The 144,179-nt window shown below is 39.5% G+C and overlaps 3 protein-coding genes and 1 pseudogene across 4 annotated transcripts; 2 read left to right on the top strand and 2 right to left on the bottom strand.

Moving 5' to 3' along the window:
• The first annotated feature begins 1,173 nt into the window (after positions 1 to 1,173).
• Positions 1,174 to 9,302, top strand: LOC116528354 (interferon-induced protein with tetratricopeptide repeats 1). The gene is made up of 2 exons (XM_032245584.1): positions 1,174 to 1,354; positions 7,539 to 9,302. Exons 1-2 carry the CDS (start codon positions 1,350 to 1,352, stop codon positions 8,968 to 8,970), a joined length of 1,437 nt encoding a protein of 478 aa, XP_032101475.1. The 5' UTR covers positions 1,174 to 1,349; the 3' UTR covers positions 8,971 to 9,302.
• A 4,043-nt stretch (positions 9,303 to 13,345) lies between these two features.
• Positions 13,346 to 17,873, top strand: IFIT5 (interferon induced protein with tetratricopeptide repeats 5). The gene is made up of 2 exons (XM_032245583.1): positions 13,346 to 13,622; positions 15,696 to 17,873. Exons 1-2 carry the CDS (start codon positions 13,618 to 13,620, stop codon positions 17,137 to 17,139), a joined length of 1,449 nt encoding a protein of 482 aa, XP_032101474.1. The 5' UTR covers positions 13,346 to 13,617; the 3' UTR covers positions 17,140 to 17,873.
• Positions 17,874 to 31,053: 13,180 nt separating this feature from the next.
• SLC16A12 (solute carrier family 16 member 12) lies at positions 31,054 to 123,546 on the bottom strand. Of its 2 annotated transcripts, XM_032245581.1 has the most exons (7): positions 122,078 to 123,546; positions 51,442 to 51,687; positions 41,976 to 42,079; positions 39,391 to 39,534; positions 36,874 to 37,453; positions 34,460 to 34,719; positions 31,054 to 31,367 (listed from the first exon to the last, which is right to left on the bottom strand). In XM_032245581.1, exons 2-7 carry the CDS (start codon positions 51,549 to 51,551, stop codon positions 31,105 to 31,107), a joined length of 1,461 nt encoding a protein of 486 aa, XP_032101472.1. In that variant the 5' UTR covers positions 51,552 to 51,687; positions 122,078 to 123,546; the 3' UTR covers positions 31,054 to 31,104. The 2 variants fall into 2 exon arrangements, with proteins under 2 accessions (XP_032101472.1, XP_032101473.1); XM_032245582.1 differs by lacking the exon at positions 122,078 to 123,546 and having other exon boundaries at positions 51,442 to 51,691.
• On the bottom strand, positions 73,403 to 75,656 carry LOC116528351 (annotated as a pseudogene).
• Positions 123,547 to 144,179: the final 20,633 nt, after the last annotated feature.

Genomic DNA, 144,179 nt, shown 5'->3' with positions numbered 1-144,179 from the left:
ATGGTGGGCTGAGTAAACAAGGCACCCCTGTCACGAGTCCTGTGAAGGAGTCAAGAAAATATCCTGCATTGTTAGGAAGACACAACTGCTCAGAGTGAAAATGCCTTTGCAAAAATTACATCAATGAGAAAAATTATAAAAGTAAGGTGAACTAGCCCACCCCCCATCTCACTTTTTTTCCCAATTATTTCTGGGGTTTTGGGCTGAGTCAATTGTGAAAGACATTCAAGCTGTAGTTTAGATGATAATAGGCCTTACCAAAACTCAACCACTTGTGTAAAGCTAGTGAAAGTCTGTCTAGCTGAGGGAGGAGAGGAGTCTGATTTTGCTAAGGCGTAGATATAGATCACCAATCATTCCTGAAGATAACACCACTATTGTAAACTGGCCTTTTGAGATATCTTTTTAGGGTTTTTTTCCATGTCTGACACTCATGGCTTCACCTGAACCCACCAACCCCACTGCTGTGACCCCACCCAGAAGCTACTCAGTGTGCTGGGGGACAGCTTCCACCCTCTATAATTTCATCTCCATCCCAACCAATCAACAGCAAACCTACCCACCCCCACCCCCACCCCCAACCCCCGAGCTTTGGAGGAGATGATTTAAGTACTAACTCCCTCTCCAGCCTCCTGTCTATTAAACTTTTTCTTTATGCAATGGGCAGGAAGAATCCCTTACACAATTACAAGAGAATGGCAGTAAATTTAGGCTAAGATTCCTGTTCAGAGACTTACAGAATTTCATATCATGAAATGAACAATCTCTGGTGCCAGATGAGCAAAATGCAGCTGGGGTTGCATTACTTTTGAAAGTTCACGTGCCCAATTTTCATTTACAGAATTTCATATCATGAAATGAACAATCTCTGGTGCCAGATGAGCAAAATGCAGCTGGGGTTGCATTACTTTTGAAAGTTCACGTGCCCAATTTTCATAGGTCTCCTGCTCTAGGTTCAGTGGACTCTGCACTAACATCTCCTAGCTTCCAGCTTTCTGCAAGATCTGGAGAGAGAAATTAGCACATCAGTAAGACAGATTTCACCAGCCTCCTTTCAGTTATTTTATCAACAGAGAACAAAGAAATCAATCACTGTTCAAATTTCATTTCCACGCCCCCTGCAGGAATTCACTAGCTTTAGTTTCACTTTCTACTTTCCGTTTCCCTCACGGTTTCCAGTTTGCAGGGACACACCCAGAGCTTACACCATTTGTTGTTGTTTGGCTCCCTTATATAACCCTGTCTTGGGGTTTGAACTTCACTGAAAATCCGCAAGACAGAATAGCCGGATCTCAGAGGAACCTGGCTAATCAAAACACTGCAGAACGGCTACCTACTTCACAGCAATCATGAGGTAAGGATTTCTTTGCTTCTCTGCCATAATGTCTAAAGTTGTTGAAAAAATGGTAATTAAATTCAATTTTAACGGGTTTGATCTCAGTGAGGTCAGGTTTTCTAATTTCTCAATTTGAGTATTTGCTTATGGACTGAATGTGTGCACGCATGTGTGTGCACATTCACACATACATTATTGAATTAATGGATTTTTATTTTTGTTAGCATGAACTTGAGGAAGCTTACTTCATGCTATAGCCCAATGAAGGGGAAGGAAAAGGGAAAAGTTTTCCAGGAAGGGAGAAAAATGATCCCAATCTCAGAGACTCGATCTCAAAAAAAAAAAAAAAAAACATTACTTGATACTAATTTGTAAATTTCCCCCTCAGTGCTCCAGTGGGCAAAATTTTGAAGGAGTAAAAATTCCAGAAAATGCACATTACAGGCCTATGATCAACCTTCCTTTGTAAACAGATGCAGTTGGTAGTGATAATTTAAATAATAACAATAATAAATGTTATAGTAGTTATCACTTCCTGAATGCTTATTAAGTGCTAGCCTGGCTTCTAAAAGTATTATGTAAATTATTGCATTTAATTTTCAAAAGATCCTTATGAGGCAGGTACTTATACAGTCATGCATCGCGTAACAATGGGGATACACTCTGAGAAATTTAGTTGTTAGGCAATTTCATCATTTTGCAAACATCAAACCTAGACGGTATAACCTACTACACACCGAGGCTATAAACCTGAGCAGCATGTTACTGTACTGAATCCTGTAGGCAGTTGCAACACAATGGCAATTATTTGTTTATCTAAACATATTTAAACATAGAAATGGTACAGTACAAATATGGTATTAAAATCTTACAGGACCACCACCAGATATGTGGTCCTTCATGGACTAAAATATAATTATGCAGAGCATGGCTGTATGATCCTGATTTTGCAATAAGGAATCTTAGATTTAGAAATGTTAAGATCACACAGACAATAAGTGGTAGCTTTGAGATATGGACCATGATCTCTCATTCAATATTTCATCAAACCATTAAATCAATGTGCCAATGGGGGCTCATGAGATTATTTCAGATGGCAAATTAATTTGCTTTTATGTTTTTCTGCTTTTGTTTATGTCAACATGTACTACAGAAAAAAATACATATATATATATATTTATGTATATATAATTTGTAGAATTTTATTCAGGTTAGCAATGTGGTTTTTTTTTATTATGATAAAATACATGTAAAATAAAATTTACCATTTTAATTACTATAAAGTATACAATTTAGTAGTATTTAGAATATTCATGATACTACTCTGCAATCATCATCACTATCTAGTTCAAGAATATTTTTCTCACTATGTGGAGAAACTTCATACCCATTAAGTAGTTTCTCTCTACTCACCCCTTTCCCCAGTCCCCAGCAACTGTTAATCTGCTTTCTGTCTCTATGAATTTGCCTATTGTGGATATTTCATATAAATGGAAACACATACTATGTGGCTATATTGAATTCTTATAATTTTATATTTCCTAAGCATCAATTTTTTAATATTAAGTCGAACTTTCTCATACCAGAAGCAGGGTTCAGTCGCCCTGGACACAGTTTCTCGTTCTCCACCTTTTTCCAATTCCTCAATGTGACTGATCCAGATATCACTTTCCTATAGCATAGCAGGGTATGACCTATTTGATTTGCCCCACTGACCCCACCCTGACCTCACATGGACCAGGCGGATGTGCTAGTGCTATAGTGACCATGTCTCAGTCACAGCATGACCCCTTGGCAAAACTTCCACCTGCTTGCTTTAAACCCACCAATTAGAACTCTCCGCAGAAAACTCACCTAGGTAATGCCCTGGCCTCCCATAAAGGCTTGGGCCCACATTCCCCACTTGCTTGTTGAGCATGCATCTCCTCAGTGGCTCCCCCTTTCCCATCGGCCCTGCAAGGCATATTGCCCTCCTCTCTCTGGATCTGTAAGTAGTAAGCTGCTTCTGTTATTTCACATGCTTTTTTTTTCAGTTGCCTCCTTTGTATCTCACCTGACCAACACACTCAAACCCAATTTCTTTCCAGGTCATGGCTTTCCAAGAGAGTGGCTATCTTGGTAGACATAAACTAAACACAGGTCAGGCAAGAGCCACAAGGGCATCTGCCAGGTATAAACAAGTTTCCTATAAGAGGGAGCACCTAGACATAGATCACACACTTAGGCATTAGGCTGTTCATCAAAATAATTATCCCAATAAAGGCACATTGTAAATATCCATGGCCAAATATCCTGGAGCTCTTTCAAGGCAGGACTGTAGATTGCAGCCACTCTCATGAGAAAGACCTCAAGACCAAATTAGGAAAGAAAAAAAAAAAACTACAACAGTGACCTTTTGGATCAGTTTTTCTCATTTAGTGTAGTGTTGTCAAAGTTTATCCATGTTGTGTCATGTATCAGTACTTCATTCCTTTTTATGGCTACATAATATTCCACTTCATATATTACATTTTTCTGTCCATCAGTTGATGAATATTTGACTTGTTTCCATTTTTTGGCTATTATGAGTAGTGCTGCTGTGAACATCTGTGTGCAAGTTTTTGTTTGAATGCCTGTTTTTAATTATTTCAAATATATATCCAGGTGTGGAACATACCCAGAAATGTATACCTAGGAGTGTGTCATATGATAATACTACATTTAACTTATTAAGGGACCACCACATTGTTTTTCACAGCAGCTGCATCATTTTACATTCCCACCAGCAATGTATGAGGGTTTCAATTTCTCCTCATCCTTGTTGTCTTAGTTCTTTTTGTGTTGCTATAGAAGAATACCTAAGGCTGGGCAGTTTATCAAGAAAAGAGGTTTATTTAGCTCACAGTTCTGCAGGCTATACAAGAAGCATGGTGATGACATCTTCTGAGCTTCTGGTGAGGGCTTTGGTGCTATGTCAAAACACGCTGGAGAAGGTCAAAGCGGCAGCATATGCAAAGAGGGACTAAACCCAGGAGGCATCCTGGTGTTATAACAACCTATACTCGAAGGACTAATCCATTCCCCTAAGAAAAAATCCAGTGTCATGAGAATTAGAATTTACTCACTACTACTAGAATGGCACCAGGTCATTCATGAGAGATCTACCTCTATGACCCAAACACATCACACTAGGCCCTACCTCCAAAATTGTGACACTAGAGATCAAATTTCAGTAGGAGATTTGGTGGGGACAATTGAACTGTATCCAAACCAGAGCACTTGTCAACACTTGTTCACTTATTTTCCTTTTTTAAAATTATTATTATAGCCAACTTACTGGGTAAAAAGTGACAAGGTTTTGGTTAGCGTTTTTCTAGTGCCTAATGATGTTGAGCATCTTTTCATGCGTTTGCTAGTGCTTTGTGATTCTTTTTGGAGAATTATCTACTCATGTCCTTTTCCCATTTTTAAGTTGGGTTGCATGTCTTTTTGTTGATCAGCTATAAGTGTACTTACATATATTTCTCCATACATGAGTAATTATAGACAAATATATAAGGATTTGGCTCTTCAGAAAATAAAAAATAGGGTCATGTTTCAGACACTTCTTTACAATTCACTTTTCTTGATTAACTGTACATTATGAAAGTTCTTCCAACTCAACTAGTTTTGATCTAATTCATGCAGTCTAGTGGCTACATAATATTCTATGGTATAGATATTCCGTAATTTATTTAACCATTCTCTATTAATATTTCCAGTTTGTTGCTAATATATACAGTGTTGGTAATGAATATTCTTGAGCATATATCCTTATGTACTGGTGGTTTTTTTCTGGGAGATAGATTCCAAGGAGTGGAATTACTTTGTTGAAGGAAATGTATTTTTTCAATTTTAATGACTATCATCAGATTGATCTTGAAGACCATAATAATTCATGGCTTCAGAAATTGTATCCTCATCCATTTAAACTCTTGCCAATCTGAGTGGAATAAAGTTGTAAATTATTACGTCTTTAATTTGCATTTCTCTAATGGCTAGAGGCTTAGAGCATCTATTTTCTTTTTATAGAGACAGGGTCTTGCCATGTTGCCCAGACTGATCTTAAATGTCTGGCCTCAAGCAACTCTCTTGCCTTGGCCTCCCAAAGTGCTAGGATTATAGGCATGAGCCACTGTGCCCATCCAGAGCATATTTTTTCATGTTTATTAGTCATTTATATTTGCTCTTCTACAAATTATCTATTCATATCCATTTCTGTTTTTCTGTTGAACTATACCAATTTGCAAAAAAACTTTATATATCATAGATGAGAATCTTCTCCGTATTACAAACATTTTCCACATTTTTATTTACCTTGTTTACAGCATCTTTGCCATAAGTAAATCATACATTGTTTTATTATGGTAAAATATATATAACATAAAATTGACCATTTTAACCATTTTTAAGTGTACAGTTCTATGACATTAAATACATTTACTTTATTATGCAACTATGACCACCATCCATCTCCAGAAATTTTTCATCTTCCTAAACTGAAACTCTGTACTCATTAAACAATAATTTCCTATTCTCTCCTCTCCCAGTGTTGGGGATTGGTCAGAGTGGTGGGAAAAACTATAGGGAAAGTATGCAAACCTTCTGAAAGGCTGGAAGGTTCTGCAGAGCCCCAGGGGAGAATAGCTGAAGGCATCTGTTCTATAACCCTGAGGCAGAGGGCAAGGAGTAGGCTCAAAGGAGTGTAGGGGAATTTATCTTAAACAGGCTTGTCTACTTATATTCACCAGGAACTGACCATTGATCATCCGCAAACCTGTTCGTTCCCTGAAAGTGGAACAATAAATGTTAATTACCTACAGGTTGTGATGGCTCCAGGTTTTTGGCATTGCGCCTGCACTGAACAAAAGCAAGCAGCTCCAGCTTCTCAGGGCTGTTCTCTGGCCATTAGAGCCAGGCATTAGAGCCTAGCTGCTCTTACACTGCATACCTGTGTCTGAGTACTCATTTCATCCATCAGCCAGGGTCTGTGGGACAGACCCAAAACCCCAGTCCCTGGTAATCACTATTCTGCTTCCTGTCTTTATGAAAGTGGCTACTCTAGGTGTCTTAAATAAATTGAATCATACAGTATTGTCCTTTTGTGACTGGCTTATTTCACTTGGCATAATATCTTCAAGATTTATCCATGTAGTAACATGTATCAGAATGTCTTTTCCTTTTTAAGGCTGAATATTCCATTGTATGTATATACCACATTTTGTTTATCCATTCATCCATTAATGGACACTTACGTTGCTCCTACCTTTTGCTATGTGAATAATGGTGCTATGAATATGGTCATATAAATATCTGCTTGAGTTCCTGCTTTTGGGTATAAAACCAAAAGCGGAATTGCTGGATCAAATGGTAATTCTATGGTTAATTTTTCTGAGGAATTACCATAACATTTTTCGCAGCACTTGCCTCTTTTTACATTCTTACTAGCAGTGCACAAGTGTTTCAGTTTCTCTACATCCTCACCAATATTTGTGGTCTCATAGGTTTACTCATGTGAAAAAATGTCATAGCACTATACAAAAGCATTGTTGTACCAACATCAATTTTCTAGTTTTGAACTTCTGTATTATAGTTGTGTAAGATATAATCATTGCAGAAATTGAAGGATACACTGGATCTCTGTACTGCCTTTGCAACTTTCCGTGAATCTATAATTATTTTCAAGTTAAAAAAAAAAACCGTGATCAAATATTATCTTTTTCATGTGGTCTTAATTTGTTGCATTACATGCAGAGTAAGGTTCTAAAGTCAGTGTTTCCTAAGGCTCTGCATTTCTAACTGACCTCTGTCCTAATTATCTTAATATTAAAATAAGAAACTCTTATACTCTTATATAGCATATAATATGCTCTAAATGCTTTACACATATAAGTTTATTAATCCTCACCAAAGCCAATGTGATAAATACTATCATTATCTCCATTTTACAAATGGGACTCTTAAGTACAGAATAGTTACTTGGCTGGAAACTGCTCTAGCCAGCATATGAAGCTAAGCAAACTACATCAACTGTCCATAAATAACTTAAGTACATGACCTTTAATGAAATCTAAGTAAATGTGATCCTTTCAAGAAGCAGCACTAAAATACAAGGTATTTTATCTGTTTTTTTTTCTTTTGGCTGTTCTTCACCTAACAAAGAAAATCTGTTTTGTTTTCACAGTACAAATGCTGATGATCATCAGGTCAAGGATAGTCTGGAGCAGTTGAGATGTCACTTTACATGGGAGATATCAGTTGAGGATGATGAAATACCCGATTTAGAAAACAGAGTCTTGGACCAGATTGAATTCCTAGACACCAAATACAATGTGGGAATACACAACCTACTAGCCTATGTGAAACACCTGAAAGACCAGAATGAGGAAGCCCTGGAGAGCTTAAAAGAAGCTGAAGACTTAATCCAGAAAGAACATGCCAACCAAGCAGATGTGAGAAGTCTGGTGACCTGGGGCAACTTTGCCTGGGTATATTACCACATGGGCAAACTGGCAGAAGCCCAGACTTACCTGGACAAGGTGGAAAACATTTGCAAGAAGTTTTCAAATCCCTTCCGCTATAGGATGGAATGTCCAGAAATAGACTGTGAGGAAGGATGGGCCTTGCTGAAGTGTGGAGGAAAGAATTATGAACGGGCCAAGGCCTGCTTTGAAAAGGCTCTTGAAGTGGACCCTGAAAACGCTGAATTCAGTGCTGGGTACGCAATCTCTACCTATCGCCTGGACGGCTTTAAATTTGCAACAAAAGATCACAAGCCATTTTCTTTGCTTCCCCTAAGGCAGGCTGTCCGTCTAAATCCAGACAATGGATATATTAAGGTTCTTCTTGCCCTGAAGCTTCAGGATGAAGGACAGGAAGCTGAAGGAGAAAAGTATGTTGAAGAAGCTCTGACCAGTATGTCTTCACAGACCTATGTCTTTCGATATGCAGCCAAGTTTTATCGAAGAAAAGGCTCTGTGGATAAAGCTCTTCAGCTCTTAAAAATGGCCTTGCAGGCAACACCCACTTCTGCCTTGCTGCATCACCAGATAGGGCTTTGCTACAAAGCACAAATGATCCAAATCAAGGAAGCTACAAAAGGGCAGCCTAGAGGGCAGAACAGAGAAAGGGTAGACAAAATGATAAGATCGGCCATATTTTATTTTGAATCTGCAGTGGAAAAAAAGCCCACATTTGAAGTGGCTCTTCTAGATCTGGCAAGAATGCATATAGAAGCGGGCAATCACAGGAAAGCTGAGGAAATTTTTCAAAAACTGTTACGCACGAACCCAGTAGTAGAAGAAACAATGCAAGACATACATTTGCACTATGGCCGCTTTCAGGAATATCAAAAGAAATCTGAGGTCAATGCAATTATCCATTATTTAAAAGCTATAAAAATAGAACAGGCATCATTAGCAAGGGATAAAAGTATCTATTCTTTGAAGAAATTGGTTTTAAGGAAACTTCAGAGAAATGCATTAGACCTGGAAAGCTTGAGCCTCCTCGGGTTTGTGTACAAATTGAAAGGAAAAATGAATGAAGCCCTGGAGTACTATGAGCAGGCCCTGAGACTGGCTGCTGACTTTGAGAACTCTGTGGGACAAGGTCCTTAGGCACCCAAATATCAGCCACTTTCACATTTCATTTGTTTTTATGCTAACATGTACTAATCATCTTTTCTGCTTACTCTTTTCAGAAACATTATAATTCACTGTAATGATGTAATTCTTGAACAATTACTCAAATCTAATAAAATATTAGTTGCATTCAACAATTAGTGAAACAGAATGTGTGTGTGCATGTAGGAAAGAGAAACCATTTGTATGAGTGCTATTTAGTAGAGAAAAATATTAGGTAACTCTGTAGGAAATAAAATACTGGACTTAATTAAACTAAATGTTTGATTCATTCATTTTATTGTGAAATAAAATTCTTAGCTCCTTTACGAACGGAACAGACCCGCTCTTCTTGCTGGGGTCAAGGAGACCCCAGAAACCTTAAAAACTAAGTTTCCCAACCATGACAAGATGAGAGATCAGTCACACCTCTTTATTTTCCCTCCCTTGCTAACTGCCATTGGACTTTTTTCCCTGAGTTAAACAGAAATCCCTGGAAAGCAAAGAACAGAAGACTCACTCCTTGGCTGACTCTACCTAGCGCCATAGCCAGACTCTGCTCCCCTCTCACGGTTTCCACAAGACAACTCACCAGCCTTCCCTCCTAATAAGTGACCACCTCCCACAGACTGGTTCTGGCCAGTCCATGGAAGCTCACACAGGTTGCTTCTATGTCCTCTGTTTCACCTTTTGACATATAAAGCCTATTTTCCTGCATTATAATGTTAAGTCTCCACCACAAAGTGAACACAGAATGCATGTAATATACATGTTTGCATACCACTCTTGTGTGACTGCCCCTCATGAATATTCACAGCCCCCCACAGCCTGTTAAATGTGTATGTCTAAACAATCCATTAAGCATAAAACTTCTGTAATACCCTCCCTCTCTCCAAGTGCCTCCTTTTGGTCGCTGTGGGAGGCTCTGCTTCCCAGGCTACAGGTTGTGGAAGAAGAGCCTGCGGTGGCTCACGCCTGTAATCCCAACATTTCAGGAGGTCGAGGCAGGCACATCACCTGAACCAGGAGTTTATGAGCAGTCTGGGCAATCGCAAAACCAACCCTCTCTACAAAAAATGTAAAAACTTAGCTGGATGTAGTGGCATGCGCCTGTAGCTCCAGTTCCAGCTACTCAGGATTGCTGGAACCGGGGAGTTCGAGGCTGCAGTGAATCAAGATTGTGCCACTGCATTCCATTCTGGGTGATAGAACAAGACTCTGCCTCAAAAAAAAAAAGTTCTCTCCAAACGTATACAGCTCATGATTTTATATCAACACTATCAAGAAATAGCTTTCAGTGCAAGAAACCAAAAATATTGTAATAAACAGGCAAATATTCTTCCCAAACCTCATGCAGTTTACAATCTAGTGAGAGACACATAGCCATATACAGTCAATAAAGGTTAGCTTTCTTCATGAAGACATTTTAAGTTTAATTCAATGTTAAAGTGTTCCAAAGAGTTTATCTTGCTTTATACCATTTTATTTAAAGCACTATTTACTAAGTCATTTGCTGATATTAATCTAGTTAAATCAAGAAATATTACATGAAAGCATTGCTAAATAATCAGAGATTGTTGGTAACAATTACCTTTGATTATGAATAATCACATTTTATTGAAAGGCAATGCACAACAAATAATATTATAAGAAAGGAAAAGAAGCAGTGTTACTGATCTTTCATTCTTGTACATGTTTTAGGGAAGAATATATTAGTTTCCTGTAGTGGCTATAACAAATTCCACAAACTTGGTGACTCAAAATTTCACAGATTTATCGTCTTACAGTTCTGGAGGTCAGAAGTCAAATGGGTTTCAGTGAGCCAAAGTCAAGGTACTGATGCAGCTGCAATCCTCCAGAGGCTCTAGGTGGATGGTCTTTTCCAGCTTCCAGAGGCTGCCTGAATTCTTTCATCCATCTTCAAAATCAACAGTGTAGCATCCTCAAATCTCTCTCACTGCTTTCTTCACATCTCCTTCCCTCCTCTGACTCTTTTGCCTCTTTCTTCTAAGGACCCACCAGGTCCACCTGGATAATTAAGGAAAATCGCCCCATCCCCAAATCCTTGATTTAATAAATCTGCAAAGTTTCTTTTGCTATGTAAAGTAACATGTTCACAGGTTCTGGGGATTTGGGCATGGATACCATTGGGGGGGCATTATTCTTACTACCACAGAGCACCCCAAGAAAATCCCCAAATTTGGGGCTCCCAACACATTTTGCTTCAATCATGTAATATTTTTACTCCTTCCAATAGATATTGATTTCATCCATTGTCCTTAAGAAGGTAGGAAAGAGATTATGGCACATCTCAAATTAAATGCTAAATTTTCGCTGGAAATACATTTTTTCTTCAACTTTATTATTTATTTTTTTTTTTATTTTTATTTTTTGAGACGGAGTCTAGCTCAGTTGCTCAGGCTGGAGTGCAGTGGTGCCATCTTGGCTCACTGCAACCTCCGCCTCCCGGGATCAAGCAATTCTCCAGCCTCAGTCCCCCTAGTAGCTGGGACTACAGGTGCATGCCACCACACCCAGCTAATTTTTGTGTTTTTAGTAGAGATGGGGTTTCACCATGTTGGTCAGGCTGGTTTTGAACTTCTGACCTTGTGATCCATCTGCCTCAGCCTCTCAAAGTGCTGGGATTACAGGCATGAGCCACCGCGACCAGGCCAACTTTTATTTTAAATTCAGGGGTACATGTGCGGGATGTTCAGGTTTGTTACATGGGTAAACGTGTGCCATGGTGGTTTGCTGCACAGATTATCCCATCACCTAAGTATTAAGCTCAGCATCCCTTAGCTATACTTCCTGATGCTCTCCCTTCCACCCACCCCCCACCTCCAACAAGCCCTAGTGTGTGTTGCTCCCCACTGTGTCCGTGTGTTCTTATCATTCGGCTCCCACTTATAAGCAAGAACGTGCAGCGTTAGGTTTTCTGTTCCTGGGTTAGTTTGCTGAGGATAATCATTGGAAATACTTGCTCTGTATTTAGATTTTATAAAATTTGCAACTTAAAAAAAGTAGATTCGTGCACCTAAGTTTTTTCCAAATATTCTTTAAAGTTTTCTATTAACTTATCAGTTTCTGAATTTATATTAAATTAAAATTTCAGGTCCTTAATAGCCACATGTGACCAGCAGTTTCTGTATAAGACAGTACAACTGTTAAAAGTGGTCGCCTTAAATGAGGCACTTGCCACAGGCACTAAGTCTTAGGAGGTGGGGTACCAGAAGCTCAGTGATCAAGGTAGACAATATTTCAATGCAATATGTTTTTAAAAATACAAAATCAGGCCAGGAATGGTGGCTCAGGTCTGTAATCCCAGCACTTTGGGAGGCCAAGGCGGGCAGATCTCTTGAGCCTACGTGTTGGAGACCAGCCTGGGCAACATGGCAAAACCCCGTCTCCACAAGAAATAAAATAACTAGCAGGACGTGGGTGGTGCACGCCTGCGGCCCCAGCCACTCAGAAAGCTGAGGTGGGAGATTGCTTGAGCTTTGGAGTTTGAGGCTGCAGTGAGCTGTGATCTCACCACTGCACTCCAAACTGGGTGAAAGAGTAAGACTCTGTCTCAAAACAACAACAACAACAACAAAATCCAAACCAATGCAAAACATGAATTATGGACAGGCTATTGAGGTTTTGAATACAGACATTAACTCAATAAGGGTAAGGCCCGTGTCTGTTTTCTTTGTTATATTGACAGTACTTTTAACAAAGTCTGGCTTTTACAGTTGTTCCCCAAAATCTGCCGAATGAATTCATTAAACAAAATGTTTAATGTATGGCTGCATGACATTTTCTGCCTAGATTCCCAATACCACTCTCACTTTTATTGGGTCCTTATTATACAAAGCACCCTTGGCAAAGGTAGGGAAGAGAAGCACTCTCTTACAATTGTGGCTAGGAGTGGATTTTTAAAGCTATTTGGCAATATCCGTCCAAACTTAAAATGTATATAGATTTTAGTTCCAAATTTCTCTAGATTACACCCAACAGAAATAACAGCACAGATGTATAGCATTGCAGTGTTGCTTATTGAATCAAAAGACTGGAGTAGAAGCAGGGACTTCAGTTTCCGTCTGTAATCCCAGAACCTTGGTTGGCAGAGGCGGATCGCTTAAGATCAGGACTAGGTGACAGAATGAGACCCTGACTCAAAAACAAACAGCTAAGCGGGCAGCACGCGAGCTCAGCGGACTCAAAGAGTCAGATAAGAGCCGAGACCAAGAAGGGCATGGGCCCCGCTGCAAATTCACCTCCAAAAAGACCCTGGACTCCGCAAACGTCTGGCCGCAGCTCTTGAGGTCTTCCATTAAGCTTCGGTTTCTGAAGCTTCCATTAAGTTTCCATTTCTTAAGTTTCGGTTTCTGAAGCTTCCATTAAGTTTCGATTTCTTAAGTTTCGGTTTCTGAGCGCTCGGGCATCAGATTCCTTTTCCAGTTACCTATTCCTGCTGGGGTCCCTCCTCTAACAAAGACGCGCCGCCCGGCCGAGTCCCAGTGCTGCCGACGCCTGGCTGGCGCGCGCACGCGCACACGCCAGCCCGCCCGCCAGCAGCGCGGCTGCCCGCGGTCCCCGGTGCTGAAGAGAGAGCGCGAGGGACCCCGCCGCCCGGACGGCCTGCGGAGCTCTGCCATCATGAGGTAAGGGCTTTCCACCGCTTCTCCTCCCAAGCCTTGCGTCGGCCTTTGTTTCAAACTGGGCTTCTTTCATTCATTTCCAGCGCAGTGCTGCGGCCTCTTCAGGGGCCGAACCCCCAGCGCGCGGCAGCCAGGCATCTGCGTTGGGGACCCCGTCCCCCGGGCGCTCTGACCTGGCCCGCGGCGTCTGAGGTCGGGCCTGCCGGGGAGGGTGGCCGAGCGGATGCTTCCCCGGAGTCCCGTCCCTCCCGAGCGCCTGAGGAGGCCGATGAGGGAGGAGGACCAGGCGATGCTCCCCGGGAGCCTACCCCATCCCTGGCGTCTGCGGTCGGGACCGTCGGGGCGTGTGCCGGGCGACGTCCCCCGGGAGGCCTCTCCAACCCGCACTACCCAACGGCTCTCCTAGGCAGCGGCATCGGTAACCGTGCTGGGCCCGCGGCCGCCGCCTCCGGGAAACTCGTCAGTCTGCAGAACCCCCCAGAGAGGTTCCGGGGGCGGCTGGGACGTGACACCGGCCTCCTTGGCCCTGTCGCGTGCCTCTCCTTCCAGCTGCCATTCCCTCCGTGTGTCACACGCGGTTTCGCCGCAGCCCTCCAGGGGTCACATTCGCCAGCCACTGCCATTTTGCCTTTCTGATTCCTGGGTCTGAGTTCCTCCCTTACGCCGAGCTACCTCTGTACCACGCAAAGATTGTTATCCTCCCACCCAATCCGCTATTTTATGAGGATTTCTTTATCTGTCTCCTTTACTGATTCAGCATGATGGCGTCCTTTTCTTAATCATTTTGTATCCCCAGGGGCTAGCACCCGGCCCTGCGTGTGGTTAGTGAACCTTCTGCATTTAATGAGTTCAGGAATGAGAGGTTAAGTTCTTGGGCTCTAAAAGCATATAGTCCCTGGTTCTAAATTCCGACTAAGCTCCTACTACTTGAGTGACCCCAAAAGTTTCTTAAACTCTATGAGTCTGTTCCTTATCTGTAAAAATTAATAGTGTCCATCTCTTGGGACTGTGGAAAAGGACAATAATAAATCCTATCAATTGACTGCTTAGCACGTAATACGTGCATAATAAATGTTAACTATTCTCATAAGTTAAAAATGTTTAAGAGCCACACATCTAACATTTGTAAGAAAGGAGAATGATATCAGCAAGGGGCTTGGAAAAAACTACCAGATAAAGGGGGTGATGTGCACTCTACATGTGCAGGACGGGGAGGAACACGGCTTAGCCCCACTGGGGACTGTCCCCCAAGGACAATGAAAGAATGCTTCTTCCTAGCAAAAGAACAGAATTACGACAGATAAATGTTACCTCTTCTGGTACAATTCCTTCTCTCTTATCAGCTTCCCAGATACAAAGTTACAAAACTAAGTAGACAAAGTTTAAACAGTAAAAATTCTCACAGTGTCCAGTTGTACATAAATTCCAAAGAGCCTGGACAAACCACTTCAGTACCTGACTGAATGTCCCTTTGAGATCTTACAGCCACATTGATAATACCTGAGCAGCCCTCCTCATCCTCTTTGGGCTGGGCTGGTAGAGACCTTCAAAACAGGCAGATGTTTGTTTTACTCTATGACAGGCAGGGGGCTGGTAAGGCCATATTGTTGTGGATTTGACCAGGCTTTAAGGACATAGCATGTCTTGCTCATGTTTTTGCTACAGTTACACTAGAGAAAGGAACAATTACCAAGGAACAATTTTACCAGGTTTCCTAGTCAGGATCAGTACTCATAATACAAAAATGGAATTTTCATATTAACTACTGAATATGTATATATTTATTCCTAATTTTAAAGGGTTTACTGATTGCCAAAAGGAAAGAGATACATGTAATATAGAAAGCTCTGTCATCTCTCCAGAACTGTTTTTGCAATAAATAGTAAGAATTTAAATGAAATATTTCTAGGACATAACTGTTCATAGAAGAAGCTCTGGTATAAAGTTATGGGAACCTAGTGCTTTACCTGTAAAATCAAATAGGGATAAAATTGTTATGCAAAGATCAATGTTTAGGGTTTAGAAAATTATTTCTTGTATTTCTTCAAAAATTAAAAAGTATTTTATCTTTGACAGTGAAATTCCTAAGGACACCTTGAAGGCCATTCTGTTGGAATTAGAATGTCATTTTACATGGAATTTACTTAAGGAAGACATTGATCTGTTTGAAGTGGAAGATACAATTGGGCAACAGCTTGAATTTCTTACCACAAAATCTAGACTTGCTCTTTATAACCTATTGGCCTATGTGAAACACCTAAAAGGCCAAAATAAAGATGCCTTGGACTGCTTGGAACAAGCAGAAGAAATAATCCAGCGAGAACACTCGGACAAAGAAGAAGTACGAAGCTTGGTCACTTGGGGAAACTATGCCTGGGTGTGTTATCACATGGACCAGCTTGAAGAAGTTCAGAAGTATACAGGTAAGATAGGGAATGTCTGCAAGAAATTGTCCAGTCCGTCTATCTACAAGTTGGAGTGTCCTGAGATTGACTGTGAGAAAGGGTGGGCACTCTTGAAATTTGGAGGAAAATATTATCAAAAGGCTAAAGCAGCTTTTGAGAAGGCTCTGGAAGTAGAACCTGACAATCCAGAATTTAACATCGGCTATGCTATCACAGTGTATCGGCTGGATGATTCTGACAGAGAAGGGTCTGTAAAGAGCTTTTCTCTGGGGCCTTTGAGAAAGGCTGTTACCCTGAACCCAGATGACAGCTACATTAAGGTTTTTCTTGCACTGAAGCTTCAAGATGTACATGCAGAAGCTGAAGGGGAAAAGTATATTGAAGAAATCCTGGACCAAATATCATCCCAGCCTTATGTCCTTCGTTATGCAGCCAAATTCTATAGGAGAAAAAATTCCTGGGACAAGGCTCTCGAACTTTTAAAAAAGGCCTTGGAGGTGACACCAACTTCTTCTTTCCTGCATCACCAGATGGGACTTTGCTACAGAGCACAAATGATCCAAATCAAGAAGGCCACACGCAACAGACCTAAAGGAAAGGATAAGCTGAAGGTTGATGAACTGATTACATCTGCTATATTTCATTTCAAAGCAGCCATGGAACAAGACTCTATGTTTGCATTTGCCTACACAGACCTGGCCAACATGTATGCTGAAGGAGGCCAGTATAGCAATGCTGAGGACATTTTCCAGAAAGCCCTTTGTCTGGAGAACATAACTGATGATCACAAACATCAGATCCACTACCACTATGGCCGCTTTCAGGAATTTCACTGTAAATCAGAAAATACTGCTATCCATCATTATTTAGAAGCCTTAAAGGTCAAAGACAGATCACCCCTTCGCACCAAACTGACAAGTGCGCTGAAGAAATTGGCTACCAAGAGACTTTGTTACAATGCTTTAGATGTGCAGAGTTTAAGTGCCCTAGGGTTTGTTTATAAGCTGGAAGGAGAAAAGAGGCAAGCTGCTGAGTACTATAAGAAGGCACAAAAGATAGATCCAGAAAATGCAGAATTCCTTACTGCTCTCTGTGAGCTCCAACTTTCCATTTAAATACATACTGTAGGAAATTAGCTGTAAGCTTTTCCCTCCATTTTGGGTTCTTCTATTTTTTAATTGTTTTAATCCATTGTTTATTATAGAGTTAATATTTATTGAACAGTTATTGTGTACAATGCATTGTGCTAAAAATTTTATATGCATTATGATGAACCTTGTACTTTCTTCTTTTTTCTTTTTAACTAAAATACTATAATCCATTGAGAAATAGCAATATTCTAGCTGTTGTAACTTTTTAACATGGTATGGCCATTATTATGGTGCTCTTTATCTGTGCTTTTCATAATACTTTGCAGATTAAGTTTTGGCAAATTTCTCATATTATGTAGTAAGTATAATCCTACATAAACCTTTGATACCTAGATCAGGAACACTCAGATGTACAAAATTATTTATTAATACTTAAGCTCTTAACTATGTAGTTTGCAAAAGACAGCACGTTTTAGTTAGAGATGATTTGACTTTGGTAAGGATATTTAACCATCAATCTATTAGTCACCTAAAATATCTTTTTTGTTGGAAAAAAAGTTTATAACAAAAAAGTTTGTTATCTCTAGTGACTTCAATAAAAAAAAAAAAAAACTAGAAGAGGAGAAAAAATATTTTCTCAAATTTTAAATCTGTAACTTCAGAGATTCAATCCCCAAATGTTTATTAAGTAGCTAGAAATAATTAAGTGGAAAAAAATGAATAATGGAAAATAGTCTCAAGTTGTTCTGGTTTTGGTTTTTTTTTAACTAAAAAATTTGCACTGAATTTAGATGCAATTAATTTTATTCCTTCCAACTAAAATTACAATACTTTTAGGTTAAAATTATTGAGATATAAAGCAGCCATTGGGAAATTGGAGAAATGATAAACCAATGGAAAAAGGAGATGTCCCTAACCTACATCCCTAGATTATCAAGATTTCAGTGTACCAGTTTTGAATCTGTTCTGAATAGAGTTTTTATACCCTCAGTTCTGGCCTTTGGCTATTTTAGCAAATCAAAGTGACTTCTATGAAGCTTTTTTTTTTAAATGTGAAATTTTCAGAGTTTTTTTCATGTAGATTCTCTAGGAAGAGTTAAGCGCTGCTTTCAGTTTTAATATCCACCTTGAGGATTCACTGCTTGAGACTTTTATGCCAGGGGACTTTTTAATTCAGACGTTTCTTAATGTGGCTTCTCTAATGTAGTTTCTTTGATTATAGACTACGCAATTATATACCACCACAATATTAGTGAAAAAGTACCATGTGATTTAATTCTCCATTCCTCCAGTGTAACTCTTAAAATTATTATGTGTGTTTTACTTTGTTATTTTTTATTATCTTTAAAATTTCTATTATGATTTGATTGTTATAAAAATAATGAATTCTCATTGTAAATTCCAAAAAAAATTACAAAAGTATGTGAATTTAAAAATGAGAGCTGTCCCCTCACCTTACTACAGTTCCACATCCTCAAGGTAAACTAATAACAATTTGATATGTATCCTTCCAGATTTTTTTTCTGTACGTAGTCAGTCATACATATATACTGCAGTGTAGCTCACATATTAATTTTTTAAAAATCTTGTTTTACTTAATTCTGTTTTTTAAATTTTGTTTGATCTCTTAAGGAAGAACAAGGAAGGGAATGATCTTTACTCAAGAATTTCAGAAAGTCAGCACTGAAGTCCTGACCTTTCAGTAAATACCTTTGTCCCTTTCAAATATTTTAGGATATTACTTAGCAAAGCAGGCCATTTCTCCCACCTGAAAGTAAACAACTTCCATCACTTGCCACATAGTTCAGAAAACTCCCATTCAGGGGTCACTCAGACAGTGAATCACAGAAAAGATTATTTGCTTCATCAATTAACTTGTTTTTATAAATCAGCAGATAAGAGTTGTGCTCATACACAGAAAGGGCCTGAGATTTCTGCATTTTAAACAAGCTCCCAGGTGAGGATGCTGCTGCTGTTCTTCTGATTACATTTTGAATAGTAAGGTCTACAACATTGTTCCTCAAACTTGGCTGCGTATTGGAATCACCTAAAAAGTTAAAACAAAACATGGATGTCTGGGTCCCACCCCACAGAGAATGATTTAATTGTCATAGGGTACAGTCCATGCATCATGATTTTTAGATTCCCCAGTTGAAACTTGTGCAGCAAAGTTTGAGAGCCACTGATCTATAATGTGAAAAGTAAGTGTAAATGGAATAAAAGTAATTAGGCTTATAGGCTTAACCCAGGAAATCCTAAGTTCCTTGAATATCCAGTTTGCATTTGGATTCCTCATCATATACTTGATATTTAATATTATAATAAAAGCTGCGTGAGCTGAATTGTATAGTATTCTGCACCTACCTCTGAAAGCTGCCCTTACCAGCTGACTCCAAGCCTCTGAAATGGGTCCTAATTCTAGTGGTTAGATGAACTCATCCTGTCAAGATTAATAAAAATCCTATGATGCCAGGCTCAAGTTCTTTTCTTACCTATTAGACAGACTCATAAATATGCCCAGAGAAGTCGCTGTGATTGCTATTCAGGGTAATTTGACCTTCCAGAAAAGAAGTGCCTCCTCTCCAAATCTTTAAGGTGTTCTTGGAAACTATTTCCTTCAGCACTAAAGCTATGCTCCCTGATTCACAAAAGCTGAGAAAAGCCCTTTCAACAAATGATAAATCAGCTCACAGAAAAACTGGCTTCCCAGTAATGGAGCTCTTCTTAAAGATATTTGCTGTCCTTTCTGGGTGCAGAAATAGTCTTAGCAGTTGATCACATGCTATCAGCCAGAGTTTCAAAAGCAATATATTCTTCTCTAGATTGAGTCCACAATGCAGATTACTTCAATTCAGCAACAACCTTGTAGACAACACAGAACTTTCAAACCAGGAAGACCCTGAGAAAATGCCTGCTCCAACCAACTTTCTTGATAGAAAATTGAGACCAGTACTGGTGATATGACTTAAGGTTTCACAACTAATTTGTGGACCATAATTTACTTCTCTTGGCTCTTGGTTCAGTAGCACTCATCCCATTTTACAGTTTCTACCGGTAATCATTTGTTGTAGGCTAAACCTCAACTGGCAGAGTTTATCTGGCCATGATGTGACTATGCTTATATGACATCAACTACAACACAGGCAGGCCCAAGGTAGTTCTTTCATGGAAATGTTCATTATTGAGATTAAAGAACATGACAGAAATATAAAACAAATTAATGTGGCATGTTTTTATATAATTGGTGAACTATAAGAAATGAGAATCCGTTTGGCCTTGACAATTAGAACAGTCTCCTTTGAGTAGTTCAAGTGTAATAACATTGTAACCCTAATGTGGTAGCCATAAGAAGCACCTCTCAGATCTCTAGCTAGCGGAATTGTAATTGTCTGAAAGTCCCATCTCTACACTCTGAATTCTAGCACTACATTTACACTGAGACTGTGCTTCCCAGTGTGGCAAGGATACTAAGTCATGCCCTTTCCTGAGAGATGCAGTACTCCTCTGATGAGCAATTTAAACTCAAGGACTCCACACTAGCCTTGCCAAATATTCCTTAAAAAAATACTGTAATGTAAGATGTTTCTACCCAACTTTTCTTCGTTCTATCTCTCCTACGTATGTTGTCAGACCTGCATCATATTTGGATTGCTCTTCCAACCTCTTATCTGCTCTCTTCCCATTTTTTTCCATAGGTGTTTTCCCGAACACATTTCTTGCACTTTCAACATCCCATCTTGGATCAAACTGACACATCTAGTGAAAGAAATGTAATTAGAGGACTCTAATTGGCTGTAGATAACATTTACATAATGTATATGTCGTTTATTTTTCTTCACCTTTTTGGATCAGTAATTATGACTAAAGAAGAATTAACACGGCTGGGTGTAGTGACTGACTCATGCCTGTAATCACAGCACTTTGTGAGGCTAAGACAGACAAACTACTTGAGGCTAGGAGTTCGAGACCAGTCTGGCCAACATGGCAACACCCCATCTCTACTAAAATTACAAAAGTTAGCTGGGCATGGTGGCATGCACCTGTAATTCCAGCTACTTGGGAGGCTGAGGCTTAAGAATCACTTGAACCCAAGAGGCAGAGGTTGCAGTGAGCAAAGATCACACCATTGCCCTCCTCCAGCCTGGCCAACAAGTGAGACTCTGTCTAATAAATAAATACATAAATAAATCTTTCCAATTTTATAATACTTGATTTGGAAAAGAGAAGGAGTAAGAGAGATAAGGGAAATTGTCTTAGTTTCTGTTGGGCTGCTATAATAGAATGCCCGCGACTGAGTAACTTATAACAAGCAGAAATTTATTTCTCACAGTTCTGGAGACTGGAAGCTCAAGATCAACGTGCTGGCAGGTTTGGTGAGGGCCTGGTATCTCATTCCAAGATGTTACCTTGAATCCTGCATCCACTAGAAGGGAGGAACTCTGTTCCTCACATGGCAGAAGAGCAGAAGAGAGCAAGAACCCACTCCTGCAAGTCCGTTTTATAAGGGCATTAGTCCAGTCATGTGGGTAGAGCCCTCAGAAATACCTCTCCTTAGGCCCCACCTCTCAGCACTGTTGCATTGGAGATTAAGCTTCCAACCCATGAATTTGGAGGAGACGAAAACATTCAAACCATAATAAAAGGATAGAGACTCAAAAAATACAGTTGAAGTTTGATGGAGTAAAAATTATGTTATTATAACTTACAAAACAAAGTAAAAATTGAATTGTAACTGTTGCAACATGGAAGGAATTGGGATGGGAAGAATTATTTAAATTCTATTAATTAAATCCTAACAACATAGCAGGAAATCAATAGATGAAGTCTATACTAAACAGATCAATAAATAACATAATAAGGCGTACCATCACAGATTGGAATAGCCCCTTTCCACAAAACTGACTTTCTTCCTCTTTCTCTCCCTTCAGAACAACATAGCAAACATATACTGAATTTAAAACAAGTTTAGCACTTAGCTTTCTGCTCATATATCCCCTCTCTTTCTGCTTATACATCCTTTTTTCTCCCAGGGCTCCAGCCTCCCCATTCCTATCTACTTGTCTTTTGAGCCAAAGTTCCCTGCATCATTGAGATGTGGTTTCTTTTCTTTAGCTTTCTCATTTTCTGAGACTAAGACACACACACTAGATCCCACCCCAACCACAACTACCTCCTTCTTTGGAAATTTCATATTCACTAAGATAAATTTGTTCATCAGACATTTTGTATTTCACTTTAAGTGAGGGAAAAAACAGCATCTAATTATTACAAATGTGCATAGAAATGCCATGCATCAATTCTGGGAACAATTTCCCAAAACTGTCTGAACTGAGGGGTTCCTCTGAAAGTGATGAATCAGATTTCTCAACACCTCCTTTCATAATGGCACCTAGCTGAGTAACTAAAGGAATAATGAAGGTGACATGAAGAAGCCCTGGGAATACCATGACTCAATGGGAGCTCACAGGTGCCTCATAGACAACAAACTCTGAAGAGCAAGAATAGATTGATGCCACTTGGATTGAACACTTGGACAAACACTATCTAGTGATCTCAACTCCAGTGACACAATGATAATCATAGCTAACTCTTACATAATACACAATATCTGCCAGGTGCTGTTCTAAGTGCCGTGCATGTAGTAATCTTGTTAAATCATTACAAACCTCCCTAAAATAGGCATTTTTATTCTTTCCTTTCACACATGAGTAATTAGGATATAGAGGCAGGCCCAAGGTCACATACCTAACAAGAGGTGAGAAAAGGATTCAAACTCTGGGTGTCTGGTTCTAGGATCTAGCATTTAGCTACTATAAAATATTTTCTGAATAGTCTTAAAATTTGGAATGAAGGCTATGGGAAGATAGAACCAAATCTTTATAGACCATAAGAGAGAGATTCTGGAGGATCACATCAAGCTCAGACATTCTACAGTCATAGGTCACCAGACACTGTTGTACACAGAACCCCAAAACTCTCTGGAAGGAATGGTGAAAGGGAACTATTTGTGCACATCAGGTGTCTCTTGATGCTGGGATTAAAAGTTGCTCTGTAACCCCTGGGAGAACAGCCTAAAAAATTGATGGATTCAATCTAAGTGAGAGTTTGTCTCCAGAACTGAATTTTGGAATTCAAAGATTCGTAATAAATTCCTTAGAAAAGGAAGCCACATATTTTGGAAGACTAAAGAAATGGTAAACACTTAGAAGCCAGAACACATACCCAGTCCTTTGTCCTTGTACTCGTGCACACACCAGCCAACATCAGACCCTCACCCAGTGTGGAGAGCAAAATAAGAAGGCAAGAAGATAGTTTGATTTTGCCATTCCACAATGTATACATATTTTAAAATATCATGTTCTACATGATAAATATATACAATTTTTATTTGTCAATTTAAAAAAGAAGGGGAGGGAAGGGGGTGGGGGATGAGTAGGGGTGGAGGGAGCTGGAACACATGTAACAACCAGAGGGTCACCTGCCCTTTAACATCCCCTGAGTTTGCCTTGGGCCTCCCAGCCATGGACTTTGGAAAGTGGCTGTGAATCCCTAATTCTATTAAATATTAATTTGGTTCAAGAGTAACTTCATCTCTCTCCACATGCTTTTCCTTTCCACACCACATCAACCCCAGCAAATCTCACCAAATCAAACAAACAACAACAAATATAAAAACCGAAACAAACACCAAAACTAAAATCATTTACAGTTCATTTCTATATAAAAGCCCATTATGGAGGAGATCCCAAGAGACAGAAAAGTCTACAACTTTAAAGTTAATATTAGATAATCCCTGTTTTTCAGACAGAAAAGGGAGAGAAGTGAGCGTGAGAGGTATTGGGAGAGGGGAGACAGAAATAAACAAAAAATAATAATTGAGGGAGCAAAGAAAGAAGGAAAGAAGAAAAGACCCCCAACCATTTATTGATATTCCTGCCTCTTTCCATGATTCTGAGCTTTGCTGCTTTCCCTGTCTCCTCTTCACCCTTCAAAACTGTTCTTCCATTTTTCTTAAACAGAGCAATTCAGTTCTAACTCTTATCCTCATACTCAACCACAAACTCACCTATGCATAACCAAATCCATCAAGTTGCTCAGTTCTACAGGAGAGCTTTCATTCTAAGATAATCCACTCTCCTTTGAAAGCAATTTCAGTTACAAATAAATAGAATCCCCACATAATTTCACATGTACTACACATTTAAAGTAAATATAACCACTAAATTTGTCATAATTGGTGTATAGTATAATCCAACGTTTGATGTTTTTGAATTGACATCGAATCCATTCTACATCATTTGGTTTCAACGTTTTCTAACATTTGGTTTCTATTATGTTTGAGATTCTGTGTCTCACACTTTAACTCCTTTATCAACTAACATCAAATAAATTAACACATTAGTAAGCATCAAAGTAGGAACAACAATGAGAGAACGCTGATAATCTGGATTCCTGAGAAAGGCAGAAGACTCCAAATTTTTTTTACATTACATTTTACCAGTGGCTATCCCTAGTCAAGCCAGTCAAAATCATCATTCGTATTAATTTTGATACTCCACATTAGAAAGCTGACATAGGTAACCAAAAGCTGAAAAGTGCAACACAGCATCTTTATCCCTATATTTGTGCTTGCAAGAGGAACAGGATAAATGTGATGGAAACAGTAACGAGCAAGGGGGGAGCTGGAAGAGGAGGAGACAATCACAAACTTTAGTGTTTGTGCTAAGGCAGGCCTTGGGGAGTTGAACAGTTGGAGACCCCCAACTCCTGGGAAGTGTTCTCATGAATTCCAGCAGATGGCAGTGCTGCATAACATGTCAATTTTAAAACGCTTTGTGCTGTTCAAGCTTTGGACCCTTGAGAATGACACCCTTTTACAGTTGAGAGAGGAATATTGAAGTATAGCCCTGAAAATCGCTACTTTGTACTTAAAGAAGGCAATTGCAGCCTCCAAAAGTCCCAGACACCTTTATGGACCTGTCATTGGAACATTTATGTCCACGTGTGCTTGGTTCTGCACTGGCCTGAGATGCCTGCAGGAACCTCAAGAAGCCACACAAAGCAGCTGCCTCACATCTCTTTCCCTCACTCCCAGCTTCTTGCCCTGAAAAGAGTAAGGGCTGATTCCAATCTGTTCAATCCTGTCTTCAGATTCCCCAGAATCAAATTTTTTCAGCCCATAATGAATTTTTCCTCTCCTAACCTTCAAAGTACTACATATGCCTTTAACCTCAGGTCAATATTTAATAACTTCTTGTTGTTCTAACCTGAGCTGGTTTCAGTTTGCCAATTATGTAGTAAACTCGTGATCACAGAGGGGGTGCTATGTGTATTTTTAATTCTCCACCATATTTAACATGGTTCCAGATTCCAAAGAGGTGCTTGATAAATAGTTGGTTGATAACTCCTTTCACCATCTCTTAAAAATGTCTGCCAGCATGTGTTCTAATTTTCAGCAATGACCTATGAGTTATGGGCAGCCATAGGTCTGGTCAGGAAAAAGATTCCGGTGAGAAACATCTCCTGCACCTGGCCAAACCCTGGCACAAAGGTTTCTTGTTAAAGCAGTTTGTGCGATGCCTGTAACTGAAACCTCATCTTTTCATGTTTGGGGCATGTGCAATCCACCTTTTCCCAACATTCCAGGGCTCCCTCGTGTGAACAGCTCCTCTTCCCTGGGGTTTCCATTCATTTGTGCACAACAGCTATTTAATTAAGCCTATCTGGATTGAACACAGTAGTATCTTTTTTTACATTCAGGCCTCAATCAAAAGTTTGTTATTTAATATCTTTTGATCAACTCTTCCCTTTGCCACTTTTATCCCCTTTCTGAAACCTGCTCCATAATGGCCAAGGCTCCAGAGCTTCTACTATTTATGTGACATTTCTAACAAGGTGTCCTATCTAGTCACGCTAAATTAGGAACATCAAATGTATCCTATCTGTTCTAGATGCAAGAGCAACTTGGCCCAAACAAACCTGCACCCCAACCCTTCAATCAGCCCCACCCTTGCTAGTGTTACAATTCTCCTTAGCAGCTTTTTTCAAATTCATTTGTTCTTTGCACTCATTTATTCATTCACCAAGTATTCTTTGAATGCCTGCTCTGGGTCAGGCACTGCTCTAAACAGTGAATAAGTCAGTATGATCCCTATCCTCAGAAAACTTGTGGTTTTGTGGAGCAGATGAAATTTTAAAATAAACACACACATCAATATATACGATTGTAACTAAAAGATGTTCTTTGAAGGAAAATAACAGTGCTATGAGCATGAAGAATGTGGGTGGTAGGGGCGGGAGAGGGATGTATAATTTAGATAAGGGCAGTGATTAAAGATGGATTCCTAGGGCAGTGACATTTAAACTGAGGCCCAAAATATGAGAAGAGAGTGAACACAGGGATTAACATGTGCAAAATGCCCCAAGGTGGGGGATAGAAAGGAAAGGCTTGGTACTTAGAGGAACTAATAGAAAAACTGGGCGCTAGAGTATAGTAGAGTATGAGGAATGAAGCCTGATGGCGGGAACTACACCCTGGGTGACCTCGTAGGTCCAGGGTGGGCACTGAACGCTCATACCAGCCCTATAAATTCTGTGATTCTGAAATAGGCTTTGCTCGTCCTAGTTTGAGCTTTAGAAACTTAGGGTCTGATATCTGGATTCATCCACCTGCACTTGGGCCGAACCTGAGGTAACCACACAGAGGCTGCCCACATCCTTTCTCCCACTCCCAAACTCTTCCCCACCTTGACCCATACCCACACCTTGATCTGGCCCCAGTTGTAAAAACAGGCTATCCAAGAATGAGCATAGGTTTTCATCTTTCCTAGGACAAGGTCCTTGAACTCTTCCATCATTACGCTGGTCAATGGGAAAAGACCTAATTTGCCATCACAAAAGGAACATTTTTATGGAAAAACTTGAAAAGGGCTGCATTAGAAATGCTAAATCTAAAGACTTTTAATGTCAAAAATAAACTTTCTTATTTAATTCTAGACCAATCTTAGGTCCCAGATCCCTCAGAAAGACCTCTGACCCTTAAACAATTAAGAGGAATAATGAGAGTAATAACGATCACTCTCATCTAAATCTCAAAATCCCTTGTCATTGGATTGACTCTCTTGGGTCAGGAGAGAAAATAAAAGGCCCTTTTGACTTAATTTAATGCAGCTCTAGACCTCAGGTAGATAGATCCTTAGGGTGCTGGGGACAGGAAGAGAACATTTTAATCTTCAATTGAGACGCTCAAAGTCCATAGCAAGAAAGGGGCCCCAATCATCTTTGTAAGTAACGATGTGGCTCATTTATAGGTGATACTAACCACACATGTCCCTCATTAGCATGAACAAATTATTCTTGCCAGTTCAGTTATTCCCTGGCAGCTGAAGGAAACATGTGCTGCTCATGTTAATATATTTCAAACCGCTTCATCAAGGGAGAGGATAATGGGTAGATAATTGTAGATGTGGGGGGTAGGTACGTTGAGTATACTACTCATTCTACTTTTGTATATGTTTGAAAAGTACCATAACCATAATGTTTTGCCTTAAATGTCAGTCCTTTTATCATTATTTAACATCTTCCCACTCCCCCAACCAAATAGTTTTCTATGCTATGCGACAAAATCTCAATTGTCTGTCATTAGCAGCTGAGCTGGCAACAGATAAAAATCTATTGTTTGACAGTTATAAAAAAAACAAAAACACACCTTTTTTAACTCAAACTTTCATGCGTGAGAAAAGAAACTCAGATGTCTACTCTTAATTTGTACTATTTCATTTTCAATAAACAATTTCAGAATTAGACCTGCTGGGACCAGGAAGGGGAGTGCCAAATAGACATTACCATTCTCATTATCAAAGCAATGGCAAAGGCACTTCAAAAAGAACTCAGATCCTAACTGAGAAAGCCTGACTTTGGTAATGTGGAAGACAAACAGTGGAACTAACTCACTTTTGGGACAAAGTATGCTTCCCAACCCTCAATCCTCCCCAAAATAAGCCTGGATCACCCGCCAACCCTAAATGCTCTTCAAAAGAGGCCTGGATCAATCAACAGCAAATTAAACCACTGAGCTTGGAAGTAATGGTTTTGATAGAACCTCTTGGGAAAATTCCTGGAAATCTCCAATCTAGAATCTTCCTTCAATATTGATTAGAAGATTGAAGCATGATCCACAGGATTTTATCTGCCCACGGGAATGTCTGTTTCCAAACAGCTTCTTGAACCCACATAATGATCCAAGTAGGCACAGGGGAAGGACACCAGGCTTCAGCATCAGTAGCATCCCAGTTTGACAGGATTTCACACTAGAGGAATGCAGTGGATACCGAGCTGTGGGAACTGGTGCCTCAGTTTCCACATCTACAAAATGATAATAATAGAGGTCACTAGGGAAGTTAAATGAGACAGTGCATAGGAAGTGCCTGGCACAATAACTCATACATTGGAAAATTCAATAAAGACTTTTGGTTTTTGCAAATCGATTACTTACCACATCTTAAAATGCTGACCACATCTTAGCATGATCCAGACAAGTCCACTCACCATGCACTCCAAACCCTTGTCCAAGGTAAAAATGTCTTTCCAAACACAGGGCAATAAACTCATTTTATTTTGCTTTTGAAATAAGAAAATATTAGCATAAATATTTCATCTATGAAATTGCAATCGAACAAAGAGCCCAATCATACAGTGTATCTACAAAGTTAGATAATGTCTTCTGCTTTTCTATTCAGATAATTCCAAAGTAGAACTTACAGTAGTAGAAAGAAAAATTTAAGATGTAAAATTATCCCCCTACAATTTTGTTCTTGATTCCACAAAATACACCATTCCCATGAATTTCTCAGTTTTAAAATAAACAGTATAGGCACATGGAACATTAATAGTAAAGTTCTGTGTAGAAATGTAAAATAGTAGACCTTAAGATGTACATTTTTCTTACTGTTTTTCTAAAAATGCTGCTTCAAAAGAGAAAGCAAAATGCAAATCTACACATGTTTAAAGTCAAATCTCCCATACAAAATCTTTAAAAGTTCCTTATCATTATGCTCATTTTTCATAAGTACTTATAATACTTCATAGGAATTATATTGCAGAACCTCATAAAATTTGGCTGTGATTATGATGAAAAAATATGTATAAGAATACTTGTAACTATTTATATTTTTTTAAATCTTTAGGCTTGAAAATTCAAAAAATGATATTTTGGGCAAAGTGCTATTTCAAACAGATATAACTTCATTCTAACTTTGACTTTTTACAGATATCTTCCAAATATTTTTAAAATTACAAATGACAAAGTCAATGGGGTGCAAAACTAAATTCTTAAACTAAGTAAGGAGAAAACAGATAACATTTAAATTTCTCTTTTGAAAATAACTATGAAATACTACCATTTTCTCTTATCACATCCAGTCAGTATTTCATTCTGAAAGCAATGTATTAACATGTGATTTTATGAAGTAGTCCAGTGATAGGCAAGCTCTCTTGCTGAGCATACACAGTAACCCAGGATCTTCCTTATTGCTGTTTTCTTTACCCCCAGCACTTGCGAGGCCTCATAGGAGACAGTGGATTAAATAGCCTTCAGGATCAAAAAAGTTCCTTGACATTTGGATTTTAAACTACAGAATGATTAAAATTGATTGCATAATTTGCCCCTATTTACAGGTGTGACATGATGTGGGATTCGGGATTATAATTCTTTAGACTTAAAATGGAGACAAGCTGGGGGATCTGGACATTTTCTTCCCTCCATCCCTTCCCTCTTCAATCTGAAGACTCAGAAATTATCCCAAACCACAGAAAAGTAGAGTATTTGAGGGTGAATAAACTTCTAATCTAGTAAGTAGATTTCTAATTATTATCTGTAAAGAGATGAAAAGCAGTGGACAATGGAACAAGAATTAACACAGCAAGAAAATAATCACACCTTTAGAATATCTCTAGGATAATATATTTCAGATATCTGACCCTCTCCAATCCTCTTTTGGGCAATGATGAAACTAAATGTCTGATCTGCAAAGAAAACTCTCACCAGAGACCTGCTGATTCAAGAATTCAATTCCTGCACAATTGGAATACTGCCAACATTTTTTCATCCTAACAGGAATGTGTCTGCAGTTTAAGAGCTTTTTCCCTAAAGGTAAAAATGAGAAGTTTTGGTATTGTTAACATTTCAGGTAAGATTGAGAGGTTGTCCCTGTGCCTGAGGATGTTCTGCTAAATTTAGAATAAGTATTATATGTGATGGTAACAAAGGTGAGAGCTTGGGACTCAGTCTCAGGAAAAAAGCTTTCAGTTTTCCAGTGGACAATTTCAAATAGATCTTACCAGCCACCCTTTAAGATCTATTCCAATCATAGCATTCCATGATTATTTGGATTCTCAAAGTGGTGTCTACCCTTCTGAGCAGAGGCAAGGGCTGGCTGGAAGACTAAGAGAAAGAAAATGAGTTTCTTTCTATATTAGTCACCACCTTTTGAAGAATCTCAAGTATCCTTTAACAACCCCAAGTAAAACCCTAATGAGAAACTCCACCATAAAAAAGGTATGGCATCTTCGCTCTCTACCACCACACCCAAGCTGACCTTCCTTCTCCAAATCAGACAAGGTAAGCAAAGCTACACGTTAATGTTTCCATTTTCTTTCTGAGGGGAGAACATGAAGGGGCTGAGACTGGATCAAAGCTGCTGCCCGGTGTCATCTGCTTTGGTTATGCCTTGAAATTATCCCTAATTACAGCTAATTATATCAGTTGTGTCCTTACATTTCTTATAGAGCCATGCCCATTGACCAAAAGATAGGAGTTCAGTTATGAGTACAAATCCCAAATGAGAAGCCTCTGGGCTAGTCCAGCTTTCTTTTTTATGTGCTATTTTCCCTTAAAAATATTAATATGGTAACAAAACAATAATAATTTCCCTGGAATCTGGTGGCCCTACCTATCTCAAACCTGAAGATTCTGGGGCTCAAGGTCATTGGTCACGTGGGACTGTAACCAGGCACTGCTGTAGCCACAGACTCCCCATGTTTCTGATCTAATTCTCTTGTCACAGAATAAGCCACTGCTCCATTGGTCCATAGCTGCAGCTTGGGATCAGATTCTTTGGCAATGAACTGCAGCTGGGTTTTTCTCATTCTCTTTACAAGTCTAGCAAAGCCAAGCAACACAGAGCTAAATATCATTGAAAATCCACAAAGGAGGAATGCCGCAGTGTAGCTGCCAGTGGTATCTACCAGCCATCCTGTAACAAACAACAGCAAAATTATATTGTTGAGCTGAAAATTCAATTGTTTACCCACTCTCAAATTCTAACTATTTGTGAGGATAATAGTGGATTGATAGCACCGCCAATTGTAATTTTGAGAGAAAAAGCAGGTCACCTAAAAATATTGTGCAGCAACTGAAAAATACATTCTGTTTTCCAGGAAAACTTCTAAAGTGAATTGATTGTTGTTATGTAAAGTACTTGGAAGAGCATCATGTACCTGGTAGTCACGACATAAATATTAGTTACTATTAACTCCATGAAATCTGGTAGAAAGCTAAAAGTAGCATCATTTAAATGATTAAAGTTGGAATAATTTATCGAGGGTATTAAGAAAATGCATTTGTACAAAATGCCAGTAGTATTCACAACACCCATACACTATTTTGAGTAGCATGACATGCATCAAAGCAGAATCCACATTTTCAACTGGATTCAGCCATTGTGCTCTATCCAGTTTGAAAATCTGAACTTTGAGCCATTTCAGAAGTTGCAAATGCAACGTAGCTTTTTTTCTTTATCTCTTGTTGCAACAAATTAATCTCAATATCTATCTCAGCTCTAAATTTTGAGGAAAGCAAGGGCATATGACATGCAAAATAGTAGCCACAATGATTAGAAAACCAGTCAGGTAACATTATACTTTGTCAGGCAATTATTTTATAATGAACAAAAGGTTTTTTAAATTCCTTCAAACTTTCCTTATCTGCCAAAAAAAATTCATCAGAGAAGTATATGGTTTCTTCTGTTACCCACTTCACATCCATCAGTCAAAAACGGCATGTAGAAGTTGTTATAAGCCCCACAAAATTTCCTGAATTTAAACTACTCTCAAATATTTCAGTTATTGTTTCATTTACCTGTGCATTTCTATAGCACCAAACAGAAAAGACTGCATAGACAGTTGCCATTTGAAAGGTAAATAAATAAGAAAATGATACAATAAGAACTCATGTCTTAATCCTCTAATTCCCAGTAATGAATATAATATCTGATTTGCCAGTAAAGGCCATGGTCTGAGGAAAGGATTCATGAATCCCAATTTCATTTGTGTCCTGTGACCTTTGACAGAATGACACTATTTCCAAAGGTTGGTGAACACTAAAATAGGCTATGGAGGGAGGATGTGGGAACATTTTGGGGGCAGTTTTCAAAAACAGAGCATTAAACACAAAGATCTATATCACGGAGTTTAAACTGACCAGGATTTTTCATCTGCACCAGTGAAGTGGCCACAATTTCCCCTAGTTTGCTGTGTTTATTCCACCCCAATTGCTGGATTTGGAAATAGCCTGCAACTGTCTATTCACAATAATAGCTAATAGCAGAAACCCTGCCTTCCTCAAAAAATTTCCTGCCTTCTTTCTAGGCAAAGTTTTGGGTTATTTCTCTTTTGCCTGTCTGCAGAGCCCTTGTTCACGCTCTCAGTTTTAATCTAGGCAGATAGTAATATGGAACAGTAATTCTCACTCTTTACCATGCATGAGCATCACAACAAAGTTGGCTGAAAATGTAGATTTCTGGAACTCATCCTGAACCTTCAGATCACAGGTGGGAGTGTCAAGGAATCTGCATTTTTAACAAGGTTCCTAGGAAACTCACATGCAGGTGGTGTAGATCACATGCTTTAGGAAGGAGAAACAGATTCCAGCCTGTTTACTGCTGTCTCTCTCCAGCATGATAAACACAATAGTAGTTATACAGGCAATAAATATTTGTTGAATTACTTATTTAATGAATGCAATAAGTATTTGTCAAATTATTTGTTTAATCATGCTTTACTCTATAGCATTTTCGAGTTTATAAAACATTCTAGGTGCTTTATATGATGACTCCCAAATCTATATACACATCAGGCCATCCATTAAAGCTCACATTTCATCCTTAAACAGCTCTATTATGCATTTTTACCTGTATATTTCAGAAATTTCAACATATCTAAATACCATATTCATTATTTTTCAGGCAAAGCCACTTTCTTGCATTTCCTTATTTTTTCAACCATGACATTATTTTCTAAGTCACCCTTGACTTCTTTCTCTCATTCACCTCTGTAGGCTAAATTCTGCTGATTTCTTTTTTAACTTCCTCCTTTCCCCCAGAGCTCATCATCATTTCTGCTGCAGCAGCCCTAGCTCAGGCCTTTATCAGCTGCCTCCTAAACTGTTAGAATGGAATCTTAGCTACCTCTCTCCTAAGTTACTAGATCAATTGCTAGATCACATTTTCTAACACATACGCTTGACCATATTATCCTTTCACATAAAAACTTTAATACTACCTATAGTCTATGAAGAATAGAGCCCAGTCCCTTTGTCTGGCACCCAAAACACTCCACTATGACACTGGCATTTATAATTTCAGCCTCATCACCCACTTCCCTATTGGAATCCTTTTCTCCCACAAGACTTCCCTGTAAATGTACCCTACTTATTTATTTATTTATTTATTTATTTATTCTTTGTTTAGAGACAGAGTCTCGCTCTTTTGCTCAGACTGGAGTGCAGTGGCACGATATTGGATCACTGCAACCTCTGCCTCCCAGGTTCAAACAATTCTCCTGCCTCAGCCTCCGGAGCAGTTGGGACTACAGGCGCATGTTGCCATGCCCAGCACATTTTTTTTTTATTTTAGTAGAGTTCGGGTTTCACCATGTTGCCCAGGCTGGTCTTGAACTCCTGAGCTCAGGCAATCTGCCTGCCTCAGCCTCCCAAAATGCTAGGATTACAGGCATGAGCCACCATGCTCAGCTTGCCCTATTTATCTATATAAGGCTAAACAACTGCTCCATCCCCCTGTTCCCATCATTAATATGGAAAGGAATCAAGACCCTAATTTGGGACCTACTCTTTCCAGGTAGGCTAAGGTTCCTACTTGGTTGGAAAAAGATTATAAAACAAGGATGTAGGTGGAACCATGATGGTTTTGGGAACTCTTATATCCCTTTTCTCTTTCACTTTTCCCCAGCTCTCTTGACAATCCTTCTCATTGACTGCATGTGGGTTTGCTGTTTTCACATCAATATGCCAAAGAGAAGAGGTGATTGGGGTTTCTCTCTGGAAACTTACCTGCAATGGGTGGGCTCACCAAGTACGGCACTGCGTGAAGGAAGTACACCACACCAAGCGCTGATGACAAAGAGGTGGTCCCCACTATCTCTGCAGTCACTACTGGGATCAAGGTCACATAGGCACCATCAAAGTAGCCAAAGGTACAAGAGAAAGGCACAAGCAGAGGGAGACTTTGAAGCATTGGGAGGCAGAGATAGCAGAGCCCATCCATTCCCACAGCAAAGAGGTAGCAAACATACTGGTAATTCTTCAGACACCTGTAGATGTGAAGAACAAAAATGAGTACAAGATGTACACATTCTGTAAAAGAGCTTCAGAACCACTGCTACGCAGCAGTAAGCCTTGCAGTTATTTATAGCGATACCGTTCCCATTGTATGTTATCTATGCTGTCTTTCTATCCTTCTTTTATGCAAATGTAAGAATTCATCTCTCCAGGAAGCATGGTATGGTAGAAAGAATATATGCTCCAAAATTAGAAAGGCAGAATATTAAAACTAGTTCTACCACTCACTGCCTGCCTAACTTAATTTCTTTAGCTATAAAATGGAAAGGTTATCTATCTCATAGGGTCACTCTAAAAGTAGTCATGAAATAACATGTAGAGCAGGGGTGTCCACTCTTTTGGCTTCCCTAGGCCACATCGGAAGAAGAATTGTCATGGGCCACACGTCAAATAAACTAACACTAATGATAGCTGATGAACTAAAAAAAAAAAAAAGGGGGGGTGGATGTGCATAAATCTCAAAATGTTGTTAAGAAAGTTTACAAATTTGTGTTGGACCATGTTCACAGCTGTCCTGGGCTGCATGCAGCCCATGGGCCGCAGGTTGGACAAGCTTGACGTAAAGCAACCAGAGGCTAATTTTCCTAGCAGTCTACCATATTAGAGGCTTTTAGTCATGTTATCCATTGGTATCTGGCACATCATAGACCATAAATACTCAATAACTCAAGTGGTTACACAAAGGCGAAACTGTAATACAAAGACATTAAAATGATTTGCCAGAGATAATGGAGGTCTTGGAATAGGACAAAGTCTTATTTCAAGATTTCTGAAGTGGAATTTTCCCCATAACTTCAAATCCATCTATGATATCCATTGTTTCAAAGACTCTGTATAATGTCAGCTTCAACAGCTTATGTTTTACATTTTTCTACCCAAAGCCTCATTTGAACCTCACAAAACCATATAAGGTCAACAGGCAAATATTGCACTGGCTCATTTTACAGATAGAGGGTAAAATGAGGATCTGAGGGTTAGGCGACTTTCTGTAGGTCACAGTGTTAATAAGGAGCAGAGCCAGCTCAAGAACTTAGGTCTTGTATGCCTCAGACTAGACATGCCTCCATTATGCCTCAGACTAGACGTGCCTCCATTATCTTGCCGAGTTATTTGATTGTGAAAATAGGTACCCTTTGCTCTTCTCCTTCTTCTGTAACAATTAAAAATGTGGAAATAGTACTAAATATTATATTCATAACACTGGAGAATGGCAGTTGGATCCTGATTAATTACCAAAAACATAATTTGTCAGAAGCTACATGATGGTATTAGCTCTGCAGGTCACATCTCAAGTGTGAATAGTTCATCATTTAAGAGAATATGAGTAGCCTGCACTCTTCAGTCCGAACAGATGAGCATTTGCTGAAGAAATTACTTGGTAGATTTCTTATAACTTTGGTTTCTAAGCCTATAATTACAAGGAAATTATTTGCAGTTTGCACTGTCAAACATAAATATGAGACTACAAATAATGTGTTATCATTGCACCTGATCCTCCTGCCTGAACTGGATTCTGCTCCTTTTTCCATTGCTAGTCAATCTGGAGTGGTTCAAAAGAAACTAACACCACCACACCCAGCCAGAAGGTGTCTTGCTTGAGGACTGACTTATCTTGGGATGGAATTAAATCCACCACCAGAACTTGTTGTCACCCTAGGCCTCTGCAATTGAGACACATCTGGCCCATAACCTTTTTTTGTATTACCTGTAAACTAAGAATGTTTTTTTATTTTAAAATGGTTGGAAAAAATCAAAATAAAAATATTTTGTGACACAAGAAAATTATAAGAAAAATTTACCTTTCAGTGTGCATAAAGTCTTATTGGAACATAGCCACTCTCTTTTGTTTGCATATTGTCTGGGGCTGTTTTGTACTATAATAGCAGAGTTGGGTAGTTGTGACAAAGAACACATGGCCTACAAAGCCAAAAATGTTTACTATCCGTCCCTTTATAGAAAATTTCGCCAATCTCTCATCTAGAAGAACCAGCAAGGGAGATGCCTTCAGATACTGCAGACTAGTTAACATTATTCAGACCTAGGTATTTCACATGGTAAGGGGCTAGGAGAAACTCAAGGCTTAAAGTCCCCTGGTGGGGAACCAATTGTGGTTTCATGAATTTTACCTTCTGTTGGTCAGCCATCCAAATGTGATGTTGCCAATAATGTCAATCACTCCAAGTATGGACATAAGAAAAGCAGCTTGCTGATGACTCACTCCAACACTCAAAGCATAAGGCACCAAGTACACAAAGAGAGGGCTGCAGCCATAAGCCATAAACAGAATGGAGATGGCCAGCACAACAAAGTCTGACATCAGTAAAAACCTATATTCCTGCTGCAAACAGCAACAAAGGCAAGCCTGTGCCCATTCTTTGGTCAAAGATGAATACAGAGACACCCGCTTCAAGCCTTCTTTCTGAGTTCTACAGACATGGTTCTGCTCTGGAGTTGTGTGGTCCTCTTCAAGAGTAATCGGCCTCATCAAGGCACCACAAACACAGAGATTCAAGACGAAGCCCCCAAGAATGAGTAAGGCTCCCCGCCAGGAAAACTGTTCAATAAGGAGCTGAACCACAGGAGCCAGGATGAAGGTGCCAATGCCACTTCCTGACATGGCGATCCCATAAGCAAGGGCTTTCCGTCTGTTGAAGTACTTGCCAACCATGGCAATAGCTGGAGAGTAACAAAGTGCAAATCCAAGACCTGGGGATAAAGAGAACTCTATGAGTGCTGGTGTACCAAAACAGCCCATGGGAGAAAATATCTCAGAATGCAATTATTTTATTAAAGAGAATCTGATCTTTCATTAAACTCTTTTAAAGCTGCTTTTTACATCAAGCTTAAAATGAGTCTCCCTTCACCAGTCATTCACAATTTAGAAAATGTAGGATATATATGATTTACGTCTTAGGGAGTGTACCCTTAAGGAAATATGACTTCATAACCAAAATCAAATGAGGAACATGAAAATCATCATACAAACTAAATTGGAATTCAATAGAAAATTTGGATAATGCCAACCAAGGAAACTGATCCCTCCTCCCTTTTTAAACTTAAAGTATCCAGACAATTGCCTAAACATTTCACTGCCTATGAAGACACAACACTGATAATCTGTGACCACTCTGGAATTTGGATTCAAATAGCATATATAACTATGAAAATTCCAGGGTAATTTTACGAAGTTGGGAAACATCATCCCAATTTTATATGTGAACATAGCAATGTATATTTTCATATGTGAAAATACCTCTTAAGGTCAGTAGACAAATGTTGACAGTCTAGAAAGCTTTTTAAAGACCTTCAACTTTTGGCCTGGGTGCAGTGGCTCATGCCTGTAATCCCAGCACTTTGGGTGGCTAGGGCAGGCAGATGACTTGAGCTCAGGAGTTTGAGAATAGCCTAGGCAATATGGCAAAACCCTACCTCTGCAAAAAAAAAAAAAAAAAAAAAAAAAAAACAACTATAAAAATTAGCCAGGTGTGGTGGCATGTGCCTGTAGTCTCAGCTGCTTAGGAGACTGAGTGGGGAGGATGACTTGAGCCCAAGAGACAGAGGTTGCAGCTGAGATTGTGCCAATGCACTCCAACCTGAGGACAGAGCTAGATATACCCTGTCTTAAAAAACAGTCAACTTCTATTACTTTTTAAGTAAAGAAAATTTGAAGGGCTTTGAGCCTGGACTTTATGGCAGCTAGGATGTCAGAGAAGGAAAAGGAGAACCACCCTCAGAAGCTCCTGCTTCCATCTGCAGTTCAGGGTATCCAGCAACCCAGAGTTGCCTGGACCCAGAAGGGTTTCCGGATGTGGGACTTTCAATGTTAAAACCAGGACACTGCATGGTAAACTAGGATCCATTGGTCACCATAGCAGCAGTCAGGCTCTTTGGGGTTTTTAGGGGTGGATGTACCTTCTTTAGCTAACACAGCCAAATTTATAGCCTCACTATGAGGTTATGTCGTTTATTGACCTGATTCATGCCACACCAATGGCCCAAAGCCCAGGCAGGAGTTGGTGCTACTCTCCACACCTCTTTGAGTGACGGGCAAACTCCTACTACAGTCCCACCAGCCAACTCATCTTGTTCCCTATGCAGTCCCTGTAAGTGTGATTTATTGAATGTACATGTTGCTTTTTTCCCACGGGATTCATTATAATTTGCTAAAGTGATACTTCCATAGCATTGAGAAAGAATGTATAATATAAGAATATTCACAATAAAGGGCTTTTTAAAATTAGAAACTCCCATTTATTAGACAGTGGTATTTCCTATAAAGTCAGAGCAATGCAGATTGACCATCAATAGTATTTTAATGTCTTGGCAATGGTTGGAAGAATGACCATTGCTGAAAATTCATGTTGCCCTGGGTAACATGTTGTTTCTTCTGAATACAGAATCTCAGCCATACACTAATTCCAAAGAGGAAGCTGTGTTGCTTTTACCATCTGGCTGAATTAAATTGGTGATGCATTTTCATTAGGGTAGTGTAATCTCATTTCCAGCTCTGTTTAACTGCTAGGTAGGTAGACATCAGCTAGGTCAAGTAAATTATGCATCTAACAAAATGAATATTTTATGAATTACTTCTCTGTTGGCTTGGCAACCCCTGGATGGAGTAGGGTGACACAAAGTGCCCTTACCTGTAAGAACTCCCAGAGTGAGGTAGAGATGCTTCAGACTTGTGGCAAATGAGCCCAGGATGAGTCCAGTAGATGCAAGCAAGCCACCTAGCATGATTCCCACTTGACAGGATAAATGGTTACTCACAACACTCCCAAGTGGAGCTTCAAAAACAATAAGAAATAGGTTCAACAGAAAAGCCTTGAGAGTACTGTGAAAAGGCTGTGGTGCTGCATTGACACAGCAGAGAACCTTTAAGGCATTGAGCCCACCCTTTTAATTCTGAAGCTTTGGAAACTAAGGCCCAGAGAAAGGAAGTAACTTGTCCATGGTCCCACAGATAATAAGTATCAGAGCTGAAATGGAACTCAAATCTCCTGACCTGCATTTCAGTGCTCATTCCTCTTCATTCTATCATAATGGCAGGATTGTAGGGTGTTTTTTAAACAGTTGATCAACTTTCTCTAAATTACATGTCACTTGTACTGGGTTGTTTACTATAGTATTGATCATATATCATTAGCAATAAAGGTGACAGTTAATTGGAGAAAGAAAGTGGACAACACCATGTGACCAGCAGTGTTATATGGCAAAAAACCAGGGCAAGAGATCATAGACAAAATTCACAATCTGGCACTGCTTTCAGCCTTCAGCATGCCCTGTGGATGAGCTATCAAAGCCCAGAAAATCTAAGAAAAACGCTTCATGCCATGGTGATATTTTGGTTGATCTCACTTGATTTGTGACTTACCAATGTATCAGAATTTTGTTGACTTCAAGGCTCATAGAATATTAAGAAAAGCTAGAACAGGCCAAAAAGGAACAGAAGCTCAGGGGCATATGGAATGCCTAAGGTCACCAACAAAAGTACCTAACACCAAGTGTGAGGTTATTTCACCCCCTTACTCTTTGAGTCTCTCACACTAATGGCAGCAGTGATGGGTGAGGAAGCCATGTGAATTTCTTTCTAAGGAAAAATTTATGCTGACATCAATAACTCTTAGTAGCAAGATCAGAAGAACTGATTCTCTGGGTGTCTGTAGAGTATGATCATTTTTGTATCGATCATACTGAAATTGGGAGCCAACTCAAATGTTAGCCTCTCTGTTCATCACAGAGCAGGTCTGTTTCCAGTGGGTGTCCCAGATGTGATTCTGCAGACTCTCATCCATACTCGGAACTTTAATGTTCTAATACTATGTCACAAAGTGAGTAGATGGGTATATGGTAACTGTGTACAACAGTCATCTTGGTCTTTCATAGAATTTAAACATGTTGCTTCTGACAACCCTCCTCAAAGCTTCACACAGTCATTATAACCATATTGGTCACCTAAGGTCATTTCCTCCTATTTGGGAAATTATGAATTTCCTCCAAAAGATAGCAGTGAGGGAAATGAATCACCTTTATCTTCTGAGAAGACAAACATGGCTTCTTTAGCATGCTGACACAAAGGCTGTGAATAATGAGACCCTGAAAATCAAGTGGTTTAAAAAAAAAAGATTCTAAAACTCAAATATATGATTTTTTGATCTCTTAAGACATTCTTATTAGTTGAAAGAGTTGAGTTGATTTAGCCTTCTCATGAAACCTGCTTTTAGTCTTAGAACTGCTCTCAACTTCCTCCAAATCAAACAAATATTATACATTTCAGTACAATTCAACTGATTCCTGAGTATGTGTATTTTTTTCCAAAAAGAAATATGAGTCAGTACCTAGAATGGAATAAAATGATTATTATGAGTTACTGAACACAGGTGTTATTTCCCTTTTGCCACTAAAACATGGCTTGAGGAGATGAAAATTTCCTAAAATACTCAGAACTCATTTAAATGGAAAGATTGAGTCTAGGCTACAAACAATTTTTGATTCAATCTTAGAAACTCTCTAAGACATCAATTTAATAATGTTAGTTTGAAACATTTTTTAAAAAAAGTCAGCTTTGTTGTCCTCTACTACATAGATGGAATGTTAATTCCATACATTTCTAGAATACCCTACATGCCTTATATAACATCTTCAGAGTTTCCTTAATTAAATCACAGCCATAATGAATAGGTGAATATGTTTATCTCATGACTATACAATTCTGTCCTTCTCCAATACTTCTCTAAGCATGAAGATTTATACATGAAAAAGATGAAATCCATCAGTCAAATTTCAAACCCTCAAAAAGGGAACAGAATGCAATCCAAGACTTGAGATGTGATACAACACTGTTGGCACTCATTGAAGGAGATTATATAGAAATAGCTCATGGTACTATCCAATAACTGTATAACTGGAGAATGAGAAGGCCATAGCATTTGGAAGAGAGAAGCCAAGCATACACTCTAAATTGCTTCTAAAATCAGAAATAACCAAATCGTATGTGTTCTTTTGAGTGTATTATGTAACTGGTCTACCTGACATCAGCCAAGACTATCAATTACAAGAGCAAGTCTGGTTGGCTTTGGATGAAAGTAGGATTGGTCTCTTCTTTATATCATGTAGTTCTGGCCAGTTTTTAATGTAGCCCTTCTACTTAGGAAAACTAGTAATCAAAGTCAGTGGAACTTCACTGTTATATACAGTTCAAGCATGGCCAGTAATAAGTGATACTCACCACAGAGCATGGTCACACAATCTACAATGGAATGGATCCATGCCGTTTGTGCATAATCCTGAGTGAAGTATGTCTGGAACTCCACAAAAAAAATTGAGATACATCTGAAAAATACAATGCAGGCATTTTACACAAAAAGTGAATGAGCATGCATTTGAGCCAGAACTTAAAATGTTTGGTTCAATTAGCTGTTCCTGTCTCCAAGGGTTTTAATTGCTAGACTATAATAAGTGGGAAGTCAGCAGTTGACTATTTGGATCATGCTGGAGAACAAGAAGAACAAGTGTTCAGCCACCATAGGGGCTACTAAAGCCAAGTAGGTGTGAAGACCATGGTTCTAAGGAAGGTTTTATGGAAACAAAGGCAGTTCAAGAACATGGATTCTTATTTATTTTTGTGTTTTGCTAACAACTGTAACTTCTAAGAGGTTGTTATACAAGTTAAGATTTGACAATAAGAATTATATACCACCAGCAATGTCACTTTTAGGATTTGTATAAAGGAAATAATCAGGTGATGATGATAGATAGATGAGAGAGAGAGAGAGAGACAGAGGATATATTATTCTGGAGAACTAATTTAGTCACAAAATTATATATATGCATATGTATGTATATAAAAGAATATATTCTGAGGGATATAGTAATAATACATATATAAGAGAATATATTCTGGAGTATAGCCAAACATCATAACCAATCTAACTGTTCATCAATAAAGGACTGGTTAAATAAATTATGGCCTACCAATAAAATAAAACTTAGTCTTAAAAATGACGATATTGATCTATATTTATGGATTTTGAAGTAAATTTGCAATATAGTGTTAAGGAAAAAATAAGTTACAAAATAGTTTATATAGTAAGAACTTATCTTTATAAAAACAGTTTATGTAAATAGAAAATTTCCTGAAAGCATATACACTAAAAATGTACATAATCATTACATGTAAATGGTGAGATTAGAAATGATTGTTTTAATCTTTATTCAGCATTTTGAATTACTTTACAATAAACATGATTTCTTATGTAACCAGAAATGTGTATATATGTGTGTGTATGTGTGCATGTGCAGAGAAAGAGAAATATTTATATTGAAAAATAGCTAATTACTTAGAGAAAGACATATGAACCAGAAGCAACAGTTTGTATCCCTGTACAACTAGGAAGAGGCTTATATGGATTAGCATGGTGTCCTCATTCAGGCAAGAAGCTTTTAGAGCCCAGTGGTAAAAAGGGAAGAAATCAGGCCTGTGGCTTGGGGATGAAACAAGAGGTCATTAATTTCTTTGGAGCTAAGTTCCAATTAATTGTGCTTTAACAATCCATAGTAACCTATTACTTTCACTCTCCCTTTCTTCTCCAGTTGCTGCTGGGTGTGAAAGTAGGTGGGGAAGAGCTTGGAGAAGAAGGGAGAGAACATAAACAAGACCGCTGTGTTAGGCAAGGACAGCTTCTTGGGTGTGCAGCCTGCACATTCACGCAGAGCCTGGCACTTAGAAGCACAAACCTTGATTTAATGCTTGGCTGTCACTGACTGAACTTAATAATTTTATATTTGAATTTGTGTTTCATAAGTGCAGTGCAATGGAACAATAGAGACTTCATGTGAGCAGAGGAGTTACATGCAATGTGTGTTTCTACAGTTCTGTGATGCACCATTCACACATAGTGTTAAAGATGTCCCATAGGCATAGCGTTCTGCTAGACCCATGATTCAAGGGAGTTCAATTAAGACTCAAAGCCAGTGTCAGGTAAGTGTGTTACATCTACAACTTAATAAGCTTGAGGATAGGGAAAGAAGTGTCTACCCACCCCAAGAGGCTTTCTAGTGTGCTCTCCCAACTCCCACATTCTTTAGTCTCAATAGTTCAGTCCTCTAGGAAGGTGTCCATGACTACTCAAGTTTCTCTTTTCTCCACTCTTATGTGTTTCAACTACATGCTGGACATTTGTCACACTGTGTGGCAATTCCCTTTGCATTTGTTTATATTCACCAGACTGTTACCCTGTGACAGTAAAAACCATGTCTGTCTTATCTCACACTGAATCCCAAGTATCTAGTATACTACCTGTCATGTACTTGGTGTTCATAAGGGAAGCAAGCCAGGAAGGAAGGAAAGGAGGAAGGGAAGGAGGAAGGATTAAAGTTGTTAGAGGAAGTGACTATAAGACAAGGATGTGACAATGGTTGAGTAGCAACTTCAAGAACTATGAATGAGAAAGGAAAGAAGGAGGAAGACTGGATGGTAGTTATATAGGAATGTGTGGCTAGGTGAGGTAAAGTAGGGATATGAACAAAATGAGTGTTATAAGCTGAGCAACTAAATCCACAGATGGTGAATCCACCAGCAGAAGCTGATGATGTAAGAGGAACACACGATGTCTAAGAGAAAAGGGCCCCAGTGATGATGTTTTCAAATTATAAATCATAATCTCTTCTTTTCACTAGGTTGTTTTTGGGATTAGTATTTGTGTAATCATGTCTGTCCTTTGTCACTTTTTTAAAAGCTTGCTTTGTTTTCTGCCTGCTGGTTTTCTTATATGACTTAATTAGTCATATAAGTCAAACTTTAGATATACTGAAATCAAAATTAATATCTGATATTCTTGTCTAGACATGCAAGCAGGCTTAACAAAGGCAAACATTCTAATAACCACATACAGGCTTCTGAATGATTGTGACATTCATGAAATATGGGAAGAATACTTATCACTTCTTATCTGTTCTCAAAGGGGAAAAGCACCACATAACTTTTCAAGTAGTAGTTTTATGATCTTAAATAAATGAAATTTTATTGGGACCGTGTAAGCATCTCACTCCAGAAATTATGTTTGTTATTTTGGTTTTTCTTTGGAATATTTGGGCAATTACAGGGGAGCAGGGTTCTGATCCCTGATCCTCACCCTAGGTAATGAGAGTTTTTGATAAAGCTTCTTAATCCCTCAGGGCCTCAATTTCCTCATCTCTAAAATAAGCATTTTGGTAAACAAGACTGCATCAGTCAGAATGGGCTGGATTATGCTGTAGTAGCAAATGACTCCTAATAACTTTCAGGGTTTGTAGAATCTGTTCATAAGAATGTGGAAACAAAGTTATCACCAAGTGTCACCTGTTATGAAATGACATTCTCAAAGATAGCTTCTCCCCGGGGGTGGGAGGGCAACATGCTTGTCGTCTCAATCCTGCCACTCTGCTGTAAAATTTTGCTCTGGCTTCTATGCAGTGAGTGCTGACAACATCTGGCATTTCATATTTTTCTCTGGTTGAGAAAGTTATCCACTAAGTCAATACAAGAATTGATCCACTGGGCAGTGCAGCCTAGTGGCTAAAATTCTGCCACTTACTAACCATGGGACCTTAGACATGTTCTTCAACTGCTGTGTGTTATGAGGATTAAAGGATTTAATTCATAAAAAAATGCTTGAAGATGCCAACAAGCACAATGTAAGTGCTCAGCTAAAGTGAGCAATTATTTATGGGAATTCAACTATTGTTAAGAGAGTTTGAAAGAACTCCACAATCCCATAAGATTCTAGACATATATTGCAACTAAGTTGATTTAGACCCAGTAGACTTAAAGAAAAATAGGTCTCAAGCCTGGAGTGGGGACAAGGTTTTGGACATTTACATCAAACATTGCTTTTTAACTATCAACTCCAACTCAAGTGGCCAATCTATGGACAGAATAGCCTGCAATTACACATGAAGTGCGATTTTTTTTATTTTTTTAAATTTTATTTGAAGTTCTGGGTTACATGTGCAGGAAGTACAGATTTGTTACATAGATAAATGTGAGCCGTGGGGGTTTGCTGCACCTATCAACCCATCACTTAAGTGTTAAGCCCAGCATGCATTAGCTATTTTTCCTGATGTTCTCCCTCCTCCCACTCCCCACCCCAGACAGGCCCCAGTGTGTGTTGTTCCCCTCCCTGTGTCCATTTGTTCTCATTGTTCAGCTCCTACTTATGATTGAGAACACAGAGTGTTTGGTTTTCTGTTCCTGTGTCAGCTTCCTGAGGATAATAGCTTCCAGATCCATCCATGTCCCTGCAAAGGACATGATCTCATTCCTCTTTATGGCTGCATAGTACTCCATGGTGTATATGTACCACATTATCTTTATCCAGTCTATCACTGATAGGCATTTGGGTTGATTCCATGTCTTTGCTATTGTGAATACGGCTGCACTGAACATATGTGTGCATACATGTTTATGTTATAATAGAATTATTTATATTCCTTTGAGTATATACTCCATAATGGTATTGCTGAATCAAATGATATTTCTATGCAAAAATTGACAAATGGAATCTAATTAAAGAGCGTCTGCATAGCAAAAGAAACGATCATCAGAGTGAACAGACAACCTGCAGAATGGGAGAAAATATTTGCAACCTGTCCATCTGACAAAGGTCTAATATCCAGAGTGTACAAGGAACTTAAACAAATTTATAAGAAGAGAAAACAAACAACCCCATTAAAAAGTGGGCAAAGGACATGAACAGACACTGCTGGAAAGAAGACATTTATGCGGCCAAAAACATAGGAAGAAAGCGCAACATCGCTGATCATTATGGAAATGCAAATCAAAACCACAATGAGATACAATCTCACACCAGACAGAATGGTGATTATTAAAAAGTCAAGAAACAACAGATGCTGGTGGGACTGCAGAGAGATAGTAACACTTTTACACATTTCACAGGAATATAAATTAACCATTGTGGAAGACAGTGTGGTGATTCCTCAAAGACCTAGAACTAGAAATACCATGAAGTGTGATTCTTTTTTGTTTGTTTTTTCAAAGTAGGGAAAACTATTTTTTTGGGCACCCCCACACACACACATACACACACACACTTACAAATGTTTGACCTCCTTAATATTTAAAGTGTTTCTACAGAGCAAGTATAAGAAAACAAGCAAAGAAATCCAAAGAAATACAGGCAAAAATTTGATATGGCAATTCTTAAAAGAAAAAATATGACTAATGAATATATAAAATAGTACATATCCAAATGAAGTGTGATACTTAAGGGGACCTCTGTAAGAGGAATTTGGAGACATTTATTTCCTTGGTACTATGACTTCTCATTGCTGATATGACAGCTCCTTGTATATTAAGAGGTTGCCCATGTTAAGACAATGACTGCCATAACCAAGGCAGTTGTTTTTAAAAACTTATGTCTTATAATACACAGCTGTTCTAAAGGATAAGCTGCAGAGTTTGCATGTGTGTGTGTGTGGTGCATATCGAGAGGCAAGTAGAGGTGTGGTATATGTATGAGAATAGGTTAGGAAACTAGTTATGTATTGGAAAAAATAATAGTGGTTTCTGTGTTTGTGAGCGTGTGTGTGTGTGTGTGTGTGCGTGTGTGTTTCAAGAGTCAATTGATTATGACTGTATGTACAATGACAAATAAACAAGATGAGAAGGAAAAAAAAAAGAATTTCAGTCCAGGTCTGTCCTACTAGTCAAAAACAAATGTAGGCAAGTCAATCTTTCTGAGCATTAGTATACTAATCTCTTAAATAGAGGGTAAATAAATCACAAGGCTCACATGAGACAATGTGATTGGGGGACTTATCTTAGTCTCTCAACCAAAAGCACTACGGGCAGCTCCACAAAAGTGCAACTTTATCATGAATACTCAAGATTCCAGTATGATCCCTCCTTCTAAAGCATTGTGCCCCCTTCCAGAACTCCCTCATCATGGGAATGATGGAAGCTTATACATGAAGGACCAAGATGAAAGGGATTCCTTCTAACTCCATGACTTTCTCAAACCCAGAACACAAGACTCATACTATAGGTGAGTTTTACAGACTTATATTATAGACTCATAATCTAGACCTCTTAATGTCCAGGGAGTTGTCATATCAGTGATGAGAAGTCATGATGTTAAAGGGATGATTGTCTCCCAATTCCTCTTACAGAGATCCTCTTAAGAATCATACTTCCTATATGACTATCCAGTTCTCCCAATATCATTTATTTATTTATTTATTTATTTATTTATTTAACTATACTTTCAGTTCTGGGGCACATGTGCAGATCGTGCAGGATTGTTACATAGGTATACATATGCCATAGTAGTTTGCTGCATCCATCCCTCTGTCACCTACATTAAGTATTTCTCCTAACGTTTTCCTTCCCCAATACCCCCACCCCCTGTATTCCCTCCCCTAGTCCCCCCACCCCCCAACAGGCCCCAGTGTGTGATGTTCCTCTCCCTGTGTCCATGTGTTGTCATTGTTCAACACCCACTTATGAGTGAAAACATGTGGCCCACCACCACTTATTAAATAGGGAATCCTTTCCCCATTGCTTGTTTTCATAGGTTTGTCAAAGATCAGATGGTTGAAGATGTGTGGTGTTATTTCTGAGGCCTCTGCTTTGTTCCATTGATCTATATATCTGTTCTGGTGCCAGTATCGTGCTGTTTGGTTACTGTAGCCTTGTAGTATAGTTTGAAGTCCGGTAGTGTGATGCCTCCAGTTTTGTTCTTTTTAATTGGGATTGTCTTGGCTATATGGGCTTTTGTTGGGTTTCACATGAAATACTTAAAGTGGTTTTTTTTCTAATTCTGTGAACAAAGTCAATGGTAACTTGATGGAGATAGCATTGATTCTATGAATTACTTCAGGCAGTATGGCCATTTTCACAACATTGATTCTTTCTATCCATGAGCTTGGAATGTTTTCCATTTGTTGGTGAAAGTGTAAATTAGTTCAACCATTGTGGAAGATAGTGTGGCAATTCCTCAGGATCTAGAACCAGAAATACCATTTGACCTAGAAATCCCATTACTGGATATATACCCAAAAGATTATAAATCATTCTACTATAAAGACACATGTACACATATGTGTATTGCAGTACTGATCACAATAGCAAAGACTTGGAACCAACCCAGAAGCCCATCAATGATAAATTGGATAAAGAAAATGTGGCAGATGTACACCATGAAATACTATGTAGCCATGAAAAAGGATGAGTTCATGTCCTTTACAGGGACATGGATGAAGCCAGAAACCATCATTCTCAGCAAACTAACACAAAAACAGAAAAACAAACACCACATGTTCTCACTTATATGTGGGAGTCGAACAATGAGAACACATGGACACGAGGAAGGGAACATCACATACCAGGGCCTGTTGGGGGGGGTGGGAAGTTAGGGAAGGGATAGCATTAGGAGAAATACCTAATGTAGATGACAGGTTCATGGGTGCAGCCAATCGCCATAGCACATGTATACCTATATAACAAACCTACATGTTCTGCACTTGTATCCTGGAACTTAAAAGTATAATTTTTTAAAAAAGAAAAGCATCACACTTCAGCTGGGCATGGTAGCTCATGCCTGTAATCCCAGCACTTTGGGTGGCCGAGGTGGGTGGATCACCTGAAGTCAAGAGTTGGAGACCAGCCTGACCAACATGGTGAAACCCCATCTCTACTAAAAATACAAAAATTAGCCAGGCATGGTGGCAGATACCTGTAATCCTAGCTACTCAGGAGGCTGAGGTGGGAGAATCGCTTGAGCCCAGGAGGCGGAGGTTGCAGCGAGCCGAGATTGGGCCATTACACTCTAACCTGGGTGACAGAGCAAGACTCCATCTCAAAAAAAAAAGAATTGCATTTCATAGTTTTTTTGGCTCTAGGTCTGTGAGGAATTACCACACTGTCTTCCATAATGATTGAACCAATTTATATTCCCACCAACAGTGTAAAATCACTCAGCATCAATTACATTATTTTAAATAAATCTGTAATTTATTATGACACATAATCAACCAACCCTTACTGTAGCGAATATAAACATCTTGTTCTATCCTGCATTGTATCTTTGTTATGGGAGGAATATTGATGCCTGTATTGATGATGCCATCAGATAATTAGGCCAAATTACTTTCTTGTAAGGGTCTGCTGTCAGAGGAGAGAAATAAAGATTTCTATTTGAATGAGAGCACTTGTAGAGGAAAGACTAACACATGTAGGTTTCCAATGCATATTTACTCCAAATATAAATGAGATGGATGAGTCTCAATGTACATGCATCTTAAGCATATTCAACACTGTGACCTTGGAGAAAAGAAAGAGGGAGAAGAGAGCAGGCAAGAATAAGAGAATCCCTGTATCTATGCTTTCGCTGTCCTTCAACCTACAAGTCAGCCTTCACCACAACAGCCACAAGGCAAAATAAAGCAAAATAATTTAAATTCTAGGTTTTAAGCTTCCAAAGGCTCAGTGAGCCCTAGGGAGCCAAGGCGTTTTCCAGGATTATTTTGGCCTTGGTTGAATATATACCCTAACTCTGTGTAAGATTAACTGTGCGATATGTTCACATATTCACTGTAAACTTTATGATCATACTCTTGTCACCTGGCACCCCTTTTCCTCATCCCTAGACTTAAAGCCACATCGCACCATTATGATGATAATCTCTTGCTATCAGTTTGCCCATGGTGTTTTTCTTGATTTATGAAATATAGATCACACATCCTATTAGCTTTGTAAAACTTTAATGAATAAAATCAATCTTAATTTACACTTATCATCAAAATGACAGATTTTAAAATTCTGGAGAAACAGACTTGCAGAAATGATATTACCCTCCCCTGGAGCTATGCCAGCTTTAGCTAACTTACCTTTCCAGGTGTGCAGTTGCCAATAAAATCTTCAGAAAAGTGATTTCATTATGAAAATACTGTAGGACATTTCCCATGTTATTTCATATGTGATGAGTTTTACATATTTCATATTAATGAAGAGTGAAAAAGAAATACATGTTACATTATTTCCACGTCTCTGGAGCTGCTTATGAAAATGAATGGCTGGAATGGTCACAGCATTGGTCTAAAAATGTCCTAAGACTCCAGGTTTAAGTACCAGATATTATAGAAAAGACCACTATCTGGGACTCCTAAGTGCCAGAGAATCACATACTTTGCAAAGAAAAAGATACTTGATACTTGAGCAGGCAACGGAAACACACACACACACACACACACACACACACACACACACACCCCTTCACAATGATGGATTCAGAAACAGAATGAAGGAGATTTAAAAGAAAAGACAGGGCTGGCTGCGGTGGCTCATGCCTGTGATCCCAGCACTTTGGGAGGCCGAGGTGGGTGGATCATGAGATCAGGAGATTGAGACCATCCAGGCCAACATGGTGAAACCCCATCTCTACTAAAATACAAAAATTAGCTGGGCATGGTGGCACATGCCTGTAATCCCAGCTACTTGGGAGGCTGAGGCAGGAGAATTGCTTGAACCAGGGAGGAAGAGGTTGCAGTGAGCTGAGACCGCACCACTGCATGCCAGCCTGATGACAGAGCTAGATGAAAGAAAGAGAGTGAGTGAGATTGAGAGAAAGAGGAAGGAAGGGAGGGAGGGAGGGAGGGGCCAGGTCATCTTCGTAAGTCAAGAAGAAAATTCTACCTACCTTGTGACCGCCCGGGTGCAGATGGTAACAAGAAAACAGCCAGCCACAATCATCCAGCCCCAGCCTCCATCTGGAGGGGAGGTAGACCGAGCTCTGTGTACTTTTGCCATGGCTTTTCTTTTTTCTTCTTTTCCAGGTTGCTCCAACAACTAAGTTATAATGTTCAAAGAGTTTGCTGTCCAGTGACTTCCTGTTGGCATTCAAGGTTGGCATAGAGTGCTACGTGGCACATGGGTTACTCGCCATCTAAAACCAAAAATCAGGATATATTTATACCTCTTTGCTATGTTCAAAGGTTGATTTTTTTTTCACTTGGTAAAAATTGATCATTACTTTCCTATTAAATATGATTATTTGTAACTATGAATACTAGACTGAGGCAGGCCATTTGTTGTTCTTGGTATGTGCTTTATTTTTTAAAAATATAATAGAACTTCTCAAATTTTAGTCAAATGCATGTCTACTCTATTTGATACCATTTTCCCTAGCCTCTCTTGAACATAGTTGCGGCAACAAAGTGCAGTCTCCATGAAAGGGATGTGAGCAGAAGTCATGTGTGCCACATCTGGTTCATCAACTCAAAGGCAAAGGTACTTTTTAAGGACTTCCAGCACCCTCTTCTGACAGACTGGAAGATGGATGTGGATATGAAACCACTTAAACCACACAGACCAGGACATCAGTCTAGGGGCTGGAAGCACTACAAGACAGAAGCAGCCGGGGTCCTCAGATGACTCTGGGGAGACCTGCCCTCGTACTCTGGACTCTGCACATCTCTTCACTGTTACACAAAAGATAAACAAGCATCCATTTTATTTGTGCCTCTGTATTTTGGAGTCTCTCCGTTACAACAGCTTATTCCATAGCCTAATTATTATACTGAATGAGTCTGACAGCAACTTCTTAACATTTTTAAAAATGCTATGTTTAAGTGTGTAATTGAAGTAAGAAGAGAATGACAAACAAACGAGACAAAGTAGGGAGCCAGAAGCTAGTATATAATATTTTAAACAATCTAAATAAAATTTTAAAAATCAGTGAAGAATAAAAGTATTATTCACCACATTCTGTCCAACTCTCCATTTAGCTCTTGACCTTCCAGATAAATTGATAAATTTAGAAAAATAAAGAAGTAGTTAAAAATCTAGGTGAAAATATAGGCAAATATTGATCTGTTCTCTAGATAAGAGAACTCCCTGAGACCAAGATTTTAAAAATTGTTAATTTGTCTAAATTAAAATTTGACATTTCTGTATTAAAACATGTGCTTAATAGACAAAACCAAAAGGTATGCCACAGGCTTGGAAAAAAACATTAGCAATACATACTTCAAGGAAGTAACATCTGCATTCATTCATTCATTCATTCAACTGTAAATATTTACTGAATCCCTAACATGTGTCAGGCACCATTTTGGGGCACTAAGCATTCAGTAGTGGTCACAATACACAAAGCTCCTTGTGGTGGGCAGGCTCTAAGTTACCCCTGTGGTCCCGGCTCTGGGTGTTTGCATTTTTACGTAATCCCTTCCCTTGACTGTGGGAGAACCTGTGACTTGCTTCTATCCAACAGAATATGGCACCTGTGATGGAACCTGGCTCTCGTAATCACGTCATATTACATAAGACTCAGGCCTGCTGGCCACTCTCACCCTCTCACTGTCCTTGAAGAAGCAAACTGCCATGTTGCATGCCTAGGAGAAAGCCATTTGGCAGAGAACCGTGGATAGCCTGTAGATGCTGAGGGCAGCCTCCAACAGACAGCAAGAACACCTGAAGATCTCAGGGCCCTGTTTTTCACTTCTTTGCCAACATCCCAAGTGAGCCCGGAAGCAGATTTTCCCCTAAATTGAGCCTCCAGTTAAGGACAGTCTCACTGACAACCTGACTGCAGCTTTGTGATATCCTTAGCCAAGGACCCAGCTAAGCTATTTCTGGATTCGGGCCCCGCAGAAACTGTGAGATAAGGTGCTTCTTTAAGGTATTCCACAGCTTGTCAAACAGGCTGCTAAATTAGAGTCAGGGATTAATTTTTTGAGAGGAAAAAGAAGAGTTCCAACACCTACTTTTTCTACAGAATCGAACAAATTACCCAGTTGCTTTTATAATTTTGTTGTGATCACTGGAGGAAATCTTAACATTAATTAAATGAAATGTCATTTCAACTATGACAATGTATGGATTATTTGACAAACAAAGACTATGTACTACCTGATAAGTTATGGGCAAAACAAATTGCCTAAAAAAAAAAAAAAAAAAAAAAAACATTTACTTTAAGACCACAACTTTCTCAAGAAAATGGCTTACAACAGAAATTTGTAAACGTGCATCTTTGAAGCCACTGGAACAAACTGGTGGCTTGTGATTTCAGAGAGTACATAGAGAGCAGGGGTGGTGAGGCCAAGGTGAAAAGAATGATTCCCACACATAACACTTAGGTTTGCTCTCTTTGAAGCCTTAGGCCTCCATCTTCATCCTGTTAACCATTCAGTGACTTTGGGGAGACTGACAAAGGTGATCAAGTGGACAACAGAAACTATAAATCTATAATTATAAATTAAAAATTTATAATTTTATACTGAAATTATAAATCTATAATATCAAAAGTATTGGGAGACCAATACTGGAATAAATACTAAACCTACTGACAAAGAGAAAAATAAAAGTTATTATTGGAAATGATAATATTGCTAAACACTGGCCTGGTGATTAGTAATAGCCAAAATACTGCTGTTGGGGCTAAGTGAAAATAACAATGATATAGAGCTGCTGTTTACAAAGCACCTGCCACAGGCCAAGTTCCTAGCAAGCATCACTATAGACAGTAACTCATTTAATCCTTAAAAGAACAAAAAAGAATAGGTATTTTTTTATCCTTATCTTATAGGTAAAGAAACTCAAGTTAAAGAGGTTAAGTAATTTGCCTTATTATTTTTTACATAGTGAAGCAGCAAAAATGGGCTATGAACCCTGGTCTGATTGCAAGGCCAGTTTTCCTAACCAATGTCCTGCACTTCTTCTACTACATTTCCTTATTCCTTGGTATAAATTCATAAACATTTTTGTCTAATTATACACATAATTCTTACTGATGACACACCAGGAGGATGATGTGAATTATAGCCTGACGTAGCTATAAATGCAATTCTTTAAATGGTACCATTGGTATTTCCCTGAACCATGCTTGGTCACTGACTTGACTTGGAATTTCAGAGCAAAATTAACCCTCTAAAGGTGTCTCTAACACTCTGGAGCTTCAGAATAAATTTCTCCAAAATATAACTTTGAGTCATAAATAAGTAGCTTTAACAGTCATCTACTTCCTTCCCCACAATGAAACACTCAAGGAAAAACTCTTATTTTGAAAAACTCTGATTTTGAATACATACCTGTATTTTTGCTTTCACACACAGCCTGCTGGAGCAGACAGAGCTGGTAGTCCATCTCTTCCTCTATTCCATCATAACCCTGGCTTTGTTCGAATTCAACTCTATCTGCTGTTTCCAGTGGCCATCTGGGCCCAGTCCCTTGGTTCAGGAAATGGGTTTGGATTGGTCTCCCATTCCCATGTCAGTCAGTGATGAGGCACAGAATGGGAAGTAATTCTAGCCAATGAGCTATGAAGAGAAGTCCTCTGGGAAACGTTTCCTTGTTCTTAAGAAAAGACATGAAGAAGAAACAAGCCTCTCTTCTTATAGATTCTGGATGTGATACCGGGATCTATAGCAACCAACTCTTAACTATGAAGGACACTAGCTTGAGGACAGTCAATAAGCCAAGACCCAGATGAAAATAACCTGGGACCTTCAATGATGTCATTGAGCTACTGAATTAACCAATTATGCAGCCACCCTCTCTAGCCTGTTAGGCAACACAATAGATTCTACTTTTTTTTATTTTTAGATTCTACTTACTGTTGGGATTAGTTGAGATTTCTGCCACTTCTAACAAAAGAATCCAAACCTACACATTAGCTCCAACTGCATGTCATCCCACACCATGTTCAGTGATGTCACTTTGGTGACTTGAAACTGACCATGGTGGGAGTATTTATGCCACAGGAATCATAAATGGGTAAGCTACACATCAAAACTTTTTAGATCCCCTGAGGGAACCAGTTGTTAAACATTTACTAGCACACCACTGCAACTTCAGAGTAATTTAAGGTGTATACAGCAAACACTGCTATGAAATATTAAGGCAAGCCAAAGACTAAGAAAGAGTTTAAGTTGCTAGCTAGCAATTTAACCATAAGGTAATTTGTCTGTCTTCTAAGGCAGAGTTTGGCAAACTACTATCCTCAAGCAAAATCTGGCAGCTGCCTCTTTTGGTAAATAAAATTTTATTGGAACACAACCATACACATTTGCATTTGCACACCTATTTACATTTGCCTTTGGCTGCTTTCAGGCTGCAGTGGCAATTAGAGTACTTGCAACAGAGAAAATGTGACTCACAAAGCCTAAAATATTTAGTATCTGGCCTTCTACAGAGAAATTTTGCAGACTTGTTCTAGAGAGACATGTTACACTAATCTGCAGAATAAAATGCCAATATTTGGGAGGATGGGGTGATATGGATATTTATGACTATGGTAGCTGAGTGGCTTTGTGGAACAGTGACATGAAGCAGCAATCCAAGGAAGATCTGGGTTCTGACTCTCCATCTTATGAGTTACATGAATTCAATCAAATTGCTTTGTGTCTCTGAGGCTCAGTTTACTTATCCATAAAATGGAGGTAATAATGTTACTTTCCCAAAATGTTGTATATATCAAAATGAGAAAAAAACATGAGGAATATGTGACACAAAAATGTAGATATTATTTGCCATGTGATTTAAATTCTTTTTATTTGTTCATCGCTCATTAATTCAATAGCTATTGAGTGTCCAATGTGCACCGGAAACTATTCTAGGAGCTGGGCTATGAGTATTGTAGAAAAGAGACAATACCCTGCTTTCATGAAGCTCACATCCTAGTGGGACAGGCAGTTCATAAACTGTTGAATAATGGCTTCTGAGCCTCAGCTTCCTTGTTTGTACAGAAAATTACCTTCTGTCTACTTCACAGAATCATAGTTACTGTCCAATGAGAACACCCACAAACCGGCAGCAATGAGCAAATCAAGCTTCAGGACACTTTTATTATGCCTACAGTGTTTTTTAAATGTTTACATTAGTTGGCACTTGTAAATATCAGATACTATTCAAATTTCCAAATTCTTTTGAAAAATTACAAGCTCTAAAAAGATGCTGGGCTGCATTCCCTTGTGGCAACCATCAGATGGGGCCAAGCATCAGTGACCCCTTTCAGACAAGGCCTGCACTTCCACTTTCCCCCAACCCTGACAACCTGTCCTGCACACATTTGTGTGCAGTTGCTGTGTGCTTCACTGCCAGGCCCCTGGAGGTAGTAAGATTTTCAACTTCTGCCCATACTGTGCTAACATAAATCAAAGCTTTTTAAACAGCCATGTGAGTCATGTTTATGGTACATTTTATGCCTAGCATCCTCCCCTTCTCTCAATTCCAATAGAATCAGCATTCAAGTGTCTACCTACACCCATGACAAAAACACACAGTGGAATAACTGACCAGTTGGACGCAATTAGCTGCCAAGTGTTATGATGTGATACAATCAGTTGTACCAGTAAAAAAGGCACAACTTAGAAACTTCTGCCTTCGTATAGTTCTAGCTACTTCTTAGGCTTTTCCATTTAAATAACCCCCAACATTAAGTAGTTTTCCAGTGTAAAACTATAAATCCACCTACCTATAAACACCCAGTATAAGGACCATCCTTAGTTAGTTCTGCCCTATGCTGTGAAAGAATACTGAAACAGCCAGAGCTGTACAATAGCCCCTTTAAAAAGCAACATAATGTGATGGATCATGAATTAGAAAGGTATCCACATTCTTTCTACGGCAATTCTATTTCTGGGAGGCCATCCTAAGAAAATAATGTAAGAGAAGCCACTATGGGCAAAAATAATAGCTGCATTAACCATAATGTAAAACAGAAACAATCTAAATATTTAACAACTAGGAAGTGTCTGAGAATTGTGACACGTTCAACAGATGAAACAGTATACAATTCATTACAATTATAAACACAAAGATAATATTGTAATATGGAAAATGTTTATAATGCAATGTTAAGCAAAAAGACCCTTATATGCTTTGTGAGGGAAGCTATGTAAAGCTTATGTAAAAGTTGTACGCTCGTAATTGTCACAAAGAGTAGGAAGAATATGTAAAAAGAAATATAACTGAGCTGGTATGATTAAGTTATTATTCATTTCCAAAAGTGTGTTAAATATTTTACATATAATTTTCTTAAGTAGAGATTTCAGCTTTTTTCCTGCAGTGAACATAAAAATCTCTTTTGTACGGTTTCTCAAGGACTAAAAATAACTATCATTTATTGATGTGGTACATTGAAAATGAGGTGATTATTCAGTAGAGAAACAATGTAGGCAACAAGCCCCTGGCAAAATAAAACATTCTGTTTCTTTACAAAAATATTAAGGATCATTAATTTTCATTTTGCTGCTGCAAAACTCATATGCTTCCCTTTTTATTTGTTCTAGGTGAACATCCTCTCTTTGGCATATCCACATGTAATAGGTTAAGAACTGTTTTGGGAAGATAACTCAAAAATGCAATTGTATAAATCCAAGTAAAACATTTAGATAATCATCCCAAGATGGTGATAGCATGATCAACCAAGTTCTGTTGTAAGTCACAGAGTTAACCTGGGTAAAACCACGGGAATAGGAACATCCTCATGGGACTGTGTCCCATGAGGGTAGGGAGAAACAGCCTCCCTGCAAACATTAGTATGCAATACTATTAGTAACAATTTCTCATGAATAAACACACTTGATCCTCACAACCCTCAGAGATAAATGCTATCTTTCCCTCTTCCTCAATGGTGAAACAGGTGTAGGCAGACTTTTGAAAGTTCCTGCCAGGCCCCTGGAGGCAGTAAGATTTTCAACTTCTACCCATAATGTGCTAACATAAATCAAAGCTTTTTAAACAGCCATGTGAGTCACGTTTATGGCACGTTTCATGCCTAGCACCCTCTCTTTCAAAGAGAAGTGAAAGGACTCCCATGACAACACTGCATGTGAGTGTAAATGGAGACAAGTAGCTTTGGCTGACTTTGGGTGGTGCACTTGTCCATCTGCCCTGATATTTCAAAATTGTTATTGGCGTTTCTGTCAACAAGATGTCCAAGCAATGCTAACGCTTAAGCACCATTCATGTGAGTGACCATGAGAAAAAGAAGGAGGGAGAAACCGACAAGGTTATCACAAGGGTATACAGCTGTTCATAAAACAACACGTGTGAGTGTCTTTCAAAACAGGTCATTTAATAGATTTATACGTACTGAGAAGAGATGTGCAGGTTAGACAGGGTGAACCTTGTTTCCTAGAGACTGTGCAGCAGGCTGCAGTTCTCCCACAACATTAGCCTGAGCATTCTTGTAAATAATTAACCCACCTGATATTAGACAAACATAACGGGCAGGCCTTTTATTAAGTTAATAGTATTGCTGCCGAGTGTGCTGGCTCACATCTGTAATCCCAGCACTTCTGGAGACCAAGGTGGGAAGATCACTTGAGGTCAGGACTTCGAGACCAGCCTGGTCAACATGGTGAAAACCTGTCTCTACAAAAAATACAAAAATTAGCCGAGTGTGGTCACACACGCCATAATCCCAACTACTTGGGAAGCTCAGGTATGAGACTCACTTGAACCCAGAAGAAGGAGGTTCCAGTGAACTGAGATCATGCCACTGTACCCCAGACTAAAACTATAAGCTTGGGAAGCATTTACCATCTTGCAACTCTTCATTTTGCTAATCAGCCTCTGATTCATATTATTTTGACATCAATCACTGATGAATTCTACTCATCAAATGGAATAGTATTCTACATCCCATTCTGACTTCAGAAAAAATTTCTGGGATGAAAGAAGCACTACATGATGATGTTCTTCTAAGATTACTCCTTACAGTGTAAGTTGAGATATAGTCTCAATTTCACCTTATCCTCTTTGCTTTAAAAAATAATCATTTGTAAAAAAAAAATCCTGCTAACATTCAGTAACCTTGCAGTAAAGCACTCCATTTGTGGGGCAACTCTTTTGTGTTGCCCACAGTAGTTTTCTGGAGAGATTCCTTTTATCAATAGAAAATCTAGAAATTTCTTATAGTCAGTAAGCAACTAGAACAAAGGAAAGTGTATTCCTGGAGCCACTTGTTTTGGAAGGCCCCAACATTGGCTTTCTCTTGTTCTTGCCTTCCTTGACTCCTATTTCCAGCACCTTTACCTTTAGTAGTACTCTTAGTTTGTAAATTGGTCTGTAGCCACAAAAGAGATAGGGTATGATGAAAAAATACCAACAGTGGGCATTTGGGCTGAGTCCCAGTGACGCTGTATGAATCACTTCCTCTCTGATGCTATTTCCTCATTAATAAAATCAGGATGTTGAATTACTGATGTCTGTCTTCTAAACCAGATGACTATTAACTACACCTTCGGTTATATGTAAGTTACCTGGTAGAGGTCAGCACTCTCAGTAAACTCTAAAACTTTACTCTTTGTTATTACTTAATAACTCTTTAAAGGTGGTCACAATTCCTCTTTGTTACTGCTTAGGAATTATGAAATTTGCCAGTCTCCTTTTTTATAGGCATTTCTAAAATATTCCTATACTACAGGTAATATTTTTAAAAATATCTTCTAATGAAGCCAGGTTCTTTTAAATGTTCCTTCTTGTCATTAAGGCTAAGTCAAGAAGCCTATTGCTGTAGGGAATGAGAAATAAACCCCATGCAGAATAAATGCGTCCACAGCAAGGAATCATGAGATTATGTTATAGAGGACATTCCCACCATACAGAAAGGAAAAGTAGAAGCCCACCCTGAGAGGAAAGGGAAACCAATTATAAAGGAATGGTGATGAGCTGCCCAGGTTTCTCAGGGACGATGTTTCATATTCCCTAAGTCATGACCAAGGACAGGTATGTGTTATGGTGAACTGATAGTTTCCCATCAGCCTAAGTAGTTGAGGGGGAAGCTCCAACAAGGAGGCCTGTACTATGTGTCTCGTGGTGTAACTGCAGGAAGACACAACTTCACTGGTCCCTTGTGTCTAAGCAGAGAGAAACAGAGCTCCCACTGACTGTCCTTCACCTCCCAGGTGGCACAGAAGTGATGGGGGGATTCTCCCATGTTCTCAATGGAGACATGGAAGATAGCTGAGATGAGAGCCAGGGCCATGGCAAAGGGAAGAGGGGTTTCATGGCAAATGTGCTCAGCCAAATGGAAATTATAGGTGATCCTTAAGAAGTACAACAAGGCCAGGAGCAGGGGCTCATGCCTGTGACCCCAGCACTTTGGGAGGCTGAGGCGAGCAGACTACAAGGTCAGGAGTTCAAGACAAGCTTGGCCAAGATGGTGAAAGTCCGTCTCTACTAAAAAATACAAAAATTAGCTGGGCATGGTGGTACACACCTCTACTCGGGAGGCTGAGGCAGGAGAATCGCTTGAACCCAGTAAGCAGAGGTTGCAGTGAGCCAACATTGTGCCACTGCACCCCAGCCTGGGCAACAGAGTGAGACTCTGTCTCAAAAAAAAAAAAAAAAAAAAGGAAACTACAACAAGAAAGATGGGGAATTCCTCCAGGACCTGGCCATACAGAGAACACAAACCATAAGCTCCCAACAAAGTACAGGATGAGGACAGAAGCCAGCACCTGGAGAGCAACAAGATGAGTTTCACTTTATATGGATATTCAGGAGACCAGCAAGATGCCCAGTAACCAATACTAGGAAAAACTCTGTATGGGCCAATGAGAACTTAGAAAACAACCAGAGGGACACACGAGTTCTCCCCTAGACCAGAAACACTCGTGAAGAAGGAAGAATAAACACAAGAGAAGGGAGAAACAATCCTAATAATCAGAGTACTTCAGATTTGGCTGAATAATATCCAAAGAAGGCTGATCTTAGATAAAAAATACTAAACTTGCAAAGACTGTTAAACATTTTCAAATTGAGGTATAACTTACATGTGATAAAACATGCCCATTTTAAGTCTACATTTCAAGTTTTGACAAATGTTATCACTCATGTAATCACAACCACCACAATCAAGACATAGAACATTTTCATCATTCCCACACATTCCCTCATGCTCCCTTGCATGTACCACCACACCGGGCTAATTTTTGTATTTTTGTGTAGAAATGAGGTTTCACTATGTTTCTTAGACTGGTCTCAAACTCTTGGACTCAAGCAATCCTCCTGCCTCAGCCTCCCAAAGTGATAGGATTATAGGCATGAGTCACTACACCTGGCCCCAGCAGTCTTTTTTTTTTTTTTTTTTTTAAATAGAAACTGACAAGCTGATTCTAAAATTTATATGGAACTGTAAATGACTTAGAAAAGCCAAAATCATTTTTAAAAGAAAGAACATAGGTTGAAGACTTATACTAACCGATTTCAAGATGTCTTCTAAAACCAGAGTAATAAACAGTGTGATATTGGCATATTAGATTAGTGGAACAGAATAGAGAGTTCAGATACAGACCTACACATTTATTCATATGAGGAAAAATGAATCTTGAGTCTTATTGTCACTTTTTTTTTTTTGAGATGGAGTTTTACTTTTGTTGCCCAGTCTGGAGTGCAATGGTGAGATCTTGGCGCACCGCAACCTCCACCTCCTGGGTTCAAGCGATTCTCCTGCCTCAGCCTCCTGAGTAGCTGGGATTACAGGCATGTGCTACCATGCCCAGCTAATTTTGTATTTTTAGTGGAGACAGGGTTTCTACACATTGGTCAGGCTGATCTGCCCTACCTCAGGTGATCTGCCCACCTCTGCCTCCCAAAGTATTGGGATTACAGGCGTGAGCCACCGCATCTGGCAAATCTTGAGTGTTATTGTCACTCTTATACAAAACCTATAGATAAAAGATGTAAACATAAAAGAAAACTATAAAACTTCTAGAAGAAAATAGAGGGAAAAAATCTTTGTAATTTGGGGATAGCCAAAGATTTTTTAGAGAGGACGAAAGCAGCAAAATAAACTCCCCACTCTTGCCTTCATTTAAAATTCAGGCTTACGAAGAAGTTTAGATTTATTATAGCAACAAAGAAGTTGTAATTTTTTTATATCTATATTGTTATATGAGTAAGTTTCAATCCTACTGCAACTCACTAGAGAAGATTTCTAAATGAACTCTACTGTTGCCTCTGCAGTGGGGAGGTACTCTTTTAGCATACAACATTTGTGCCTCTTAGTGTGTCCCATTTGAAGCCCTTTGATATAGACACCTACTTCTGTCTCTGTAGAAGCAAGAGGGAAACATACAGGTAATATTTCTGACCATGGAAACTCAGTGTCCTCAGCCATAATCTGTTTGCCTGAGGATTGCCTGGTCCTTGAAGTCCTCAGCAGAAGCCACATTAAGCCTATTCATTTGACCATCTCCTTAGCCAAATATCAGCCTCACTCCTGGACCATCACTACCACACCCACCTATCCTATGATACTATAAATTTCTTATGACTCACTGAAAAACTTAGGCTTTATATCATTTTACATGCTATTCCCTTTACCTTCAATTCCTTTCTTCCTCACTTCCCCACCTGACTTACCTATCACTCCTGATTCCACCGCTTCTAACTCTTTAAACAGGTATCTCCCTCTTCCAGGTTTTCGGAGATCTCTGTGTATGCCTTTCCTGGCATTTATCAAATACATTCTTGTTGCCTATTTACCTGTCTCTCTCTCTCCTATTAGGCTCTTTAACTCCCAGAGCAAGTCACCTTTGCATCTTCCCCCAATTCTCCTCACTTTACCCAAACCCAAACAAAATACATGTGCGCGCGTGCGCGCACACTCTCACACACACACACACACACACACACACACACACACACACACAGGCGAATACGCTGCCTCGTTCGGAATAAGAGCTCACTCAATGCCTAATAAATAAATGAAATAAGTTCTGCATACACCAGGGAGAACCCCCTCATGTCATAAGAAATAAAAGCATAAATAACTGCCACTAGTTTTTTTTATAAATCTATCTATAGTTTTATTAAGACAAAAACTGACAGTGTAGTATGAAGTTTATATTTAAACAATAGTTTTTAAATGGCCATTTAGCTGAAAGAAACATGGAAAGCACTCTATCTTCCTCAGAGAGGTCTAATCTTCACAAAGCAAGAAAATCAGCCACTGTAACTAGAAAATGAAGAGTATTTAACACAATCAGCTTCTGTCTAAACAGCGCATGCCAGAGCATGGCATTCATGTCACAGAGGTACCAGCCAGCCAGCCAGCACTTAGAGCTCAATTGTCTGACTCTGGGAACACACAAAAAGCTGCAAAGTAATAACAGTAACAATGATTACTATTTAGGGGCCCTCCATCCACCAGGCTCTGAATTCACTGCTATGTATATGTTATTCCATATTATCTTCATCTCAACCCTGTGAGATAGGTATTATAATCTCCATTTTATAGACAAAGCAAGGAATGCTCTACCCAAGATTCTACCTCAGGTCTAACTTCAAAGCTTGTGCTTCTGTATACAATTGTCTCTCCCTGGCCTTTAAGCTGTGTCTTGGTAGAAGCCATACTGTCACGTTGGATGTTGTGTCCCCAGCAACTAAACAGTGCCTGGCATCTGCTAAACGTTGTTGTTAAACATAAGCCTCTTGCACATATTCAGAGGATGATAGATCGCCTCCCTATCACTTCACATTTTATTACTCCCTCTTAACAACAATTAAATATCTGCCTCTACACCACCCCAGTTAATATCCTGACCTATGGCTAGGAAACAGAGAGGAAACCCTGTGTATTAAAGGGCAATTTCCCAAGTGTGAGAGAATTCCAACATTTTTCTGCACAGCCTTTACAGCAGTGTAGCAAAGGGTTCCAGCTGGTAGCCTTACAGACTTCTATCCTGGGGGCAAACTCGAGTTCCAAAGGGACAGAACGTGGGAGGGAAGTTAAAGAAACCCCTCTCTCTCTGCTTAGGCTTGCAGTCTCTGGCCCAGACACCCAGTTGTTTTCATCCACTTAGAGCCTCTGGGTCCTGGAGATGTCTTCAACTGGAAATAGATTTATTTATCTTTATTGTTCAATGACCTTACACATGTGGCATGAGACAATATATATGTATTGTTCTAGGTGAAGAGAGACTAAGACTGCTTTTTTTGATTTGCTTATTTTTCCTTTCTGCTTCTTTCTGCTTAGTCTTCAAACAGATCCTGGTAACAGGGGAGTAAATAATTACTGACTTCAACCAGAAATTTTTGGATGTTTGTCAGAGACCTTCAGGCACTAAACTGAAACACTGACCTTTGCTAAAGAAACTGCCAAAGCTTCTACATTGTGTGTGATGTTTTGAGGACAGGAACCCTTTACATAAGACTTAGAATAAAGAGCAGAGTGATTTATACGGTATTTGGTCTACAGAAAGGAAGAAAAAGGTACAACTCGTGATTCACATACGAGGCAGAGAGTAGAAAGCAAAATTCTTTCCCACCCTTTCAGCTCCCGATCCACAGAGCCACTGATTCTAGGCAACATCAGAAAAATGCTTGTTTCTGAGTTGTTGAATGTGCAATTCATAACCAGGAGCTTGCCCCCAACTACATTTTCTGCAGTAACAAGAGTTCTGCTATGAAGTTGGGTGTAGTGTCTGGCATAAAGTTGGTGCTCAATACTTGTGTAGTTCCATGAATACATTTTTGTGTCTAACTCAGTGCCTTACAGAACTCTTTTATTCTAATTTTATACTCGTACAGAGTATGGTATCATTAAGTCAGATTATATCGGAGGCTTCTTCACTGCAAAAGAGAACCTGGGAATTTGAGATGCATTTCACAGCGTCTTTTTGTTCATCATCTGAGGGCCTACTATTGAGAACGGTACTGTTGTCCATACTACAATATTTCCCTCACTCTGTAATCACTGTCATCCACCATGCTGTTGAAATGGGAGGGGCAATGAGTCCATTATTTCAGTCAGCTAGAAATTAACCCCTCGTGTCATGGAGTACTATGGAGAACTGGTGTTTGCAAGAGAGTGCATGCAGAAGAGCACAGTTCTGCACTCAGAGTGTGAGCTCCCTAAGAGCTGGGACCCTGGAGGCTCCCACTCCCCACTGTGTCTCCAGTGCCTGGGATCATTCCTGGGAGAGAACAGGGACTCGATAAGTAGTTTGTGAAAAAACTTCCCAGTTATCTAGTTCAGGATAATTCCTCAAATTACACAGGGATATGGTACAAGGAGCTTGAGGCATGGGAGCAAGAAATTACCCATCCTTTATCTTTTTATCCACCATAACCAGCCTTGCCAGCACTGGGGTCATAGAATCCTAACTGAATACATCTCACTGGGTACACAGGGGTCATGCCTAGGCCTGACCCCAGACCAGGCCAAAGGTGGAACAGAAATTCACTGGCAGGTTTGCCCCTTCTTTCTGCTTTTGCAGAGTGAACCGCTCACCTACAGGGCCTGGCACTCGGCCCACCATCTGCCCCACATCACACAGGCCATCAAATTCCACAGGCCTGTAGAGATGTTTATTTTTGTGTTCTGTAGACTCTGCTCACTGCTTGAGCCACAGCAGGTCACACAAAGGACAAGGTGTTGCCAAGGCTGAGAATGGGATGTACTCTTTTTTTGTAATTCTGGGGACTTGAATTTCTGCTGTGAAATGAAAGAGTTAGAAATGATTTTACAAAAATTCCTTCAAGATATGGATGGTCATTTTTGTCCCTATCCTGATAGAAATAGTTATTGTTGAATCAGTTCATTCCACCTCCCTGTAGTTTGGAACCAAAGAAAGTTTGATGCACTTTTTAACAAAGGCCTTGGAAGTAATTCCCAGATTCTTTGCATGTAAGTACAATCTGTACATTAAAAAAAATGTCCTTAGCCAAACACAGATAGTTATACTCTTAATATAAGCCTTTTGTTGGTTAAGAATCTGTATAAAGACAATGGGTAAAATAAAATTGACAACATTTTCAAGTAAATTTTCTTATAAATCACTAAGGCACTTACACATTTGAAGAATCGTATAACTGTGTAAGATATTCTGTCCACTGACAATATTACATGTACATATGGATTTACAGTCCCTGAACTAATTAATTCTGTTGTTCCTTCCTAGGTCTAAGACTCCCCTCCCAGATTAGAAGTGCCCTCTGTTTATTAAGAGTAGGACTTGGTGCCTTGGAGAACATAAGTTCTTTCTGGTTTACTGGGTATATTATTCAAGGAACTGGGAAATAGGGAAGACTTCAACAAAGACATTGTTTATAAAGGTGTGAGCAGTATTAACAAAATCTAACAACACTATATCATGATAGTGCGGGAGAATAATAGTTACATTAAGTTGAACTTCATAAAGGAAGCAGAGTCCCTTGGGCCTAGAAACAGTGGGAAACTATTACCACCTCTAGACTTAAGAGGGCACAGGGAGAGAGCAATTACTGGAATCTTGGAGAGTTGATGTAGAGAGTCCCAGTTAAAGAGAAGCAGTCAGTCCACAGGATCTGACAGTGAAAGTCCTAAGGGGGTAAACACATCAACCACACCTCCTCCTGCATTCCAAGTCTCAGAGGTGACTGACCCCAATGGGAGCCCAGCTGACGCAGTTCATAAATGTTTTCATCCTCCCAGGTCAGAGAACAGGGTGGAAGTGGGATGAACAGTGAACCTGCAGGGGCAAGCAGAAACTGTGTTGGATGCCAGTGTGACCCGTAGGTTCGCCACGCACCACTCTAGGGCTATGATTAAAACGTGAGGTCAAGTCCTGAGCTCACTCTGGGCTTTGCCTTTAAACTAGATCAAGTTGCTGATGTCTATCAACTCAAACCTTTTGGCATATTTCAAAGATGAAACTCATCTGTGAAACCAACCTCCTCTTTCACTGCTCAGACTTAGGCACTCCCTTAGTTTCACCCAACTATCACAGTTAAATGAACAACCCTAAAATCTGCATCTCTGCTTCCAATCTTTCTCCCAAGTTACAGACTCAAATTTCCAACAGTCTGCAAGGTACCTCAAACTCTCATGTCCAAAAAAGCACTGGATAATGCTCTCATCGTTTCCAACTAGGAATGCTAGAAAACTTTGAGCCATATTGACTCCACCTCAACTCTCCTAACAAGATAATCCAACTCTTATCGCTTATTTTTTTGTAATCCCTCTTACATCTGCCCTCCCACCTTTATTTTCCATTGCCTTGTTCCTGAACTGAGCCTGTCCTAGTCTGGCTTGTTCAATCCTGACTCTACCTGTTACTTATGGACTGAGCCTATTTGGACTTCTCTGCCACTTAGTAATCGTGAGCTGTCACTTAGTGTCTCAGTGCCTCATTCCTTTTTGCAGGATAGGCCCATGTTAATACCTACAGCTGGGGACAAAGACCTCCTTTTCCATGATTCCGTGGGGTGAGGACTCCAGAATAGTTAACACTCCTGGCTCTTCTCCTTCTCACTTTTTTCCATAAGAGGGGTTGCTTATCTGTTTCCTTGGAAGACATAGCTCCACACACTCACCTCACACTCTTCCTTTTTTGTTTGTTTGTTTTCATATGTGATCTGCCTATTTGTATAGAGGCTCATCTTCCTCAGCAATTCCATGCTATAAATGAAACAGAGGAAGATTCCCTTGCAAGAAGGCCTGTGGTTGTTTAGGAGCTACCAGTGACTGCGACTTGGCTCTTCATCATGAGCCACGTATTGCAAACATACTTGGCTAGTAGTCCTAAGCCTCATTCCTTAATAATCAGTATTATTAGCCTTTAGGGTGGTGTTTTGATTTGTATCTGTTTGATACCTGTTTCTACCTCTAAATTGGTTTAGAACTTAAGGAGAATGTGAATGTTTTTAATCAGTCCTTTCAAATCCCAATTCCTACCCTATGGAGTTATTGAGAAAATGAAATGAGGTAACCCATATTATGTCACACAGCAGAGGTCCTGTCCATAGTAAGCATTCAAATAAATGTTAGCTATTGTTAGTATTGTTGTTATAGGCTGCCCCCATGAGCCTTACATAAGGGACAAAGGATTTAAAGTTTCAATATCCTATGATTATTATGATTTTTATATCATGATAGTGTTAGAGAATAATAGTTACATCAAGTAGAACTTCATAACCTGCAAAAGAAACTCTGTCACCTTCCCTGTCCAAAGACTTCACGTAGAGGCATTTACATGTGTTCTGAGGCTGGGTGTGAAAACTGTTCTGAAAGAGAATTTATCTGAGAAAGAGGCTTATAAGAGGCCCTTTAGGACATGATGCAGCTGTAAATAGTAATACAACACGGCTCAGAAAAAGATTTTTAAAAATAAAAAAGAAACCCACATTCCTCTGACAATTCACCCCTCTCAATAATTCCAGGTTGTTTTTGTTTGTTTGTTTCTTTGTTGCCATCCCACCCAATGTCCAGTTAGAATACTACTCTTTGAGGCCATTAAAACTACTGCAAATCTGAATACCACATTACATTTTAAAGCACATGAAACAGTGTCCTTGGCAGGAGGTCAGACATATCTGGCTTTGAAACTCTACTCTTAACGATTACTAGCTCTATGATTTTGACATGCAACTTAGCTCTCTGGATCTCTCCTGCTGTGTACATTCCAGTGAAGATTTCCTTCTAAATAGGGCTTTAATGAGGGTTAAATGTCAAAATACATGTAAAAGTATCTGTTACCTATTAAAATATTCACACATTAACATATATTAATTTCCTTGTATATAATACCAGCAAATACATTTTTCATCTTCATTTATTTCTTTCAATAATTTTCCAAACTACAAATTAAGAGACTGTACACTCTAGTAACTATACAGGAGCATACAGTAGGTACTAAAAAAAAATGCTTAACTAAGTTATTACATATACAAGCTACTAGATCAAACAGTGACATGATTAAAAAATTAGTAAATAGATATCTTCATCATCACTGAAAGTACATATATTTCTTTTCTTGAAGTATCAAAAGCAAAAAAAGTCACAGACAGACCCTGTGTCTTCATCTTTCCAAGTCAATTTTCCCTTATGCTATGCAAGCAACACAGAAGAGTTTAAAATGGAGTGAGGGAGGCTGGCAAAAGGAAAATAAGAGAAAGAACTATAAATCCAAGAAATACCATGTTCCTTGAACATTTAAAAACTAATTTTCACTTCTTTGCGGTATTTAGTTAATTCTTTATTTTGAACTTTCACCGAAATTCTTTACAGGCAAATATCTGTGTCTATGTTCTCTTTCCTGCTTAATGATTTTTCCTAAGTTGTACAAAAATGCTATGTCTAATCCCTGCATTATTAAAAGCCTCTATAAATTACAGCTCTGAGGACTATAGCAGCACACAAAAATGCCCACCTCTGTTGAGATGTTAACTCTAAATCAGAACATAAAATGTACGTGCTATGAGCACTACTGTAGAAATACATTTGCATAAGGACAAAATAAGAAATGAATGCACCAAAATAGAAAATAACTGTGTGAGGAAAGTTAGATGATGAATGAGCTCTTCCTGTATTTCCCGAATTTCCTGGAATACTCATGCTTTTTTTTTTAATAAAATATTTTTAATGCCTACAATTTCTTGTATACATAAATTGCAAAACTTTCACCTGTATATGAAAAAGTATGTTCTCTTGCAGGTCAAACAGCACCAGAAAACAAGCTAGGCTATCTAAAAATTTTTTAACTTGATTTGTCCATTATGTAAAAGACAGGATGGATTTAATAATGCCAAAGAAATCTCTATCTCACTCTTAATCATACACTACATGCCTGAATATTTAATCACATCCACTCAGAAAATAAATAGTAGTCTAACATATTCAGCACATTGAAAATAAAACAACCAGTGTCTCTTCATATATTTATTCTCTCTCCAAACATGTTTTGGTCTCCGGCTATATCTCAGAAATTTACTAATAGCTGCTTTTAAGTTATAAAATATAAAACAACAATTTATTTCTTGGAAAAAATCTTGGGGATTACATTAAAAATGAAAATTTGAGAGTTCCCATAGACTATTTTTTTTTTTTTTTTTTTGAGATGGAGTCTTGATCTGTCACCCAGGCTGGAGTGCAGTGGTGCTATCTTGGCTCACTGCAACCTCTACCTCCTGGGTTCAAGCGATTCTCCCACCTCAGCCTCCCAGTAGCTGGGATTACAGGCATGTGCCACCATGCCTGGCTACTTTTTTGCATTTTTAGTAGAGACGGGGTCTTATCATGTTGGCCAGGCTGGTCTCAAACTCCTGGTCTCAAGCGATCCACCCTCCTCGGCCTCCCAAAGTGCTGGGATTATAGGTGTGAGCCACCACACCCGGCCAGACTTTTTTGTTAACAGTCTTTCAACCTTTTCATGGCACACACGTAAGGCTGCCTGTGACATGTGGTGCCCTGGCCTCCAACTGGACATAACTGCATTTATAGTTTAGAGAAAATACAAAGTTCTGAAAGCATCCTTAAAAGAAGTGCCCTTTGCTTTGACACAGCAATGTCAAAAGCAAGTGGGGCTGTGCAATCAGAGCCATGAGTTTTATGAAAACTCCTTTCCTTTCACATCATTTGTTAGAGAATGCTGTACGCATGATCATGTAACATTATTACAATCACGAAATATTACTACATTCGTGATTAACATTACCCAAAAGGCACATCTTCAAATGTTGAATTAAGAAAATCTGAAAATGAAAACAGTAGAGACTACATTAAAAATCAAGCATTTCATTTGTAAACCTTAATGAAATAACAGTTTACTCCAGTTTCTTCAAACGTTTGTGAGCTTTTTGTAAGAATGGTCAGGAAGTGCAGAAGAATAACATGGAAGACAGGATTTGGAAGCAAGGCCAAAATTTAAAAGACTTAACCTTTTTTTTTTCCTTTTAAATGAGCCACAGAAGTGCTCTTTTATAATGTTGATGGAAATCAACATTTGTGTTATAGAAATGCACTCAGAAGTAACAGACACATAAGGTTAAAACCTGATTTTTCCTACTAAGTTCTGGAAATGTATTCTAACACAATGGTGCCTTTCTGTACAAATAACTGTACCATATCATAAATTTACTGCTAGTACACTTTAAGCCACCAAAAATGTTTCAGCTGTGACAAGCACTTGATTGTAATGACAGATTTCAGAGTCTGAATGTTGAAAAAAATATATATCCAAGAAAAAACGTTTGAAGGGGGAATAAAAACACATAAATGGCAGCAGAGGAACTGATGTTCTAAGCCTGTTTTATTACATGGGACATCACACTACCCTTAAATCAATTTCACTGAAGGTATTTGAGATGGGTGAAATGAAATCAATAGGATTTCTGCTACCAGTGTGACAGTTCTATACACAGTTACAAAGGGTGTTATTCCCAGTGATGAAGACACCTTTCATGGGATTCAATTTAAAAATTAAATCTTTGCATTTTGAAAGTTTGAAACTCAATTCAAAACAAGTCAGTCTTAAAAGACTGGCTCATATGGTCCCATTAAGGAAGGCTAACGATGGTAATCTGTAATACCCAAACTTGAAGAATAAAGACTTTATGGATAAAAAGGAATAAACCAAAACATTTGGTCTGCTGAAGTGTAAGGGCCTGTTGTAGGACAATCCCTCTTACTTCCTAATCCTTACCATACAATGGCTTAAGATAGCCAGAACATTTATTGTAGAACTGTCACAAGCTGATGTCTCACTTCCCCCAAGCCTTCGTACTTACAGTCAAGGACAAATGCTCTCTAGCATCATATCTCATTTTCTGTTGCAGACAGTTCTTGAGACTTGGCTTCCTTCCAGCCTCATCCTAAGTCAGCCTGATTGGAACTGCTTGGACTTGAAGCTTAAGGGATATCAAGTCTATATTTATGCCTTTAAAAGGGTAAAAATGAATTTCCACAGCTCAGTAAAATACTGATAACAGGGAACATCCCTTCCTACCCTGGGGGAAAAAATCTCTTCACAGTGCATAGTTTGAAATCAAAGTGCAATATGGGCAAAAGGAGAAGATGGTGCTCTCGATAACCATAAATTTAGTTTTTGGTTTTCTGCCTTTAATATTTGCTAACAAATTCAAGCTAAAAATGAAAAGTCATTAATGACAAGAGGTATGGGGGCAACTTGGGATTTCAAAATATCTTTATGATGGGGGAGGGGAGTGGGAAGCCTCACATGTTACTTCCTTATTTTATAAACTATTACTCTTTCAAATCTCATGTTTGAATAAAATATTTTTTCTTCAATATAAAAATGACTTTTTTTTAGATAAAAAAATCAATCAGCACAGTGACCTTGTCTATCTTACACTAAAGCCAACATAACTGAAAGGAAAACTTAGAAAAGAATATTTATACTGTTATAACCTGTATTTTAACTTAAAATTTTTTTCATTAATTTCTAACCACTTAAATTAATGAGTAAGAATGCTCAGCATCCAATCCATGAATAATACAGAATATAATTTATTCTACTTTGTACTTCAAAGTCACAGGATGACATCCATAAGTTAGTTATAAATCCTACTCTACATTTTCAAGTTCTCAATCCATAGATTAGGACAAGTCACTTTATTGCTGGCAACATTCATGGAAGGTCCAGGTTTCTCATAAAAAGACTAAGTTTGATTGGGAGCAGGGCAGTACCCTACTCACAGATTAGCAGAAGAATTACAGAAGTCAAGAGACTTTTTTTTTTTTCCTTTCAAAGTAGCAAAGGAACAATAAAAGATTGGCTGACTGGTGAGTGGCCCCACATTAGAGTGCATAGCTCCTCAGGATCAAGGCTGGTATCTCTGAACAGTTAACTTCATAAGAGCACAAGTGGGCATTATATCATCTGCATTACAGATTTCACCCTGGAAAATATCTGAAAATATTTTATGCTCAAATGACAGTATGCATTCCTTCTCCTTGAGTACCCAAGTATAAATCTAAATGATAAGGAGGCTTCAGTCTGAAGGCAGGAAATCCTTGCAGCAGAGAATTTCACAAAAATAAAAGCAGCTGCTAACGCCTCTTCAGCTTCTTGGCCCTTCGACATTGCATTTCTTCTTCACGTCTCATTTCCTCTAAGTCCTCTTGCATACCTAGTCTTAAGTTCTTTGCTTCTTCCTTCTGCTGCTCTTTCCAACTACTTTCCATGTAACGTAAGGCATAATCACTTTCATCTTTGTATTTTTTTTGGTCATAACCAAAGATTTCTCTAATGTGCTTGGATATTTTTTCCTGAGGCTCTCCTTCATCTTCGATAAAATCTTCCATTTCAGAGTCATATTCATCATCATCGTCATCCTCCTCTTCATAATCTCGCTGCCTTTTGTAACCAGTAGGGAAGGGAAGCCTTTGAGAACCTTGGGCAGATCTGTAGCCATATAGGGGTGACTTCATTCCATTCATCTGTCCATTGCTGGACTGGCTAATGATATTCTTGGAAGAAATTGTTTCTGAGACAACAGTACACTTAGGCTTTATGGTGGGACCTGAGCTACTAACTGTTCGCCCAGGTCCCAAGCTACTCACTGGTCTTCCTGAGACTGAACTACTGACAGTCTGTCCAACTGGAATTGAGCTACTTATGGATCTCCCCAGGCCACCAACGGAAGCCTGAGCCACTCACTGGTTGTTGAAGTTCATGTGGACTGCTCGTAGGCCGCCCAGGGCCAAGAGAGCTGCCCAACAGTCTTGCAGAACTACCTGAACCACTGATAGGTCGCCCAGGGCCACTTGAGCTGCTTGCAGGTTGTCCAGGGCCACATGTACCAGTGACTGTCCGCCCAGAGGGATGTGAGCCATTGGTTGGCTTCTTGGACCCACTGATTGATCGCTCAGGTCCTGAGCTGGGGCTGCCATTCTGGAGCCTGGGCACAGCGCCAGAACTAATTGTGGGCCGAGCAACTCCTGTGCTGGGCTGCCCAGGGGCTGAGCTAGAGCTGCTGCCTAGCTGCTTGACACCTGGACTCTTAGCCTTATCGTGTGGGGTGACCATGGACCCAGGCCTGGAATGGCTAGGATTGGACGGAGATTTTTTGGCTTTGTGCTCCATAGCAGATTTCTGAGTCCTGCTAGCAGAAGTCTTTGGAATACTTGGTGAACAGGTGCTGGAAGGAGGCTTTCCAGCTCCATTGAAAACAGGTCTGTCATGACCCTCACGAAGTAAGGGTTGGGAGCTATTGCCAGATCCTGTCTTGATCCTCTCTCCTGGCATGGATTTGGATGAAGACAAAGCTAAGTGCTTCTCATTGGCCATCGTGGGTCTTGATTTCTTCTCAGCATGAGGAAGGGGCATTCCTTTGGAAGAAGGATGCCTGTCTCCAGAAGCTTTGCTAAGTTTTGTGCCCACACTTTCTGAGAGGGTGTCTTTTTGGACACAGTTGGAGGTAGTTTAGCATCTGTCTCAAGTTTTTTTCTCCTACGCTTTCATTCAAGGAATTCTCGCTCCCCAAGTTCTTCTGCAGTCATAGGTCACTTTTCTGATTTCTTCACTACCTTGATTTCCACTGGTTCAAACTGCTTTTTCTCAGCCAGTCTGAGTAAATCAGTGAAGTTCATGGGTGGTGGGGCACTTTTAAGGGGGACCTTTGGTTTGCTTTCAACTTTGGGAGGTTCTTGCTCTTCCTCATACTCCTGCTCTGACTCTGCATGATTGTATTCAAGGAATTCATTCTCTTCTTCCATTTCATACTCTTGGTCGGTTCCATTGCCTGCCTCTTCTTTGACTTTTCCTCAATAAGGATCCCATCGTAACCATGGAAATTATCCTTTGTCCTCTTTGCCATAGCTCTTGCTTTCTTGTCATGTTTGAGCTCAATTCACTTTTTCACTAGTTCTTCTTTTCTCCTCTTCTCCTCTAAGGCTTTTTGTCTGAGTTCCTCTTCTTTCCTTTTAAGAAAAGTCTGTACAGCTGCTGATTGGACACCTTTAACTTTTGGGTCTTTTTTTGGAGGCCCCACTGCCAAACTATACCTTTTTGGCACATTGTTGACACCTTGTCCCTTGGAAGCTATCAGGAGAATTTCTCTGAAGTCCATGTTGGGCCGAGGCTGGAGAGGCTGCGGCCAGGCACTCGGAAAGGACTGACAGCACACCTAACCAAGGCGCCCAGCTACAGCCAAGTGCACGGCCTCGGCAGTCCCACTCCCACCCCTCATGCTCTTTTTATACAAAGTAGTAAAGCCATTTGTACATAGTGGCAATTAAGTGTGTACATTTTATTCTTTTTCCACTTAACATCAATTCACATCAGCTTTTCTATATACTTGGCATAGTTCACATTTGCCTATATATATATGTATATGTTTGCCTATATATATCATATATCTAGATTCGCCTATATATATATATATACATACATATATATGTATATAGATATATGTATATATATACATACATATATATGTATATAGATATATGTATATATATATACATATATATATATAATGTTTAGGTTTGCCCTCTTTATTTAAACTTACTAAGATTTTGTTATTCCACCAATACCTGAGAGTTTTGCCTTTGAAACTACCTTTTTTCATACGTGGATTGAAGGTTTCCTCCTCACTTTTTATCTGCCCAACAAGCTAAAAACAAGAATCTACTGGTGGAAAGATAAACCTGTATGATTGTTTTTTTTTAAGGTTGGCTACTATCTAACTGACACTTTGATTTTTTTCCTTTTTTTATATATGTGAGTGTGTGTATGTGCATGTGTGTGTGTAAAACAAAAACAAAAACCAAAAAAAAAAACAACGTATTCCAGCATGCTCTTTCACTCTAATTTTCAAAATTGTTCTCCTTTTACAAAGTGATGCAATATTTGATGAGTAAATAACATGGAATGAAAAAGTCCACTTTAGGACAACTGCACTAGACAGGATGAGAATACAATGTTCTTTCTCATGGCATTTCAGGCTCACATGAGGAAATCATTCTCTTTTTCTTTGATAAACTTGTTGACGGAATGCTGACAATGATAAAATTGTCTTCACCAGAAGCTAGAAGAAAAACAATATTTTCAGGATAAAAATAAGTAAAGTCTTGAGTTACACTGAATAGTTTTAGAATCTTTGAATGAGATAGCCCAAACAGAGAAAATAAATGTTTGTGAATTTCTGAAAAATAATCATCTATAACATTTAAAAGTACAATTTAGACTGTACTTAATGATTTGTGTCTTAAATCCATACTCCTCACTTAGCACATCAAATAGCACAAATTCAGTTTACTTTGGATTCTCATTTCTCAAGAACACAGCAGAAAAAGGCTGAAGTATAGCTACAGACTACGGTATAAAGTTAATACACATTCTTAGAAGCGTTCCAAAGACCAATGTAGTCAATGTATTTTTACTGTGTACTCTACACTAACAAGTTTTATGTTATGGGTTTTAGACCCATCAACAATAAAGTTTAATCACAGTGTGGCAGAAAATAGTATTCAATGTATAACCAAGGATGAGAAGTCATAGTTAAGACTCTAATAGAGGCCTGGTACAGTGGCTCATGCCTATAATCCCAGCACATTGGGAGGCCAAGGTGGGCAAACTGCTTGAGCCAAGGAGTTTGAGACCAGCCTGGGCAACATGCTGAACCCTGACCCTACAAAAAAAATACAAAAAAATTATTCAGACTACAGTGTGTACCTGTAGTCCCAGCTACTAGCGATGCTGAGACAGGAGGATCATGAGCCAAGATCACACACCACTGTACTATAGCCTGGGTGATAAGAGTGAGACCCTGTCTCAAAAAAAAAAAAAAAAAAAAAAAAAAAGAGTCTAATAGAATAGACCAAGAAAAAAGAAGAAAAATACACAAAATTTAGCACAGTGAAGTCATTTTGTGGAAAAAGAAACACATCAATATGCCTTCTTAATGCAGAGCTTCCCAACTGCTGAGCTGGGCTCCAGATGTGACATGATCTGTATTAGTCTACTCCAGCTACTGTAACAAAACACCAGACACTGGGTGGCTAAAACAGAAATTTATTTTCTCAGTTGCGGAGGCTAGAAGTCCATGATTAAAGTATCAGCAAATTCAGTTTCTGGGGACAGTTCACTTCCTGGCTTGAAGATGGCCACCTTTTTTTTTTCGCAACGTGCTCATATGGCCTTTCTTGAGTGCATGTGCGTATGCTGGGGGAGAGGGAATATGACTTCTCTGGTGTCTCTTCTAAGGACACTAATCCCATCATGGCCTACCCTTATGGGCCTCCTTTAACCTTAATTACTTCCTTTGAGGGCCTATCTCCAAATACATCACACTGATGGTTAAGGCTTCAACATATGAATTTGGTGGGGACACAAACGTTCAGTCCATAACAGGACCCTTAGCTCATGGGAAGCTGGACAGAGCTTCTGGTGGCCATATGTCAGAGTCACCAGGGCCAGTAACAGCATCATGGTATACTCCATTGTGGTTTAGAAAGACTATGATTTTTGAGGTCTGCCTTCCCAAGAGGGGCTGGGAAGCACTGCCTTATCAAATTGAATACATCACTGCACTGCCAGCTGTTATAATAATAAATCACAATAACTCCCCCCAAAATCAAGAAAATTGGCTGGGTATAGTGGCACATGCCTATAGTCCCACCTACTTAGGAGGCTGAGGCAGGAGGATAGCTTCAGTGTAGACTTTGAGGCTGTACTGCATTATAATCACGCCTGTGAACAGCCACTGCACACCAGCCTTGGCAACATAGCAAGATGCTGCCCCCAAAAACAAACAAACAAACAAAAAACAGAAGAAAATCCTGATAATAGTTAATGCTTAAATAGCATTCACTATGTGTCATGCCTGCTCTTTGTGCTTTTTACACATGTTCACTCATTTAATTCTCACAAAAACCCTCTGCTACGTGACATAATACTGTGGTCAGGTGCATAGTCTTTTGGCATCCAAATGCCTGAGTTCAAATCTCAGCTTCTGCATTTCTAGCTGTGTAAACTATGTCATGTTACTAAGTCTCGGAACCCAGGTGTGGTGGCACATGTGTGTAATCCCAGCCACCTACTCAGGAAGCTGAGGTGGGTGGATCTCCTGAGGCCAGGAGTTTAGGACCAGCCTGGGCAACAGAGCAAGACACTGTCTCAAGAGAAAAAAGTTACTAAGTCTTTTTGAATTTCAGTTTTCCTCGTCTGTAAGATGAAGATAAATATACAAAAATATAATTCCAAAAATTGCTGGGCACAAACCCACAATTTTCACATATATTGGCAGTATAATCACTTGGTAACAAGACCTAAACTACTTATATATCTCTTAGTAAAATATTCTTATGTTCTATTGTAGAATATCTTATGGTTGATTATCAGGTACTCCTTCAGATCCTGCTAGGGGGTTATAAATATCTGCTCTCCATACCATAACAAAAAATGTGGTCCTAAGGATTTCTGAAAAGAGTTTAAACTCACAGTTGTGGGAATTTAATAAATTAATTTAGCTAACACACTTAAAATTTATAACTGGCACATCCAATGAATGATATACAAGTGATAATTATTATTATTATTATTACTGCTGTTATTACTGCCATTGTGTAGATGAAGAAATGAGGCAAAGACAGATCCAATAGTCTCCCCAAGCCACAGCTGGCATGCAGTATGATGAATGTGAACCTAGACAGTCTATCTCCAAAGCCTGTGCTCTTAACCACTGCACTGCCCCATCTCCATAAGTTGCATACATTTTATTGTTGTGCAATATAATCTAAGAAGGCAATGCTTCCTTAAAATATTTTTAGAATTTTTCCTATATAAATTGGAAACACTAGGTACTTAATGGAGTATGTGCTCAGATACAAGGAGAATTCTGCTCCCTGGGATGATTCCTTTTCTGGAGGAGGTAAGCTACAGCCATGTTTATGCTACCTGCTCTGCACCTCCCTGGCCCTGCCGATTGTACCAGGAGTCTACACATCATCCTGAGGAACCAATCCAAAGGCTGAATCAAATTCTGAGATTCTACATCATTGGAGTGGGTAACTGAGTCAAGCTGGAGCTGGGAGGTGAAGCACTGCGAGGCTCAGGAGCCACTTTCTACCTGTATACAGAGCAGCTGAGAATCAGAGGAACAAGGAAGCAGTTTCCTATGGATCAGTGGTTGTCAACCATGGTCAGTTTGGCTCCCCAGAGGACATTGGGCAATGTCTAGAGGCACATTTTGTTGTCATAATCAAGGCGTGCTACTGGCATCAAGGGGGCAGAGGCCAGGGATGCTGCTGAACATTCCACAGGACATCCTGAAAAATGAAAGAAATTATCTGGCCCAAAACGTCAACACTGACAAGGCTGAGAAACTCTGATATAGACTTAGAGCAAGAAAGTATGTGGCATCAACAAGGGGGTGAGATGGAGAAATTAGTTGCATTGGCTCCAGTGGCTTCCTAGGTCCTGGTCCCAGCTGCTTATGACATCTAATGGCTCGTCCTGCTCCAGGTGCCCTGAGGTCCTTTATGGCCAATGTTCTTCATGTCCACATACCATTCCACAGAAGCTCTCCATTCGTAACAGCAGTTTAATGAGTTTATGCTACCTGAAACCAAAGATACCTGAGATAGGTTTGGGGATGACAGGAAGAGGGATTCAGGCGGAGAGAGGAGTGTATTAAACACACTGAGAGGGCATGTGGAGAAACACCCAGGGAAAGAAGAATGATGCAGGTGAGAGAAGAAATGAGTCAGAGCAAAGAAGCCCCAATAAGCATAGTGTGTTTGTGGGCAGCAAGGAGAGCAGCCTGCCTAGATCAGCAGGTACACTGGGGAAATTAAAGAAATTAGAGGTAACGGTTTTAAAAAATGCATCAGTACATACAATTATAATACGGACTCGCATATCTGTGACTGTACTAAGCCTAATTCATCCTTATAAAAATTCATGCATATATTAAAAGTACCTTTGGGAATATATACTTCCTGGGTAAGCCATCACTACAGAGTGGAAACTTTGCCCTATCAGTAGAATCCATGATTAGTTATGTCCAACAAGCAGCATTTTCTGAAGATGTGAAATAACCAAAAAGAGGCAGATATCTCTGGCATTTATGGCAATCAGCCAAAACAGTTTTTAATCAATAAGCTCCTCGGCTCCCTATTCTATACTCTGGGGAAGATGACGCGTGTCTTGCAGGCTTGGAAGGCAGTGAGCTCACTGCCTGGTACTGAGGATGATCTGGGTTGTATGTAAAAGCCCCACATAGCATACTTATTTTCTTATCTAAAAAAAGAAAGAAAAAGACCACGACTGAACATTGGCCTCCCTGCTCCAGCATTCAGTCAGGACATTTAGGATTTATAAAAGTATCATTAAATTTAGAAATTCAAATATATAAGTAACCTATGTGACTGTGACATGTGATAGAACCTTCTCTACAAAATATAGTAAAAAGTTAGTCAGACACTGTGGTATGTGCTTACTGTAGTCCCAGCTGCTCAGGAGACTGAGGTCAGAGGATCCCTTGAATCCAGAAATTCAAGATTACAATGAGTTATTATCAAGCCACTGCACTCCAGCCTAGGGGACAGAGTGAAACCCTGTCTCAAAAAAGAAAAAAAAAAAAAAGAAAGAAAGAAAAGGAGAGAAAAAAAGAAATAAGTAGAAAGAAGTATAGAAATAGAGACTAGGAAATGAATATCATAAAAACAGGGATCTCCCGGATACCTTATTTCTCTTTTCTCTCCTTTGTTTTCCAATAAGGAGAACTGTGACTCTTTGAGGAAAAAGTTGCTTTTCTGCTTAGTAAATCAAAGGTTCTAGATCAAAAAGCAATAGATACAGAGTTCAGAAAGAGATGTGTGTGGGCTGGTAGCAAATCAACCCCTGAAAGTCAAAAGACACTCCAGGACAAAATTTGGAACTGTGGGACAAAACATAAAACCCTTCACTTCCAATACTCAGTGCTTCAAAAGGCTCATGGACAATCACGAGCATTCCCTTTTATGGCTGACTGAGAAGAAAGCTGTCAGCTCTGTAGAAGCCATGCAAAGGGTCAGATTCTTCTGAATGAACACAACCATCCTGAGGCAAGGCAACAAGCCTTCTCTAAGGGGAAATCACATTTAGCTCATTAACAGGATGTTTAAAGGAAATGCCCAGAGTGGTGTGGCAAAAAGAGAACTCAAAATTTTAATTTTGTAGATAAACATCATCATAGTGTACCATCTCACACCTTGTCAGAATGTCTATTACTAAAAAGTCAAAAAACAACAGATGTTGGCAAGGATGTGGAGAAAAGGGAACACTTATACATTGTTGGTGGAAATGTAAGTTAATACAACCTCTATGGAAAACAGTATGGAGATTTCTCAAAGAACTAAAAATAGAACTACCATTCAACCCACCTATCATACTACTGGGTGTTTACCCAAAGGAAAAGAAATTGTTGGCCAAGCATAATGGCTCACACCTATAATCCTAACACTTTGGAAGTCTGAGGCTGGTGGATCACCTGAGATCAGGAGTTCGAGACCAGCCTGGCCAACATGGAGAAACCTTGTCTCTACTAAAAATACCGAAAGAAAGAAGAGAAAAGAAAAGAAAAGAAAAGAAGGAAAGAAGGAAAGCAGGAAAGGAAGGAAGGAAGGAAGAAAGAAAGGAAGAAAGAGAACAAAATTAGCTAGGCCTGGGGCACATGCCTGTAATCCCAGCTGCTCGGGAGGCTGAGGCACGAGAATGGCTTGAACCTGGGAGGCAGAGGTTGCTGAGATCTCACCACAACACTCCAGCCTGGGCAACAGAGCAATTCTGTCTCAAAAAAAAAAGAAAAAGAAAGAGAAATTGGTATTTCTTTGTCAAAAAGACACCTGCACTTGTATGTTTCTTGCAGCACTATTTGCAATAGTAAAGTCACAGAATCGATGCAAGTGTCCATCAACAGATGATTGGATAAAGAAAATGTGATATGTATATATGACATTTATTATACCACATTAATAAATACATATTAAATATATATGTGTATGAATAATAAATACATATTATTTATCTATATAGACACACATATAAAACCATGGAATACTACATAGCCAGAAAAAAGAATGAAATCATGTCTTCTGCAGCAACAAGGATGAGGCACACTAGAAGCCCAAACCTCACCATTACACAATATATCCATATAAGAAACTTGCACATGTGCCCCCCAAGTCTATAGAAATTTCATTAAAAGATTCATCAAAAAAAAAATCTCTTAATCTTAAGGAGGGTTTTTTGATGACTCTTTTACAGAATGAATAGCAGCTACTGTTTTTTCAGCACTTATTTGTGGGTCAGTGCTAAGGAAGTCATGTACATTATGGTCATTTGGAAGAGGATGTAGGTGCCAGCTCTTTGTTGGTGGAACTCAACAGCATGGTACCACACCTTGCCCAGCAGAATTTCATTTTCCTTTCTGAATTGATTCCATGCCTATAGGAGTGCTAATAAGGACTTAGGAACCAAACTCCCTCACCCTCAAATTGGTAGGCTATGGAAGAGATTCAGTGAACCTCAAATAAGTTAACTTTAATATATTGGGTCACTCCAATGTCTATGCCTAGGATAAAAGCAGCAGCAGCAATGACTAACTTACAATAGGGACAGTTTATCACCAAACAATACCTTAGAAATCTTTAGATCACTCCTTTCTGGGCAGTTTGGGGGATTCTCGAAGGACCACCCCCCTACCTTGTGAAAGATGTTAGGAAGCAGTATAGGCCCTAGAATGCAGACAGCACATTATAAACTAGACAGATGCTATGCACAGAGATATTGAGATCTGGTTTGGATTATTCTGCATAATATCAGGATAAGTCCAGGATGTAGTGTGACAAGAGTCAAAAAGAAAACTGACGTATCATGAAAGTGACTGGGGGGGTGGCTTTATCAGAGCTAATAAGTGTACAGCTTTGGGGAGAGCTCTTTCATGATAAAAGAAAGGGTGATCATACTTTTTGTACTTGTACAGTTTATTTTAATTAATCATCTCTAGAAATGTGGGCATATTATAAGACATCATCATTGTGAAAAATCTTTGAAATTATTTTTGCTATTGTTTTCACAGCACAGTCATTTAAATAAGAAAACCAAGCTCACCATTTTATAGACATAGTAACACTATTTTGACCCCAACATTACTGCTCAATTTGGTCATCAACATCACGCACTAGACTTGGTTCACAATGGCTTTTTGATGTTTCTGAAAATCATATTCACCTTCTTGGAGACTGGTGACTGCTAAGGATTATTTTTTATATACTACGGATTTAAAGTAATTTTATTTTATTTGTTTTTGAGACAGGGTCTCATTCAGTCACCCAGACAGGAGTGCAGTGGCGTGATCTAGGCTCATTGCAACCTCTGCTTCCCAGGCTCAAGGATCCTTCCACCCTAACCTCCCCATCACCTGGGACTACAGGCACATGTCACTACACCCAGCTAAATTTTTTGCGTTTTTCGTAGAGACAGGCCCTTGCCGTGTACCCAGGCTGGTCTTCAACTTCTGGACTTGAGGGATTCACCTGCTTTTGCCTCCTCAAGTTCTGCGATTATAGGCATGAGGCATCATGCAAGTCCTTGAAGCAATTTTTTAAAATGAGATCTTAAAATTGTGAACTAGGATAGCTTGACCTTAAAAACCTAAGGTGGAATCGATCCAAGATGGCCATTTAGGAACAGCTCAGGATTGCAGCTCCCAGTGAAAGCACAGAGGGCGAGTGGACACCGCATTTTTATTGCCCACAGACTAGGAGATCCCCAGGCAGAGAAGCCCCACAGGTTGCCAGCGTGGCTGTTTCAGCCAGCGCAGCCATGTTGGCTGGCGTGGCTGCTTTGCCCCGTGCAGCTGCTTTGTCAGCGCCCCGGAGCAGCAGTTCTCTGTATAAAATACACTGGTCCGGGTGCCCTTTTGGGTGGCAATTGGAGCCACGGGAAGTCGCCCATTCGTCTGTTTAAAAAGGGGACTGAACAGGGAACCAGGACAGTAGATTTCAGGGCAAAAAAAAAGCGCTACAAATCTCAGTGCCGCTGTTTAAGCCAGCGCAGTGAGTCGCTGCAGGGGAAAACACACACATCCCGGCGCCTCTTCAACAGGGGACTAGAACACCAACTAAAAAAAAAAGAAAAAAAAAAGGCTCTGAGGCAGGGAGCCAGGTGATCAGGCTTGGCAGGTCCCTCCCCCACAAAAGAACAGCAATCAGAAAATCTCTAGATCGAGAGTTTCACAGCAAGCGCAGCTGAACCCGGAACGGTCCAGCTCTGTGGGGGAGGGGCATCCACCATTACCGAGGCACTTCAACGCTAGGAAGGTAGTCAGCCAATGCTGAGGCAGCCCACCACTGCCAAGGCAACCAGCCATTGATGAGGCAGCCTGCCATTGCCGAGGCAACCTGCATTACAGAGAGAGTCCACCAATACAGAGGTGGGCCACCACTGCCAAGGCAGTTCTAACGACACCCATACAAACAGGACTGCAGGGAAGTTCACTCGGCAGCTGGGCGGAGCCCACAGCAGCTCAGCAAAGCCTCTACAGGCAGACAGTAACTAGGCTGCCTCCTTGCTGGGCAGGGCAGCTCTGAAGGAAAAAAGAAAAAGAAGGCAGCAGCACAACGGAAACTCATAAATAAAGCCCTGACTCCCTGGGACAGAGCACCTGGGAACAAAAAGCGGTTTATGAGTTCTGCTGCAGCAGACCTAAACGTACCTGCCCAACAGCTCTGAATGAACACTGGAGCTCACAGCTCAGCATCTGAGCTCCTATAAAGAACAGACTGTCTCCTCAAGCAGCCCCCTGACCCCTGTATATCCAAAGAGCCACCTCATAAAGGAGAGATCAGACTGACATTTGGCGGGTATCCTTCTGGGACAAAGATAGCAGAAGAAGAAAACTGGTAGCAACCCTTACTGTTCTGCAGCCGCTGCAGGTGATCCCCAGGCAAGCAGGGCCTGGAGTGGAACTCAGCAGACCTACAGCAGAGGGGCCAGACTGTTAGAAGGAAAACTAAGAAACAGAAATAACCTCATCATCAACAAACAGAATGTCCACTTAGAGACCCAATCTGAAAGCCAGCAACTACAAAGACGACAGGTAGATAAATCCATAAAGATGGGAAGAAAAAAGCCCAAAATGGATGAAAACACCCAAAACCAGAACACCTCTCCTCCTAAAAGGGATCACAACTCCTCACCAGCAAGGGAACAAGGTTGGATGGAGAACGGGTGTGATGAAATGACAGAATCAGACTTCAGGAGGTGGGTATTAAGAAACTTCTGTGAACTAAAAGAACATGTTCTAACCCAATGCAAAGAAACTAAGAACTTTGAAAAAAGATTTGAAGAAATGCTAACAAGAATGGACAAAATAGAAAGGAATATAAGTGAACTGATGGAGCTGAAAAACACAACACAAGAACTTCGCAAAGCATGCACAAGTTTCTACAGTCAAATTGACCAAGCAGGAGAAAGGATATCAGAGATCGAAGATCAACTCAATGAAATAAAACGAGAAGGCAAGAATAGAGAAAAAAGGGTAAAAAAGAATGAACAAAGTCTCCAAGAAATGTGGGACGATGTGAAAAGATGTAATCTACATTTGATAGGTGTACCTGAATGCGATGAAGAGAATGAATCCAAGCTGGAAAATACTCTTCAGGATATTATCCAGGAAAACTTCCCCAACCTAGCAAGGCAGGCCAATATTCAAGTCCAGGAAATACAGAGAACACCACAAAGATATTCCTCAAGAAGAGCAACCCCAAGGTACATAATCACCAGATTCACCAGGGTTGAAATGAAGGAGAAAATACTAAGGGCAGCCAGAAAGAAAGGTCAGGTTACCCACAAAGGGAAGCCCATCAGACTCACAGCAGATCTCTCAGCAGAAACCCTACAAGCCAGAAGAGAGTGGGGGCCAATATTCAACATCCTAAAAGAAAAGAACTTTCAACCCAGAATCTCCTATCCAGCCAAATTAAGCTTCGTAAGTGAAGGAAAAATAAAATCCTTTGTGAACATGCAAGTACTCAGAGATTTCGTCACCACCAGGCCTGCTTTACAAGAGCTCCTGAAAGAGGCTGTACACATATAAAGGAACAACCAGTACCAGCCACTCCAAAAACATGCCAAATGGTAAAGACAATCAACACAATGAAGAATCTGCATCAATTAATGGGCAAAACAGCCAGCTAGCACCAAAATGGCAGTATCAGATTCACACATAACAATATGAACCCTAAATGTAAATGGACTAAATGCCCCAATCAAAAAACACAGACTGGTACATTGGATAAAAAGCCAAAACCCATCAGTGTGCTGTATTCAGGAAACCCATCTCACATTCGAGGATACACAAAGGCTCAAAATAAAGGGATGGAGCAAGATTTACCAAGCAAATGGAGAGCAACAAAAAGCAGGAGTTGCAATTCTCATCTCTGATAAATTAGACTTTAAAGCAACAAAGATCAAAAGAGACAAAGAAGGACATTACATAATGGTAAAAGGATCAATGCAACAAGAAGAGCTAATGATCCTAAATATATATGCACCCAATACAGGAGCACCCAGATACATAAGGCAAGTTCTTAATGACTTACAAAGAGACTTAGACTCCCACACAATTATAGTGGGAGACTTTAACACCCCATTGTCAATATTAGACAGATCAACCAGACAGAAAATTAACAAGGATATCCAGGACTTGAACTCAGACCTGGACCAAGCAAACCTAATAGACATTTACAGAACTCTCCACCCCAAATCCACAGAATATACATTCTTCTCAGCACCACATCACATCTACTATAAAACTGACCACATAATTGGGAGGAGGAAATCACTCCTCAGCAAATGCAAAAGAACGGAAATCATAACAAACAGTCTCTCAGACCACAGGGCAATCAAGTTAGAACTCAGAATTCAAAAACTAACCCAGAACCGCACAGCTTCATGGAAACTGAACAACTTGCTCTTGAATGTTGACTGGATAAACAATGAAATGAAGGCAGAAATAAAGATGTTCTTCAAAACCAACGAGAATGAAGACACAACATACCAGAATCTCTGGGACACATTTAAAGCTGTCTCTAGAGGAAAATATATAGCAGTAAATGCCCACATGAGAAGAAAGGAGAGATCTAAAATTGACACCCTATCATCAAAACTGAAAGAGCTAGAGGAGCAAGATAAAAAAAACTCAAAACCTAGCAGAAGACAAGAAATAACTAAGATCAGAGCAGAACTGAAGGAGTTAGAGACACAAAAAACTCTTCAAAAAATCAATAAATCAAGGAGCTGGTTTTTTGAAAAGATCAACAAAATAGACAGACCACTAGCCAGATTGATCAAAAAGAAAAGAGAGAATAACCAAATTGATGCAATAAAAAACGACAAAGGGGATATCACCACAGATTCCACAGAAATTCAAACCATCATCAGAGATTATTACAAACAACTTTATGCACATAAACTAGTAAACCTGGAAGAAATGGATAAATTCCTGGATACTTGCATCCTCCCAAGTCTAAACCAGGAAGAAGCCGAAACCCTGAACAGACCCATAACAAGGTCTGAAGTTGAGGCAGCGATTAAGAGCTTACCACCCAAAAAAAGCCCAGGTCCAGATGGGTTCACAGCCAAATTCTACCAGACATACAAAGAGGGGCTGGTACCATTCCTTCTGAAACTATTCCAAACAATACAAAAAGAGGGAATCCTTCCCAAATCATTTTATGAGACCAACATCATCCTGATACCAAAGCCCGGCAGAGACTCAACAAGAAAAGAAAACTTCAGGCCAATATCCATGATGAATATAGATGCAAAAATCTTCAATAAAATACTGGCAAGCCGATTGCAACAGCACATCAAAAAGCTTATCCACCACGATCAAGTAGGCTTCATCCCAGGGATGCAAGGCTGGTTCAACATATGCAAGTCTATCAACATAATTCACCACATAAACAGAACCAAAGACAAAAACCACATGATTATCTCAATTGATGCAGAGAAGGCCTTTGACAAAAGTCAACAGCCCTTTATGCTAAAAACCCTGAATAAGCTAGGTATTGACGGAACATATCTCAAAATAATAAAAGCTATTTACGACAAACCAACAGCCAATTTCATACTGAATGGGCAAAAACTGGAAGCATTCCCCTTGAAATCTGGCACTAGACAAGGATGCCCTCTCTCACCACTCCTATTCAATATAGTACTGGAAGTTCTAGCCAGCGCAATCAGGCAAGAAAAATAAATAAAGGGTATTCAAATAGAAAAAGGGGAAATCAGATTGTCTCTATTTGCAGACGACATGATTGTATATCTATAAGACCCCACTGTCTCAGCCCAAAATCTCCTGAAACTGATAAGCAATTTCAGCTAAGTCTCAGGATACAAAATCAATGTGCAAAAATCACATGCATCCCTATACACCAATAACAGACTTAAAGAGAGCCAAATCAAGAATGAACTGCCATTCACAATTGCCACAAAGAGAATACAATACCTAGGAATACAACTAACAAGGAATGTAAAGGACCTCTTCAAGGCGAACTACAAGCCACTGCTCAACGAAATAAGAGAGGACACAAACAGATGGAGAAACATTCCATGTTCATGGTTAGGAAGAATCAATATCATGAAAATGGCAATACTGCCCAAAGTAATTTACAGATTCAACGCTATACCCATCAAGCTACCAATGACCTTCTTCACAGAACTGGAAAAAACCACCTTAAACTTCATATGGAACCAAAAGAGAGCCCACATAGCCAAGTCAATTCTAAGCAAAAATAACAAAGCGGGAGGCATCACACTACCAGACTTCAAACTATACTACAAGGCTACAGTAATCAAAACAGCATGGTACTGGTACCAAAACAGAGATATAGACCAATGGAACAGAACAGAGGTCTTGGAGGCAACATAACATATCTGTAACCATCTGATCTTTGACAAACCAGACAAAAACAAGCAATGGGGAAAGGAGTCCCTGTTTAATAAATGGTGTTGGGAAAACTGGCTAGCCATGTGCAGAAAGCAGAAACTGGACCCCTTCCTGACACCTTACACTAAAATTAACTCCAGATGGATTAAAGACTTAAACATAAGACCTAATACCATAAAAACCCTAGAAGAAAATCTAGGCAAAACCTTTCAGGACATAGGCGTAGGCAAGGACTTCCTGACCAAAACACCAAAAGCATTGGCAACAAAAGCCAAAATAGACAAATGAGACCTAATCAAACTCCACAGCTTCTGCACGGCAAAAGAAACAGTCATTAGAGTGAAACGGCAACCAATAGAATGGGAAAAAATTTTTGCAGTTTACCCATCTGACAAAGGGCTGATATCCAGAATTTACAAAGAACTAAAACAGATTTACAAGAAAAAAACAAACAAGCCCATTCAAAAGTGGGCAAAGGATATGAACAGATACTTTACAAAGGAAGACATACATGAGGCCAACAAACATAGGAAAAAATGCTCGTCATCACTGGTCATCAGAGAAATGCAAATCAAAACTATATTGAGATACCATCTCACGCCAGTTAGAATGGCGATCATTAAAAAATCTAGAGACAACAGATGCTGGAGAGGATATAGGAAGAGTTTTACACTGTTGGTGGGAGTGCAAATTAGTTCAACCATTGTGGAAGACAGTGTGGCAATTCCTCAAGGACCTAGAAATAGAAATTCCATTTGACCCAGCAATCCCGTTACTGGGTATATATCTAAAGGATTATAAATCGTTTTACTATAAGGACACGTGCACATGAATGTTCACTGCAGCACTGTTTACAATAGCAAAGACCTGGAACCAACCCAAATGCCCATCGATGATAGACTGGACAGGGAAAATGTGGCACATATACACCATGGAATATTATGCAGCCATCAAAAGTGATGAGTTTGTGTCCTTTGTAGGGACATGGATGAACCTGGAAACCATCATTCTCAGCAAACTGACAGAAGAGCAGAAGATCAAACACCGCACGTTCTCACTCATAGGTGGGTGTTGAACAATGAGAACACATGGACACAGGGAGGGGAGCACTACACACTGGGGTCTGTTGGGGGGAAATAGGGGACGGACGGTGGGGGGTGGGGAGTTGAGGAGAGATAGCAAGGGGAGAGATGCCAGATGTAGGCGATGAGGAGGAAGGCAGCAAATCACACTGCCACGTGTGTACCTATGCAACAATCTTGCATGTTCTTCACATGTACCCCAAAACCTAAAATGCAATAAAATAAATTAAAAAAAAAAAATAAAGTGAATATTTTTAAGGGGATAATATCATTTGGAATATATTTAATAGTATATTTTTGAGTCAATATTTTATTATATGTGTTTATACCTGTAAACACATATTAAGATCTTTTATTTCAAATAGGATGAAAAAAGGTATAAAAATTAATGCTGACTAGTTCCTAAAGATATATCTAATGTCCTCTGAGGATCAAAAATGTTATGATAGTCACTGGTCATCATCAATGGGAAACAGGAGCAAACTAAACAATGTATTTCTCCTGTACAAAACATTAGCATCCATAATGCTACATAAACTCTGTTCACTCGAAAATTTTTTAAAAATAACAATTTCTGAAGGGTCAAAGATAGATAACCATAGTAACTCAAGATCTGAAGTGTCTTTATATGAAAAGGAATGTAAAAGTAGGACTTTTCTTCACTAGGCAAAGAAATGAGTCAAAGATGGAGGGACTTGAAGATTGTAAAATCATGATGAGCAGATAATGGTGAACCTGGACTTGCAATCAAATTTTAGAACTTGCTGGCAACTCCTGGAGAAGGTCATGTCGGTTTATATGTAAAACGGTATTCTGTGATTCTCAAATCCTCCGATACCAACTCCACGTCTAACAATTTAACTCAACTCTGACGCTGTCTGCCTGAGTTAGTGTCAGATCCCTCAAGTTAAGGGGCTCAGTCTCACAAGACTGCTCCCACTTTCAGACACCAGTCACAAGTCTGAGCCTCCCTTCTCACTTCTAATGGACCAGCTCTAAATCGAAGGTTCCCACAGCCTCCTCAATACTTTGCTCTAATGACTCGCAGAACTCAGGGAAAATCTTTACTTATGTTTACTGGTATATTACAAAGGATACAGCTCAGGAACAATCAAATTAAAGAGATGCATAGGACAAGGTATGGGGGCCGGGATGGGGAGCGCAGAGCTTCTATGCATCCCACCCTCCTAGCACCTCTATGTGTTCACTAACCCAAAAGCTCTCCAAATCCTTTCAGTTAGGATTTTTATGGTGGCTTCATTAAGTAAGCATGGTCGGTTAAATCACTGATTATTTCAGATAAACTCAACCTTCGCCCCCTCTCTGCTTCTGGAGGTAGTGGGAACAGTTGCTGGAAGTCCAACCCTTTAGTCATGGGACAACCAGTCTCCCATCCTTAGGGCCTTTCAAAAATCGTCTCATTAACAAAAGCTCAGGTGTGGATGAAATTAGCTTGTTAAGAATAACAAAAGATAGTTCTCTCACTCCAGAGCTATTTCAAGAACTGGAGACAAAAACAAATACTATAACAAAAGATCCCCTATCACTCATGTTACTACTTAGGAAATTCCAAGGGTTTTAGGGAACCAAGTATAGATTTCTTATTTTATTACATGAATCCTCCCATGAATAGCAACTGTACTGCCACCCCTACTCTCCCTGAGGCAAAAGATGTGTGAGTTTCTCATAGGCCAGTTTCAGAGCTTTCTGAGGAAAAAGCTGCCTGGAGTCATTATAATCCTGCCCTTTTAAAAGGGCCTGCCAGCAGAGGGGATGGTTTCTAACAGCAAGGGTTCATAACCACAAGATAACCAGAAGCTGAGTTGCAACCAGCCAAAAGAGATGTACTATATGTCTCACTGGTGTGTGCCTAGAAAGACAAGCAGAGAGCTTTCCTTAAAAAAATAAAAATAAAACAAAACATAAAATCACCTACTACAAAAAAAGTTAAGTACGCATACCAAGTAAGATTGTGCCCTATTTTCCTAATCTCCTCTCCTACTAAGCCAGACTCTAGAGGCGTTTTTTAAAAATTAATTCCAGAAAGCTGGGAAAAAAGAAACATTAAGCTGGAAAAGAGGAAAAGATCATGCCTCCTTCTCTCACTACAAACAATTTCACAGTGGCCCTGCTGGGGGAGGAGGTAAGAATTGACATTAAGTTAAATTCTAAGTTTCTATCGTGTGTGGGTTAGATATTTTAATTTCTAAATTGACACTGTGTTTGTGACTTAAAATGAACAGAGAACGGCCTGTTACCTAACAATGAACAGAAAGCCATGGGACCTGTCCAAGTGTTCATCGAGGCATGGGGAAGGGCTATTCCCACTGAGCAAATTTTAAAGGAAAAGTAGGAGTCTAAAAATAAAGTTGCAGTTTTACTATACCCTGCAAATGATGCTTGTTCAGCATACGGTAGGCACAGAAGGGAGAAAACCATATAGACAGGAGCTACTAAAAAAAGTATGCAAGTCATCTCCAGAGGCAATACCAACTTAAGTATAAATAGATTCCAGAAAAGTTTAGACCAATTCATGGATAATATCAAAATAAGCTATGACAAGGAGGAAATATTCAGAAGATGTTTTCACACTTAGAGGTTGACATGATATCACTTGTTCTCTCACTGGCTTCCTTTGTTTATGATGTCATACTTACAAGCAAACGAAAGATCAATTTCAATGTTTTAAAGCTGTGCACGTGTTAATCGATCATAACCAATACATACCAAGACAGAATAATCTGCCATGAGTATTACTTAATTGACCAAAGCATTTTAAACATGACACTATAAAGATGACGACAAATGTATATAATTACGTACTGAAGGTTATTATTGATCTTCCCTTGAAATTACCCTTTATTTTACATGGCCCGAGATAAGAGCAGTTTTTTAGGAACAAGAATGGGACAACTCACCTGCTTAAAAGGATTTATTTAAAAAATAGCTATAAGTAATTTATTTGGGCAAGACTGTACTACTTAGTCATTATTAAGTATTCATAAGATAAAATAAAAAGGACAACCTACATTTGTTGTATAGCACCATGGAGTTTACATTAATTCACAAACATTACTCTTTTTAAGTCTCAGACCAATCTAGTATGGAAGGTAGAGAAGGTTAATAGTCATCTCCTGCCTTTGTCTGCCCAGCATCTATGCCCTTTCCTTTATGAAACAACGCCTCAGTATTCCCATTCTCAGTTCAAGCTCCTTGAACCTATCTCCTCCTGGGGAGGCCTGGCCAATCAGAGACATGTCTCATTCAGAGACTTGTGAACCAAGGTAGACCAATAAGAGTGTGCAAATAAGACATCTGCTAGAACAACAAGGAAAATGTGGCTTCTTTTCATGCGGTTCCCAAGTCACAGCCAACAGTGAGCTTCGGATGGCCATTTTTGTCTTTACTAAGCTAGCCTAGGAAAGAGTTAGAGAAATATGTGTTGCTGAAATTGTTTAAACATTTGAACTCAGCTATATCTAAATCCCACCCTTGAGGGTCTCTGATAAGTGAATAAATAAATTTGCTTTTTACTTTTTGTCACCCTGAGTTTAATATCTGTCACTTGCACCCTAATGTCCTAATTTTTAAAGTCACTGTTATTCCTGGCTTCTAAATATGGTCAGGGCTTATATGATTGTCCAAGATCATGCAGAAATATGCGGCTGAGCCAGAATGTAACTCCCAGTCTACGGTTCCTCTTCCTTCCTCAGCTTGACTCCCCTTTCCACATAGTTACACTACCAGTGTTTTACAGGCCTAAACAAATGCGTTTTTATCTCTTTTTGCCCATACACCTAAATAAGCAAATGGGCCAGGAGCTGTGTCGGAAGCAGAGTGATAAAAAGAATGAGTGTGTATCATTAAGCAGATAAATGAAGAGCTCCTACTAAAGTAATTTGGTCAAAGTAAACTATAAAAAAAAAATCAATCATCGGTTCCTCTAATGCTAAAAGTTCTAAAAGCCTGTGAAACTGAAGGATTGTGAGCCACAATAACATATTAGAAATAAAGAAAATTGAAGTAATCATATTGGCCCCATTCCTGTTGGTAAACTAATTTAATCACCTGCACTATATTTTTTCTTGAAAAACTGCAATACAGTAATGTTTAGTATTGAGTTTTTCAATTATCTAACATAAAAGTGTTCTGGCAAGATTATTAAATAGAGGAAATGTTTTAAATCAAGCAAAGAAATCCATTGGTTCAGCATCATAAAGAACACGTAGCTAGTTTATTAATAAAAATATGTGCTCTATTTCATACACACTGCTGACAGGAGCATTAACCGGTCCAATTGTTTTGGAGTGACATTTGGCAGTATTTATCAGAAGTTTCAAATGTACTCAACTTCTGACCCAGTGCTTCTGCATTTAGGAATCTGTCATATAGTTAACACTTCCCAAATATTCAGATATGTTCATATAAAAATGCATTAGCATTATTTGTAACTACAAACATTGGAATATGTTTCCATTAGCAGGGAATCAGTCGTGTGAGTTGTACATTCAGCTTCCAATTTTATACAGCAGATTGAGCACACATGTTTATCTCTCCTCCTAAAACATTGCTGATAATAAAGGAATCAAAGGAAATAAACCACAAGGATAAAGAGAACAGGAGAGAACATAACAAAAACAAAAGATGTCAACCACATTTTGAAGCTGGAAAGTAAATGAACAGATGGTATCTGATTTAGCAAAACAGAGAACACTGAAACCTAATCCAACAGGGAAGGGAGATGGTGAGAAGGAAGCCAAGCTGCAGAACCCCAGAAAGACTCAGGAATGAAGGAACAGAAGATTTCTAAAGACAGCAAGTGTGGGATGAAGCTAAAAATAGGACTGATGAAAAGTTTGTAGAAGTACCCATTCCTCAGACAATTAGCTTTCCCCTCCCTGGAAGAAAACTGGTATTTAGTCTGTAGAAATGCTACATACTGTTCTTGGAGAGAGCAGATACGGTGGAAGTAATGAGGGAAGGCAGAGCACCACACAAAAACAAGGGGATTAAATGAATATCATACTGAATGGTGAAATACCCTGTCCCAAAACTCTGGTCCTATTTTATTCTAAAACGACTAGGAAGCTTCACTCCTGTAATCCCAGCACTTTGGTAGGCCGAGGTGGGTGGATCACTTGAGGTCAGGAGTTCGACACCAGCCTGGCCAACATATAATGAAACCCACTCTCTACTAAAATATACAAAAATTAGCTGGGCATGGTGGCCCACGCCTTTAGTTCCAAATACTTGGGAAGCTGAGGCAGGAGAATTGCTTGTACCTGGGAGGCAGAGGTTGCAGTGAGCCAAGATCACACCACTGCACTCCAGCCTGGGCCACAGAGCAAGGCTCCATCTCAAAAAAAGAAAAAAATCCACACTGGGAACCAGGTTTCTAGCTTCCAGGCCAAACAGACCAAGCTAAGAGAAAATGTGTTAACCCCTGGAAATGTTACTCAGAAACTACAGATGCACCTTGACTTATGATGGGGTTAATCCTGATACCTCCATCCAAAGCTGAAAATATCCTAAGTTTAAAATGAATTTAATACATCTAAGTCACTAAAAATCCAGGCTCAGCCTAGCCTCTTTTAAACATGCTCAGAAACTTACATTAGCCTAAAGTTGGGCAAAATCATTTAACACAAATCCTGTTTTATAATTAAGTGTTGAATATTTCATAAGGTATTGAATACAGTACATTGTAGAGTACAATACCAGTTGTTTACCATCATAATCGCACGGCTGACACAGCTGTGGCCTGCTGCCTCTGACCAGCATCATGAGAAAGTTATCTTACTACATATTACCACCTAAAAAAAGGATCAAAAGTCAAAATGAGAAGTAGAGTTTCTACCGAATGTGCATTGCTTTGGCACCATTGTAAAGCCAAAAATCCATAAGTTGAACCAGAGCTGCTCATTCTACATGCAACTGGCCAATCCACAAATCCTTCCTTTTAAATCAGCTTCTTAATGTCTCATTCTGAAATAAATGAACAACCAAAGATCATCGAATAATTAAATTATTAATATAATTGATAATTATTTTAGCAATTAACATAAGAAGTGAGATGGCAGATTCAGGAAGGGAAAGAAATAAATTCAGAGGAAACATGGACAACTCAGGCCACGAAAGGACATACAACGACATGAAAGAAAAATTCAAGGAAAAAAAACTAAAGTAAATATCTTCAGAAAGGTCAAGAAAACATAATGCATAAATAAAACAAGAACAGGAGGCTATAAAGAAAGAAATATTTGGAAACTAAAAAAGAATGCCTGGAATTAAAATATGATAGTGGAAACCGAAAATTTAATGCAAGCATCGGAAGAGAAACATGAAGAAATAACTCGTAAAGTAAACAAGAACACAAAGATGTAGAACATTAGAAGGGATAGGAAAACTAGTGGATTCGTTCAGAAGAGTTAACATTCACTAATAGGAGTCCCCAAAACAAAGGAAACAAGGGGAAAGAAATGATGAAAGAAATGCTAGAGAAACATACCCCACATTTCAGCATCCAGTGAAATTACTGAAAAAACCCAGAGCCACCATTCACAAAAATTGATTTCAGGAGTGTTATACAACTACATATGAAAGGCAAAATAATTAAGCTTTAAGAAGCTAATATCTTCATGATTTGTAGGTATGGAAAGAATTCTAAAACAAGGTTCAAAAAGCTCCAATTATAAAGGAGAAGAACACTGTCACATTTGGCTACATTAAAATTAATAATATCAAAAGACATTACTAAGAGAGTAAAAAAGCAAGACAGAGAGTGGAAGACGATATCTGCAACATGTATAACCAACAAAGGATTCCTATCAAGAATGTAAAAGGAACTTTTATTGATCAATATGAAAATGACACTCAGAAAGAAAAAGGACTTTGAAAGGCAATCCAGAGGAAAGGAAATCCAATGGCCAATGAATACATAAAAAGATGCTCATTTTTAATCAGAGAAATACAGTTTAATAACACAATGAGAAAGTGTGAACCCGAATATAAATTATGGGCTTTAGTTAATAATAATGTATCAATATTTGTTCATCAGTTGTAATATGGGTACCACACCAATGCAAGACATTGAAGAAAGGGAAAACCAGAGAGTGGGGGGTGGAGACGGACACAAAGTATATCTGTACTTTCTGTTTGTAAACTTAAAACTGCTCTAAGAAATAAAGTCTATTAATTAAACACATACACACATATGAGATATCCTACAAACACAGCAGATTGATTTTAAAAGCAAGTTTCTTTTATTCTTGGTTTTATTTATTCTTTAAAAATATAGGTAGAAACAAAGAAATTCAGTAACATGTCTTATTTATACAATATATAGTAACATATACTATTTATACAAACACAATGTATATATTTCAAAAACTGAACTACTGTGATTATATATTTTTTGGACCAAATTGCTGAGAACTCAAAGATCAGGTATTTTCAGAAGAAAAAGAAAAGCACAGTGGTACAACAGGGTAACTGGAAAGCACAGAGGAAGAATTCCACATAGTGTGGGGGGAAGAGCACTGAATTAGGGCCTCTGGAACTCAAATCTCCCTAAACATACATAGCAGGTTAGAGGCAAAACAGAATTAAACATACCTAGCAGTTTAGAGGCACAACAGACTTAAACTCAAGTATCCTGTCTTCTAATCTAGCCTGAATCCTCATCATGATATTGCTATCCTCTGTGCAGCTACTGATTAAAGAATTAAAAGGGGTAGACATCAGAAAGAGAAAAAAAAAAGATGATTTCATTAAGGGCATGTAGATCTTCATTAAACAAAGATTCTTTCTAATAAAATATAAACCAACATTTCCTATTGAGGTCGCAGAGCTATATTTTATGTATGTATGTATGTATATAATTATTCCTCCAATATCTTAAATCATAAAAGCACACAAACTACATGAAATAAAGTTTAGAAGTAGGTACAATTATTTTATCTACCTCTGTGCTATTTGAAAACTTAACAAGGAACAATTATTACCATTATAACTACTGTAGTAAAAATAAAGATAGTAAGGTCCAGGTGTGGTGGCTTATACTCGTAATCCCAATACTTTAGAAGGCCAAGACAGGCAGAGCCCACGAGTTTGAGACAACCCTGGGCAACATGGTGAAATCCAAACTCTACTAAAAATGCAAAAATCTAGGCCAACATAATGGTGCGTGCCTGTAGTTCCAGCTACTCGAAAGTGGGTGGGGTGGGGTGGGGGTGTGTGAGGTGGGAGGATTGCTTGAGCACAGAGGGTGAAGGCTGTAGTGAGCCCTGATCATGCCACTGGACTCCAGCCAACGCAACAAAAAGAGACCATGTTTCAATCAACCAATCAATCAATAAAGTAACATTTCTAGTTAAATTGATTGAGATGAATTACATTAACTATGATTCCCTGTTTATGTACAATTGGCTGAAATAAACATACTGGCAAGGGAATGTGTTCCAAAAATTATATGAACAAATGAAGTTGAAAAATAACATATGGTTTACCTCATTTTTATCAAATATGTAAAATATTTACAAAACACCTGGAACATTTTATTTTAAAATGTTAAGAAATAGAAAGGGCAGTCATCATCAGAGAGTTTTTGCGGCTCTGACTCGGAGGACAGAACAGCTTGAGGAGGCTCACGTTATGAATTTTTCAGAACCACTGCAGGAATAAATCAAGAAACCCAAGAGGACCCACAGAACCTCTGAAGGAGGAGGATTGTTCCCTCAGGACCTGAGAGACACCCCAAATACTGTGCTGGTATCCATGACTGAGAGACCCACAGATGGTCCACATCACAGGACTCTTTGCAGACAATTCCCAGTATCAACTGAGAGCCCAGTAGACTTGCTGGGTGGCTAGATCCAAAAGAGAGATAACAATCACTACAACTCGGCTCTCAGGAAGCCACATCTATAGGAAAAGGAGAGAGTACTACATCAAAGGAACACCCCATGGGACAAAAGAATCTGAACAACAGCCTTCAGTCCTAGACTTTCCCTCCGACAGAGCGTACCCAAATGAGAAGGAACCAGAAAACCAATTCTGGTAATATGACAAAACCAGGCTCTTTAACACCCCCCAAAAAAATTACATGAGTTCACCAGCAATGGATCCAAAACAAGAAGAAATATCTGAGTTACCTGGAAAAGAATTCAGAAGGTTAGTTATTATGCTAACCAGGGAGGTACCAGGGAAAGGCAAAGCCCAATTTAAGGAAATCAAAAAAACAATACAAGTGAAAGGAGAAATATTCGATGCCAGGTACGGTGGCTCATGCCTGTAATCCCAGCACTTTGGGAGGCCAAGGTGGGCGGATCACCTGAGGTCAGGAGTTCAAGACGAGCCTGACCAACATGGATAAACCCTGTCCCTATTAATAATATAAAATTAGCCAGGAATTGTGGCACCTATAATCCCTGCTACTCAGGAGGATGAGTCAGGAGAATCACTAGAACCCGGAAGGCAGAGGTTGCAGTGAGCCAAGATCATGCCATTGCACTCCAGCCTGGGCCACAAGAGTGATACTCTTGTCTCAAAAAAAAAAAAAAAAAAAAAACTTTAGGAAGCAATGCATATACATAGTACAGAAATGCAAAATGCTCTGGAAAGTCTCAACAATAGAATCAAACAAGTAGAAGAAATAAATTCAGAGCCTGAAGACAAGGTCTTTGAGTTAACCTAATTCAACAAAGACAGAGGAAAAAAAAAAAAGAAAATATGAACAAAGCCTCCAAGAAATCTAGGATTATGTTAAATGACCAAACCTAAGAATAATCAGCATTCCTGAGGAAGAAAAGAAATATAAAAGTCTGGAAAATATATTTAGGGGAATAATTGAGGAAAACTTCCCCAGTCTTGCTGGAGAGCTACACATCCAAATACAAGAAGCACAAAGAATACCTGGGAAATTTATCACAAAAAGATCATCACCTAGACACAGTTTCATCAAGTTATCTAAAGTTAAGATGAAGAAAAGAATCTTAAGAGCTGTGAGGCAAAAGCATCAGGTAACCTAAAAAGGAAAACTTATCAGATTAACAGATTTCTCAGCAGAAACTTTAAAAGCTAGAAGGGATTGGGGCACTCTCTTGAGCCTCCTGAAACAAAACAATTATCGGCCAAGAATTTTGTATCCAGTGAAACTAAGCTTCATATATGAAGGAAAGATACAGACTTTTTCAGACAAGTAAATGCTGAGAGAATTCACCACTACAAGAACAGCCACCATTACAAGAACTGCTAAAAGGAGCTCTAAATCTTGAAACAAATCCTGGAAACATATCAAAACAGAACTTCTTTAAAGCATAAATTTCATAGACGTATTCTACAAAAATAGAATTTAAAAAACAAAACCAAACATCAAAAAACCAAAGTATACAGGCAACAAATAGCATGATGAATGAAATGGTACCTTATATCTCAATACTAACATTGAATGAAAATGACCTGAATGCTCCACTTAAAAGACACAAAATTGCAGAATGGATAAGAATTCACCAACCATCTGCTGTCTTTAAGAGACTCACCTAACACAAAGAGACTCATATAAACTTAGGGTAAATGGTTGAAAAAAGACATTTCATGCAAATGGACACCAAGAGCAAGCAGGAGCTGCTATTCTTATATAAAACAAAACAAACTTTAAAGCAACAGCAATTAAAAAAGACAAAGAGGGACATTATATGATAAAAGGCCTTTTTCAACAGGAAAATGTCACAATCCTAAACATATATGCACCTAATACTGGAGCTCCCAAATGTATAAAACAATTACTAATAGACCTAAGAAATGAGACAGACAGCAACACAATAATAGTGGGGGACTTCAATACTCCACTGACAGCACTGGACAGGTTATCAATACAGAAAGTCAACAAAGAAACAATATATAGATTTATACCATACCCTGGAACAGTTGAACTTAACAGATATATACAGAACATTCCGCCCAACAACTGCAGAATATATATTCTATTCAACAGCGCGTGGAACTTACTCCAAGATAGACCATGTGATAGGCTACAAAATGAGCCTTAATAAACTTAAGAGAATTGAAATTATATCAAGCACTGTCTCAGATCACAGTGGAATAAAACTGGAAATCACTCCAAAAGGACCCTTCAAAACCATGCAAATACAAAAAAAAAAAAAAAATTAGATAACCTGTTCCTGAATGATCATTGGGTCAAAAATGAAATCAAGATGGAAATTTAAAAATTATTTGAACTGAATGATGATAGTGAGACAACCCATCAAAATGTCTGGAATACAGCAAAGCCAGTGCTAAGAGGAACATTCATAGCCCTAAATGCCTACAGCAAAAAGTCTAAAGAGCACAAACAGACAATCTAAGGTCACACCTCAAGTAACTAGAGAAACAAGAACAAACCAAACCCAAATGCAGCAGAAGAAAGGAAATAACCAAGATCAGAGGAGAACTAAATAAAATTGAAACACAGATAAATACGACAAAAAACTATTTCTCTGAAAAGATCTATAAAATTGATAGACCATTACCAAGATTAATCAAGAAAAAAATAAAGAAAATTCAAACACTCTCAAATAAGAAACAAAATGAGAAATATTACAACTTACATTACAGAAATATAAAAGATCATTCAAGGCTATTTACTGGCATAAACTAGAAAACCTAGAGAAGATGGATAAATTCCTGGAAAGATACAACTCTCCTAGCTTAAAGCAGGTAGAATTAGAAACCTACCAATAACAAGCAGCAAGATTGAAATGGTAATTTTAAAAATACCAACAAAAAAAATGTCCCAGACCAGATGGATTCACAGCAGGATTCTACCACATTCAAAGAAGAATTGGTACCAATTCTATTTACACTATTCCACAAGATAGAGAAAGAGGGAATCCTCCCTAAATCATTCTATGAAGCCAGTATCACCCTAATACCAAAGCCAGAAAAGGACAAAACCAAAAAAGAAAACTACAGACCAATATCCCTGATGAACACAGATGCTAAAATCCTTAAAAAAAATACTAGTTAACCAAATCCAACAGCATATCAAAAAGATAATCCACCATGATCAAGTGGGTTTCATACCGGGGATGTAGGGATGGCTTGACATATACAAGTCAATAAGTGTGATACACCACATAAACAGAATTAAAAACAAAAGTCACACGATAATTCTCAGTAGATGCAAAAAGAGGCAGTTGACAAAATCCAGCATCCTTTTATGATTAAAACTCTCAGCAAAATTGGTGTACAAGGGACATTCCTCAATGTAATAAAATCCATCTATGACAAACCCACAGCCAACATTATACTAAATGGGGAAAAGTTGAAATCATTCCTGCTGAGAACTGGAACAAGGATGTCCACTCTCACTACTCCTCTTCAAGATACTACTGGAAGTCCTAGCCAGAGCAATCAGATAAGAGAAAGAAATAAAGCACATCAAGTTGGTAAAGAGGAATTCAAACTGTCACTGTTTGCCAATGATATGGTTGTTTACCCTTCAAAAAGCTCCTAGAACTGATAAAAGAGCTCAGCAAAGTTCCCAGACACAAAATTAATATACACAAATCAGTAGCTCTTCTGTATACCAACAGCTACCAAGCTGGGAATCAGATCAAGAACTCAACCCCTTTTATAATAACTTAAAAAAAAAATAAAAACTTACACATATACCTAACCAAGGAAGTGAAAAACCTCTACAAGGAAAACTACAAAACATGGCTAAAAGAAATCATAGATGACACAAACAAATGGAAACACATACTCATGTATGGGTAGAATCAATATTGTGAAAATGACCATACTGCCAAAAGCAATCTACAAATTCAATGCAATTCCCATTAAAATACCACCACCATTCTTCAGAGAATTAGAAAAAAACAATTCTAAAATTCATATGGAATAAAAAAGAGTCCACATAGCCAAAGCAAGACTAAGGAAAAAGAACAAATCTGGAGGCACCACATTACCTGATATCAAACTATACTATAAGGCCATAGTCACAAAAACAGCATGGTACTAGTATAAAAATAGACACATAGACCAATGGAACAGAATAGAGAACCCAAAAATAAAAACAAATACTTACAGCCAACTGATCTTTGACAAACCAAACAAAGACATAAAGTAGGGAAAGGACACCCTTTTCAACAAATGGTGCTGGGATAATTAGCTAGCCACACATAGAAGAATGAAACTTAATCCTCATCTCTCTCCATATGCAAAAATCAACCCAAGATGAATTAAGAACTTAAAGACCAGAAACTATAAAAATTCTAGAAGATAACACAAGAAAAACCCTTCCAGACATTGGCTTAGGCAAGGATTTCATGACCAAGAACCAAAAAGCAAATGAAATAAAATCAAAGATAAATAGCTGGGACTTAATTAAACTAAAGAGCTTTTGCATGGCAAAAGGAACAAACAGTCAGCAGAGTAAACAGACAACCATAGAGTGGGAGAAAATCTTCACAATCTATACATCTGACAAAGGACTAATTATCTAGAATCTACAACAAACTCAAACAAATCAGAGAAAAAAAAAAGATTCCTTCAAAAAGTGGGCTAAGGACATGAATAGACAATTCCCAAAAGAAGATATATACATGGCCAAAAAACATGAAAAAATGCTCAACATTACTAATGATCAGGGAAATGCAAATCGAAACCACAATGCAATACCACCTTACTCCTGCAAGAATGGCCATAATGAAAAAATAAAAAACTAGTAGATGTTGACGTGGATGTGGTGAATAGGGGACACTTCTACACTGCTGGTGGGAATGTAAACTAGTACAACCACTATGGAAAACAGTGTAGAGATTTTCATAAAGAGCTAAAAGTAGAACTACCATTTGATCCAGCAATCCCACTACTGGGTATCTACCCAGAGGAAAAGAAGTCATTATATGAAAAAGATACTTGCACACTCATGTTTGTAGCAGCACAATTCACAATTACAAAAACCAACCCAAATGCCCATCAATTAATGAGTGGATAAAGAAACTGTGGGGTATATATATATATATATATACACACACATACATACATACATATATATATATATATATATATATATATAAAGAAACTGTGAGATATATATATGGAATACATATATATAGAATACTACTCAGCCATAAAAATGAATGAATAATAGCATTCACAGTGACCTGGATGAGAGTGGAGACTATTATTCTAAGTGAAGTAACTCAGGAATGGAAAATCAAACTTCCTATATTCTCACTTATAAGTGAGAGCTAAGCTATGAGGATGCAAAGGCATAAGAATAACACAATAGACTTTAGAGGCTCAGGGGGAAAGGATGGGAAGGGAGTGAGGGACAAAAGACTACAAACAGGGTGCAGTGCATATACTGCTCAGGTGATAAGTGCACCAAAATCTCATAAATCACCACTAAAGAACTTACTCATGTAACCAAACACCACCTGTTTCTCAACAACCTATGGCAATTAAAAAATTTTAAAAAAAAGAAAGTAATACCCTATTACCATTTTACAATGGAAAAGTAATAAAGTTTTTATTTTGGGATAAGAAAAATAGAAAGGGCAAATTAAGGCAAAGACGTAAAATAGAACTAAGGAGAATATTAATTCACATTAAAAGCAATCCACTTCTACAGGGAGGCCACAATAGTTGGCCTTAAAATTTGTAGCACATAGACTGTAAAGGAAAACCCAGTCAGTTACAACATTATTCATAATATCCATCAAGTAAAGACAAACCAACTGGATTAAAGCCAGTTTTTTTTCCTAACAACAATAATAGCGAACACTTACTTTGTGCTTAGCATATACATTGCACCTGCACCATTCATTTAATCCTCTCAACAATACAAGAGAATGCTAAAACTATCAGTGCCATTTGATCGATAGTGACATGAAGGCACACAGAAGTTAATGATGCATCAGGGTCAACACAGGTTTTTAAACCAGTCGTGGATTGCTGAGTCCAGGTACCTGATGCTGGAATTCAGTCAGAGTAACTTTTAACCACTACAGTACCTCCCCAATTCTTCACAAAAAAACTGTGTGATATAAGACCTACATCCTCACCATTCTTACAGCAGGTACAGTGACACATCTTGGAGGACTTTTTAGGTTGGACTTTAGGTATAAAGTTGGGTAGAAGGCAGCACTCCCTTGCTTAAAACTGCAGGGCTGGGCCACAGTGACTCGCGTCTGCAATACCAGCACCTTGGGGGACCAAGGCGGGTGGATCACGAGGTCAGGAGTTCAAGACCACCCTGGCCAACATGGTAAAACCTCATCTCTACTAAAGATGCAAAAAAATTAGCCAGGCATGGTGGCACACACCGGTAATCCCAGCTACTTGGGAGTCTGAGGCCAGAGAATTGCTTGAACCTGGGAGGCACAGATTGCAGTGAGCCGATATCGTGCCATTGCACTACAGCCCAGGCAACAGTGCGAGACTCCGTCTCAAAAAAAAAAGTAATGCCCACAGAAATTCCTAGTACAACTGAAAATTAGATCCTGCATGCATTCACTTGCTTATGGGCAAAGCTTCTAAGCAGAACTCAGCAGCTTGCCCATGAGTTTGCAGCATTTCAGAGCCACACCCTAGAGAGTGATCAGAAATGTGTCACATGCCTTGAGCCCTGAGGACTGCAGAAGCAAATAAACATCAGTCATCTTGGCTCTACATATGCCAGGCACTGCTAAGTCAACACCCCTTCCATAAGGAGTGTGCATTTAAGTTTCCAGCTGCCAAATCATAATGGTTGTCACAGATTGAGACCAACATGATTCATAAATATTAATTTGGCAGAGGATCAGGAATTCCCCAACTTCATGTCAACTAGGCTTCCATCTGTCCAAGGAAGCCAACAGTGCTTTCTCCTTTCTCTTAAAGGCTGAAAAGATGAGCAATGGTGATCAGCAAAGCTTGTAGGAAATGTGTTCTAACTACAATCAAAACTACAATCCATGATCAGGATCAGGGGGTTCCTATTTGGCAATAAGTACCTTGTCAAAACAGACAAGCACTTAGTTCATCTCTTTCCGGTGAATGTTCTCAAAAGCAGCCCCAAGTCACTAGAAATAGGATGAGAGAGAACAAGGCAACATTCTCTTTGCATAACAAATCTTAGAACATCATAAACACATCAGAGTCACTTATTTCTCATTTAATTGATTCCTGCTTTTTCTTTTTTACATTATTTTTCTTTTACATTAAATATGCCTTACTAAAGGCATATTTATGGCATCCTTATGTAAACACAGGCCTTGTTTTATTTGAAAAAGACTGAAAAGGTGGTGACTCACTTTGTTAAATAGGAAAACCCACAAACAATGAATGTAATACCCTTTAATCCATAGTTGCTGTTCCAATCCCACTTAGAATTATAAAAGGTCCCCATAAAATCCCATTAACCTGTCCAAGACCTCTCTCTTAACGGCTTTCTGCTTCTTCCATGCAGACGCACAGCATGATGAAGTAGACGAAACATGAAGTGATTTCACGCCGTAGGGGTAGAGAAAGAAGGAGAAGTCCAGTAAGGGCATAGAGCATATGGACTTCTAGATGAGCCCAAATGACGAAGAGATGCGGTGAGTCAGAAACAGTGGTCTGAAAAGACCACAGGGCCAGGTGGATCAAGAAGGGTGGGTGCGTTCAGAGTCACTGGAGAAGGCAAGTCCACAGTAAGATTAAGAAGAGACTGGAAATAAAGATGCTTGTGGTGGACTCTGCAACTGTTCCCATATAATTTGGGCCACAGAGGCCACTGTAGCCAGCTGGGGCCTCAGTTATAGGAAGGAGTGGGAGGCCTGAGCAGAGGCTGTAGAGGAAGATAAGTCTATCACCAGAGGCTGGAAGTGAAGGAGGAAGTCGAGAGTAAGCCAAAACCCCAGGGTATCAAATACTTCTCATTTGAGAATTATGCAGAAAACAGCATGAGGAAGACATGTCAAGAGAAAATGAACAGCAATGTCTTGTTCAGTTACAAGATGATTAAGAAATGGAATTTTACTCTCATGCCTTCCCAATACACAATTTCCTCAGCTTCAACTTCCATCTCTATGAGGCCTCAAAATTACTCATCAGATTTTACCACCCTTTTCCATAGCTACACAAAATAGTTCAAGTTCGAACAGCTCTGAAAGTCCCTTTTCCTTTGCTTCAAATTCTTGGCCCTGCAACTAAGCAGGCAGAATCATCCTGTCAAAACAAAACAAAAATGGCTCCCCTAAAAGGTCACTGATCATTGATTAAAACAGTCAGTCTCATGTAAAGAGTCCATTAACTAGTTGCAAAGAGGCTCTTCACTAGTGCCTTTCCTTATCACCTGTTCCCTAGTTCATCAAGCCCTCTAACCCTAAAACACAAACATACTTCCAACCTACCCTTTCAGCAGGTCCATAATCAAATACAGAAACTGAAAGAAAAAATATATATATAATATTCTACCCTGGACAACCCTTGTTTTCATAAAGGCAGTAATTGGCTCTAAGATTTTCTGCTTTTTCCAAGTTGGTACATATGGAATCATTATTGCTTTTGATGCTGACATAAATACTTGCTATGAGCCTCAAAAGTCTTCAGAAAACTACAGAACATACAGTGTCACAGACTAGGAAGAAAGTACTCTCCCAGGTGTAATTAACTAAGATGACCAGCCAAAACCTTGGTGAGTGAACAAACCCAAAAAGAAGATTTCTTTGCACTAAAAACCAAGATCGGGGAGGAAGGTGGATGACAGCAGTGGAAAGACACATGCTGAGGCCTGATTACAATGCTGCGAGAGTCTAATCCACTGCCAGAAAGCCCTGGTTCTGCTTCACAGGGCAGAGGAACGTGCAGTTTCAAGTACCAGAACATCATCAGAGGGACCCAGGGTACAGAGTGTGCCGGGCAGCATAAGTCCCAAGTCAAGAAAGATGACAACCCAGGTGAAGGCTGAGCAGACAGAGCAAATGGAAGTTGCTGTCAACCTCTGAATTGATGCAGCTCAATTCTGAGTGTCAAGCATTTTTAATTACACGTGTTATACATCCTTGACGCAGAAAAAGGAGAAAATAGAGCAAAAAGACCATAAAAATCATCCACACCTGCCGCCCAAATAGGCACTACTTTTATGTGGAATCCATACTTTGAAAAATTATTTTACATGCTTATATATGTATGTAAATATATATTTTAAAAAACAAAACTGTGGAGTCGCATTCCTTACAATGGCTATTATTTTTTTTAATGAAAATAGAAAGTGTTCGTAAGGATGTGAGAAATTTGAACTCTTGTGCAATACCGGTGGAACCGTAAAACAGAACAGCCCCTGTAAGAAACAGTATGGTGGTTCCTCAAAATATTAAAAACAGAATTACCTGGTCAGGTGCAGTGGCTCATGCCTGCAATCCCAGTACTTTGGGAGACCGAGGCAGGTGGATCACTTGAGATCAGCAGTTTGAGACTAGCCTGACCAATATGATCAAACCCTGTCTCTATTAAAAACACAAAAATTAGCTGGGCATTGTGGTGTGTGACTGTAGTCCCAGCTACTAGGGAGGCTGAGACAAGAGAACTGCTTGAACCCAGAAGGTGGAGGTTGCAATGAGCCAAGATTATGCCACTGCACTCCAACCTGGGTAACAGAGCAAGACTCTGTCTCAAAAAAAAAAAAAAACAAAAAAAAACAACACAACAACAACAACAAAAACCACAATTACCATATGATCCAGCAATTCCACTTTCAGTTATATACCCAAAAGAATTAAAAGCAGGGACTCAAACAAATATTTGTACACCCATGTTTATAGACACATTATTCACAATAGCCCCAAAATGGAAGCAAAAGATGTGTTTATTGATGGATGAATCAATAGACAAAATGTGGTACACAATGCATTATTCAGCCTTATAAATGAAGGACATTCTGACATATATTACACAATGAATGAAGCCTGAAGACATTATGCTAAGAAAAAAAAAGCTAGTCACAAAAAGACAAATATAGTACGATTCCACTTATGTGAGGTCCTTAGGGTAGTCAAACTCATAGACACGAGAAGTCGAAGGTGGTTGCCAGGGACTGAGGGAAAGAAGAATGGGGAGTTAGTGTTTAATGGGCACAGAGTTTCAGTCTGGGAAAACGAAAAAGTTCTGGAGATGGATGGTAGCAATGAATGTACAACAATGCAAATGGTGAACGTACTTCTAATAGTGTGAGAAATATTTGGTGTCTGCACTCCGTGCCACAAGGAATTTTAAGAAAACCTCAAGCCTTGTAAGTGACGTTTCTTCTTGCACACTAATGAGATGACTAGTGGTTGGGAGCTCCTGGGCAGCCTCAGGTTGGGGGCTGATTGCAGGGAAGCCAAACTTGTGATTAAAGGGTGGGAATTTTCAGCCCCAACCTCAGCCACCCTTGACCTTAGGAAAGGGAATAGGTCCTGGAGACTGACTTAACCATCAATGGTCAATTAATATTGCCTATGAAATTATGCCTCCACTAAAATCCAAAAGGACAGTGTTCAGAGAGCCTCCAAGCTGGTGAATAAGAATTCATCCACAAGCCAAAGGTCTGGGAGAAGAGAAGCTTGGGAACCTCCTAGACCTTGCCCTATGTACCTCTTCATTGGGCTGTTCATTTGCATCTTTCAAATATATCCTTTGTAATAAACTGCTAATCTAGTAAGTAGATTGTTTTCCTGAGTTCTGTGAGCCATTCTAGCTAACGATCAAACCCAAGAGGGGCTTGAAACCTCTGATTTATAGCAGGTCAGGTCAAAGTATGGTTAACAACCTAGACTTGGAATTGGCATCTTAAGTGTGGCAGTCTTATGGGACAGAACCCTTAACCTGTAGGATCTGCTATCTTAAGGTAGATAATTTCAGAACTGAGTTAAATTGCAGGACACCCAGGTGGTATCTGAATCACCCAGAGAACTGAATGACTGCTCAGTGTGAAAAACCCCCACACATCTGGTGTCAAAGTCAAGTATTGAGAATAGACTAGAGAGGAAAAGAGTTTGTTTTTCCTATTGACTACTTACTGACACAAAATTATGCCTTAGAAATGGTTAAAATAGTAAATTTCATATTATGTACATTTACCATAATTTTTTTAAAAAAACAAAACTTTGATCATTTTATCTATATTTGCTCTTTTCACATAATATGATACCATGGATATATATGTTAATAAATGTACTGTCTGATCATTTTAATGCTTGCAAAGTATTTGATTGTTTGAACACACTGTAATTGACTTCACCAATCCCCTATTGTTGGACAGTTAGGTTGTCTCTGATTTCTCTTTCCCAAAAAGATGTGTGATTCAATCACATGATGTATCAGGTCACACTACATTCCCGATGGTTCTTCCTTTGGACTCACTCACATTCAAAAATATTTTTAAAATCTGACACTAAAATTAGAGAATATCATATTTCTTCACCATTAAAAATATTTATCAATCACTTGCATTTGTAATGAATAACAAATATAATTAATACTTAATATAAAATATTTATAAAATGTACACCTTGAAATATCACAGAGGATAAAATGTTAGACTTGTTACTAATCAAATGTGACTTGATGAGTAAAATTTAAAATATTTAGCAAGAGGCTGATAACACTGAGAAATCAGAAATCAGTAGAACAAGGGGCTAGCCAGACCAGTGCCCACTAGCTGACAATTAGCCCTGACCCCAATGAAACCATTTAACCCAGGAATATGTGGTTAAATGGGCATTCTTAAGTAAAACTTTCTGGAAAGGTCCTATATTTTGTTGCTTGCCCAAAGAAGGAGGGGCATATTTGGGGAAAGAGAAGTCAGACTCTGGGTAGATAAAAGTGTGATATCCCTGTGGGACCTCTAGATGGGCCTGTTAGATGAACTGGTCAAGAGCCCAAGAGAGAGATCTAGTGTCCAGATGTATACTTCGAGGTCAGAGCATTCAGTTGGCAACTGAAATCCTAAAGAGCAAGGCTTCTCAGATTTTCCTAGGTACTGCCTGTTAAATGGCAGATTCAGATTCGGCAGTTTGGGTGGAATCTGAAATTGACATTTCTGATAAGCTCACAACTGATGCCTTTGCTGGTCTACAGACCCTAAAACTAGCAAGGTGCCTTGTGGGTAGGTGGAAGAAAAGAGGGATTAGGAAGGGTTAGGAAAAGAGGCAATTGTAAGGAAATTGAGAAACTGTGGCCAGAAAGATAAAAAGAAGTCCAGGAGAGTTTGGTGTCACTAAAGTCAAAGAAGAAAGAAATGATACTATCAGAGGACTGTGCCTGTCTTAGCTCAGGTTGCTAAAACAAAGTCCCATAGGCTAGTGGCTTAAGCAACACATACTTGCTTTTCTTAAAGTTCTGGAGGTTGGGTGTCTGAGAATAGGGTGCCAGCATGCTTGGGTTCCGGTGAAGGCTCTTTTCCTGGCCTGTAAACAATGGCCCTCTAGTTGTGTGCTTGCTTACATGGCCTTTTCTCAGAGCATATATGGGGAGAGACAGATTTTTCTGTCTTCCTCTTCTCATCTGGACGCTAATTCCATCATGAGGCCTCCACCCTTGCGACCTCATCTAAACCTAATCACATCCCAAAGGCCCCACTTCCAAATACTATCACATTGGGGGTGACAATGTCTCCCCAATGTTTATAGGGCTTAAACATATAAATCTGGGGGAGACAAACCATCAATCCACAATAGTGCCCACTGTACTTTGTAGAGGTGAAAAGGAGCAGGCTGAGCATAGTGGCTCATGTCTGTAATTCTAGGACTTTGGGAGGTCAAGGCAGGCGGATCACCTGAGGTGTAGAGAATGGCTTGAACCCAGGAGGCAGAGATTACAGTGACCCAAGATTGCGCCACTGCACTCCAGCTTGGGCAACAAAGCAAGACTCCAACTCAAAAATAAGAAAACGAAAAGAGGACTGTTAGGTGCTGGGCAGCAATTTCAGTGGATGATGTGATTACATGAGGGCACGTGGATTTCCCAAGACCACTTCTGTAATACGTACAGCCTGTCAGGACTCTCAAATCCCTCCAGTAGAAAATCCCCACATCTGGAATAATAAGACCCTCATTTGGCAGAATGAATGTGCTCCTAGGTTCACATGCAAAGAGGCTCCTGAAACAGGAATCCATGCCACAGACATCCATATCCTCCGTATTCACTCATTTGCTAAAACACAGCCACTCAGGGTATTGAAGTCAATGTCAGAGGGCTCTATTCCCCTCCAGCCGCCTGCTTTTTCTCTCTCAACAATGACCCATTTTGCCTCACTTTACAGACACAGCAGAAGTTCCACTTGTTGAAGATAAGTGCAGTCCCAGATGCTTCTTATCCCTGTTTTCCCACAAGCAGCTCAAGAAGAGGCATATGGTTTCTCAGGTCCAAGCTCCCAGTCTTGTTATTACAGTGACCTCATCAGAGTCACAGTGCAGAAAGCCCTGCTTGTGTTGCCCAAAGAAAACCAGGCCTGCAAGAGCAGCCCCTGCACTCTCCAGCCCAGAGCCATGGAATTCATGACTGTAGCCTTGATAAATCACTAAGTCATCATGAATTAACCACAGAAAGCCATCACAATCAGTATCATAACAGGAGAAAGAAATGGGATTTTTCACAATGAGCTTTTATTTTCAATTAAACAGCAAGACTAGAATTAAATAAACCAGGTACTACCTTGCAGAGCCAGTAATATAATTATGGTCATTTGGGATGTTATAGCACCAGACCAAGCAGAATGCCAAAAATAAACTACCTCTACTTATATTATATAGTAAATCTTATTTATGCAGAATCTTAGCTGTGTGAAAAAGGCCTAAAAGCTAACAAAATCTACATCCATACAATTTACTCACAGGAACACACCAGTGTGTCTGACTCATTTACTCTTATTAGTTCTTTGTTTTCTAAGGCAGCAGCAGATTAGAATGTAAACTCCAAAAGGCAGGAATTTTTGTTGATTTTGTTCACGGATCTATCCCTATCACCAAGAGAGGAACTTAAGTATCCGTCAAATGAGAGATTGAGATATGTCGGTGAGAGAATGAGCCCTGACGTGTCCTCTCTGATTTGGCTGTGCTCCAGTCCTTCCCGATGATGTCACCACTCAGCTACTTCATGCCGGAGGCCCCAAAAACATCTGTCTTTGCAACCTCTGGTTTAAATGCTGTGCCAGACCATTAACTTGAAAATAGAAATTCTAAATAACTGATGAGATTTATTTTAGGAAGGTAAATACTTTCTCTGTGATCTTGTTTCCACTTGTGATTTGGTTAGCACCATGTTTTTAACTGGCAAGGTAAATCGTTTCCTACCAGACTATAAACTCCTTCAGACTCGGTATTAGGGCAAATTGGCTGAATTAAGCTGGAAAGTGAAATTTTAGCTCAGTTCTTAGGCTATGCATCCTTTGCTCCTTCCAAACTGAACTCCATCTGGACAGGAATAGAGTGTCTGAGTAATTGTTTCTTGATCCTCTGATGCTGCCTGGCAGACTGTAGGCACTCAATGGCTTCTTGGTTTTAAATTTGAATGGCAACACTTATTTTTGGACTAACATTCTGTTGCAAGAGTTTTCTGGCCCTACTGATATTTCAGTAAGGGCCAGGAATCCACTAAATCCATAGTAAGCAATTAATTCTTGCTAAGGCTTAATTTAAGAAAAATTCAAATGTTTAAAAGTCATGTTTGCTTGTTTGTTTAATTTGAAATAAAAATTGTACCAGGCATGATGGCTCATACCTGTAACCCCAGCACTTCGGGAGGCTGAGGCAGGATGATCACTTGAGGCCAGGGGTTTGAGATTAGCGTGGGCAACATATAAAGACTCTGTCTCTGTGGAAAAATTTTTTAAACTAGCCAGGTGCAGTGGCGTGTGCCTGTAATCCCATCTACTTAGGAGGATAAGGCAAAAGGATCCCTTGATCCCAGGAGTTCAAGGCTGCAGTGAGCTATAATTGTGCCTCTGTACTCCAGCCTGGGTGACAAGGTAAAACCTCATCTCAAAAAAGAAAGAAAAAGAAAATAGCTTATTAAGTTCTATGGGGAGGCGGGCAGGGCAACAGGACAGAATAGAAATGTACATTCTTACTATAGAAATGTACATTCTCATTACCTAGAATACCACCATTTCTTTTTTTTTTTTTTTTTGAGACAGGATCTCACTCTGACACCCCAGCTAGAATGCAGTAGCACAATCATAGCACATTGTAACCTCTCCTGGGCTCAAGCAATCCTACTGCCTCAGCCTCTCAAGTAGCCAGGACTATAACCACATGCCACTTACCCAGGTAATTTAATTTTTTTTTTTTTTTTTTGCAGAGACTAGGGCCTCCCTATGTTGTCCAGGCTAGTCTCAACTCCTAGCCTTAAACAGTCCTCCTGCCTTGGCCTCCCAAACCCCTAAGGTTACAAGGATGAGCCATTATACCTGTCTCCAACTTTATTGAATAGAAGAATGTCACTACTTTTTAAATGAAGAAGTTCCTGTCTGGGCATCTCTGAGAAATAATGACACAGGGGTAGTTGGCAGTAACAACACAGCTGGGCAGTTTTCTCATGTTTGAGAAACATTTATATAACACTTCACAGTTCATAGGAGGTAGCTGCTCTCCCAACTATTCTTTAAGAAAATGATTTCCATATTCCCACAGTCCTAGAATAACATAAACTGTGAGTTATCCATCTATTACAACGTTTCAAGAAAAAGGACAAATTAAGAAACACTACTATATTAAATATATACACCTAAGATGCCAATCACATCTTATTTCAGAAACACTAAAATAAGGAAGGAAAAAAGGGCACCTTAGTCTTGGGGAAAACAGACTAGCTGTCTAATCTTGAAGTGACTTGCTCAAAGTCACTCAAATGATTTACCTGCAGAACTAGTGTTAGGGCTTCTTCACTCCTTTCATGCAACAGTAGCTGGGCATCAATAAGTGCAGTCACAGGACAAACAGTGATAAACAAGAGGCAGTCCCTGGGCCTCCCGGAATCCCTCCACTGGTAAGGGGCTCTGTTCTCTGCTTTTTAAATCAAGAAGTTATGTCAGATCCCACCTACTTAGGAGGATAAGTTAGGAGAATCCCTCGAGCCCAGGAGTTCAAAGCTGCACTGAGCTATAACTGTGCCACTGTACTCCAGCCTGGGTGACAAAGTGAAACCCCATCTCAAAAAAAAAAAAAGAAAAAAGAAAGAAAGAAAGAAAAAGAAAATAGCTTATTGAGTTCTATGGGGGCAGGCAGGGCGATGGGACAGAATAGAAATGTACATTCTTACTACCTAGCATACCACCTTTTCTTTTCTTTTTTTTAGAGACAGGGTCTCACTCTGACACCCAAGCTGACTTCCCAAGTGGGAAGTCAGAACAGTGCAGGCAGAAAGCCAGCAAGCACAAAGAGCTCTCCATTCCCAAAAGGGTTGGGTGTCAGGGAACTCTGGCTCTCTTTGTTGCTGTTAAACTTCAGTGTGTCCTGGTCCCCAGAGCCCAGCATGCCACAAGCCTCACCCAGGTAGGCCCCGGAAAAAACAAGCTGCACCCTACCCCCAGCAGCTGTTCTGTCTGGCTGGAGAGAGGCACAGCTGGCTTCCTTAGGAAATCTGTACATGAAAGGAAGGTGGCCTGGGAGCACACCAAACTGTTTACAGTGCAAGCCTGAGGAATGAGAGGCGGTGGAGGGAGCAGCATCCCCCTTATGCCCTTCTCTAAATTATGGATTATTTTAGAGGTAATTTTAAAAATTCAAATCTGGAAAAAGAAACCAAGAAAAGTGAAGAACATGCAAGTTGGATTTAGAAAGATTAGGGGTGAAATCCAGGCTTTCCCACTGACTTGCTGTGTAACCTGGAACAAGTGACCTCCTAGGCCTCCATTTTCTACCTACTCATAGGGTTACTCTGGAGCCCTCCTGCAAAGAGCACTCTCTTTCCACCTTCCCAACAATCCTGGCCACACTTGTGGTCACTGCTGGTGGACCCTTATGTGGCAGGAGTGGTCCCACTTTCTGCTTTATCCTATTATCATATCTAACCCATTAAGGAGTTGAAATTGCCTGGGGAAATGTACAGGCAGAAAACAAAACATAAACACTCAATATATATTATATACTAAATATACACTATGATCACAACTATGATATTTTTAAAATATATTTTAGAATAGTGGTGGTTGCTACATAGCTTCAGCATCAGTATATCTTAGGGCAGGTAGGAAGAGTTGGGGAAGAGAAGTATTTTAGGAATTGTTGAAAGAATTATATAGGACATTCAGTTATATGAATGAAAGTCTTGTCACTTTCACCACAATTCCAAAACACATATCCCATATTGATAATGTGTCACAAACATGGGAACAATAGACACTGGGGCCTACTTGAAGGGGCATGGTGGGAAAAAGGCAAGGGTCAAAAAACTACGTATCGGATACTATCCTCACCACCTGGGTGAAAAAAATCATTTATACACCAAACCCTACTGACACACAATTTACCCATGGAACAAACCTGCACATGTATCCCCTGAACCTAACACAAAAGTTGAGAGAGAAAAAATACCCCATCAGCAAAATCTGGTATCTCCCAATTCTTTTTCCCTATCAACTTCCTCATAAATTGTTTGAGAATAAAGCAGACATCCAGTATGAGAACCAGAACTATAAATAAAAAGCAGATGTGTCTGAAATACAGGCCCTCAGGGAGTGTATACACAGGAGCAGGAAGCCTCTTGAGAAGGAACTCATACCAATGCGAGGATTAATTCAGATGCACAACTTTAGTTTCCCCCCAAGACTTTATGAACTAATAGGCAGGAATTGATGTGGACTGGATTTCCTCAAGTTTTAGTACAGGCTGAACCATGGAAACACCGTTTTTATTGTCATTGCAGGGAGTAGAGGGTCCAAGGAAAAGAATGTTACATGGCAACAGAACGATTCAGATTTTCTGGAAATCTTTTATGATTCCAGACATATAAAACATCATACAAAGCCCGGGCATGATGGCTCACACCTGTAATCTCAGTACTTTGGGAGGCCAGGGTGGGCGGATCACAAGGTCAGGAATTCGAGACCAGCCTGGCCAACATAGTAAAATCCCATCTGTACTAAAAATACAAAAATTAGCTGGGTGTGGTAGTGGGTGCCTGTAATCCCAGCTACTCAGGAGGCTGAGGCAGGAGAATTGCTTCAACCCAGGAGGCGGAGGTTGCAGTGAGCCGAGATTGTGCCATTGCATGCCAGCCTGGGTGACAGAGCAAGACTCCATCTCGAACAAAAAAAAAAAACATACAAAGAGAAAAATGCATATTTCTAAAATAGAACTACATATATATCATTGTCACCATCCAAAAAGCTTCCACAAACCAATCAGGCAATCTGTATAAAAAGTTCAATCCCTTTGACCCACCTACCAAAACTGCTTCAGGAAAACCATCATTAGAATACAAAGCAAAAATATGGAAAAAGTTCATGTCACATTATGCTCAAAGCAAGGCAATTTGCAACATCAAAAAATTATGTCCCCTACTTTCTAACTTCAAACCTCACTGACAGGTCCCATGGTCACTAAGCCTCAACACAATACAAATTCAAGCTTCACTTTTTCATGAGGTTCAAATTAGCCAATACATATTCAAGAACTCAATAAGCATTTGTAAATCCCTCAACTATTTCAAAAGCTTAAAAAAGAAAAAAGCTCATACTTCAGAAAATAAGAGAACTGTGGAAACAAAAGCATCAAATGTTTTAAAAGCACACATACACTTGTGTTTTGGAAATCACCTGTGCAGTGAGCCCTGAACTAGTTAGCAAATGACAGTCCCTGGTAGAGAGAAGAGCAACTGTCCAAGGCCCCATGGCCAGCTGCCACTACTTGGCAATACAGGCCAAAAAAAAAAAAAAAAACCCTGGGTGAAACTGAAACCATACCTGTTCTCTGCCCCTGCCCTTGAGCCTTAAGGCTTCAGACCTCAGCTTAACTGAAATTGGAAATGAAGTACTTAGTAGAGTACCTGGAGTACGATCATTGCTTGCTATGTGTTTAATGAGTAATAAAGGGAATGCAGTTAAGCCTCCAGCCAGTGCCTGGAATATGTACATGCTCAGTAAATGGAAGTATTGTTGTCCTTATCATTATTTTTACTATTAAATGAGTAAGTCACATTTGTATAGCAACTCAGAGTTTATGTAAAGTGCTTTCAATCCCCACAACAATCTTGTAAGAGAAAATTGAGGCTCCTGGAAGGTAGTAATCCATCCAAGTTCATGCTGCTATCAAATGCTGAAGCTGGGGACTTGAGTGCCAGCCAAGTCTCCTTCCCCTTAGTAAGGCTGTCTGAATCTGACAATAGTGCCTCGTCTCTGCCATGGTTGTACCTGATCCCATTATAATTGATTCCAGTCCAAGTGAAGCCAGTCCAAGTCGAGGTTTCTGTTCCTTACACCCCAAACCACCCTACCAAGTACATTTTATACTCATAGCACTTATGGATCAGACTTAGTACACATATTCTATGCCTGAGCAATAACTCCATATCATCACATGTGGGGCTTTCTTTTTTTTTTTTTTTTCTTTTTTTTTTTGTCGAGGTTTTTTCGCTCTTGTTACCCAGGCTGGAGTGCAATGGCGTGATCTCGGCTCACCACAACCTCCGCCTCCTGAGTTCAAGCAATTCTCCTTCATCAGCCTCCCGAGTAGCTGGGACTATAGGCACGTGCCACCAAGCCCAGCTAATTTTTGTATTTTTAGTAGAGACAGGGTTTCACCTTGTTGACCAAGATGGCCTCGATCTCTTGACCTCGTGATCCACCCACCTCGGCCTCCCAAAGTGCTGGGATTATAGGCACCAGCCACCGCGCCCGGCACATGTGGGGCTTTCTAAGCTTACATCAGTTCTAACTTTGATTTCCTAAAATCCTACATGGACAGAGGAGAAAAAGAAACAATGGTACGTACAGCTGTACAAAGGAAACACATGTTACTGGTTTCCCATCACATGGCTAGAGAAGCAGAGGACACCACACTGAGTCCCACTGAAGTTTCCAGCCCTTCTCCCACGACCCCCATCCCCACATGTCATAATAGACTTCCACATCTGGATGCCTGATGATCTTCAGGTGCCTCTCTGTCCAGAGAGGGTCACAGTGCACATTACCAGGAGAATCTTAAGAAAGAGGGAGGAGGAGGAAGAAGAAGAGGAGGTTTCATCAGGGTATTTAGTCTTTTCTTCCAATTGTAATTTGGCTAAAGCATCCAAAGTTACCTGTGACATGTGTTGTTTTTCCAATTCATACTTCAAGTTTTTTTTTCAAAACTGCAATGCAAAATATAAGCTATGCAACTGTCCTTTGACAACACAATGTTCTATTGAGATGATCAAGTGGTCTTTATTGTACATCAGAAACCAGCTATCCTTTTGTATCTTTCCCTGTTAGTGCCCACACTTGGGTTGTGTCCTTCTAAAGTGCAGACCATCCTTAGGACGACCAGGCACCATTCTCCAATGAGAGGCAAAGCCCAGTCAGCAGCTATCCAGCAGCTCTGCCATTCTCAGCCTCAAGCTTGACCACCTCATGTCCCACAGCATTCACCTCCAATCCATTTCAACCATGCACTCCCAAAACTGTACTACCTACCTATCATCACAAATGCCAGCCCTCATTTCTGAAATCTAGAGTTTTATTGGAAATTAAGTATCCTTCTTGAATCCCAACTTTAATCCTCCAAACATCTCCAACTCCCTCTTATTGTACCTGGTTTCAACCCCTTGCACCTTCCGGCCCATTGGTGCGCCACTTTCGCCCATTCCATTAACTGGTCCTGCTCTCTTTTCCCTCTGCTTGGCTGCTAGACTTCATGATCCATCACTTTAATTGCGCCCTTGCTAGAAGCACCTCTATTCCAAACTACTAATCCCCAATTCTGCATCAATCCAAACACCCAAACATTTCCACTCCTATAACCGGTAAATCAAGTTTTGCTAGAGGAAATCTCTTAATCTTGGAGATTAACAGCAAAACATAATTATGAATTCCAACAGAAATTAAGTTCTTGGTGTGACTCAGCAATAATATATTGCACCTGTTCCTTACACACTGGTGTTTGAAATCTTAAGTATTCCATGTGCCCCTCATTTGCAGCAGTACAGCATGATGGTACACAGCTTTGCATCCTGGTTCTGCCTCTTAGTCACCATATAACCTCAGACAAGTGACTTAGCTTCTCTGTTTTTCAGTTACCTCAATTGTAAAATCAGGACAATTCCATCTTCACAAGGTTGTGGCAAGAATTTAGTGAGTTATCTACCTAAGGCATTTTAACAATGTTTGTGATATAGAAAGTGTCCAAAACATGTTAGTTACTGTTTTGTAGGCAGAACTGAGGCCATTAGACGGGATTTTCTTCCATTTCCTTTCCTTTCTTTCAGTTTATTATTTTCCTGCATTTCCTATTTCTCCAATTTATTCTTAACTACATTCATCCTTATTTTTTCTTCCTCTTTCAAAGACAGACTTGTCACTCTATATTTAATCTTGCCAGCCAGTATCCCTTCTTATTTTTTCTACATTTTGAATCTTAGCCTATAAATTTACTCATGTGTCTCTTTTCTTGAAAGCAGCAATGAAGAATGTGAGGGAGAAAAGAAGAGAAGAGAAGGAAAAAGCAGGGAAGAAAACTCGTTTTCAACCTTAAAACCCTTTCTGGCTCTCACTGATTAGTGGTTTCTTCCCTTCACAGACACAGTCTCTAAGGATTGTCTACACTGACAATCTCCTCGCTTCTCTTCCCATTCCCACCTCAATGGAAGGAAATTTGCCTCCTGTGTCCTCCGCACCACTCAGGCTGTTTTTGATATTATTACCAACAACTCCTAATTGCCAGTGGTTACTCTGGCATTTTTAATTGGCCAGTCTCTGTAGAATGTGGCACTGTTGACCTCTCTGTCATTACTGAAACTTGTTCTTCCCTGAGTTTCCATGATAGGAGTCTCTTCTGTTTATCTTTCCTTCCTACAGACCCCTGCTTCTTAGTTCCTTCTGCTAGATTCTCTTTCTTTGACCACTCATTATATGTTGTGTCATCATTCATTCATTTATTCAACAAACATATTAAACTTTTACCATATGTCAGGTACCATGATGGCTGCTAGAACCAGTTAAGCAGAGGCAGCTGAAGCATCACTCCAGGCACTATTCACAGTGCAGACACACTACACAGGCATATAAATGACACCATCCAAAATTGTGCAATGGCAGTGACACTATAAGGAAGATACAGTCCTTGCCATCTTGTTGGACCAGTGAAAAAGACCAAAACATAGCTAGATAATTAGAGAATAAAACAGAAGGTGCAATGACCGAGAGATGCCCTAGGTATAGTGTGAGCACAGCCTACTTATTTTCCACAGTTCTTTAACCTATTTCATACCTCACTCTTCGCTTTTCCTCAGGTAAGTGATCTCAACTGAGCTTCTTAGTTTGATGATACACAAATTTGAATTTCTTGCCCAGAATATCAAACTTTCTACCACACCTTTCTACCACATGCCTTATAGGGCACCAAGAACCAGGAATATAAAAATAACAAATAAAAGTCTTACCACGAGGCGTTAATCTTGTTTCCCATCTGCACCACTTTAAAAGACCCTCTGGGGCCTTTCTTCAAACCCCATTCAGAGTTACCTGTGTGAAACACAAGCTAATTTTATCACCAAATCCTCATTGCCACTCACTCCCTTGTTCAAAACTGCCAAAGCAAAATCAAAACCCTTTGGCAGTGTGATGTACAAGACCCTGATGCTCTCGCTCCTGCCTGCTCCTCCAGCCTTCTCCAGCACCCTGGCTACACACATTCCCTACCTGTCAGCCATGCCACACCACCCGAAAATGAGCAGTGCTTTCAATTCCAAGACAATTCCCACCTCAGGGCTTTTGAACCTGTTGCTCCTACGGCCTGGAAGATTCACTCCTTGAATTTCTACATTTCTTTAATGGTTTGACCAACTTCAGCTATGTTAAGTGCCTCTAGTTCTGCACTCCCATAGCAGGTGATCACTTACGGGAGTCATTCCAATGCTGTAATACTTTGTACACACAAGTGTGTATACAAAGGCCCTTCCTCAAAGACCTTCCATCTCCTGGGAAGTGTCTTCTCCAGAAAAAAGGCAAGCCTTTGAGGAAGGTCCCTGTCTAACAGATGGCAGGGCCTCAGTACATGTTTGCCTGGGAAGAGGTAAACTCATGAAATTATTTTTAGCATTGTTTAATTACAATATTTTTTGTTAGAGGCTTGAAAGGTAATTAATTCTATTTCATCTAAATCAAAAGTCTCTTTTACAGCTTCTGCTTAAAGCTGTTAAAAGCTAAACTAAAACTTCATCTTAACAGGGCCTGCATTAGCAGTCAATTAGGTATACCACCATCGCAAGAATTGACAAGGAAAACAGAATATGCCAGGAAGATTCTGAGATGACAATTTGGGTCCATCAGTTACTGACCAATACTTGAAATTTTAGTTAGACCTTCATCTGTAATAAAATCAGAATATATGTTTGTCTAAATTTTATATATTTTTTTGAATGTGGAACATAATGAAGTCAATCTCAGCAAGTTAAAAAGGAAGGAAAAAATGTGTAGGGATTAATTTTTGATAAAATAACCAGTCCCTAATCACTGGAACACTTTAATTATCAAGTAAAATATCTTATTTATGAGTATTTATTTATTCTTTATCTAGGTACTCTGCCTTTTCCTAAGAGTGTTTTTGAATTTTTTAATTAAGTTAATAGCTGTTGCCAGGTGATCCTTGTGACTAAATTTGTCAAAGAGCTGGCTGGCATTGAGGGCACAATCTGTGTCAATAAAAGAAAATAAGCTACAGACACATGTGGAATGGGGATTTGCCCTAAACCTCCATGGGATCACACCCAAAACAGCAGTCACTATTCTAGTTCCACAAGGGAGAATTAAAATATGGGGGAAATGTCTGGATTTTTAAAGTTAGGAAACGATGATTTTTTTTTTATTATTATACTTTAAGTTCTGGGGTACATGTGTAGATCTTGCAGGATTGTTGCATAGGTACGCACATGCCATGGTGGTTTGCTGTCTCCATCCCCCATTACCTACATTCATCATTTCTCCCAATGTTATCCCTCCCCAACCTCCCCACACCCCACTATTCTTCCTCTAGCCCCCCCACACCCCAATAGACTCCAGTGTGTGATGTTCCCCTCCCTGTGTCCATGTGTTCTCATTGTTCAACACCCAACTATGAGTGAGAACATGGGGTGTTTGGTTTTTTGTTCTTATCTCAGTTTGCTGAAAATGATGGTTGCCAGATTCATCCATGCCCCTACAAGGGACATGAACTCACCCTTTTTTATGGCTGCGTAGTATTCTGTGGTGTATATGTGCCACATTTCTTTATCCAGTATATCATCAATGGGCATTTGGGTTGCTTCCAGGTCTTTACTATTGTAAACAGTGCCGCAATGAACATACTGTGCATGTGACTTTATAATAGAATGATTTATAATCCTTTGGGTATATATCCAGTAATGGGATTGCTGGATCAAATGGCATTTCTATTTCTAGATCCTTGAAGAATCGCCACACTATCTTCCACAATGGTTGAACTAATTTACACTCCCACAAACAGTGTAAAAGTGTTCCTATTTCTCCATATCCTCTCCAGCATCTGTTATCTCCAGATTTTTTAATGATTGCCATTCTAACTGGTATGAGATAGTATCTCAATGTGGTTTTGATTTTCATTTCTCTAATGACCAGTGATGATGAGCATTTTTTCATATGTTTGTTGGCCACATAAATGTCTTCTTTTGAAAAGTGTCTGTTCATACCCTTCGCCCACTTTTTGATGGTTTTTTTTTTTCTTATAAATCTGTTTTGGTTCTTTGTAGATTCTGGATATTAGCCCTTTGTCAGATGGATAGCTTGCAAAAAATTTTTCCCATTCTGTTGGTTGCCAGTTCACTCTAATGATTGTTTCTTTTGCTGTACACAAGCTATTAAGTTTAATTAGATCCCATTTATGTACTTTGGCTTTTGTTGCCATTGTTTTTGGTGTTTTAGCCATGAAGTCCTTGCCTATGCTTATGTAGTGAATGGCATTGCCTAGGTTTTCTTCTAGGGTTTTTATGGTGTTAGGTCTTATGTTTAAATCTTTAATCCATCAAATTCACACATAACAATATTAGCCTTAAATGTAAACGGCCTAAATGCCCCAATCAAAAGACACAGGCTGGCAAACTGGATAAAAAGTCAAGACCTATCAGTGTGCTGTATTCAGGAGACCCATCTCACATCTCACGTGCAAAGACACAAATAGACTCAAAACAAAGGGATGGAAGAAGATTTACCAAGCAAATGGAGAGCAAAAAAAAAGCAGGGGTTGCAGTCCTAGTCTCAGATAAAATGGACTTTAAACTAACAAAGATCAAAAGAGACAAAGAAGGGCATTACATAATGGTAAAAGGATCAATGCAACAAGAAGAGCTAACTATCCTAAATATACATGCACCCAATACAGGAGAACTTAGATACATAAAGCAAGTTCTTAATCACCTACAAAAAGACTTAGGTTCCCACACAATAATAGTGGGAGATTTTAACAACCCACTGTCAATATTAGACAGATCAACAAGACAGAAAAATTAACAAGGATACCCAGGACTTGAATGCAGATCTGGGCCAAGAGGAACTAACAGACATCTACAGAACTTTCCACCCTAAATCCACAGAATATACATTTTTCTTAGCACCACATTGCACTTACTCTAAAATTGACCACATAATTGGAAGTAAATCATTCCTCAGCAAATGCAAAAGAACGGAAATCATAACAACCAGACTCTCAGACCACAGTACAATCAAATTAGAACTCAGGATTAAGAAACTCACACAAAACTACACAACTACATGGAAACTGAACAACCTGTTACGGAATGATGACTGGATAAACAATGAAATGAAGGCAGAAATAAAGATGTTCTTCGAAACCAATGAGAATTAAGACACAATGTACCAGAATCTCTGGGACACATTTAAAGCAGTGTCTAGAGGGAAATTTATAGCACTAAATGCCAACATGAGAAGTGAGGAAAGATCTAAAATCAACACTCTATCATCAAAATTGAAAGAGCTAAAAGAGCAAGATCAAAAAAACTCAAAAGCTAGCAGAGACAAGAAATAACTAAGATTAGAGAAGAACTGAGGGAGACAGAGACATAAAAAAAGACTTCAAAAAATCAATAAATCTAGGAGCTGGTTTTTTGAAAAGATCAACAAAATATACCACTAGCCAGATTAATAAAAAAGAAAAGAAAGAAGAATCGAATAGATGGAATAAAAAATGATAAAGGGGATATCACTACTGATTCCACAGAAATATGAACTACCATCAGAGATTACTACAAACAACTCAGTGTATAAACCAGTAAATTTAGAAGAAATGGATAAATTCCTGGATACTTACACCCTTCCAATACTAAACCAGGAAGAAGTTGAATCCCTGAATACACCAATAACAGGGTCTGAAGTTGAGGCAGCAATTAATAGCCTACCAACTAACAAAAGTCCAGTTCCAGACAGGTTCACAGCCGAATTCTACCAGACATATAAAGAGGAGCTGGCCCATTCCTTCTGAAACTATTCCAAACAATACAAAAAGAGGGAATCCTCCCTAACTCATTTTATGAGACCAACATCATCCTGATACCAAAACCTGGCAGAGACAACTAAAAAATAAAACTTCAGGCCAATATCCATGATGAATATCAATGCAAAAATCTTCAATAAAATACTGGCAAACTGAATCCAACAGCACATCAAAAAGCTTATCCACCATGATCAAGTAGGCTTCATCCCAGGGATGCAAGGCTGGTTCAACATACACAAATCTATAAATGTAATCCATGACATAAACAGAACCAAAGACAAAAACCACATGATTATCTCAATTGATGCAGAGAAGGCCTTTGACAAAATTCAACAGCACTTATGCTAAAAACTCTCAATTAACTAGGTATCAATGGAACATATCTCAAAATAATAAAAGCTATTTATTACAAACCCACAGTCAATATCATGCTGAATGGGCAAAAACTGGAAGCATTCCCTTTGAAAACAGGCACTAGACAAGAACGCCCTCTCTCACCATTCCCATTCAACATAGTATTGGAAGTTCTAGCCAGAGCAATTAGGCAAGAAAAAGAAATAAAGGGTATTCAATTAGGAAAAGAGGGAGTCAAATTGTCTCTATTTGCAGATGACGTGATTGTATATTTAGAAGACCCCATCGTCTCAGCCCAAAATATCCTTAAGATGATAGGCAACTTCAGCAAAGTCTCAGTATACAAAATCAATGCGCAAAAATCGCAAGCATTCTTATACACCAATAACAGAGAGCCCAAATCATGAGTGAACTGCCATTCACAATTGCTACAAAGAGAATAAAATACCTGGGAATACAACTAACAATGGATGTGAAGGACCTCTTCAAGGAGAACTACAAACCACTGCTCAAGGAAATAAGAGAGTACACAAACAGATGGAAAAATATTCCATGCTTATGGTTAGGAAGAATCAATATTATGAAAATGGCCATACTGCCAAAAGTAATTTATAGATTCAATGCTATCCACATCAAGCTACCATTGACCTTCTTCACAGAACTAGAAAGAACCACCTTAAACTTCATATGGAACCAAAAAAGAGCCCACATAGCCAAGTCAATCCTAAGCAAAAAGAACAAAGCTGGAGGCATCATGCTATCAGACTTCAAACTATACTAAAAGGCTATAGTAACAGCATGGTACTAGTACCACAACAGAGATATAGACCAATGAAACAGAACAGAGGCCTCAGAGGCAACGCCACACATCTACAACCACCTTTGACAAACCTGACAAAAACAAGCAATGGGGAAAGGATTCCCTGTTTAATAAATGGTGTTGGGAAAACTGGCTAGCCATGCTCAGAAAGCTGAAACTGGACCCCTTTCTTACACATTACACAAAAATGAACTCCAGATGGAAACCTTGATATTTCTCAACAAATAATTTTATGTCAAAAAATGCGAGAACAGCTATCTGCATTGCCAAATCTACTAGGTAACCACTCAAGTTTATCCTCTCATTGTGCACTTTAACCTGCATGTAGAAGGGGCTCCAGTGATTTGTGTAGGATGCAAGGTTTTCAAAGAAAGGGTAAGCATCCTTGGATGGTTTCTAAGCCCTGTTTTCTAATCCCATCACACTATACACACACACACACACACACACACACACACACACACACACACACACACACACTTCTTTTGGCAGTTATGTATAACTGTTGTGGGGGAGTTATAAAATTAAAATATGAAATGCAAACTTCATTGACGAAAGTGTGCATTGGGTTAACGTGAGTACTGAGAAGGGTACTTAGCCCAGCATAGCTATTCCCCAGATTTTTTTTTCTTTTTGAGATAGAGTCTTGCTCTGTTGCCCAGGTGAAGTGCAGTGGCACGATCTCAGCTCACTGGAACCTCCACCTCCTGGGTTCAAGTGATTCTCCTGCCTTAGCCTCTGGAGTAGCTGGGATTACAGGCACCTGCCACCATGCCCAGCTAATTTCTGTATTTTTAGTAGAGATGAGGTTTCGCCTTGTTGGCCAGGCTGGTCTCTAACTCCTGACCTTGTGATCCACCCACCTCAGCCTCCCAAAGTGCTGGATTACAAGCATGAGCCACCACGCCTGGCCTATTCCCCACAATTTTATCTTTGACCCAACTTACCTCTCTCTAAAACTCTCCCAGGGAGACATATGACTTGAATTGAGTCCCTGTACTGATAACTCCCAAGCTATAGTTCTTGCCCTAAATATCTAACTGCTCGTTTGATTATCTCTCCCCACAGGCACCAAAGTTATAATGTCAATAAAACCAAAGTTTTCCCAGGTTTTTCAACACAGATGCACAGTAGTGGCTTGAAACAATTAGGAGCTACCAGAATATAAACCCAATTTGGCAAAGAAAAGGAAGCAGAAACTTAGAAACATGTGACCCAATCACTTACAAACTTGCTTTGGCCAAGAAATCCTTTGTCCAAATAAAATCTTACATGGAAACCAAATATGTGAAATCAAAAGTAGCACACCTGCACAGATAGCAGAAGGGGCCACCAGAAAGGAGCCCAAAGCTGGAAGCTGAACATCTGTTTACCACCCATTGCCCTCATGCCCTGTAACAGCTCCAGAGGTGCTCCCTCACACTCCCAGAAATTTGCAAAATACTGTTTAAAATCTACTGGCTAAAAATCCACTAAGATACTACTTTTTATTACAGAATCAACAGTTAAAGCACAATTTGGGAAAGCCAACTGGTAACAGTGGGTGAGAAGCTCCATGAGCATTAAAATCAAATAAGAACAAATGTCCTTAAAAAATTAGGGGCTGAGCCAGGGATGATGGCTCATGCCTGTAAACTCAGCAGTTTGGGAGGCCGAGGCAGGCAGATCACTTGAGGTCAGAAGTTTGAGACCAGCCTGGCTGACATGGTGAAACACTGTCTCTACTAAAAATGCAAAAATTAGCAGGCATGGTGGCAGGTGCCTGTCATCCCAGCTACTCAGGAGGCCTGAGGCAGGAGAATCTTTTGAACCCAGGAGGCGGAGTTTGCAGTGAGTTGAGATGGCGCCATTGCACTCCAGCCTGGGCAAGAAAGTGAGACTCTGACTCAAAAATAAAATAAAAATTAAAAATTAAGGGGCTGGCATGGTGGCTCACATCTATAATCCCAGCACTTTGGGAGGCTGAGGCAAGAGGATTGCTTGAGCCTAGAGTTTAAGACCAGCCTGGAAAAACATAGTAAGACCCCATTTCTACAAAAAAACACAAACAACAACAAAAAATTAAATTATCTGGGCATGGTGGTGCATACCTGTAGTTCCAGCTACTTTGGAGGCTGAAGCAGGAGGATCCCTTGAGCCTACTAGTTCAAGGCTGCAATGAGCCATCATTGCACCACTGCACTCCAGCCTGGGTGATAGTGAGACCCCATCTCTTAGGGAAAAAAAAAAAAGAAGAAAAACAAAAGAGGTCAATTCTGAGTAGAAATAGTCCACTAGATCAATCTTCAGAATCTGTATCAGTCACCTCACCATACTTTCTCAAAAACAACAAATCCTGATGACATGGAAAATCCTAAAATTAATCATACTTTGCTGAAGTCACATAGGGCAAGGGTTAAACTCCCATCTTTCTTATATAAGAGTCCTATATAATATCTTTCTTGTATAAAAGTCAGGCCAGGCATGGCGGCTCATGTCTGAAGTCCCTGCTTCTCAGGAGGTTGAGATGGGAGGATTGCTTAAGCCTAGGAGGTCGAGGCTGCAGTGGGCCCTGATAGGTCCACTGCACTCTAGCCTGGGTGACGAAAGGAGACCCTGTCCCAAGAAAACCCTTTTTATTTAATTTGATACAATTAAATAAAAAGAGAAAGTTTTCAGAGAAGGTTTGAGCATTAAGGTCGACAATTCAATTTAAAGAAATACATAACAAAAGACACATCTATAAGTATTTTAGAAGAAACAGATTATTGTATACCCATATCATACCACAATCATCAAAAACTTAAAGCTACTTTGTTAATTAATTCATTGGTTGACAGTAATTATACCAATTTGATTGATTTGGTTGTTTTGACATTTTATAAACATATGCTTAGTGAATTCCACAAAGAAGAAAAAAAAAAATCACTGAACATTCATTCAACTATTGGTAAAAGCTTTCCATATAATGAATGGGCCCTCTATAGAGAAAATGCAAAAAAAAAAAAAAAAATCCATCAGATATATTAAGAAGATACCACAACAACATGAAATTTTGTGTTTCAGTAAATTTTTTTTCTAAGGAAGCATAAAATTATTATTATATATATCCATAGTTTCTCAACCCTCGCTGTACATGAGATTCACCAGGGAGATTTAAAAACTACTGATACCCTAACCCTGTATCCCAGACCTACTGAATCAGAGTTTTTCAGAGTACAACATTGGTACCAGTACTTTTTTCCCTTCCTCAGGTGATTTTAATGTGTAGGTGGGGTTGAGAACCATTAATACGGAGTCTTCAATCAACTGATTTATAGATACTAGGTTGTCAGGTATCAACCTGAACAGACCATTTTTTTATATATCATTTGTGCCTGTGAGTTTGGACTACCCCTATTGATAACTATTTAATAATGATAGTGAAGGGTGGTTTTTGATAGTTGTCTGGTTGAACTATCACTGCCTGAAGCAGCAGCACTCTGTTCTCCCTCAAGAGATTTAACTTTGTTATTTGTAAGTGTGAGTTTTTATTTTTTTGGTGGCTCCTTCACAGGCTATGAATGTGGCTGCTTTGAAGTTACAGGTTCAGAGAGCTGAAATTGCTGTTTCAAGAAATACATCTGGTTTCAGTAGATAAATATGAACTCACTCCCATGGAAAGTATTCCACCAAGCAAAGCTGAATTACAAAAACAATACCAGTTGGCCCCAAAATAAGTACTTGTGGTCCTAATTTATAATATGTCAAATAAACCACAAAATGATGAATTGTGCTCAGGAATATTTTGAAAAAAAAACACAGTCTACAAATGTTTGGGGTGATAAATTTTAAGTATTAGTATAGTTAACATTTTATGTTGCTACTTTGCTTACATATATGAACCACGGAGCCAGAAGAGGGTGTTGGGCAGAAAACAATTGCTGAATTTTTATGGTGATTTGGAAGTTTGAAAACTATGTTCCAATTTCCTTTACAGTCTTAAGTGACTAATGCTATATCTATAAGAGACTCATAAACATGGAATTTCTATCTAGATGCAGAGATTAGTTATTTTCAAAATATACAAGGTACCCTCAGAAATGGAAACATTAGAAGCTCTCTGCAGTAATCAGAAGTCAGGAAAAGCAGAGTCAAAAAGTTGATACAACATATTTCAAACATTTTGCTTCAACTAGTATCATAAACAAAAAATTCATTCATAATCTTTGGATATTGGGTCATGATTGGAGTTCTGTGTTATTTTTCTTAGTTAACCCACATCCAGATCTCCTGCTTCCATTTCTTAAAGAGGAGCAGGAACTTACTGGACCTTTGAAAAAACCTGAATGCAAAATCATTCTAGATATTTTTACTGTACTCTTCAAATCTCTTATCGCTATGCCACACCTAAGTACTAATTTGCTTGTTCATTTGCTTTGTAAAAAGTGTTATACTCTTTTTTTAAAAGAGATAAAATTCACATAAAGTTCACTTTAATATTTTTAAAGTATACAATTTGGTGGTTTTTATATATTTGCAATGTTGTGCAACCACCACTCCATTATCTAACTCCAGAACATAGCCCTCACCCCAAAAAGAAACCTTGTATCCATTATCAGTCACTCTCTATTTCCCCTACCCCACTTCCCTGGCAATCACTAATCCACTTTTTGTTGATATGCATTTGCCTATTCTGGATATTTCATATGAATCATACAACATGCAGTCTTCGTATCTGGCTTCTTTCACTTACCACCATGTTTTCAAGGTTCATCCATGTTGCAGCATGTGTTGATATTGTTTTTTAACATTGCTTACTTTTATGGCCTCATATGGCAATCAACTTAGTTTGCACAGAAATACCATTCTTTGTTTAGCATTCACATTATATCAGTTTATGCAATATTTCATTAAATCACAAAATTACAATAGCACCCCAGCATTTTGGGAGGCCGAGGTGGGTAGATCACCTGAGGTCAGGAGTTCGAGACCAGCCTGGCCAACATGGTGATACCCCCGCTCTACAAAAAAAAGAAAAGAAAAATCAGCCGGGCATGGTGGTGGGTGCCTGTAAACCCAGCTACCAGAGAGGCTGAGATGGGAAAATTACTTGAACCAGGGAGGCAGACATTTTAGTGAGTCAAAATCATGCCACTGTACTCCAGCCTGGGCGACAGACCAAGACTCCGTCTCAAAGAAAAAAAAAATATGCAATAGCAAAGTACAACTGGTATAAACTGGACTATAACCAAACACCACTGCAAGCATGCACCTGACCTAGTAATAGATACCAATTTATTAAGATGATAGCTATTTCCCACAGTTGTCTCTGTCTGTGCAACAACCAGGATGTGTTTCAGAGGGCAAGGAGAGCATTGGTTAACTCAATGAGTTGTTTTAGTGTTGGGCAGTATTTCATTACCCAGAACAGAGTCAGATACATGCAGAGGGGCGGAGAGGTGATAAGTGTCTATTATACAACCCAATACAGTCTCAACTGGTTCCCAAGAGGAAGTTGTCTATGTATCTTCAAAAAGAGGCAAGGATGTGCTCCCATAAAGACAAGTATATCCTCTGCCTCCATAGAAGCTTTACCATCTTTCAAGAAGCAACTCCAATGTGCCCTTCTCTACAAAGTCTTCCCTAACCCTCAAATGTTCACAATGCGTGCCTGCTCTCACTTCTTCCTTTTAACTCCCAAAGTACTTATGCACCTCGTATGGTAGTTAAAATTGGTATGATAGCTAGTCATACAATGTCCTCTCTTCCATACCAGGCTGTAAGCTGCATCAGAGGCATGTTCTGTGTCTTTATACCTCCTGCTGTCACCAGCACCAGAAAAGATATGCTCAAAACACAATCTTCACACAAATCCTTACACAAATCTTTTAATAAGGAGTTGTTCAATAAACAATCATTAAATTAATAAATGAATGAGCACATGAATTAAATAATTAATTACATGCAACGTCTTACATGGCTACAGCAATTCATCCTACTTGTCAATGTACAGTAAATGAAGGAAGGATAAGTATCTAATTGGGCACAGTGGTGGGTGAATGAAGAAAAAAAATCAACTATACCAGGTGAATAGCATGGACCAGAAATTGTGACTCTTTTCTACATGTTCAACAGACACAACCTTCAAACAGGACATTGTTAGATAATGACACTTTCTGATGTCCTTTGATGTAGAGCAAATTAAAAATATTATCAGAGAAAAAAATCTTTCTGTTCAAAAGCCCTCAACATCTTCAACTGTGTATTTAGTTTTCATCAATTAAAGTATTATACCATTTCAATGGGTGACTTTTTATACACACTGGAAAGGTACTCATAAGAAAATAGCTTCCAAATCAGCAATTTTTAAAAGCAAAGCAACTGGTTAGGTGAGGAATGCATAAACAACCCCAAAAGCTGCACTGAATACTTTTCTTTGGCTGTATATGACTGAAAAACTGCCAAGTTCATTTTGATAAGCCCTTGTTAAAAACAATAAACATGCCTGAGCTTGCAAACCATGCTGTTTTGAAGAAAAAGCAATTGAGAGAATTAGGAAATGCTTAAAACTAGAATGTCTGATTAAAAACTACTGCGGAAATGGATTTACCAATAAGTCACAACACTGTGTGGTCTATGAATGTGGAGGCAAGTGGGGGACAAAATGTAAAGTGAGACAAAATAACAACAGAACACCATCTTCATTAATAAATAAAAAGCCACATCTTACGAACTAATTTAGTCTCCAATACTAATATGGTACCACTAACACTCTTAAGAAAACAAATCATCCTGTGCTTCAAGTTTAATCACCATAGTGATGTCTCTGTAATAAAGGAAATGGAATTTATTTGACTCCAAATGAACATATATTAAATAACCAAATATGGAAACTGTTATTAACTTACAGTAAAATGTCAGCTCATAAAAGTCAAAGTAACTTCATCTGAATTTGTTTGCTTTTTTTCCATGATTATAAGATTCCCAGAATGATGGAATTGGAAGGCAGATAATTTGGATCACTTATGTTTATTTTTCTGCTTAGGTAAAACTGAAATTCTCTTGTATCTGCCTAAGAAATCCTGGAAAATTTCTACTGAATAAATTGTAACTTGAGCTCTACAGGATCAAAGTTCTTTGTTTTGTTCATTGACACATCCCAAATGCTCAGAACAGCACTAAGCATACAGTAGGCACTCAATAAATATCTGCTAAATTGAATTACATTGAAAAATATGCAGTGCAATGCAATGTTAAATAAGTCAGTTTGAAATTCCTTTCTTTGCTCTGTTTTGGTCATAGTATTAATCACAAAAAACAAATAGTCCTCATCCTCATATAAACCACTTAAATGCTATAATTCATGTCTTTACCTCTGATCAATCATTACCATAGAGGATGCTGAGAATCAGAAAAGACTCCCAGGACAGATGAGGGTAGACTTACTCCCATCTATTTTGACCACTTTTCTTCTTTGGGCAGTTACCTGAGATGTATCTGCATATTCATTGCATAAAAATATTTTAAATGTTACTTAAAAGTTTGCATCTTTAAAAATTGTGCCACAAAAGCAATTTGATTAAATCAACTTCTCATCTATTTCAAAATCTCATCAGCTAAAAAAAAAACAAACATAAAAAAATAAGAACAGGAAACTGATATGATTAGGTGATGCTAGTTATATTATTTTTGTTCAAAATGCCTACAGGCAATATGCCTTGGAAAACCGAATTAGGTGGGAATGAGGCCTGGATGCTAGCGTTGGTTCCACCACCGGTTAACGGTATGAATTCAGCCAATGCTTCCCAACCTGGATCTGGGCTTCCCAGGCTGTAAGGTGAAGGGTTTCAACTTAGTAGATGGTCTCTAAAGCCTTTCCGCTTCTAAGTTTCTCTAAACCCTGTAATTACAAGTGATCAAATCCAGTTCACCTAATTACTACCACTGCTCTTTTACATCCTTCATTTCTTCAACAGTCGGTCATCTGGGGGATGGGGGGCGTGGTCAAACAACATTAGCCATAGTTTGGCAAGACATTTATGGAGGGAGAGCGACAAACCATGCAGGGGTAGCTAGCTGATGATTTTAAATGTTAGTGAGTTTGGACACCTGTGGAGAGAATGTGTTTCTGAATTTGAAAGGCCGGAATATTTTCCCCCTGGGCTAAGCTGGTGAGGCCGCGGGAGTGCACAGCTCTAAGCAAAGAAACAGGTAAGATGAACTAATTAGAGGTTCTTCAAAATGGGAGGGTTTAACCAGTGTCCTGGTAGGACCTGCCTGACTCGACATTAAAAAAATATATATATATATATATGGCCGCGCACGGTGGCTCACGCCTGTAATTCCATCACTTTGGTAGGCTAAAGCGGGCAGATCGCTTGAGCCCATGAGCTCAAGAGCAACCAGGCAACATGGCGAAACCCTGCATCTGCAAAAAAAAAAATAATAATAATAATACAAAAATTAGCCGGGCGTGGTGGTGTGCACCTGTAGTCCTAGCTACTCCAGAGGCTGAGGCAGGAGGATTGCTTGAGCTGGGGAGGCGGAGGTTGCAATGAGCTGAGATCGCTCCACTGCACTCCAGCCTGAGCGACAGAGCGAGACCTTGTCTCTAAATAAATAAATAGTAGAAGAGGTTTAGAATGCTGATGTGTGAAAACACAAGACTAACCAAATAGCCTCAGGACTTATTGGCATTGTGCTTCACAATTTTGCTCCAAACGCTTTTTCGAGTCCACAATACAGGTATCATTGCTATCTTTGTCGACAAGAAGCAGCTGAGAAATTGAATTCAATCCACTGAAGATTTTGAAAGCTGGTGTGTTTTTAACATAACACACATGGGAAATAAATATTATTGTCTGAGGCGGGGAACAGGGGAGAGATTTTTTAAATGTACTAAAAACATAAAATCCAGAAGAAAGGCGGTCTCTATTCCACCGAGAAGTTTGCATTTGAAAACCACAGAGGTGGAGATCACAGCCGCTTGTTCTTCAGCCACCTGCCCAAAAACGCCGCCGCAGCGCAGACCCAACCCAGACAGGGTAAGTGGGCACGTGTCTCCCCCTCAACCCAAGCTGCGCGCAGAAGCAAACAAGTTAGAGCCCCAGGTTCCCGGCGTGTGATGGGAGCTAGGGCAGCGGAGAATGGGGCATCCCCGTCCTCCTCCAGCTCCAAGGACAGCCCCAGCGTACTGCCGTCCCGCCGCCCTTCCTCGAGGGATACCCTTGTCACCTGAGCCACCGCGCCCTCTGCACAGCCCAGTCGGGGAGAGGGAAGAGGGGGAGTCGAGAAGCTTCTTGGCCTGGGTGCTGGGGATCCAGAAGCCGGAGCCGCCCGCTAGACTGAACCCTGGACAGCCCAGCGCTCCAGCGCTCCGCAGCCCTCCCAGTGCGCGCAGACACCCCCTCCTTGCTCCTCCCGCCCCCCGCCACACCCGCGCTCAGCCCAGCACCCCCGCGTCCTCACCTCGCCCGGACCACTGCAGCCCTGGCGGTAGCGGGCAGACATGTCCCCGGGGCGCACCGGCAGAGCCGCGTCCGTGCGCGGTGGCCCCTTCCCCGGCCCCAGGCGCCGCTATCCGCGCTTCCGTGGGGCGGGGAGCGGACTGGGCGGAGGCGCCAGCGGGGTTGGGGCCGGGGGCCCAGCGGGCAGCGCCGGGGGAGGGGAGCGTGGCGCGGAAAATCCCAGTGCTCGGTCTTCGAAGTGCAGCGGCTCGTGCAGTTCCGCCAGTTCCGCCGGGGACTCAGCCGGGCGGGCAAAGGGGATTTAGCGCGGGGATCTGGTCTAAGTGCCGCGGCTAGGCGAGGGGTGAGGGGCGCAGCGGAGGAGAGAGTTTCGCGGTTATGTAAGGCACCAGCTCTCTGTGTCCCCAGTCAGACGTCTCTAGGACTGCCGGACCCTCCCCTGGAAGAGCCATGAATGCACCTGACCTAGGCAAACCGAGGGGAGCTCCATGTTCCAAAAATAAATTTTCCCCGCAGGGTCAAAGAGTAGGATCTCGAGAAAAAATACAAGGCCTTCTTTAGGTGTATCCGGACCCTGCTAGCCAGTCCTTCCCATTTCACAGCTCAGGAAACTGAAGCTCCAGAATGCTAGTGAAAAGCGTTGTCTATTGGAGTCAAAACGACCTGGGTTCAACATGCCTGAAAACCACATGACCTTGGGCAATTTAACTCTCTGAGCCCCAGGTTTCCCTGTAAAACAAAGGATGATAGCGCCCACTTCATGTTGTTGCTGAGAGGAAGAAATGAGTGAGGTGTAGGCGCCCAGTACATGATACAATTCCCCAAACGTTGACTCAAAGCCTGAAGAGGGAGCTACCAGGACGTACCCCACGTGTGACAGGTTCCAGACGAACTTTCCTGTCAGAAGCAAGGCCTCTGAACTGACAAGGTCTGGTTCCAATATCTTGGAGTCAACGTCCTCACTTCTCCAAGAGTGGCCGGTAGACCAACAGCAAGGTGATCACCTGGGTGCATGTTAAAAATGTGGAATCTCAGGCCCAACCGCGGAGCCTCAAAATCAGAATCTGCATTTTCTGCAAGATTCCCTGGTGATTTCGTTGTATGTCAAAATTTCAAAATAAATTAGACTTTTTGAATTTTGTTTTGTTTTGAAACAGAGTCTCGCACTGTTGCCCAGGCCGGAGTCCAATGGTGTGATCTCGGCTCACTGCAATCTCTGCCTCCCAGGTTTAAGCGATTTTCCTGCCTCAGCCTCCTTGAGTAGCTGGGATTACAGGTATCTGCCACTGCACCTGGCCAATTTTTTTATTTTAGTAGACATGGGGCTTCACCATGTTGGACAGGCTGCTCTTGAACTCTTGACCTTGTGATCCACCCGACAAAGAGTTACTGATCAACAGTAGAGAATATTTGCCGCAGCACCGTGTTTTTAATTTGTTTGTTTGTTTGTTTTGTTGCTGTTATTGTTTTAGAGAAGGAGTCTCATTTTATTTGTTTTTTAAAGAAGGGCTTTCACCCTGTCTCTCAGGCTAGAGTGCTGTGGTGCGATCATAGCTCCTTGCAGAATCGAACTTCTAGGCTCAAAGGATCCTCCTGCCTCAGCCTCGGTGAGCACTAGGATTACAGGCATGAGCCACTGTGCAACCCAGGGTGTTTTTAAAATAGTCCAGTAAATTCCTTTCTTATTTTACCCTCTGGCTATTTTTAGTCCTCCCGCTCCTCTCAGTTTCCTGCCCTTTAACTATAAATCTGAATTTAAGTCCTATTTTCACTTGCAAAAAAACCCTAGGTTAGATCTAAGTGATGATTAGTGAATAAATGTTTAAAACACACAACAGAAGGAACACATACAGCATGTAAAAGAAATCATTAGCATTGAAAATGAACCTATAAATGTAGAGACTGCCATGAGCCCTGAACTCTCAGCTGTGAAGGTCTTTGGGTTAAAAGCTTTGAGTTTCAGAAAAATGCTTCTTTTAGTTAAACATTGCTTTGAGTGGCAAATAAGTCTCATTTTCCGTTTAACTAATGTAGGACAACAGTTGTAAACGTCTTGGAGAATAGGACACCACACAAGCCTTCCTTTCGTCTTAAGTCACCACTTACGGGGGCTCCAGCAAAGACCAAAGCAAATACTATGTTTATTCAATGCTGTGTCATTGATGATGTTGTTTTATTAGAAGAGATTTCATGTGCCTGATTGTCTCTGACAGAATGATTTTCATCCTTTAGGAGTTCAGTAATTGTAGGTTGATAATTGTGATGGTAAATGCAATGTGTCCAGGCAGTGCCAGATATAGACAGGTCACTTCTGTGTACCTACCCTTTGGGGTTGGTTCCACACTCAAGACCTGACATAGCTGCTGATGTGGGAGTGGGCAGCATGGAAGTGGAGGAAAGGGAGATGGACAAAGCAAAGCAATCTCCTTTCACTGAGGTTGGAAGATTGGGGAAGCCAGGAGAGGTGAAGAAAGTTGGACTGCTATCGCTGTGCAAAAGAAAAGCAAAGCAATGGTGGAACCCTAGAATCCAACCTAGAAGGAAAGGGAAGAAGCAATATTTCTTCCAAACAGTGCTGTCCAACAGAACTTTCTGCAGTGATGGAAATGTGCTATATTTGCAGAGTCCCAACATGGCTATAAAATGTGGTTATTTACATTTTAGTTAATTAGTTATAATCATAATTAAAATTCAGGCTTCTTGTGTGTGTTTTGCCTTTTTGTTTTCTGCTACTAGTCTGTTGCACTAATCACCTTTCATGTGCTTCATACCAAGATGTGGCTGTCTACCATACTGGACAGCACTCAAAACATTTTCTTCATCACAGAAAATTCTACTGGAAAGTGATGCTTAGAAGCCAGGATTTTGGTAAGGAAATGGGCCCAGATATCCAGCTTTTCCAAGTGCTAGTCAGAACCTCATCTGTCTAAAAGATATTACTTAATGGAATGAAAATTAAACCTTCATCATTGAGTCCTTGTGAGAATCAAAATGAGTTAATCTATAGAATGTATTTAATTCAATGCCTTGCATATCATAAGAGTGTAAAAAACATTATTCCTATCAGTATTAATAGTCTTTTACCTTAAAAATATTGGGGAATGACAAAGATTTTTTGCTTGGCCAAACTTTAATCAGGCTCCTGAGCCTTCTCCGAAGACCATCTGTGTATTTCCTTGTAAATTTTAATTTATCGAAGAACTCGGCTTAGTTTGGCAATAACCTCCCTCCCTTGACAACTGATCATCCAAGGGTTCCTCATGCTCCACTGTCCTCCAGGTGCTATTTAATCACTTAGCCTGTCTTTAGTAAGAATCCTATTAGGTTAATTTAGCTAGAAACCCATACCCTGTTCCTTGGCTATAAATTCCCATTCCCCTCTGCTGTATTCAGAGTAGAGTCCATCTCTCTACCCTACTGCAGGTCTTCATTGTAGTGGTCCTTGTATCTGTCTCAATGATCCTGAATAAAGTCTTCCTTACCACTGAATAATTTTTTATGTCATTGAATATTTTTTTCTTTAACAGGGACATGGCATTATTGGTACATCATTATTAATTAAGTAACCTTTCCCTGATGTGGTCAGCTGACCTGGTAACTCTCTTCCTCTTCTTCCATACTCAGAATTGAGTACTATTTGTACTATTCTGGCCTGGAGGAACAGCATATTTTGTCAAATCCCCAGCATTTGTAGCCAATAAATAACAAGTGTGTTAACTAAAATCCTATTGCATCATGGTTCAGTGGAATTAATTTTCAGATAGGATTCTAAGAAGGCTGACACCTTAGGGTACATCCATTATGAAAGGAATTGTTTGTTCCTGTTACTTGGTCAAACAAGGATGTGTGGACTCAGCAGAGAAAAACAGGAACATTGGCTACAGATAAGTAATATTTGGGGTGTCCAGGTCAAAATGGAAGCTATAGGAAGGTTGGAGATTGAGGACGAGTCCTTGAGGCTTTTGCCTAAACAGAATTTGAAATTTTATTCTCGTGACTAATTAAGATTTGAGGATTAACTACAAACAGCATAAATAAGATGCAAGTATTTTACACTGTCAGTTGTACAGATTAGGGCAATATGTGGAAAGGGAAATAGTGAAATTTTTTCCTTAGATACCAAGAAACAAATTTTTGAAGAACTGCCTTCTCAAACTCCTGTTCAACTGACTTCTTTAATAAGATCATGTCCTGTGGGCACCTTTCAGATTCTTTGTTTTCTTTCTCTCTTTCTCTTTCTTTCTCTTTTTCTCTCTCCCTTCCTTCGTCTCTTTCTTTCTCCCTTCCTTCTTCCTTTTTCTTTTTCTTTTTTTCCCTCCCTTCCTTCCTTCTTTCTCTCTTTTTCTCCTTCCCTCCCTCCCTTCCTTCCTTGCTTTCTTCTTTCTTTCTTCTCTTCCTCTCTCCTTCTTTTTTCTATCTTTCTCTCTCTCCTTCCTTCCTTCCTTCTTCTTTGTCTCTTCTTCTTTCTTTCTTCTTTTGTTGCTTTTGAGACAGAGCCTCACTCTTTCACCCAGGTTGGTGTACCGTGGCACCATCTCAGCTTACTACAGCCTTGATCACCTAGGTTCAGGTGATCCCCCCACCTCAGCCTCCTGAGTGGCTGGGACTACAGCCGCCCACCACCACCACCTGCTAGTTTTTGTATTTTTTGTGGAGACGGAGTTTTCCCATGTTGCCCAGGCTGGTCTCAAACTTGTGGGCTCACGTGATCCTCCTGCCTTGGCCTCCCAAAGTGCTGGGACTATAGGCATGAGACACTGTGCCCAGACCAGAGTCCACTTTCTTTTTCATCTTTTTTGGTTCCTTTTTCAACAGTCACTCTTTTCTGTGAGCATTTTCTTAGAATTTAACCCCTGTTTCCACGGTTCCTTCTTAATGTGTATCTCCATCTCAGCCCCATGACTGTAGCTAATACCTGCAGTGTTAACACAAGCAGCAGTGCCTTTCCAGTTCTGACCTCCCTCTGAACTCCAATTCTTTTTGCCAGACACCCAGTGAATATTTTTCCTTGCATTCTTCCTATACCATCATTCCATATTTTAAAATATCAGGAACTCAAGTCATCACTACAATCTGCTCTTAGATCTCAACAACTCTCAAGGTTCTCTTCTCCGATGTCACTTAGTCTGTGGTGCTAACATTCTCTCATTTACTGTGACTCAAAGCTATGTAATCATTTCAACCCATGTATCTTTCTGGAGTCATGTATAACTGAAAGACATTGAATTTGAAATCAGAAAACCAAAGAAAAATCTCATTTCTACCATTTTTTAGCAGGACAAACTAAGCACATTTCTTAACATTCTACCTCTCAAGCCTCATATTTTTCTTCTATAAAATAAAATCACCAGTACTATTCAAAAAACATGGATTGAGGCTGGGTATGATGGCTCATGCCTGTAATCCCAACATTTTGGGAGGTTAAAACCAGAGGATCACTTGAGGCCAGGAGTTCTAGACCAGCCCAGGCAATACAGTGAGACCCCGTCTCTAAAAAAAAAATTTTTTTTAATTATCTGGACATAGTGGTGAGCATCTATAACCCCAGCTACTTGGGAAGCTGAGGTGAGAGGATCTTTTGAGCCCAGGAGTTCGAGGCTGCAGTGAGCCCATTAGGTGCCATGATGTCACTGTGCACATTCCTACCCCTGTTCCTTCACCTATACTCTTTCCCATGTCTGGGCTGCCCCTTCCTTTCTGTCTTCTGCCTATGGAGATCTAACAGCATCATTGAAGGTCTAATTCAAATCCCAACTTGTACTGATATCTGTAACTTCCCTTGAAAAGCATTTACAAAAGATAATTAATGGTTAGAGAGAGGGATAGACAGATGAATAGTTACATGATAAAGCAATGTACTAAAATGTTAAATCTAGAATCTAGGTAGTAACATATAGGTGTTCAATGGATAATTTTCTTGACTTTTTCTGTTTCAAATTGTCATAATAAAAATAATTTAAAACTTAAAAATAAAACAAACATCTCAATTTCTTCGCAAAGCCTTCCCATTCACTCTAGTGATAGTCATTAAGATCCCAAGTTTATACATCAGGCAGATTTGAGTTCAAGGCTTAGCTCCCCCTCTTGCTAGCTGGGTGATTTGGGGCAAGTTGTATAATAACTCAGAACTTCATTTTCATCATTTATAAAATGAACATGATAATAATACTTCATAGGTGTTTTGGAGGCTAAATGAGATTTGTACTTATAAAATGCTTAGCTGGCAGGGTGCAGTGGCTCATGCCTGTAAACCCAGCACTTTGGCAAGCCGAGACAGGAGGATCACTTGAACCCAAGAATTTGAGATCAGCGTAGGCAACATGGTGAAAACCTGTCTCTACCAAAAAAAATGTAAAACTTAGCTGGGCCTGGTGGCACACGCCTGCAGACCCAGCTACTTGGGAGGCTGAGGTGGGAGGATTGCTTGAGCCCAGAAGGTCAAGGCCTCAGTGAGCCATGATCATGACAACTGCACTCCAGCCTGCGCAACACAGTAAGACCTTGTCTCAAAAAAAAAAAAAAAGGAGGGGGGATAAAATGTTTAAAGGGTTAGCACAATAGCTGAAGCATAGTAAGTGCCCAATAAATGTTAGCAGAAAATACAAATACTCCTCCCTTGAACGCATAGAGTGTAATCTGTTTGATGGCACTAAGTCTGTCTCATTTACCACTCTGCCTATGTCTACAGAGTAGAAACTTAATAAAGCTTTGCAGAATGAGTGATTGTTCATTGTATATCACCTTTGTTGTTTACATCTGTTGCTGTTCCTCTGGGAGACTCATTCAGTTAGTATTTATGAAGCATCTCCTATGAACAAAGCCAGCAGCCATGAGCAGAACCATCATGGCCCCACACCTAACCCAATACTTTATCCCTGAAATCAAGTTTCCCTAGCTGAGTGCTGCTGTGCAGGTTGGCATTTCTCTGACCATTTAGGGCTTCTTCTGAGAATATATTTGGGATAGAAATAAATGTTTATGTGGAGAATGGACAAGAGAGAAGAGTTACTGGTGTTGTTTCCCAACCAGATGTGGAGTATGAAAACAAGGAGGTGATAACTTCCGGATGGTCTGACCCAGAGACTTTATGACCTTCCCTTTTTGAATCCCATTGGGTCAGTTGGATCTACTGGTCTTAATAATGTTGACCTTAGTTTGCCAGTTAATTTATTCAAAATCTTTTCAAATGACTGCTCAAACTTTTATCTCATTATTTTCTGAAGTATGTATTCAGTTTTAGTATTCTGTTTCTCCAAATTAAATTTAAATACAATTATTTAATTTTCATAATATTAAGAGCAATTCTTTGCAGGGAAGGTTGTAAGAAAATTTATTGAAATCTTTTAGTTCCTATGATATACCAGGCCCTGTGTATGTATTATTTCATTCAGTTTTCATAATACCTGTTTCCAGTTGAGAAA

Source organism: Sapajus apella, unplaced genomic scaffold, assembly GCF_009761245.1.
Source record: "Sapajus apella isolate SASKATOON/1434 unplaced genomic scaffold, GSC_monkey_1.0 scaffold58, whole genome shotgun sequence".
In the NCBI taxonomy this organism is placed as follows: domain Eukaryota; kingdom Metazoa; phylum Chordata; class Mammalia; order Primates; family Cebidae; genus Sapajus; species Sapajus apella.
This window is presented reverse-complemented; position numbering and strand designations above follow the sequence as displayed.

Excerpts from the sequence above, each read along its gene's own strand:
- SLC16A12 (XM_032245581.1), bottom strand. The coding sequence starts at position 51,551 with ATGGCAAAAGTACACAGAGCTCGGTCTACCTCCCCTCCAGATGGAGGC. Across the intron at positions 42,080-51,441 it reads TGCACCCGGGCGGTCACAAG|ATGTATCTCAATTTTTTTTG; the intron begins GTAGGTAGAATT and ends TGTATTTTTCAG. Across the intron at positions 39,535-41,975 it reads TTGTGTGACCATGCTCTGTG|CTCCACTTGGGAGTGTTGTG; the intron begins GTGAGTATCACT and ends TTGTTTTTGAAG.